Source organism: Leucoraja erinacea, chromosome 18, assembly GCF_028641065.1.
Source record: "Leucoraja erinacea ecotype New England chromosome 18, Leri_hhj_1, whole genome shotgun sequence".
In the NCBI taxonomy this organism is placed as follows: Eukaryota; Metazoa; Chordata; class Chondrichthyes; order Rajiformes; family Rajidae; genus Leucoraja; species Leucoraja erinaceus.
Genome location: NC_073394.1, coordinates 31,979,010 through 32,123,188, shown reverse-complemented (window position 1 = coordinate 32,123,188; position 144,179 = coordinate 31,979,010). Strand labels below are relative to the sequence as shown.

General features: G+C 39.9%; 2 protein-coding genes across 2 annotated transcripts in view; one reads left to right on the top strand and one right to left on the bottom strand.

The window, feature by feature from the left end:
- The window catches only part of syt13 (synaptotagmin XIII), a 21,302-nt gene extending 20,698 nt beyond the window's left edge, over window positions 1–604 (top strand). Inside the window, exon 6 of the mRNA XM_055649744.1 lies at window positions 1–604. This exon is cut by the window's left edge and continues 931 nt beyond it. The gene's annotated coding sequence lies outside the window, so the exon portion shown is untranslated.
- A 46,697-nt stretch (window positions 605–47,301) lies between these two features.
- On the bottom strand, window positions 47,302–120,308 carry prdm11 (PR domain containing 11). Its single transcript, XM_055649743.1, has 10 exons — window positions 119,717–120,308; window positions 109,333–109,453; window positions 99,211–99,323; window positions 98,353–98,615; window positions 92,594–92,661; window positions 91,888–92,075; window positions 79,187–79,996; window positions 60,986–62,487; window positions 54,321–54,543; window positions 47,302–49,251 (listed from the first exon to the last, which is right to left on the bottom strand). The coding sequence occupies exons 2-10, from the start codon at window positions 109,446–109,448 to the stop codon at window positions 49,115–49,117; spliced, it is 3,420 nt and encodes a 1,139-aa protein (XP_055505718.1). The 5' UTR covers window positions 109,449–109,453; window positions 119,717–120,308; the 3' UTR covers window positions 47,302–49,114.
- Window positions 120,309–144,179: the final 23,871 nt, after the last annotated feature.

Sequence of the window (144,179 nt, the reverse complement as noted above, 5' to 3'; positions counted from 1 at the left end):
CAAAATTACATCTCAACCTTGAATAAATGTAATCACTCAATAATAGTGTGCAGCACAGCAGTAGAGTTGCTGCCTCACAGCGCCAGAGACCCAGGTTCGATCCTGACTATGGGTGCTGTCTGCGGAGTTTGTATGTTCTCTCTGTGACCGTGTGGCTTTTCTCTGCGTGCTCCGGTTTTCTCCCACATTCCAAAGATGTGCAGGTCAATGTAAATTCCCTTTGGTGTGTAGGATGTGGGATAACTAATGTGAGGGTGATAAGTGTTTGGTGTGGACTTAGTGGACCAAAGGGCTTGTTTCCACACTCTATCTCTAAACTAAACTAAACTTGCATCCTCCCTGTTTCCTTTGTCCTCTTTCTAATGTCCCCCACTATCTGCTGATCACTATCTGGATCTCATTTCTACTCCTCTTCTCCCAATTACCCCCATCCATCCCTTTTAAGTCATCGTGTTGAGTCTCATTGTATGCAATTCAGTTTCACCTAGTCCTCAGCTAACAATGGCCTGTTTCCTTTCTCATTACTACTTTTTTTGCATATATTTCTTTCAATTGTTCTATATCTCTCTCTACATCACCATCTATATCTCTCTCTGACTCTAGTCTGAAGTCTGAAGAAAGGTCTCGACCCGAAACATTACCTATTCCTTTTCTCCAGAGATGCTGTCTGATCCACCGAGTTACTCCAGCTTTTTGTGTCTACCTTTGGTTTAAACCAACGTCTGCAGTTCCTTCCTACTCCTTTTATTCATTCCACTGCCTCTCCCGGAATACAGTGGAGGACCATTACCAGGATGAAGTAAGTGGCCAACATTGAATTTCTCTTCACCACTGAGCTGCTCGGGATGCTCTGTGTAGGTATGTTACAAAACCTACCTGAATCGTCATTAGGAATCTGCCCTCAGCCATGTCGGCGATTTTGGCACTGTTTGGAGGGGGCGGGTTTAAAACGCGATTTTTACTAGGCTGTACTAATCGCACATGTTCAGCCTAGTAAATCATTAACGAAAAATCGCTGCAAGACCCGGTCGCAAAAGGTATTATTAGTTTTATAGGCCTCGATAATATAGTTCTAATAGTTTTAAAATTACTGTCTGATTCCGCAACCTCTCGCAGCACCAGGGTTTTATAGAGCAAACAATTAAAGGTATGTACCTTATTTTTACATTAAATGGGGCATATATATAACCCTATATATCAAGTTATCTATAGCGAGTAGCTCATTTTGGGCTTTTTATATCCCGCAGTATTTTTCTCGGCATTTGAGGGCACTAATCCAGCGCTATGTCAACGTTCTAAACCAGCGCGTTCCACATGAACCCACTAGAAAGCCGATTTAAATGGGCATTTATTTACAGCAATTGAACACTAAATTCCTTCCATTTGGCCTATAAATTAATGTAAATTAGATATAAAAATCATGTTATATTGTGAATTATTTGTGAATAATCTTTGGACACTTAGGCTATTTAAAAATGTTAATCTTTCCTTAAGAAATGGGCGTTTGACTATCCAAGATCACAGCTTTTTTGTAATGTCCATTGAAAATCAATAGGGAACAAGATGCTAATTTCCGAGTATGAAAATGGTCATAACTTTTTTAATATGAAAGTGAATTTGGTGTCAAATTAAACTTATTGTTATGCTTTATCTGATGGGATAAATTGCAGACTTGATTTTTTAAATCTCAAAATTTTGTAACATTGCTACTCTGTGGCTGAGTAGAGATTATGAACGATGTGGACATGACATAGAAACATAGAAAATAGGTGCAGGAGTAGGCCATTCGCCCCTTCGAGCCTGCACCGCCATTCGATATGATCATGGCTGATCATCCAACTCAGTATCCCATCCCTGCCTAATCTCCATACCCCCGATCCCTTTAGCCACAAGGGTCACATCTAACTCCCTCTTAAATATAGCCAAAGAACTGGCCTCAACTACCTTCTGTGACAGAGAATTCCACAGATTCACCACTCTCTGTGTAAAAAATGATTTTCTCATCTCGATCCTAAAAGACTTCCCTCTTATCCCTAAACTGTGACCCCTAGTTCTGGATTTCCCAAACATCGGGAATAATCTTCCTGCATCTAGCCTGTCCAACCCCTTAAGAATTTTGTAAGTTTCTATAAGATCCCCCCTCAATCTTCTGAATTCCAGCGTGTACAAGCTGAGTCTATCCAGTCTTTCTTCATATGAAAGTCCTGCCATCCCAGGAATCAGTCTGGCGAACCTTCTCTGTACTCCCTCCATGGCAACAATAGATAGAATGATAGAATGACGATAGAATCTCACCTGAATGTTGTATTGTATTCCGTCCGTCTGCCGTGCGTGAATTGCTGGGCAAGAAGAAATGGAATGTTAATACGATTAAGATGATTTATGAATCCATTATTTAACGTATTTGGTGTCCATCGTTTAAAGTGAGAAGTCACAATATGCTCTTGGCACATCTGTGCATCCAGCATGCTCAGTCATTATTTAGGATTCCCGCTCAAACTCATTTCTAACCTGGAGACATTCTATAGTACAAATAAATTCTTAACATTCTTGTTAAAACCTCAAAATTGAATGTTATATTAAACCTCAACTCTTTTCAAATAGTTGAACAAGAGCACATTAACCTTTCATGCTTCAGCTAATTTGGACAAAGAACCATGTCTGCTTATCCTGAAACTATATCCATTTGATCGCCATGTTCCTTGATTTTAAAATGCTTTGGATATCTGCCACTGGGTTTTCCGAATAGTATTCGCAGCAAAAGAAAGGCACCAAGCAGCATTATGCAGAGCATTTTTAAGGTAGGAATGTTGAAGAGGGGACGCTCACTGATTGAAGGGGTGCATTATACAGGTGGACCACTGTTTATAAAACAGTTCTTACCTGTTGCAGTGACAATCTGTATTTTGACTATTTTAATCAACCTTCTTTGCAAATGTGTTGGATCTTTAACTATCTAGACTCCAGTGACTAGCCAAGAGTTGTACTTGAAGGTTTGTAAATTCAAAGATATTTATGTGTTATATTTATCGGCGCATTTAATTACACCGATCATTAAATGCTAATGCACAGATACAAAAGTAATTTAAAAAAACAATGGGATATCCATCCATTCTAAGAAGGCTGGAATTAAATGTATTCACTGTCTGGACCATATCCTACCTGCAGTACTGCAGGCAGCTTTGGGATAAATATTGTGGTCTTTAAAGTGGTTCACTCACAAGAAAGCAAGCCTGGTTTATGTGCCTTTGTAATTCAACATTTTAAACCTTAGTATCATTCTAGTGAATATAAATGTGACAACTTATCTAAGTTAGTTATCAAAATGATAAAAAGATTTGGTCTGGTTGATACCAAGAAACCATTTTCTCTTCTCTGTGAGAACTGTGACAAGATTGTAAAACCTTAAAATCAAGCTGGGTATTTGGACATCAATCCAAACAGCTATTTTATTTCTATGTAAAGGTTTGTGATTTAGAACCACAAGGCTATGGATTTGGTTAATGATATTTTCAATCTTTGTTGGGCAAGGGTAACAATGGATAAACTATGAAACAAATGTCTGGAGTTGAGGTAGAGATCAGCTTTATCAATTGAAAAAGGGAATCGGATTGAAGAGCTGAATGACCTAATTTTCTTGTCATGTACCTGTTAGAATCTCTACCATTATCCAGGAGTTGTGCAACTCCGAACTCTCTCCCCTCTACACCACTTTTACAATCACATTATCTTCTCCACGAAAATCAGGTCCTGCTCATTAAGTTTAATTGCTGTTTCTTCTCATGTTGCCACGTTGCTCTTAACACCAATATTGTTTTAAAGTGTAGGAGGAAACTGCAGATGCAGGTTTACACCGAAGATAGGCACAAAATGCTGGAGTAACTCAGCGGGACATGCAGCATCTCTGGATAGAAGGAACGGGTGATTTCAGGTCTTGACCCAAAACATCATCCATTCTTTCTATTCAGAGATGCTGCCTGTCCCGCTAAGTTACTACAGCATTTTGTGTCTACTGTTTTAAACTTACGGATGTTTATTAATATTTCAGGTTATTTAATTACTTTGGTTCCTTCCAATCTTGCCCATCTTCAGTAAACGATGTGTGCCACCTATTTTGTCGTTGGTATCACTACTATCTGTACTTAAGACCCATAGAGTTATACAGCGTGGAAACAGGCCCTTCGGCCTAACTATCCCACGCCAACAAACATGACCCCTTCTGCAATTTTACTATAGAACATTTAAGATGAATTATTTTTCATTATGGCCATACAACCTCGAAAACATTAAAACATATGCCTGATTACAATTCAAAACAGTTACAATTCTTTAGACTTCCATTAAAGATATATTGATATTTCCTGGTGAATCAATTGGTGGCTCTTATTCTGATCATTTTTTGTTATCGTCTAGGTTTCTATGGAATCAGTTTTCTCTCACTCCGTTCTTTCCCAATCCATCTTCCTTTCATTACCTGACCTTTTTTAGTGATTAATTTTTTATTCATTATCTTCAACATTTTTATTTCATTTCATATTCGGTCTCACAATATATTGACTAAATTACTCTCTCAATATCATAGAGACAGACAGATGAGCTTGTCATGTCCACACCAACCATCAACTACCCATTTTTATACTAATCTTTCCCCATTTTTTTTCTGCCCCCATTCTCTTCAAATTCGTCCAGATTCTACCTCACTTTGGGCAACTTACAGTGCCCAATTAAGTTACTACCTTGCATCTGAAAATGGAAAATGAGCAAACTCCACACACCCCAAAGTCAGGATTGAACCTGGGTCGCTGGGGCTGTGAGGCTCTATGTGCTACGTGGCTGTGTTAATAATTACATGTCCTTCATTAAGTGATTGAACATCATTTCTTTCAACATGGGCAGTGATATTAGTCATGGCTAGTAATTCAGAATAGCTTAAGGTAAATGTTCCTGTTATTTCAAAACCAGTTCTTTATATTTCTGCTCTGTATTTGCTTGAAATAAAGATCATTCTCGTTGATGCCAATCTCCACCTGAAGTTGAATCTGTGTATTTATTCCAGTGGTAGAGCATCATTCAAGAATATTGCTGTAGCTGTTAATGCCAAATGATTATTTACCACTTGACAATACTTGTCCCTTTGTTATTGTGTTTCAATGAGAATTCAAATACTGCTCTGTATGTGTGAAGGCCTCTCAACTACCTTGTACTGTTATTAGGGTACATTACTGTGGGTCGGAAAGGAAGATTTTGTGGAGCAGTTCTGCAAGTGTTTTCTTGCCCAAAGATTTCTGTCTCAGCACCAGGTTTTATTTTACCAAAATCCTTTGCTCGCTGTGTTGCCTTAAAAGCGCGACCATGTAAAGAGTACATTGGCTGCTCCTTTCTAAATTCTACAATCTTGTTGCTTTCAACAAAGGCAACAATTCCAGGCGGACGGTGGCGCAGGGGTAGAGTTGCACACCTTACAGCACCAGAGACCCGTGTTCAATCCTGACCATGGGTGCTTTCTGTACGGAGTTTGTAGGTTTTCTCCGTGACCTGTGTGGGTTTTTTCTGAGATCTCTGGTTCCACTCGCACTCCAAAGATGTACAGGTTTGTAGGTTAATTGGCTTGGTAAAATTGTAAAATATCTCTAGCTAGATGTGTGGGATCGTGTTAGTGTACGAGGATCACTGGTCGGCATAGATTCGGTGGGCCGAAGGGCCTGTTTCCATGCTGTATCTCCAGATTAAACTAAACTAACTTCCATTCAGAGCTAATAAAGACCTCTCATCAATCCATTGAAACATCCATGGAGCTTTAATGAACGACAACATGAAGCAAGATTTCTTTACTCAGATTTATTTATCAGCTGTTGCTTCTCAGTCATGTAATACTTGTTGGTTAGGCTACAAAAAAGGTCATGTTTTCCACTTAGTTTCAAGTACTTTTCAAAAGACAAGCGATGAAAACAAAACTGGCATTTATTTAACCAAATAATTTTTTTTAAATGAACCCATAGTCTTAATAACTTAAGATAGATTTATCTTGGCCAGACAAGAAAACAGTTCATGGCTGAAATAGTATAAAGTTCAAAGGTGGACACAAAATGTTGGGGTTACTCAGCAGGACAGGCAACATCGCAGAATAGAAGGAATGGGTGACGTTTCGAGTTGAGACCCTTCCTCAAACAAGTTCAAGGGAAATGTAGAACAGATCATTGTTAGCTAGGGGAAGATGACAACGATGCATACAAAGATAAAAATGTAATCAGGAGGACAATTAGACTGGTCAGAGTACTAGGATGGGGAGGGATGGAGAGAGAGAGGGAAAGCAAGGGTTTCTTGAAGTTGGAGAAGTCAATGTTCATAACTGGGTTGTAAGTTGCCCAAGCGATACGAGGAGCCAATGATATTTATCATGACCAAAATTATTTTTGAATATTTTTTCCTTTATATTAATGTATTACCTGCAACAAAAAAGAGTTTTGAAAATGTTATTAATTTTAAGAAGAACATCAACAATATATACCCATTGTAGAGAAAGCAGGGAGTGTCATTGTTGTTTAACAGTGATACAGAACATAAAATAATAAATCAGTGCTGGTTTTGTGTGGCAGTCAAGGGAAGCCAGTGCAAATATTTTGATTGGAACATTGTTCTAAAGTGAATGCACCTCCAGAAACTGTTGTAATTCAACTAGGGCACTTTAATAAGGAGTCAACCAAATTAAGGTGCTGTAAAATAATTGCGAATGAAATGGCTCTCATCTACTCTAAAATGCTTTATTCAACTTTATTATCATGTTTTTACATTCATAAGGTGGAACGCTGGTGATAATGAACATGTAGATTAGCAATGATTTTTGAAGCTGGGCTATTTCTAAAATTTATGAATATAAAAATCCATCATGTTTCAAGTATCATCTGTCCAGATTTTAATTAACCACGAGGCATGGGAGCTAACTGTGGCTCTGGAAATATGTGGTATGATACATCTGAAAATACTATATGCAGCATGTTTGTCTAAAATAAATAAGCAATTTCAATCTGAGAAGTATTTAGCTTGAATCGGCCAGAAAAGTCACGTAAAGAATCTTATTTGGTTTGTCTATCGTCTAATCTACATGAACAGTTTTTGCAGTTTGCTACGGTAAACTTTCCTTGGTGTTTGGCGTTACACCCTGGTCATTCCCTCTTCTCCTCTCTATCGTCGAGCAGAAGATACAAAAGTTTGAAAGCACAAACCACTTTCAGAACCAGCTTCTTCCCCGCTGTTATCAGTCCAGTGAACAGTTCTTTCATAAGCTAAGGATGTGGTCCTGATCTCCCGACCTACCTCATTGCAGCCCTTGCATTTTTTTTAAACTGTACATTCTCTGTAACTAATACCTTAGTGCTGTAACACTGTATTCTGTACTCTGCTCTGGTATATCTGCATGGCTTGACTATACTCATGTATAGTATGATTTGACTAGATAGTGTGCAAACAAAGCTTTCCATTGTATCTCAGTATACCTGACAATAATAAACCAATACCATTACAATTTGTCATTTGAAATATTATCTCAGATAGTAACACTTGTCTTCTGGGATGCCAGACTCAATTGTTGAGCCTTCCCAAGGTGTCGTGGGCCTAACTCAACGAAACACCAATTAAGGGAGGTGGCCACTTGATAACCCTAATGATAGACTTGCATGAAGTTATAACACAAGTACTTTGTGTTTTAATTTTAATCCAGTTGATGTGGAGAGAATGGGTTTGTATTTGTGTGAGAATAAATGGGAGTGCAACCATTTGTCAATCATTCTAACCTCTTTATTTAAGTGGTGATCATTAAACTGAAATATAAACCCTGAAGGGAATTGAGCCACAAACATATTTATTTACTCTGTGTTTCTATATCTGTAGTGGTTGATACAGTCATTACATATGACACACACCATTCTTAGATGCATATGTACTATAGTGGTGCTGAACTGCTCCCTTACAAGCGAGAACCAATTTACAATTCAAACCATTCAGAACCTACTCATGAGAAACATATTATTTTGACCACACGTAACGGTCAGGTTTAAAATAATAAATGCCACTATTCGCACTGCTTCCTCACTGCGCTTGTGTGTCCCATGACGGCACTTCACTGCTGCGCTCTAAGTACAGGTTGGTCTTCTTCCTACATCTCCAGTGCTCCTTTGATCTTACCAGACCTGTGCCCAACAATACCACGTTCCAGTTTAACAGTAACAGACTTGTCTGAAGAAGGGTCTCGACCCGAAACGCCACCCATTCCTTCTCTTCAAAGATGCTGCCTGCCCCGCTGAGTTACTCCAGCATATTGTGTCTATCTTTGATTTAAACCACCAGCATCTGCAGTTCTTTCCTACACAGTAACACACTTGTCACCAACCGGAACTGTGCCATTTTTTTTAATACAGTAGGCCATCTGGCCCATCAAGTCTACTCCATCATTTAACCATGGCTGATCTATCTTTCCCTCTCACGGCATTCTCCTGCCTTCTCCCCAAGACCCTCGACACCCTTACTCTTCAAGAACCTGTCAATCTCCATCTTAAAAATACCCAATGACTTGAACTCCACAGCCATCTGTGGCAATGAATTCCACAGATTCACCACCCTCTTGACTAAAGAAATACCTCCTCATCTCCCTTCTAAAGGTGTGTCCTTTTATTCAGAGGCTCTGCCCTCTGGTCCTTGGTTTTCCTACTAGTGGAAACATCCTCTCCGCATTCACCATTCGGTAAGTTTCTAAGAGGTACCCCCTCATCCTTCTAAACTCCAGCGAGTTCTGGTCCTGTGCTGTCAAACACTCATCGTACGTTAACCCGATCATACCCGGTCATTCTCATAAACCTCCTTTGTACCCTCTTCAGCACCAGCACATCCATCCTCAGATATGGGGTCCAAACTGCTCACAATACTCCAAATGTGGTCTGACCAGTGCCTTGTAAAGCCTCATCCCTGTTTTTATAACCTAGCCCTGTTGAAATAAATGCGAACATTGCTTTTACATTCCTTGCAATATTATCTCCAGACCTCACTACCATCAGCTGTGACACAATTGCACTATTGCCTATGAGTCAGAAGATTGTGGCTTCAAATTAAATTTCCAGACTCAGGCTCAAATTACACTACACTCAGAATTAGGTGCGAGAATGCGTATGAATAATGAAACTTATATTTTTATTAGTCTCAAAGACGATTGTAAAAGATTGCATAGCATTATTTTGTAAAATAATTATCACCAATATCCTGGCAATCAAACATTACTAAAACAAATGATGTATTATTATACCCCGGGAGCTTGCTATGTATGAATTAGCTGATGTATTTCCTATATAACAGCGGTGACTACACTTTACTGGCAGCAAAATGCTCTTGGAAAGTCTGAACATTTTAAAGGCCTCACTTCAAAGCAAATACTTCTTTCTTCGTACAAGATGCACAATGCAGCATGAATCACAGTAACATTTTTGGAGACAGCACCAGAGGTCAGCATCAGACCCAGGTCACTGGAAGTTTGAGGCAGGCTATCTCAGAAGACTCCATCTCTGACCTATGTTTAAACCAAAGATACTGGAGGTTAGAAGTTCTAACTTTATTACTAACCATATGACATTACTCAGGGTAAGGACTATAAATGTTCTCTTGCCATTGTTGGGAGCTCTCTGGGTCTGACCCAAAATCTATATTAATTCATAAAAATGTAGTTTAGTTTTAGCTTAGAGATAACCTTGTCATGGTCGGGGAGCTTGTGTGTCTCAGTGACCCCTAGAGCTACGCCATCAGGGGATTCGTCTCCTGTTAGGGTCCCCCAATGCTGGACAGGTCGAAGGGTAGAGGCGAGATGAAGATCGATCCACTGGTCCTGCAAATTGGAGGTTGAGGACAGAGCAAACAACCCTGTCTCGTAAAACAAATATGTTACGGAAAAAGCAACTGAAGGAATCAACACTACTGAGTGGAGGACCTTTGTTGCTGCCCTACACGCCAGGAGGCAGAATAAGCAGTAAGTGTTTGTGTGTGTGTGTTACAAACTGGGGAGGTTTAATGGGAAAAAAAGGCCACATTGTAAAAGGAAGTTAGGATATTAGGAGAGGCAATAAATAGATTCATCATGGATTTAGCTTCCAAGGCATAGTTAGCCAAAGTTAAAATAAACATTGGGGTTGTAAACCTGGTGGAGGGCAATAAAACTGATCATAAAACTGTGTTTTTTTAAATTGTGCCCATTGTTAAAGATAACAGAAGGTTAAAGATAACTCTGGGGATAAACAAAGATGAATAGCTACAGAGACATTGATCAATGATGAGTTATTTCAAAAAAGTAAATTCCACATGTAACAATTGTGTCTTGAGAATATTAAAAATGCGGTGGGTTCTGTGAATCATGGAAACATTTTGGGTTCTCTCAGAGTGTTTCTCACTGCACACTGTTAAGGCCTTGAATAAACTGACTTGTTTGAGAAACTCACCACTGCTCTACATGTCTGCCCCTGATCTGAGCCTTAATTAAAAGGTCAATTGTGACCCATGTGAAAGTCAGATTCAGGATACAGGTTAAACACTAAATTCCCTCCTACAGTGCCCTCCATAATGTTTGGGCCAAAGACCCATCATTTATTTATTTGCCTCTGTACTCCACAATTTGAGATTTGTAATGAAAAATAAATTACATGTAGTTAAAGTGCACATTGTCAGATTTTAATAAAGGCCATTTTTATACATTTTGGTTTCACCATCTAGAAATTACAGCTGTGTTTATACATAGTCCCCGCCCCCCCCCCCCCCCCCCCCATTTTCAGGGCGCCATAATGTTTGGGACACATGGCCACATGGCTTCACAGGCATTTGTAATTGGTCAGGTGTGTTTAATTGCTTCCTTTATGCAGGAATAAGGGAGCTCTCATCACCTAGCCTTTCCTCCAGACTTTCCATCGCAGTTGAGGCCAAGTGGATGGCAAAGAGCATTGTCAAACTTTAAGGAGGAGCTTACTGGATATTGAAAGAGCGAGGCCAAAAGGTTTAAGGAGAAAGTTACCAGCCAGAAGGAGTTTCTGAATTACCAATACTGATGGTAGGAGCAGAAAAGGGGAAACATAATTGGCAAGATTTTTAAGAGGAAAGATAATTTGAAAATTGAACAAGGTTACAAAGATAGGAAAGGCCAGAATGTTGAGAGTTTGAAACTAGAGGTAAGGATAGGTGAAGAGCCAGTATCTGAAAGTGTAAGAGTGACAAGTGAGTAAGACTTGGTGTGTGGTGGAACATGAATAGTTAGCCTCTTGATGAGCTGGCTTATGGAGGATGATACCTGGTCAGAAGATCACTGGACTGACCAAATATGACAAAAACAAATGGATTGATCGGCGCTTTTGAAAAAGATGGACTGAGGCAGAACAAAACACAGCAGAGATGGTCATTGTTGTGACAGAGGGAATTGGCGAGTTTGAAGTTCATCAGGGCAACAAGATTGTAACCACTTGGACAGTGTCTGTAAAAAAAAAAAGTTTTTAAGAGGCAAATGATGACGTTGTCTGTTCTCCCAAAGAAAGCCGTGGTTTACTGAAGACTAGGTATCAGTTTAAATATCAATTTATGAGTTTCTGTATGAATCTATGTTAGTTAATGTAGAATAACCAGTTCTTGTTTAAATTCTGATGCAAAGTAATGCTTCAATGTAATTTCTATTTACCCATTTACACTATAGATGTTACTGCTGTTGGGTTTCAAGGAAAGCACATTGTTTTTGGCATTCCTCATTCTTCTAACGTAATTGTAAAAATTCTGATATCCACCATGTCTCTTTATATAACCCTTTTTTGCAGCTATTTGGTGTCAGTATTTGTTCTTCTTTGTGCCTCTTCCATTTACCAGGATTCTAGTCATCGTTGGATGCTCTGTTTTGGCAAGTAGTGTCTCTGCTGCATCTAACATCCTCCATAGGCTTGTCACTTTCTCTGCCTGCTTCTCTCCTTATGCCTCTGTCCCACGTAGGAAACCTGAACGGAAACCTCGGGAGACTTTGCGCCCCACCCAAGGTTTCCGTGCAGTTCCCGGAGGTTTTTGTCAGTCTCCCTACCTGCTTCCACAACCTGCAACCTCCGGCAACCACCTGCAACCTCCGGGAACCGCACAGAAACCTTGGGTGGGGCGCAAAGTCTCCAGAGGTTTCCTTTCAGGTTTCCTAAGTGGGACTGGGGCATAAGTGGGACGGGGGCATTACTATGATGCACCACAGAGTTAATAGCAGGACCATCCTCTCTGCCGCTACCTCATTCTGTAGCATCTCAACACTGTTAGCTATCAGAGGGTTAAAATATCGCCAGCACTCCAACATTTTTAAATGATACCAACGAACCTGCCGACACCACTTCCACTCAACATCAAATGCATTTCGTTGTCTCTGTACTGTACACTGACAATGACTATTAAAATTGAATCTGAATCTGACTTGACCCCTGAACCACCTCAGCAAAGGGTTAAATCTACATTACAAATGCCAGTTGGTAAAGGCTTGAACTATTTTCATCTTCATGTTTGGTCATTTAATTTTAAGCTCCATGTAGCTTTTTAATGTACTCATCATCATTTTTAAACCAGCTTTAAGTGCTGCTTGACCATCATTTCCCAGACTTTGGACAGGTTTCCAACATCACGTCCACTACACATAAATTAATACGAGATGGCAAAAACACATCAGGATGTTTGCCCGACACTGGGAGACAATTAATGATTCACCGCTGACTAAACACAGATTTAAGGCGCATTTAGAAACACATTAATATTTTAGTGAATTAATCAATGAATACTACAATCAGAAGAAGACGCTGATTTTCTGTGTAGAGTGTGCAACTGATAGCAATGTATTCCTTTGATAGTAGAATCATTGATCCACTGCTAACATACAGTAGAACAGTTCCAAAATGCTCTTGCAAGTACCACTTTATTATTGGAGTTTGTTCATTTCTATGTCCATTTGTCGCCATGAAATATTAATCGCTGTTGTTCATCCAGTATTCAATCTTTTCTGGCAAAGTGCTTAAACCTCCTGTGGATTAAAATGCAATAATTTCAAGTAATAAATACATTTCCAGTATAGCCAACATAGTGATGTTCAAAAACAAGTACTGATGAGGTGTAAGTAAGTCCACAATGACACCATTCAGCCTCACTCTCTAACTTTAGTGAGAAACACCGACAGGCACATTATGGAGTTTTAATCAGACTGGTAAAAAATTCAAACTAAAAGAAGTTTAAAGTTGCAGAAAAGGCAGAAAGGGCTGAGAGAGAGATGAAAGTTACTTTTTTGGTGAAGACGAGGGGGGAACTAAATGAATGCAAATAGTAGCGATGCTGGCTAAAATATGGTAAAACCTAATAAAAGTTTCCCTGAGAATCAAGATTAAAGATAGTCAAGAGCCAAGAGTATTTACTGGCAGACACTGGCAAAGGGACACTGCAATTCTAAACTGCAGCTTAACAGGACTATTATCGCATGCCACACATATAAATATATAATAATCAATAAAACACTAAATTAATAATAGTTACACTGGGTAACCATAATAGTAACCAAAATTCATAGTGTATCCCAAGACGCAGTCCATAGAAGATCATAATTGCTGATGTAGTGGTTCATGTTGTACAGTGTTCATGAGCCTCAACGTTTCTGGGAAGAAACTATTTTTGAATCTGATGGTAAACGGTTCGAAGCGAAATGAAAGCATGGTCAGGTCCTTACTAAGGCAGGAGTAGATGTGATCCATAACCAACCTCTCAAGCACTTCACTGTCATGGGCCTTAGTGCCATAGAATGGTGCATATATGAGGAAGCCAAAGGAGGAGGATCACCAGCAGTGTAGGAGGCTCTCCAACTGTATTTGCAATAACATGTTGTTACAAAACTGTGCAGTGCACCACCTCACAAACTATGCACCAACCTGCCCCATCAGGCACCTCTTGTCCCTAGTGGGGAAGAAGCTGTGTGGTTCCCACAATGGTCTTATGAAGCACCTCAGTAACTGCCGTACCAGAGTGGAAGCTATCATCTTCAATCATGAGGATGACTCATGATATTATCTTGAGGAAGCACTGCTCCTCACAAATAAGGGTATTACTCCCATGTGTACTCGCCAGTTTCAGACCCTTCTTGTCGCAAATCTCATATTTCCACCATTCTGCTTTTTTTTCCTCCTCTAATCGTAATTCCAAACAAAGTCTGACATCAACCACAACAAAAGCCAGGGAAAGCCCCACACATAAAGAATGATGGAGGTCGGGTACCCACAGGAAGACAAGGAAGTTCTCCAGGAGTGTGCTAAAGCAGGGGTCACGCAATCACAGCCCAGCTAATGGATTTAATGCAAGAAAAGTTCAATAATGTTATGTGTAGATAATATCAAAATGTGGCTGTGCTCTGCAAAATGGCTGAAACATCAAAACTATTTAATTCAACAAAGCTAATCTTACGATCTAGAAGTTCTTTTTTCATTAGTTTGGTCCTGTTCAGGGGAAAGAAAAAAAAGTGTTCTCCTAAGATCCCAAGATGGAAGGATGGACACGAGGAAGGAAGATCAAAGAATTCTGTCACTATATCCAATTGTTGAGGCACATGGGCTCGACTAATGCTCAAAGGTTGACTATTGAGAAAGGCAGCTGTGAGCTATTGGCATGTGAAGTACAATACCATATGAAACCTCCACCTACAGAACAAGAGGAGATAATGTAGTAAATCGACAATTGGCTACTTCACCCGGTCTTTTCTTGTCATCAAAATGACATCATGGCATAGGACAAGAACAGGATGATTATTGATTGTAGACTTTAGGAGAGCTGCTCCTCGCCTCTCCCCACTCACCATCAACAACACCACAGTCACATCTGTGAGTCATTTAAGTTCCTTGGAACCATCATCTCCAGGGGCTTTAAGTGGGAAGCCACCATCGACTCCAAAGTCAAAAAGGCCCAACGGAGGAAATACTTCCTGCGGTAGCTGAGGAAACACAATCTGTTACAGGCAATGATGATCGTCCAGTTTTACACAGCCATCATAGAGTCTGTCCTCACCATCTCCATCATGGTCTGGTTTGGCTCACACACCAAGCACGACATCCAGAGGCTGCAGCGTTTCATTTGATCAGCCGAGAAGGTTGTTGGCTGCAACCTTCCCCCCATCGACAAACTGGACACTGCAAGGGCCAGGAGGTGAGCGGGCAAGTTCATCTCTGACCCCTCTCACCTTGGCCACAGCACTTCTTTAAAGCACTTCCCTCTGGAAGGTGACTCCGGACTGTCAAAGCCACCAGCCACACATAAAAACTGCTTTTTTCCATAAGTAAACATAGAAACAGAGAAATTAGGTGCAGGAGTAGGCCATTCGGCCCTTCGAGCCTGCACCGCCATTCAATATGATCATGGCTGATCATCCAACTCAGTATCCCATACCTGCCTTCTCTCCATACCCTCTGATCCCCTTAGCCACAAGGGCCACATCTAACTCCCTCTTAAATATAGCCAATGAACTGGCCTTGACTACCCTCTGCGGCAGAGAGTTCCAGAGATTCACCACTCTCTGTGTGAAAAAAGTTCTTCTCATCTCGGTTTTAAAGGATTTCCCCCTTATCCTTAAGCTGTGACCCCTTGTCCTGGACTTCCCCAACATCGGGAGCAATCTTCCTGCATCTAGCCTGTCCAACCCCTTAAGAATTTTTGTAAGTTTCTATAAGATCCCCTCTCAATCTCCTAAATTCTAGAGAGTATAAACCAAGTCTATCCAGTCTTTCTTCATAAGACAGTCCTGACATCCCAGGAATCAGTCTGGTGAACCTTCTCTGCACTCCCTCTATGGCAATGATGTCCTTCCTCAGATTTGGAGACCAAAACTGTACGCAATACTCCAGATGTGGTCTCACCAAGACCCTGTACAACTGCAGTAGAACCTCCCTGCTCCTATACTCAAATCCTTTTGCTATGAAAGCCAACATACCATTCGCTTTCTTCACTGCCTGCTGCACCTGCATGCCTACTTTCAATGGCTGGTGTACCCCCAGGTCTCGCTGCATCTCCCCTTTTCCTAGTCGGCCAGGTAAGTAGTAATTCTACTCGACAGCCAAAAGTCTGTAGCCTCCTTTTGCTCTAGTATTTTATTTCATTCTTCACATGTTTAAATTATAATGTTTTATTCATAATTGTTTACTGTACATCGTGTTATTACTTGCGAGCAAAGCATCAAGGCAAAGTCCTGATATGTGTACATACCTGGCTAATTAAATGTATTCAATGTATTCAATTCAATTCAATTTCTATGGGAAAGAGTAAAATGTGATCATTTCTGTTTCAGTCTTAGCAACAATTTTCAAATACTTTGTGACTGTGCCTGTCTGCTGATGCACTGCATGCACGTAAAATATTTATTAGATTTAAGTAAAACCTATTCAAAAGGAGAACTAAAAACAGAAAATGCTAGGAAGATAGACACAAAATGCTGGAGTAACGCAGCAGGACAGGCTACCTTTGATTTTTCCAGCACCTTCACGTACTAAGAGCTAGAATGGTCTGTTTGAAACTGTATTAGAGGCAAATTATGTTTGTGTAGGAATGACCTGCAGATGCTTGTTACAACAAAGATGGACACATATGATGCTGTAAATGAGTTGCAGAATCCTAACCAAGGAAGGGGTTAATTGAAGAGATGAGAGATTTCTTAATGCAGAGGTTGTGAATGAAACAGTACTACAGATTTAAAGGACTTATCCCATAGGAACAAAATGATTGCTAAATGTGAGGATTGGGATAAAGGCTGTTGGAAGTCCGTAAGAATGCTGACAATAGTATCTTTGAACAAAAGAAAGGGGAGATAGTGCTATTCAATAATTGGGAGTGAGCAGGATAGCACCTTTAGCAAGCAGGATCAAGAGTCACCATGATACAATTCCTATCTGATGTCAGGTACAACACCTCAAGTTGATTGAAAGAAGATTGGATCAATTCTTCGCCAGTCTTCTTGGACCACATTGAAGTCAATAATATAAAATAAAAAGTGTGGAGTATATCTGTGCTGTATAGCCCCTATTGCTCGATGATCAGGTGTTGGGAAATAACAAAGGATTTTGTGGATGATACTCAAGAGTTGCATTAAAACGTTCGGAGGATAAAAATGATTAGGAAGAAGGAAAAGTGGCTGAAGAAGGTGTGGAAAAAAGCAGTTCTGTTTCATGAGATACAAAGTATTTATACCATTTGGAACCACTCCACTTGATTTAAATTGAGGAGAATTGCATAAACACAGGCTAAATAGATGTAAATTTCAATTTGATGGACAATAAGCTAAACATTATAGTGTTTTACTCGAGGGGATTTCTAGAAACATGAAAGGAACAAGTCATATTAGGTTTAGTACCGTATTGCGTTATGTCAGATTTAATTAACAGTCTAATGGCGCAAAACAATGATCTAATTGTATTTAAAATATGATTCTCAATACAATACTTCAAAGGGAAGTTTATCCAGACGGTACTCCTAACAATTCATCTTTCCTTAAATAACCCCAGGCAAGTCAACCTCTTTTCATATCTGACAATCTCCAGCCAAACAAGTTGAAAGCCTATTCTGCACCTCATGTTATGCCGCCCTTCCTGTAAATCAGTGACAGAACTCTGGCTACAGTCTAACTAATCAATCAATCAATCAAGCACTTTATTCATCCCCGAGGGGCAATTTAAAAGGGCGCATTACAGTAGCTTTTTAAAAAAAAAAGAAAGAGACACAATCAACGAAGAGACAAACATTCAAAGCTACTCTCTGCACCTACCGGTCGACCGCACGAGCAGTGACCCGGCAAGGATTGGGTTGTCAGCAGCGATACAATAATAAAGAACACACAAAATGTAACACAAACACAGCATTCATCACTGTGGTGGAAGGCACAAAAATTTGGCCATCCCTCCTCCATTTCCCCCCCGTGGACAGGACCAGAGTCCAGAGTCAGTCCAGGATCGGCTCTTCCTCACCGGAGACCACGGCTTTAAGTTGTTGTAGGCCGCAGGCCGGCGGTCGAGATTTAAAGTCTCCGCCGCAGCCAGAAGCACCGTAGACTGCAGGGCCGGCGGTCGAAGCTCCCCTCCAGGGGTGATGGTAAGTCCATGCCGGCCCCGCGGTAGAAGTTGGCCGTGGGCCGGCAGTGATGGCTTCTTCTTCCCCCGGGTCCCCCACGAGGGATCCCGGGCTGTAGACGCCGCACCAGCTGGAGCTCTGCAGACCCCGACTTCAGGCTGCCGGCTGCCCCGGGCCAGCGAAACAGGAGCGCTCCCCTCCAGCGAGCCCCAGCGAGGGCTCACCCGCTCCACGCCGAGAGTCCACGCTGCGCCCGCCGCTGAAGCCCCGGGCACGTCTCCGGGAAAGGCTGCGCCGATCCTTGATGTTAGGCCACGGGGGAGGCGACCTGGAAAAGTCGCCTCTCCATGGAGGAGGCGACCGAAGCGGTTTCCCCCTTACCCCCCACACCACCCCCCACACAAAACACACAAAAAAACATTAAATACACACTTTAAAACATACTAAAAAATAAAAAAAAGTTGAAAAAACTGACGCACTGCTGACATGGCTGCTGCCAGAACAGCGCCCCCGAGTACCATTTATACTCAAGAAAATAGGACACTCCAGTCTATCCTGACATGCAGTTGGATTACAAAGGTAAACAAAAATGCTGGAGAAACTCAGCGGGTGAGGCAACATCTATGGAACGAAGGAATAGGTGACGTTTCGGGTAGAGACCCTTCTTCTCCACCCGAAACGTCATCTATTCCTTCGTTCCATAGATGCTGCCTCGCCCGCTAAGTTTCTCCAGCATTTTTGTCTAACTTTGATTTTTCCAGCACCTGCAGTTTCTTCTTAAACAGTAGGATTACGGTTGATTCATGCTGGCCGCAACACTTGGGCCGGTTCCCACAAAAACGCTTACTGTATGTACTCCTATTACCCGCAAGTTTTCTCTCAAAATCAATGTTTTCCCTTTTAATGAACATTTTAGTCTTGTGCTGCTGGATACTAAAAACGTCCTGTTCTCTGCTTTGCCACCAGGCCTTGCCACTTTATACGCACCTTTTTTCAATTCAATATTGCAGGGGAATCGAGAACCAGAGAGCATAGGTTTATGGAGAGAAGGGGAAGATTTATGAGGAACTTGAGGGTAAACCTTTTCATTCAGAGGGTAGTAGATATATGTTCCAACCTCAACTATAGCAGGTGGTTGAGGTAAGTACTATAGCAGCATTTGGACAGGTACATGGATAGGAAAGGTTGAGAGGGTGAAACAACACTTCATCCCTTAGGGCCGCTCTGATCTCCATCAGCGGCAGGCAGGCTTGAGGAAACCTGCGGCCAGCACCACGAACAAAGCCTGGCTGCTGGGAAACACCGGCACTCTGGACCAGGCTGAGGGCACAGGCAACTGAATCACAGCAGAATCCAATTAGTGGTTATTGGATCAACTCACCGGCACCTCGTCAGCCCTACTCCTAAACCCAGGAGGTCCAGACATAGAGGAAAGGAAGAAAAGGCGAAAAAGTGGAAGATTTCCTACTAACTGTGCTTCCCCCCCCCAGGCTTGGAAGAAGACTGAGCCACCTGGACAAAGCTGAGACTGTTGGCACCTCCTCTTGAGGCCAGGGGAAGCTGCTAGGACAGGTCCAGGTTTGCCTGTTCCTCCTCGGTGTTGATGAGGATCTGTGCCCTTGTGTGGATCTCGACCTTCCAGACACTGTTGGTTGTCATTGGAAATAAACCTTACTGTGAGTTCACCCAATGTGAGTGCCGGTGTAGTCTTGCTGATCTGGTGGCATTACTGAGGCCACAAGGGATATGGGCCAATCACTGGCAATTGGGACAGGCTTAGAGGAGCATCTTGGTCAGCATGGACAGGTTGGGCTGAAGGGCCTGTTTCCATGCCGTGTGACTCTGGAACTGTAAGGATTCAAAAAGCACGTTTTTACACTACTACTTTCTTCTGACTACTGACCGACATCCACTATAAACCCACTGACTCCCATGGCTATCTGGACTACACTTCTTCCCACCCTGCTTCCTGTAAGGACTCCATCCCGTACACCCAATTCCTCCGTCTACGCCGCATCTGCTCCCAGGATGAGGTGTTCCAAACCAGGGCATCGGAGATGTCCTCATTCTTTAGGGAATGGGGGTTCCCCTCTTCTACTATAGATGAGGCTCTCACCAGGTCTCTTCTATACCCCGTGACTCTGCTCTTACTCCCCATCTGCCCACTCATAACAAGGGCAGAGTCCTCCTTGTCCTCACCTTCCACCCTACCAGCCGTCACATATAACAAATAATCCTCCGACATTTTCGCCACCTCCAACGTGATCCCACAACTTGCCACATCTTCTCATCTCCTCCCGTCTGCTTTCCGCAGAGACCGCTCCCTTCGTAACTTCCTTGCCAATTCGTCCCTTCCCACCCGAACCACCCCCTCTCTGGGCACCTTCCCTTGCAACCGCAGGATATGCTACACTTGTCAAAGGGACCTGTCCAACCTCCCCCCCTTGATTCCATTCAAGGACCCAAGCAGTCTATTCACGTGCGGCAGAGATTCACCTGCACCTCCTCATACCTCATCTATTGCATCCGCTGCTCTAGATGTCAGCTGCTCTACATCGTTGAGACCAAGCGTAGGCTTGGCGATCGCTTCGCCCAACACCTCCACTCGGGTCGCAATAACCAACCTGATCACCCGGTGGCTCGGCATTTCAACTCCCCCTCCCATTCCGAATCCGACCTTTCTGTCCTGGGCCTCCTCCATGGCCAGAGTGAGGACCACCGTAAATTGGAGGAGCAGCACCTTATATTTCGCTTGGCCAGTTTACACCCCAGCGGTATGAACACTGACTTCTCTAATTTCAGATAGTCCCTGCTTTCTCCTCCCCTTCTCAGCTCTCCCTCAGCCCACTGACTCCACCTTTCTTCTTCCCCTCCCCCACCCTCAAATCAGTCTGAAGAAGGGTCTCGACCCGAAACGTTGCCTATTTCCTTCGCTCCATAGATGCTGCCTCACCCGCTAAGTTTCTCCAGCATTTTTGTTTACCTTCGATTTTCCAGCATCTGCTGTTCCTTCTTAAAGGTTTTTATACTTGTGCTTTGATTTGCACATGTCACAATCCAGAAGGGCAGAAGATCCAGTCCTTCTCTTGCCTTAAATGGAGCCAAGGGTGTGATGCCAGCAAACTGGACTCCTGGCAACTGACTGTAATGTGAGGGTTAAACAGGTTAATTAACAGCTTCACACTACAAACCCTGTTTAGGAAAACAAGTTGGACAAATGCTTGTGCTAACTTGAAGAGACCTGTAAATCACAAAGCCACTTGTGAGGTTTTTAAGATACGATTCTGCCTTCCTAGGGACATCAGACAATAGATTGTGCCTAATATGACAAATAACTCCTGTTTGGCACTAAGTAGGATAGCTAGTTTAAAAAAAAACACCCACCTGCTATTCTTTGATTAGAGTAGAAGCTAGCAGCTAGCCTTTTTATTATATGAGAGAGGAAGGGTGGGGGAGAGAGAACTCAGATGTGCAGAGGTGTGTGAGATGTTATTTTGTTAATACTTTTTCTGTATTTTGCTTCAATAATTGTTTGTGCTCTTCAAAATGTTCTTTCGACAGTCACAGATCCGAATCCTGCATATATTTTGTTATTCTGATTCTGACAGGTATTAATGTAGAAACATAGAAACGTAGACAATAGTTGCAGGAGTAGGCCATTCGGCCCTTCGAGCCTGCACCGCCATTCAATATGATCATGGCTGATCATCCAACTCAGTATCCTGTACCTGCCTTCTCTCCATACCCCCTGATCCCTTTAGCCACAAGGGCCACATCTAACCCTCTTAAATATAGCCAATGAACTGGCCTCAACTACCTTATGCGGGAAAGAATTCCAGAGATTCACCACTCTCTGTGTGAAAAAAGTTTTCCTCATCTCGGTCCTAAAAGATTTCCCCCTTATCCTTAAACTGTGACCCCTTGTTCTGGACTTCCCCAACATCGGGAACAATCTTCCTGCATCTAGCCTGTCCAACCCCTTAAGAATTTTGTAAGTTTCTATAAGATCCCCCCTCAATCTTCTAAATTCTAGTGAGTACAAACCGAGTCTAGCCAGTCTTTCTTCATATGAAAGTCCTGACATCCCAGGAATCAGTCTGGTGAACCTTCTCTGTACTCCCTCTATGGCAAGAATGTCTTTCCACAGATTAGGAGACCAAAACTGTACGCAATACTCCAGGTGTGGTCTCACCAAGACCCTGTACAACTGCAGTAGAACCTCCCTGCTCCTATACTCAAATCCTTTTGCTATCCTTTAACCATCCATTCCTTAAATTTGGGAAAGGTATTGCACTTCAAAGATTGAAATGAAATGTGTATTATATCCAGCAAGAGCATTTGCATCTTCAAAGTGTTACACAGCACATACTTGTGGTAGTTTGTCTGATCCTCAAGGAAGCTCTGATCCATTACCCACAAGGCAAAAATGATGGGAGAATCCATCAGCATAGTTGGAATTTTAGGATAGCATACCTTATACCATAATAAAAAAACAAAGTGCTGGAGTAACTTAATAGATCAGGCAGCATCTCTGGAGGACATGGATCGGCAACGGTTTGGGTTAGGGTCCTTCTTCAGACTGATTGTAGTAGTGGGGGAGAAAGCTTTCCCCACCCCATCCCGACCAACAACAGTCTCAAGAAGGGTCCTGACTCGAAATGTCCTCCACAGATGGTACCTGACCTGCTAAGTTACTCCAATACTTTGGGTTTTTTGGTAAGCTAGCATCTGCAGTTGCTTGTGTCTCCTATCCCTTAATGTATTGAATAATGCATTGCAAGGATGCCTTTCCCATAGTATTTGCAGGCAGCTGTAGAATACCAGGGCCTGAAGCAGTGGCAGCTGTGGCACAATTTAGGGGATATAGTTTTGCAAGCAGGCCACTGGTCAGGTTTACAAAAACAGCCCTGATCAGATTTTTTTTTTTTAACATTGCGATTTAACTTACGTCGCCCAAAAAAAAATTAAGTGTGGACGCTGAAATGAAACGTAAAAGCGTTTTTTTGTGTGCACCTACTGAGTTCAGCAGACAAATGATACATACTGGCAATACCAATGAGGAAAAAAAATAACATTTTTAATCTGGAATTCACTGCCTTGAGTGGTGGAATTACATTCAAGTGTAACTTTCAAAAGTAAATTGTATTTATATTACAAAGGATATTTGACAGGACAAATGGAGATCTCTTTTAAGAAGCTGCCATCTTAATGCTCTTAATGTTTTGTGATTTAGTGACATAAACTAGAAGGTGGACAGTTTTCTGGATGAAATGTTTTTATTTGAGTTTAAAACCATATTTGAATTTTGTCTGCTAAACAAGAATGGTGAAGCAGAATGTATTTTTTCTATGTTTCCGCATCATTAACTGCATGTGGAGTTGGTAGGAGTAATAAAGGAATTTAGGAACGCATGCAAATAACTTGTCAAAAAATAGCCATGATATGCAAGTTACTGATACTGCTGGGGCTCATCATGAAGGGTTAAAAGCAAGGACATTTAACATTATTTTATAAAGCACTGGACAGGCCTCGCAATCAAGGGAAAATAATCTTAATTCAGGGCAAGTTTATAACAGTAACTGCAGGGTTTACAGTAAGGGTTGTAGAAATGGGTAAATTATTTGTCCAATTTCCCATCGGAGAAAAAGGGTATTTAACTATGAAAGCTTCTTTGGAAAAAAGTATTAACCAACATTAAAGAATTATGGATTTTTTTAAATTGCCACTAGCTAACAAAGTGGTTGGATGTCACCTTTTGCATGTCATGAAATACCTCACATGTAGATTCCCATTCTGTCAATCCAGTCTCCTAAAATACGAAGTAGAAAATTAGATGCTTCCTGCAATCGATTTTAACAGGCACGGTGGCACAGTGGTAGAGTTGCAGCCTTACAGCGCCAGAGACCCTCTCGATCCTGACTACAGGTGCTGTATGTACAGAGTTTGTAGATTCTCCCCGTGACCTGCGTGGGTTTTCTCCGGGATCCTCCCACACTCCAAAGACGTACAGGTTTGTAGGCTAAATGACTTGGTAAAATTGTAAATTATCCCTAGTGAGTGTAGGACAGTGTAAGTGTGTGGGAATCACTGGTCGGTTCAGACTGTGCTCCCGTGCTGTATCTCTAAACTAAACTCAATGCGTTCCACGGCCATAGTTGCACTTTGGTTCATCTTACACCGTCTGGGACAGACCTAATAGGCGGTTACCTCTTACTGTTTCTATTCCTTGGAAATGTTTATTATTTCCTAAATGTGATAACTTATTTCTCAGAATTGTCAATTCTGGACCTAGTCCATTTCTTACCCAAGAAATTGGAATAATAAGGAAAGTTTTGTCACCGTTACTTCCAATTTCCATCTGGCTGTCATTTTCATCTGATCCACCTGTTTGTTCCTTTCTCTTTCTTGATTTCACAGGCGATAGTTTAGTGCCCCAGATCTATTGCAAACCCTCAGACTTCCATTCTGCTTCTTACAAAGACTCTATATCATTCTCATATTTTCATCAGTTCTGCCGCATCTCTTCTGATGACTTATTCAACATCAGGTCTTCTGAAAGGTATTTCTATATCCGTATACATGATTTCCCCTCTGAAATTTCTCAACCATGTTGGCCCCATTTCCTAAACATCTACTCTCTTCCCATGCTTCTCTTCTCTTGACCATTCTCTTCTCACCTAGAGCAAAGATCAATTTCTGCTCGTCATTGTTTTTTTCCACCATCATGTTGAACAGATCTTTCCACCAACTTCAATGCAAATCCACCATCAGACACATCTTCCCCACGTTGTGGAGCTCTTCCGTTCAATCCATATGCATGAGCCTGAGCTACCAGTAATCTATCACTTTTATTTCCATCCCATTCTCTCTCACTCTCGCCTCTCTGTTTCTGACCTTGCACTGTTCTAATAAATCCTAAGGAACTACATTTCATGTTCAGAATATGTACATTGAATTCAAGAATAAGCAGATCTTTTGAGTTTCCATCAGTGTGTTAGTTCTAATGAAAGAATAAATCTCTATTTCCCTCACTCCATGGACACTGTCTGACTGCTGAGAATTTCCAGTATTCTCTTTTATTTCACTTTTAACAATTGCAGTAGTTTGTATCACATCGCTGACGTATTATTTTTTCCACTTCACATTATTTCCATTTATCGTCCATTTGCAACTCCTGCAATCTGCTCACCTGCAATTAACAACACTCCATCATCCTGTCTCAGCCAGCAGCATTGATACCGGTGCCATTCAGTCTCTCTTTCTTCATCCTCACACTGGGATTCCTTTTGTTTACTCCACTCCTCTTCATCTGAATTTTAATTTTCATCTTAATTTCCAATTTTAGCTTGGTCTGATGAAAGATCATCAAACTGAAACATTAACTTTGTTTCTCCCCATTGACAATGAATATTTCCAACTTTTTCACAATATTAGATGAGAACATTTCAACTTATTTGAAATCATCAGCATTAGGCGTTATTGTTTTTATTAAACATATAGATTACACAGGCAATTTTAATTAGATAGGAAATATAGTCTGAATATTCAGAAAAAAAACTACACACTGTACTTCTTTGAACAGAACCTACGATAACATAAAAAATAAAATCAACTTCTAAATATTTATGGCTTAGTGCAGTGGAGGAGGGAGGAAGGACATACATAAGAAATAGATCTGCTAAACATATTTTCATCCAATCAATCTGATGCTTCTGGAGTCAACAAATCTGAAAAGCTGCAAACTTGGAAAAACAACTCTTATAGCATTTTCTCCAATTATTGTTTCTCTGTAGAACATTAGCACTGCTTATTTTGACTATGTAGAATTATAACATTTCAATGCATTATGTGATGGCATCAATGACAAGTTTATTCTACATTTGAACATAGAAAATCCTAATTTATAAATGATCCTATCTATTTTTTGATATCTCATTTTTAATCTTCCTTCACTCACAGCCCACAGGTCATCATTAGAAGGGAACATTGGCTGTTTCCTCACTCTACATTCCTCAGTCTAAAGGATCTATAGGGTTTTTGCTGCTGTGCTCCCAGAGATCAGGTCGGACAACATAGAGTGCAAATTAAACTTGGGACTTTGAGGATTTCAGCAAGATATGCACGTTTATGATGCCTTTGAGGATAGGTGGAAGTAAACTGATCTAATGTTGATCATTATAAAATCAGATCGTAAATTGTAAAAAATGATTCATCATTACTTTTATTGTAATTAGACACTTCTGGACTCAAGGTTCTTTTGTTTTACTGCACCACAAATATCTTCTCACCCACTGATGTTAATTTGATAATGGGCTAAATAGCACATTAATGCCACTGGCCAATATTCTACAGGATAGAAAAAACCAAGAGGGGTGACCTGAGGGGTGACTTTTTCAAGCAAAGGGTGAAAGATTTTTGGAACGAGTTGCTGGAAGAGATAGTTGAGGCAGGTACTATCACAATGTTTAAGAAACATTTAGACAGGTACATGGATTGGACAGGTTTAGAGGGATATGGGCCAAATGCAGGCAGGTGAGACTTGTGCAGATGAACATGTTGGTCAGTGTGGGCAAGTTAGGCCGAAGGGCCTGTTCCCATGCTGTAGGTCTCTATGACTCTAAAGATATCTTTTGGTTTGGTAGGTGATAAAAATGCCCAATTCCAAACAGCAAACATGAGAGAATACTATCTTCAAGATCCTTGGTAAGAGTGCAGTGGAAAGTTATAGGAATGGCACCAGAGATGAATGCAGAAAGGTAACGGAAAATGTAATTAAGGCGTTAATCATGATGCAGAATTCTTATAGAGTGATGGCCAAATTACAGCTCAGTCAATGACCACAAATTTAAGATAACAGTACAAAAGAAGCACTAAAGATGTGATGGGACAATGTAAATAAATAAACTGAGTACATTTGTTTACACAGAGCTGAAAGAATAAAGAAAGCCTTAGTAATTTTCTAAATACACCATTTACATATATTTAACATGGAAATACAGCAGATAAATAGAACCACTTTGATATTTTTTTTCAAGGAGCTTGCGCAGCCACCTTGAATCCGAAGACCTCCTTCTCTTATGCACAATTCTATTGTGGCAAACGCAGCATCACCACCAAAGTAAATTTGGTGAACTCATTGTTGCAAGACCAATTTAGTCCAGTCCTAGCCCAAAAAAGTATTTATGAAATTATGCTGTGGATAATAATCCACCCAAAATTTCCATGGTGAATATAATCAAGAATAACAAAGGTTATTTTAGAGCAAAAAAAATGCTGCTTCAGTACTAGTACTGGATTAAAGTACTTGGATAAGCATTCTTTTAATACACATATCTTGCATTTATATTGATGTCAAATTGTGGTGATGTCAATGGACAACATCCTAAAGTGAACCAAACTGAACAGATAACAATTCAATGTGATTCAATTCAATTTCACGGACTAGAAGGGTCGAGATGGCCTGTTTCCGTGCTGTAATTGTTAATGTGAAGCCAAGTAAAATGAAACAGTCTAGCCTAACCACCAAATTAGCTTACAACCATTAGGAGAATTGTGTAGGAGGGAACTGCTGCTGCTGATTTACACAAAGATAGGCACAAAATGCTGGAGTAACTCAGCAGGCCTGGCAGCATCTCTGGAGAGAAGGAATGGGTGACATTTCCTGTTGAGACCCTCCTTCAGACTCCAGAGTCTGAAGAACGGTCTCGACCCGAAACATCACCCATTCCTTCTACCCAGAGATGCTGCCTGTCCCACTGAGTTACTATCTTCAGTAGGAGAATTATGTTTCTATAGCTTAAATTGACAGTGAATTTCCCAGTCTGAAACCAGTAGATGCTATTTAAGTAGCACTATGACTTGTTCTCCTGCCAGCAAAGGGCTCTACCTGGATTGATGGATGCACATTGCTTTCCATGTTAAAATTGTACGTGTTCGGAAAGGAAAAGGGAGAATCCCTGCTCATTGAATATTTCTCTTAATTCCAACCATGTTCGCTGATTTTAATTTAATTTACAGTCATACAATAGACAACAGGTGCAGGAGTCGGCCATTCGGCCCTTCGAGCCAGCACCTAGGACAGTGTAGAATTACTTTTTCTTTCTTGCTCTGGCATCTGGTTTAATGTCAATTCCCGAATAAATACTGAATGTCATGTCTTACAAAATATTTAGATTTTAAATGTAATCTTAAGCAAAAAAATCTGGAGGAACAGGGCGTAGATGGAAAAATATGGAGATGGCATAGGTGGATGAGGACCAGTTGGACACAAAAATACAAACAGAATCATTTTTACTCTATCATTAAAAACATTTCAATTGAAACCACCAAATATAGATGCATGAACTGTTCATAAGTTTGTGTTGTACAAACACCCTACATCTAATATTATTAAAATAGAGATGCTAACTAATAAGTACTTTGTCAGAAATTCTGAATTTGACGAGGTAACCAAGAAATCTTCAGACAATAACCCAGATTCACTTTAGCTCATACGATTACTTTCTTCTTTTGGCTGTAATAAACTCTTGGCTAAAATAAGTCAATGATACAAAGATTTGCAATGCGTCAGTGTACCAAACCAAATATCAACTGAGAGGAGGATTTACATGTGTGATTCTTCCCCCATATATATTCTTATCGAGGGGGATATCAGAATGAAGCAAAAAGAACTTCATCAAATGGGGGAGATTTTTATAGAAAGTTGGCAAATGTTGGTCTGCACAACTGCAATTGGTGATCCTGGAGGTTTAGTAGTTAAGAACATTAATGGCAATAGGGAAAAAAAATTAAAATTAAAATCAATCAGCAAAGGAATAGAAAAATAATTCTGCATAAAATTGGTTCATTATTTGGTACTTAATTTGTGATTGAAAAATCCCTTGCAAATACAATGAAATGGTTTCTGCTGAAGGAAACACAATATGAACAAATGCTACATTGTGCTTAAAAAAATCTACATTATTAACCAAACAATGAGAAATCATATATATAGCCCAGTAATAAATATACAGTAATGTCGTCAGCAGCTTGAGCGACACCATCGCCAATCATATTGCATAATACAATGTACGTCATTCATGAGGCTTCTGTCTAACAGCAACATCTAAATGAGATTTAAATACAAATTCTCTCCTTATATTCCTTTTGACAACATAGATCAACAAACAAAAGATCACCAATGTATGAACGGTAACCAAGACGTGGATTAAACATGTTTGACATTTTTTCTATTATCTCGACATTGTTCAGTATTTGTACACATATGATTGAGTCCACACATATCATGGGAACAATAAAAAGGCAAATCTAGAAAGATAGCTAACTCCAGGCACCCTTATAATTACATCTGATTTGATTATTGCATTTATGGTAGCCTTAGTTTAGCTGTATCTATGCAATTACATCTCCAATCAATCACTGGCCTCTAGAATGATCACTATTCTCCTGAAATGGCCATGATTACCATTTTGTTTCTTTTAAACTATAATCAGTTCTGCATAAAAATCATTTACATATTGTAGCTAAATCATTGATCAGTTAGTTCATTGCATTTGCTAATCCATTGGATAGACTTGCAGCAGGCAACTTTCAACAAGTATATTTAGTAACTTAAATATAAAAATTTACACTTAGTTACAAAAATATATATGCATTTAAAAACATACAAACCATATTAAGACTGGGTATTAATGATATTGACTAAACACATCTTTGTTCTCCATTTGCAGATATGAAAAATAAAGTCCACCAATAGTGAAGAATGCATTCTGATTCTGAATAAAGTTGCACAGATATTTTAAGTTTAGAAATAAAACATTTTAATTACTGGTGGATTCTTAGCTTTTGTAAATTTCTAACGCTTCTAGCTTATGACATTTATGACAATTTAGGAACTTGTCAGCAACTTAGATCATGAGTAAGCTTAGTACCCAATGTTAATAACCAGGCAAGGCATTTTGAAATTATAGTTCATGAGTAGGATATATTATAGAACCGCATTAACTAGACCAGTGATTCCCAACCTGGGACCATGGCAAATTTCAGGGGGGCCACAGAAAAAAATTGGGATTTAGGGGGCCACAGGTTCAATGAAGGGGGGCCACAGAGCTACCACCCTGTTGCCTCCTAAATTTCAGTTCTAATAAATTTAAATCTATGTAGTTGAAATATTTTTGATGTTTGTGGAATAGAATAAAAGAGAATATATGTGCAATTAATAGACACTGATATTTTTATGGAAGGTATAATATTGAAGTACTTTTTCCCCGCTAATAATGTCACGGGGGGAGGGGGGCACAGAAAAATTAAAAGATCCCAAGGGGGCCATGAGCTAAAAAAAGTTGGGAACCACTGAAGTAGACAAATCAAATTCAGTCTTAATATTTTGAACCAATATTAACATGTCCAACTCTTTAAGAATATACTATCTTTTTCATAATATTCTAAACTCTATATGTATACTCAGAGTTATTAATTCACTATAATATATCACATATCAGTTTTAAATTATGCAGTTCCTTAATTCTTATCTAGGGTATTTGCACTATAGTCTGCCAAAGAACAATAGTGAACAAAGGCTGTACAGTACAAATTTAATCCCTTGTCCTCACTTCGATGTTTACGGTATATTCAAATTGACTGTTGCACTAATAGGTTCCAGGCCCTATTACTTTGTGGCCATTTTCATAAAAGTTTTATTGCATTTCAAAATCTGCATTACGTAATTGATATGCAAAGGATTAAATTCATACATACAAAGCAAATTACGCAGTAAAATGAGTAAATAGAACAGCCGCTTGCATGTTTTCCATACATCTTTGTCACTTGAGTTATAGAGAAAGGTGCCCTTTTAAAATAAATTATGATATTTTGAATCTATGGTTCTACAATAATATTGCTCACCATAGTAACAGGATTCACATGATATTTGCCTAAATTGGTGGATACAAGTTGATGGTACCAGCAATGCCTGTTCAGCATTTAAATTGGCAAAGAATTGTTGTGGTCATGCAAAAGACTGAGCCTCTCAGATCGCTTGGTACGTTTTACAATAAGAGCATCTGGAAACAGCAGCCTTTCATATTTAGTTGGTGAAGGTGACTGGCCGTTCATTGCTCATGGTACTGGGAAAAGGAATTGTACTTTTACTGGTAAGGTTAATTTAATGCAGAAATATTATATTAATTAAGTATCTCATTTCTTGTTCTCAGATTTCAATTTAGAACCACAAATTTCATACCTGCTGTACAACTAAAGTCTTTCTCATATTCAGGAGTTTCTGAATAAAAAATTGCTTAAATTTGTCGATCTAATAATAATAATAAAGTTTTGTGCAGAACTGTAAAAACCACAGGCATAAAGCATGACTAGGAACTGTCAAACAAAATGCAATGTTTTTTGTGGCATTTATATATCAAAGTATATAATAAAAGTGCTTTGTAGCCAGTGGCAGCACCTGGCAATATAAGTTATGCTTTTCAACAAATTCTATGAAAGATAATGTTTTCTCATCTTGCAATACATCATGTTGCTGTATGACTTTGCCAATCTCAAAATGACCCTCCTTTCCAATTGAAATTATCAAACTAATTTCACTATCGTCTTTAAGAACAAACTTTCATCCAGTTACAACTGGGTTGAGTCTTTAAAATATCTTGGACATGAAAATAATTTCTATCGTCAATCCCCTATAAGGGCACATACAGTATCAATAGTTTTATCGTCTAGCTTAGTTAACTGGACAGAGTTGAGTATGGTCAGCCAATGCAATGCTTGATTGTGTGTGCTTCCTCCCACAATAATAAAGAAATGAGAAGGGAAATATATTCCTTTGATAAATCTATTCATTTCTTGGTGTTTTTTTAAGACATGCTCATTTGACAGAAAAGCATGACCATCTATTATCAATAATCATTATCTATAAAAATAAAGTAAATACATATATTATTTAATCCCTTCAGCTATGCATTTTATATCTTTTAAATCCCACAAATAACAAATGATCTTTCCCTCCCCTCTCTCGTGAGTCACTAATTATTCAACATCAGGTCCTCTGAAAGGTATTTCTATATCCTTATACATGATTTCCCCTTTGAAATTTCTCAACCTTGTTGGCCCCATTTCGTAAACATCTACTCTCTTCCCATGCTTCTCTTCTCTTGACCATTCTCTTCTCACCTAGAGCAACGATCGATTTCTGCTCGTCATTGTTTTTCCACCATCATGTTGAACAGATCTTTCCACCAACTTCAATGCAAATCCACCATCAGACACATCTTCCCCACGTTGTGGAGCTCTTCCGTTCAATCCATATGCATGAGCCTGAGCTACCAGCCACCTATCACTTTTATTTCCATCCCATTCTCTCTCACTCTCGCCTCACTATTTCTGACCTTCCATTGTTCTAATAAAGCCTACTGCAAGGTTAAGGAACTACATTTCATGTTCAGAATATGTACATTAAAACCTCAGGATTGAATTCAAGAATAACCAGACCTTTGAGTTTCCATCAGTGTGTTAGTTCTAATGAAAGAATAAATCTGTAACAGTAACTATTTCCCTCACTCCATGGACACTGACTGCTGAGAATTTCCTTTTATTTCAGACTTTTAACAATTGCAGTAGTTTGTATCACATCGCTGACGTATTATTTTTTCCTCTTCAAGTTATTTCCATTTATCATCCATTTGCATTTCCTCCAATCTGATCACCTGCAATTAACAACACTCCATAATCCTTTCTCAGCCAGCAGCATTGATACTTGTGCCATTCAGTCTCTCTTTCTTCATCCTCTCACTGGGATTCCTTTTGTTTTCTCCACCCTTCCACTTCATCTGAATTTTAATTTCCATCTTAATGTCCAACAATGAATGATCTTTCCCTCCCCTCTCTCATGAATCAGTAATTGTTAATGCTTATTTATTGTTTATGTAAATAAGAGGTTAGTTAAAGACTGAACAAGGTGACCCATGTATCAATCTTAGGCAGCATAAATAACCACAGTTTTCAAATAAAAATTAGAATAACTTTGCTTATTATCTAATATTTGCATTACTAAAAGCAAACTGCAGTCCAATATTTTTGGTGACAAAACAGTACCAACATTTTAGCAGACCATTTCATTCAGGTTATTTGAACTTTCAATATTTGATTCCCAAAGGCGACAATAAATCTAGGAATTGGATCCTATAGGTTGGGGCAGCAGTGGTTTGTCGGTGAGGTTTATCAAAGTTTTATTAACTTCGCTGGTCTGGTATCTGTACCTATATGTCACAAATTACCATTTTCATAATATCAATATATTTTGGGTTATTCTCATTGGATAGGGAAGCTAATATATAAGCAATTTAAAAGCACCGATCATTTACATTATGGTTTCATGAATATCTGTTAGACAATTAGTTCCCATGTCTAGACCATGTAATGTTGCTTTCTGGTCCAATGAAGTAACTTTGTTGAACATCTCTGGAGACAAGGAATATCTGTTTCCTGACTTCTCCTCAAACCAACAGTCCAGTGCCCTCTTTGCCTCGAAGTTTGCAATGGATGTTCCATTAACAGCAATAGTCAAAAGGTCACTGAGTTGGTCAAGGCTAAGTCGAGACCTGTTATTGTTACGTATCCGATAAAAGGCACCACGACTTTTCTCACAGGCTGCTGTTGAAGTCGGCAGAACAAGCAATAATTGAATGATTCTGTTTAGTATTGGGAATCTTTGTTTATACTTAAAGATGTGACAGCTCAACTCTTTGAAACCATTCTTGTTGTAGCATTCAGATTTTAACTCCCGCCATTCCTGCAATAAACTACCCCGAATGTCTCTGCCATCCAGACCAATTTCCTTTGTAAAAGATGGAATTATTTCAAAGTGCTTATATATGTGCATAATTTCTTCTTCACCATGACTCATCAGGTTTTCCTCATTTTGGGGCCACGTCGTAATGTCAAACACTTGACATGCTCTAATAATGATACGGCTATTGCAATCCAGTCTTTGTGCTAGAATGAGTTGCGTTTTTTGGCAAATCTTCTCTCTTATTGAATTAAACTTGGCTTCTGCCACTCTTAGTTTTTGCAGAGGAACACCATGAAAGTTTTCGTGAAAGGTCTCCTCAAACTCTTGCAGATATTCTCCTGGTGATTCCACCAATCTACTTATCTCTTCAATGGCTTCTTCGATTTTTTCATCCGCATGGGTAATGAGAAGGTGATCACCCTGGAAAATGAACGCCAACCGTGTAAGAACACCAATAATGTCTAACAAAAAATAGATAAGCTTAACTGACTGATAGTCCATCAAGAACTTGTAGCAGAGCCAGAGCAATGGCAGCAGCATCTGCTTTATGGGTCTGAGCACTAACATCCTTAAGATGAGCTATCACTTCCAAATAATCCTTGATCAATGCACTCAAGATATTCTGCTCTCCAATGATCCACCTGACAGCACGAATGTCACCCAGGAATTCTGTCTCCTCGCAGAGTGTTGCAGCAGTGGCTCTTAATTCACACATGAGTTTGGGGGAATATCGATAGAAGCTCAGCAATTGTTTCAGGTTATTCTCTAGATCTTCCAAACAGGTTAGTTCTTTGCTACTAATAGCATCCAATACTTCCAAGTGAGGTCTATGTATCACACATGGGACAGAGAGTAGCCAAGGCAAAGCCTTTTTGATCTTCATGGCTAAACCTGCCCTTAGTCCTGTTGTCATATTGGCTCCATCGACCCCCAGACCAACAATTATTTTTTCTTCTTTCCATTTGATCCCTATGCCCCCAAGGGCCCTGTCCAGTGCCTGTGTATAACCGTCCACTGTTGCAGAGCTCAATTCCTGTAGGCACAATAACTCTGTAGCAGCTGGCCCCTCGTTGGTAACGTATTGAATGTAGATGGCAACATTATCAGCAATCATGTCATCTGTTTGCCCATCCAAAATCACACTCATAAATGGGGACACCCGGAGCCTCTCAAGGAGATCCTCACGAAAAGACATTGCTATGTGGTGAATTAAAGTTTGACAGTCTCCCTCATTCAAGTATTGATCAACAATCTTTAAGTCACATTTTTTCAGAAGTTCAGCCAATGGTCTGAAATCTGAAAAATGCCTTCCTTCAAATGCTATGTGATAGGCTACATTAAATAACAGCGTCATGTTCCGGCACATCTCTTCTGTTTTTTCTGGATGCATCCTTAGTTTATAAAGTTGCAAACATTTCTTATGAAGATTACTCTGGGCGTGCAACTTGATAGTGTGGATTTTGAACTGCTTAGAGCCCAAGATGAAGGCTGATGTCCTGGAGGACTGAACAGTGTACTGCCTACAAACATGGCACCACATTTCATTCAGAGTGGGTGAATAGCGCAGGAACCAGAACTTTTTCAGCCACTCATGTTTGAAGCGTCTGATCCTCCGGCCTGTACCAGTCGATATTTTCGATATTTCTTCTGTGGTGGCCAGAATCTCATTGGACATCGACTCGTCAGCTGAATCCATCTCCTGCTCACTTGTGTCATCCATGACAACTGGGACAGGAGTCTGCCCTTCTTGAGCTAGGGTGAGGAAAATAAGAAAAAGATGTTTAGAAATGAAAAGTTCAACCTCTTTTTTCCTCAATCTAATCACTATCACGTATTTTGCAGTTGGATGGAATCAATCCAACCACTATCAATTAGACTAGATCTTGTGGAATAGCTTTTAATTTTTTCTTAAGCGGCAGGTCACTGAAAACACAAGTCAACAATCTTGTGGCGAGTGTCAAGCAAGCTGAACGATTTTGCATTTAACCGAGCAAGTACCAAAAATAAATTGCAAATTATAGCGGAAGAACTTCTTAAAATTGGATTTAAGCATAATTAAAGAGAGAAAAAGACATGGATTAAAGGAGAGATAATAGAAATGATATATAAAACATTAAAATCATATTTTTAAAAAACCTACAAAATTATTTCTGTACACTGGGAATACTTAATATTTAGAACCAGGAATGTTGGCTGGCAGTAATTAACGTATATTATGCCGTTAAACAAGTACTTAGACTAGAATGGAGAATGCTTGACTTTCACGGAAATTATAGCAACTTCAAGCCATTCGCTGCAAGTCAATAAACCACAAAGTAAGGAGCCATTTCCAAAAAAGAGCCATTTGAGATTAATCACATATCTTTCACGCACCTGAAGTTAAAAATCCGACCGGAAAACCTCGGACATTATTGACAGAGAAAATTGTTATTTTCTTTTTATTATATAGTATTGTATTTATCTTTGCGACTTTGAAATTATTCCAACCTAGAGAAATATTTTGAAGTTCTTAACCACTTTGAAGGTCAGAGTCTATCCGACATAACACATCTTTACAGTTTAGAGAAGACTTAAATAAATTAAATAATCTAAACCAATTAAAAATAGTATGACATTGCGTGGAAGGTGTTAAAACCTATTCAGGTGATGATATTGAGACATCAGTAATTCTATGAAGATCATTGTTCCATTGAACCATTACTTCAAGCAAAGCAACCTTTTTCTATTGCCACAGTGCAAAATACTATGAGAATCCATTAAAAAAAACCTCAACAAAGTAAGACAACTTTAGCTACATACACAATCTACAGAAAACATATTCCAATGCAATTATTTATATGGTGCCTTTGACAGATGTCCCAAACTATTGGGTTATTACAAATCCTAAATACACTTGACCATTAACACCAGGAGATTAAACTAATGGTCTGAGATTAAAAAAAATAAAATGACCATGTTAGTTTACTACAATCCATAATGAATATAAAATAAATGGTATTTTCTTCAATGGCAATTGGACACTCGACCCCATAGAATATGATTTGTCACGTTTCTGTTTTGTACATTTGTGCAATTTGATCAGTACAATGAAATAGTAAAATATAAAAAGTGCATAGAGAGAGAGAAACAATCACATCCATCTATTAAAACCCTTCTACCACAAAATCCCTTTTATTTAGTCAGAATGCATTCAATATTATGTTTTGCAGCTTAAAACCCCTATGTTTAAGGCTCAAATACAAAAAAATGAATGGTATAATAATTAACATTGACATATTATTCACACATCTAAGAGAAAACATACATACATGAGGCAGATACCATTTGTCGACTCACTAAATTCTTATATTTCTTAATTAGTGAACACCTGGTTATATCCTCCGCTTTAACATATCAACTCTACAAGCAATGTTGAAAACATCTCTAATATCCGTACTGACTGAACCAGTGTTATGTCAGGATACATTCCATCTAATAATTTAGCAATATGTTGATTATGATCTTGATTCATCTTTGTGCAAAGATTATTTTCTTCCTTGGGGGTACATGGTAAGTGGAAGAGATACAAAAGGTAAAGCAACCTCCATATAATGATCATACCAATTCAAAAAACACCAGCACCTAAACGGGATTAAAATATTATGGGAAGCTAGAGATAGCGGATGTCAGGAAGCCAACTAAGGAAGCAAAGCAGTTGCTAATCTAAACTGTTTTAAAAATATATTTATGTGAAAAAGTTTAATAGTTTCATTATGAGTATAAGAAAATAATAACATCAACCAATGAAACACGCACAGACTACAATTTCCTACTGAAAGAAAAAAGTATCACAAGTCATTGTACAAGTCTTAGCACTGTTGTAAAGGATTTAAAATCGGAATACATGAGCCTTAATAATTTCATAGTAAGTCTTGCCTGTACCCATGAGAAAAATAAAGCAACTTTATTTCACTCAATATTTTTGAATGTCTAAAGGCATTTTGGATGAGCAATGCATCTCAGCCAACTTAAAGATTTCTATAGATCGCTAAATGTGGCTCCAATTTCATATAAATAGAAGATAAATTAAAATTGCTGTTAATTTGACTGGCCTTTTTTTTAAAGAAAATGGTATAACAATATATTTGTGAAAGCTTTGGAAGATGCCTATTATAACTTCATAAATTATAAATATATGATAATTATCTCCCTTATCAGTGGTTCAAGAAGATAGCCGCTAAACACAATCTTTCATAATTGGATTAGATTTGTACAAATAATTTGGATGTATCAAGATTGCTGAAACAGCAATGAAACAGAATACCATGTGATCCTACTGGGCAGTAGACTAACCACTGGCGCAAAACATTAGATGAATTTCTCAGTGTAAACTCAAGGGGAATATGACTCCAAAGAAAACTACACAAAGTATCAACAAATCCTTTTAAAAACACTGTTTCTGCTGACTGGAAAGAGGGTGTCCACAAGGAAGAGCAAGCCCCAAAAGTCTGCCCCAACAGTCACGAAAAAAAGATTAGATTACGCATGTTTGCACACATTTGCCTCATAATATTTATCAATTGCATGTGTCGCCTCAAAAACCCAGTACATTTAAATTACTATGCATGTCTCTTAACAGGACCGACTGTAAAATCTTCACGGACTTGCATTCCTGTGAAGTACCTTGTGCTGTTTTAATCTGTTAAAAGTTCTTTATAAATGCAGACTTTCGTTATGCACACAGGATACATAGGGATAAGAAGATTCAGCACAGACATCGTGGGTGTGTATACAAAATAATAGTTAGTATATTACTAAGATGTGGAGCTGCTTGCTGTCTGTCATTTGATTGCTGTCTCAATTGTGGGTTTACTCTCATTTTGCAGCTACAGAATCTCTTTCGATTACTGGAGTGATTAAGAAGCACTGTTGTGATTAAGAAGCACAAAAATGAGACAGTTATTACTGTTTTAGCAGTAAAGGCGAAATATATTTTTTTGAAAGGCAAAAGGATTGTTTAGATTGATTCAATAGTACAGTTGACATTACTGTAACCAAAAGTTAAATCAAATAAACCAATGATACCAGCACATCATCAAGTAACATTCTCTAATTCAAACGTGCAGCAGCATCAACATACCACGGCTATAACAGTAGTAACTCTACTTGCTATGTGTGCACTAAAAGATCAGGACATTCAGCATTCATATCTAATGTCGATATATCACATGTCAAATTTGAGGAAAAAATGAAACATTAGTATTCCAATAATTTGAATATATGAAAAATTAAGTATTCATAAGACAGGGAAACTTCCCTCATGCCTGACATCATCACCAGTAAACAAAACCAAAATATACACATTGAAGTGCTTCATAAAATTAGTTATGCACAATCAAATGTCTTTTTAAGAAAAGAACTGCAATTTGCATTGCCATGAATCACAAAACGTTTAAATAATAAAATGTTTAGATTTTTTTTGTGCTATTGTGATATGTCAAATTATGTACAAAACTAACAATTATTTGGAACACTTGCTCTAGTTGGTAACAAATGCACTTTTTACTTAAATGGTGGAACTCCAAAATAACATTTTTTATATCCACGCCAGCAAAATGTGTAACATTATGGTCAATTTCTCAGCCTTCCTAACCTTAGAATTTACATTGCCTTTTGTGTCCATTTTATTGCCGAAATCTTAATAAATCAGAGAACAGGGATATAACAAAGACAATTTTGATTAACATCAGAACTTCATAAGCACTTTATAGTCAATTATATACTTTCTCGAGCAAACTCCCTTTTGTAATATAAAAGAGTCAAATTGCTCCTGGCAAGCTCTGACAATCAGAAATGTTACGTGGACAAATTAATCTGCTTTAATTAGTGACATTGATTCAGAGATAATATGGACCAAGACACCCGAGGTAACACTCTTGTCCTATGATCACTCACAAGCACACGAGTCAATGCAGCATCGTGTCTAAAGGTACTGCAGTGGCATGCCAACAGTATTGGATTGGATTGTTATCTTACAATGTTGTGCTCAAGTCAATTGAATGGAAATTGAACACACAATCTTCAAAAATACTACTAACTGAGTCACAACTGACACTAAAGGTTCAACAAACATGTATTCGATTCAAAATGTATAAAATACATATTTACACCACTTCGGTATTCACAGGGTGTTGACAGAATCTGAAGTGGAATCAATAACATTCCCTTTATTCACAATGATTCACCTATTGCAGCGGATTGCTTACCTTTTTATTTAATTCTTCATTTTCTTATTATCAAATGCGATTTTCACAATTTTCTATTCTTCAAAAAGCATAGGATAAAGCAAAAACATTCAATCCTTCCACAGCAACCCCTACAACCCTCCTCCCCCAACTAGATCACAATTCCAAGACTTATGTATGAGTAATGAGAAGATACACTGAGGAGCAATTTCTAAATTAAACAACAAAATAATTAAAACCAAGTACCTCATCTTTAATTATTCATTTTAATTTATCACCAGTGTAACAATAAAACCCAAGCAAATATGTTGAGCAAAAATAAAATCATAAACCTACAACATATGTGCAAAACACGGTAAACAGCAATGAAAACAACAGGGATAGGTTTATTTATCTCAATGAAAATGATAATGGTTCGTGATTGTTAAACTTGTCTTTTATCTGTGACTTGTCAAAGATACAATTTTGTGAATTGCTTTTCCTCTGGCAATTGCTGATCACAAAAGCACCAGTCAACCCATTGGTAGGAGAGGGAGTGGGAGAGGGGGAACTGAATTGATGAGGTATGAGAATTTTCATTGTTATCACCTTTCTTTCACATGTGTAAACCGTCAGTGCAGTGAGTTTATGCTGTTGGTTAAACCATTTTCTAGACAAAACATTTGAGAGCTCATTCAATAAGCTAAGGGGAGGTTTATAAATGTATCATTAAATTTATATTTCACTTTTCCTGCCCGCTTAACAAATTCCTGCATTATCTTAGCACTTTAATGAAAACACATTAGATAACAGTAATGTTTAAGAAAGAACTGCAGATGCTAGGAAAATCGAAGGTAGACAAAAAAGCTAGAGAAACTCAGCGGGTGAGGCAGCATCTATGGAGAGAAGGAATAGGCGACGTTTCGGGTCAAGACCTTTCTTCTCGATCTGAATCGTCGCCTATTCCTTCACTCCATAGATGCTGCCTCACCTGCTGAGTTTCCCCAGCTCAGAAACAGTAATGTCTTATAGAATAATTCCAGTTATACCTTCTAGGGAAATGGGGAAGACAGAAATCCAAACTATGGAATTTGTTTGTTGATAACTGCAAGAAATTCTTTTTCTGAAAAATGATTTCTAAGTTAATAATTATTAACTTAGAAATCATTTTTAAAGACAATTTAATTTTAAAAGATTTTGTCTGAAATTGAAATTTCAGAAAAATAATTTCTTGCAGTTATCAACAAACAAATTCTATAGGTTGGATTTCTACCTTCCCCATTTCCTCTCAGTGATGTCTGCTCCACATTAAATTACTGATTTATAAAACTGATCTATTTTTATATTTCACAAAGAATTCCAAGTGAGATACATACTTCGCTGGCATAGTATTGTATTTTTGAGAACAAAAGTTCCCTTAACTACTAATTAACACAATAATAGAGTAGGACCTTTAACACAATACAATCTCTGAATAGTATTACTCTACTCAAAAATCTATCTTTAAGATACCTTTAATCTTTCTCTCTCTTCCACTTTTTCCATCTTCCAAGATTTAATTAGTTGTGCAGCATCTCGACTTTTGTGATGTCTTTTGAGATGCTGTACACACGTTGATTAAAAAAATGCTAATTCAATAAATAAATCAATAAAAAAGGACCTGCCAAACTGCACAAATTAATGGAAAGCAAAAAAAAGTTTATAGGGACTCATAAGGTGATGCAAAAAAAATGGTCTCTTTAAAGGCCTGACACAAACAAAAAGGAGAGAGCAGAACAACCCCGGCTAGTAAAGATCAGGAGGTAAAAATAAAACGCTGTACTCAGCAGGTCAAAGTTTGTCTACAGATGGGGAGCAGAATTATTGTTTCAGATCTATTTCTTTCAATGGAATAGTGAAAGATAAAAGTTCATCATACATTACACAAGAGCAATTTTAATCAGGATGACAAATAATGAAGTCTTAACTATTCTTCTTTGATTCCTGCTTTAAGTGTATGAGGTGTGCAGTCAGCATCATCTGAAGTTGTTTTCAACTGTTCAGATTCAAAGACAATAGCATTGGATTTAGCTTTGTATACCTGGACATGGTTCAATTATACCTTTCTCTCTGAAATCAAAATAAGCCAGGTCCAGTACACTTGTGACTCTGGTTTCATTGTTGCTTTAGCATTTTTCCCTATAATAAATTGTTTTCCAAAACTCAGCATTCCAGCAACTATAACAATTAATTTACGATTTAGTTTTGAAAGAATTGTAATGCATTTAATCATAGAACTCATAAGCATGTATTTTAAATTCATGATAATGTTACAAGGTTAAAATGCTGCAGTACACTTAAGCATTAATTTACTTTATGGAGCAAGATGCTGATTTGATTCTCCATGTGATTCAATTTTTATTCTTGGCTTTTAAACTGACTCTAGGTGTCAGGCAGGGGGAGGAAATAGGTAGGAACCCATACAATTGGTTCTCTGGTACCTTGTGCTAACATAGTCTTATTGATGTGGAAATTGGTGAAGGTCTCCTTTACTTGTGCTTGGCTGAGTACACTTACAAAAGATAAAGCCCTAAGTGAGATGCCAGGCTGAATGAGTGAACCCAGTGGGCAACAAAATAATAGACAACAGATGAGTTGCAAAGGTGCAAAGAATTGCAGTGTTGATGAGGGGGAGAAAGGTTTTGTGACAAAGATGATATGGGTGGAAACCTGTGGTAAACAAGACAACAAAATATAAACTTGTTGATTCAGTTTTGGTCAGGGAGGAACAATGAAGTTAGCAGTTGGGGAATAAAGATCAACCAAGATGATCGTACATCAAGTGTACTGCCAGACAAAATGCTGAAAACACTCAAAAATAATTTAAGAGGAAAATTGATGCTGCAATGTGGAGATTATGAGGTACACCAGAGAGCTTGAGGTCGCAATATAAATATCTGCAATAAATGGGGTTACCGCAATAATCCGGCATGTGGAATACTACAGATCATAGCAAAATGCCACAATGTTCTCCTATTTGTGCAGTACTAAAAGTAAATGGCGATTTTAAAATTAAAAACTTGAAGTCTTAAACTGACCTAACTATTTGATATGGTTTACTGAATTTATTATGAGTTTGTTGCTGTAGCTTAATTCTATTATCATTTATGACTCGTAAGCCATGTACTAATGATTTCTTCAGAAATTTTTGAGAAGTAACAGTGGCTTGAATGTTTAACTGCTAGAAATTCTATGGGTCAAAAGCAAGTTATTATCCTGGTTAATTCTAGCATAAGATTTACAATAATGCGTCAGAAATCAGGCAGACTACTCTAGGTTTATCATTAAAACACAAGATTAAAAAAAAAAAAAAATTGATACATAAGAGAAATATCAATTGCATTTCAAATTGAGAGATTCTTCAGAAAGGTTCTAACATGCTCCATCTAAAAACTGTTAGGCATTAACTTATAAATTCTCATACATTCTGTTCTGATTTCAGAATTTCACCTTGCGTATGCCTTTTAATTATTCTTAATTCTTCTCAATGAAAAGATACATTCATATAGAATCAGTCCTTTCATATTGTAAAAGTTCAACTTAAAATATATTCCGTGGAACTGTTTTGAGTATTCCACGGGTAGCGGTATTTGAACATAGAGTAACAAATGCTGCTTAATTCAAATGTAGCTCTTCTTATTTACAGTTGGTTACTGTACTATCATTTTACTTCATATACAAGACTGAATATGGTCACTTATGTCCACAAGAGAGATTTTTTATCTAATTAAATAAATGAGATAAAAATCTACTGTTGGACATACGTGTACCAAATGAGAGCCAATATCAATCCAAAATCTAATGGCTTAACGTCCGTGGCACATAATTTGCCATTGCCAACCATCTCACTCAAACATTTTTTACGGTAGTTTAATTCAAATTATCTGGAAAATTCAATTATTTTAGCATAAGAAAGCACAGTCCTGAAGTAAACTTGTAGTTCAGGAAATCGAAATGTTATATCACTGTAGCTAAATTTAGATTTTAGTTTTATTCTATACTTGGTTTGTTCTATACTTTTCCTTCAATTTCCATTGGTGGCAAAGCATACAAAATATTTTCTTCTTGATAACATGAGCAACAAAGGGAATTTAAGATTTTCTCTAAAATATGAACATATCTACTGAAAAATTCAATGAAGCTTTGTGAAATTACTAATACCTGAATTGTCACATACACAACAGTTTGCTTGTAAAACAATCAGTCATAAAAGTCTTACCAAAAAAAGCTGAAAAATATTCTTCCTATGCTGAAAAATATTCCATTTCCACCTGACCTTTTCCTGTTACACAATCAAATGAGAACCAACTTCATAAAAATTTATTGTAAATGCTATCAATATTCATTTGGAACCAAGAGCCATAACTGTCACTCCTGAGATAATAAAAAATCCAGGAATAAAATTCTTTCATATTTGGTGGAATATTGTTGAAATTTGAACTAGAGCTTTATTGAAACTTTAATTTTTAATAAAATGTAGGAACCATAATTGAAGGCATCCAGGGAAAATTGTGCAGATAATCGGAAAAATGTAGGAAAAAAATCCCTATCATTTATAATATAAAACCACAAAACTAGATATATATTTTTTGCATCCTCTTAAAGTGGGTGTTACTTGTAGACCAAGACAATGCATTAGGAGTTCACCACACAACATTTCTACAATTGATCGGATTCATAGCTGCAACATCAGTTTCTCGATATAACAAACAGCTAAATCATTCATTTAGATTGTGGGCCAAGTGATTCAGATGTGCTAATGGCATAAAGAGAACTTAAATTGTTAACGTGTTCCAATATGTTTTTGGAAAATTAATAAATTGTAATTCAACGTTCAGAATAATAACAGCATAATGTTCTTGATGAATGTATTATCCTTATGATGCCCTCTTATTAAATGGAACTGGAATACAAGCTCAATTGAGATGTTTGATTAAACTGAGCCAAATCTAGGCACTTGTCGACTAAGTTTAGATATACTTTTATAGATAAAAGTAAATGAATTCACAGCAAGTTTAAGCATTAAAACATAATCTATCATCTACATTTTCTTACAAAAGATCATAGAATATTCAATTCATAGTATTTATGACATTCTTAAGCAATATTTGGCATTAAAAAAACAAAAAACATTGGCATACAAAAAAGAAATATTCTAGTTTAGATTCCAGTTCTGAAAAATAAATATATTCTAATTTTGGTTCCAGTTATGAATAACATCAATAATTTAATTTATTGTGTCAATTTGCTCTATCTTTCTGCTAGTACAGTGAAAAGCACATCTTTTACTCCAGATTTCTGTTATACAGATCTTGCCTCACCATTTTCCCCCTACTCACCTGCAGACACCAATTACTTGCAATGAATATACCATCCGTCGTCCTCACATGTTATAGAGACCATTATTCATATTTGAAGCATTTCCTACAAACATTCTTCTAGCACATGCCATTGGAAGACAATAAAAAGAAGTCCTAGAAAACGTTGCCTTCTTTAATCTAGGGAAATTAAACCAATTTACTTTATTTCAGCATACCGCTTGTTAAGATGACATAAATCAACAGAAGTAGGAGACCAAACCAGGAGTTAGATTGCTGGATATTCTTGCTGAATTTTATCGGTTGTTAAATTTCACATTCAATTACACTAATTAAGGATAAAACTAATGTTTTTTATAAATGCAGTTGTATCTTCTTTGATAAGCCCTTGGAAAAGAAGGAAGATTATTGATCCAGTTAGATAATTCGGCAAGCAGCGAGGAGTAGAAGGATTGTGGACAAGTACTTAAATTGGCAGGATATGATTAGTGGTGTCTCATAGGGATAAGCGTTGGGGCCTCAACTACTTGCAATATGAAGGGCTTAGATAAAGTCAACCACATAACCAATTTTGTTAATGAGCAGAACCAAGCAGCATTTTAAAGAGATTAATATGTTGTGAACAGAAAAAATAGTGTTTAAATGGATTTCAAAAGGTCACATAGTTGGATCCTAAACAGGATAACCAGTATACTTGCTGAATAGTTAAAAAACTCAAGACTGTAATTGTCCAAAGTGAGTTGGGAATCTTAATGCAGAGATTATTAAAACATCAGGGACACACAGAAAATATCCAGAAGAGCTGTCTAACATTGGAGCAAATAAATGATAGAAACCATGTTGTACCTATACATAGCCCTGGTTAGAGTGCTGTATTCAAATTTGGACATCACAAAGACATACTGGCGGGGTACAATCTAGACTCACCAGAAAAACAACTGAATTGTAAAGGGGCTGTCCCACGGGCGACATAATTGGTGAGTTTTGAAGAGTTTGAAAAAATGACATGTAGAAGACCTCCTTCAACTATGTTGAAGACCAGTTTCGACTTGCTACGACTAACTTCAGGAAAATTGGACACCGAATAGTGGAGAGTGAAGACGACCTCCTTCGATCTCCCTTCGACTATGATGAAGACTATCTACGACTACCTTCGACTACCCTCGATTGCCTACGACCAACATGCCGACCTACTACGACTAAACCTACGAGGAAAAAAAAGTAGCGATTTTTTCCATGGCGACCTTTTTTTTACTCGCGGGTATTTTTTAACATATTTGAAAAAAATGCCACGACCTAGCTGAGGCCTCGAGTACGCGGAGACCACTCTCGAGCATAAAGGAGAGTTCCGAAGACCTCCTTCGACCTCGTGTCGACCATGCTACGAGTACGAGTCGAGGGCAAACTCGCCAGAACTCACGGATTAAGTCGCCCAAGTGGGACAGGCCCTTAAAGCATAAATTTTGAAAGTATATAGTAGACATAGTAGAACATGTCTGAATTTAAACATTGAGGGATTTGATTTGCTTTATTTTCAAAATTTTGGGGAAACTGATTGAGAGAAACTACGACCATGAAATAGAGTGTCAAGTATATTAAATCCCATTGTTCAGGATTAATGTTCAAAAATACATCCAATACATATTAGAAATTTGGAACATCCTTCTAAAAATGAATGTTTATCTCGTCATTGCTAATTTGAAATATAAGTGTAATAGATTTTCATTATTGAATGTCAATTGCTAATTTGATAAAGAAGAGTAAAGATATTTGTTATCTAAATGCATTACAGGGTATAAATGCATAGTTAGTACAAGTAGTTAGATCACAGATCACCTAAGCCTGAGGGACTAAATAGCTTTGTTTTCTGATCCAATGAAGGCAAGTTCAAAGAAGTCACATTTACTAAGTAGTATGCATAAAAAATAATCAGGCTTATCTTTGTGACTATTTGTAATATTTTGAGCATGTATATGGTAAAATAAGTCTCTTCCCTGTAGCAGACTATTCCAATTTTAAGGAGGGTTTCCCACTGTTTCCTCTCACCAACATTAACTTTTTTATCTTCTTGTTAAAGCTAAGCGCCTTGATATGTTTTCCCAGTTATTGATTTCTACTCTAACCATGTAGGTGGAATTAAATGACTTATTTTACCAAGTTATTATTTACCTAAATAGAAGGCAGATGATGCATCTATTTGTGCAAATCAAAGTATATCATTTGCTCATAAACCTTTAATTTAATTACCACAACAAATAAAAACGGGTTATCATCCTCAAGTAGTAAAAAAAAACAACTTTATTTTTCTTCTGTTCAGCTTCGTGCTTCAAATAATCATTGTGACCTCTTTACATCAGTGAGCTTCTACTTCATCGCAGATGATTAACTATAGAAAGAAGGGTCAAGTACAATTGAAAGTTGGATTTCACAATGTTACCCACCCCCAACAATGTCTGGAATCAGAAGATGGTGTGGAGTAGTTCAAGTTCACATGTCCATTCTAACAAATGGAATTCAGAAATGCAGACTAAGAGGCTACAAAATGAACAAATGTATAAACACATGACAGAAAAAAATTTGTGTTACCAGTAAAATTTCTATATCATCTCGAGATACATTCAATATTTCAGAGGTTAATGTGTTGAATTACTACTTGGCTTGCAGCAGCAACACTTTCTGCCAGCAGAAAACAAATGTTCTGCCAGAAGCCAGCAATTTAAATGCATTAATAATGCACAATGAGTAAATCATGCTCACTTCAGTGACCATGTTTCCCAGCTTTTGGTTAAGTGCAATCAATAAGAAGCATATCCAGCAGCAAACTATGAAAATCAAGTGTATCCCTATTATGCTTTATCATTTACTGCGATATGCCGCACCTAACATTTTCTGGGGATGGTGCAAAGGCCGAGACAATCTGAATGCTCTTACAGATAACATGATCTTCAAATTTACCACATATCTAATGCTCAAGTAATCAGTTACTAAGACAGTTTTTGGCCAGAACTACTACAAATGAAATGGTGGGAAAAATTCGGGTTAGAATCACAAACGTGCTGCTAATAATATCATTGTCATTTCTAGTTAGTAACCATTTGTGTAACATCTCGTTGAGTAAGGCTCTCTTCCTCAGAAGTAATTTCATCACCCAATATGAGTCAAATTGCACAAATAAAGAACAAATTTCCATACACTTTATTTTGTAGTAGTAATCTCATCAGCTGTTTTGTAGTATATGTACTGAATGAATAAATTAAATAAATATACACTGCTTTGTCATGGTGGTGGGTATCAGGACAAATGGATTAGCAGATTAATTTGAAGCCAATTAGACAATAGGCAATAGGTGCAGGAGTAGGCCATTTGGCCCTTCGAGCCAGCACCGCCATTCAATGTGATCATGGTTGATCATTTATTCAAATAATTATATTATGATGGGAACAAACTGAAATGGATTGACATTTCAGGTTGTCATTTCCTGGTAGAATCAATTGATTTGGGGTTGTTTGACATTATTGATGTGGACAATACAAACATTTCCTCCTTTTTTGGTGAGCGTGCACATCCATCAACACCAGCTTCCATCTTCTCTCCTTCTTCAGTATTAGCCCCATGATTTCCACTGTGCAACCCACACAAAACTTCTGCTATTTGGGAGCATCTTCAGGTTTGTCCCGGACTCCCAAAATGTAACGAATCTTTTTTCTGCTGTCACTGCATTTGCTGTTTACCATGGCATAAAATGCCTTGTCCGTCACGTATGCAAACTTCAGCTGGACATATGCTGCAAAATACAAAATGAACAAACATTAGTTTGATGGATAATCTAAAATAGGATTAATTAAACAAGACACTTCAGTCTTAACATTGTATCGAGAATGGATCCAGGCATCCCAAGAACTGGACTAAGTATGAACAAAGTTGTATTACATAATCTTCATATTTGATCTATCCAGGCATTATAGGGAAGCAAGGATGTCATAGATGGGGTTAAAATATATCCAAAGCTTCCACTGTACACTCACCACGATAACTTCCCAGAGTTTTTGGTTTGCAAAGTTAAAAAATAAAATTTTAGTAAACCATTCAAACAATTCTGAAATAATACACGATTTCCTTGAAATTGGATTGAACCAACATTTATCATCTGAAACATCATTGTGTTGCATACTAGTGCCAAATTGGGTGCTCCTCAAAAAAACAAGTGTGTGATTATGTTAAATGTGCAAAAAATGAGTTTCACAGTTCAACATAGCTCCTGACACTCAACTGCACAGCAAATAGAGTAGGGCATGCTCTCTATGGCAGGAGAGCAATAACACAGGCTGTACAGCTGAAACAGAGGAGAGGGAGGGGTAAAAGCTTTGTACACGCCAGATTATGTCTTACTACCTTGATCGTTTTTTTGAGGAGATGATGAAGTTGATCGATGAGGGCAGGGCTATGGATGTTACCTACAAACATTTTTAGAAGGCATTGACAAAGTCCACTCCAAAACCAGCAACCCTATCCTAATGCACAGCACTGCTCTAGAGGAGGTAGCAACATTCACATACCTAGGCAGTGTTGTGGACATCACCGGAGGGGCAGAGGCAGACATAAAAAGTAGAATCAATAAGGCTAGGGTGGTGTTTAACATGCTCAGGAAGATCTGGAGCTCAAAACACATCTCAATCAACGCCAAAATATGCATCTTTAACTCAAATGTGAAACAGGTGACGCTGTATAGATCAGAGACATGGAAAACAACAAAACACACTACAAACTGGCTGCAAACATTTATTAGCACCTGCCTTAGGAGAATACTCCACATCAGGGGAAAAGAACAAGTCAGGAGCCCATTGACTTACAAATTTGAAGGAGAAAATGGAGTTAGATTGGACACACCCTCAGAAACCTGCCACAAACATCACCCGGCAAGCCCTGAAATGGAACCCCCAAGGAAAAAGGAAAAGAGGTCGCTCCAGGAACAGGTGATGAGGTGCCCAGGCAGAAATGTCTGAGAGTGGGCTCAACTGGGGAGATCTCGAAAGAACTGCCAACAACCGAGTGAGGTGGAGGACATTTGTCAATGGCTTATGCGCCCTAGAGGAGCAAAGGGCTTAAGAAGATTTGACAAAGTCCCCCATGGTGCGCTGATCCAGAAGATTAAGATGTAGGGATTAATAGCGGCTTATTTGTAGGGATTCAGAACTGATTTACCAATAAAAAACAGAGGATTGTGGTGACAGGTCAACATTCAGGCTGGAGGTCTGTCACCAGTGGAGTTCTGCAGGGAACTGTTGTTTGTGATATACATATAAATGACTTGGATGTAAATGTAATGTAAATGGATAAATAATGTAAATGTAATCTAAATGGGCTGGTAAGTAAGTTTGCTGTAGGCAAAGCATCTCAGCATATTCTAACGATAATGTTTACAATTGAGTAGTGCAAAGGGAATGCAGGGATTACAAAATGTTGTTTGTGGTATGTGCTGAATTTCATTAAGTCCCCATTCATGAGGTTGTTTGCATCTTGGTGGTCTCTATGCCCGCGAGGAGAATTGTTATCTGCAGCCTGGTGAGGCACTTCACTTGAGGGCTCATCTCCCCTTTTCCTATTTTCCTACCTTTTCTTCATTCCTTCAGCCTAACTGGAGATGAGAGACATTTTTATTTGACTACATTTAACTGCTTCAACCCAGTGAAGGAGATAAAGAGAATAGATTGCCCTTGGTGCAGTGCGGTGCGAGCGGAGGATGGTGTAGATGTGGAATAAATAAGAGATTGTGCATGTGGGTGTCTGTGTGCGTACGCAGCAATGAATGCACGTATGTACACGTGTACGAATGTGTGTACGTATATACGCACATGACATGAAGCAAGCGTGTGTGTGTGTGTGTGTGTATATATATATTTAATATTTTTAATAGTGTTCTGCTCACCTCTTCGTATCTTGCAAGGTCATGCAATAGCTTGACACATTTCACCTTTGAGCAGGGGTTGTTATTCCTGACAATGCAAATAACTTTCTGCAAGACTTTAAAGGACTTTAAACCTAATGTATTTCAGATATGAATACATTCTCTGCTGTTTAACACAGAACAGTACAGCACAGGAACAAGCCCTTCAGTACCCAATGTTTGGGCCGAACAAGATGCGAAGATTAACTCTTACCTGCCTACACATAATCCATATCTCTCGATTCCCTGCGTGTCCATCTGCCTATCTAAAAGTCTCTTAAATGCCACTATTATAACTGCCTCCTCCACCACGCCTGTTTCCAACGGGAACGGTGACGGACGCACCACACATCTCTGTCGTCCAGTTTCTGTGGACTTCAACCGCTGGAAGTATAGGATTTCGGTGTGTGTGCTTTATCATAATTCCTTACAATGCTATATACGACAGTGATCGCAACTTCTACTGAAGTGTGGATGGCCGTTGGCTCACTAGAAGCTCATTCGCCCTTTGGCAGGTCTTGTTTTTTGTCCTGCTGAGGGTCCACAGCCCCCTCCTCACCTGGCAAACCAGGTGGGGGAGACGGTTTTGTCGCCGACTATCCGACCATGGAGCAGGCAGCACGGGATTACATGGTACCCGTGGCGGGGGGAACTTACCCCGACCTTAAATGTACTGCAGTAAATAAAAGATAGGTGGCCTTAAGAGGCTGTGCAACCCAAGCTAATTAGAATTGTACAGGTCTTTGATCAGACCATTCATGTGCTGTTTGTGTCTCTTGAGGAAATATAAACTTCCTTTCATTGGAGATTTACAATATTCCTGGCATGAAGCAGATTCCCAATGAGGAGAGTTTTAAGTTGGTTGGCCCTTTATTTGCAGAAGTTTATAATAATGAAAGGTGAATGAAAAGTGATCTCATTTAAACATACAAGTTGCTGACTGGGATTCACAGAGTAGATGCTGAAGGAGTGGTTCCTTTTCCTGGAGAGTTTAGAACATGGAGATGTAGACAAGATTCAGAATAGAGATGTGGTAACATTTCTGCGTGGTTTGTAAATCATTACACTTCTCCACTCCATAGGCTGCAGTTACCTAGTCATTGTATATATTTATGGTAGGATTCATATCTTTTTGGATACTACATGATTCAAGGAAATCATTATTGGTATATTATTTATTATTGTGGCACAGTGATGCAACTGGTAGAGCTGCTGCCTCACAGCGCCAGAGATCCGGGTTTGATCCTCAGGTGTTGTCTATCTGGAGTTTACACGTTCTCCCACTGACCACGTAGGTTTCCTCCGGATGCTCTAATTTCCTCCCACATCCCAAAGACGCGTGGGTTTGTACGTTGATTGGTATCTGAAAATTATCCCTAGTGTGTAGGGAGTGGATGTGAGAGTGGGATAACATAGAACTAGTGTGAATGTGAAATCTATGGTCGGCATGGACTTGATGGGCTGAAGGGCCCGTTTTCCTGCTATATCTCTAAGCCTAAAACTAATTGTCACGTGTATGGAGGTGCAGTGAAAAGTTTTGTTTGTGTGCTAGCCATTCAAATAATATTATACATCAATCAATCAAATCATACACAAGTAAACGGGTAGTACAAATAGAAAAAAAGACCAGTGTGCAATATAGTGCTATCACATTATAGTGTTACAATTACACAAAAAGTGCAGATAAAATAAGTGCAAGGTCAGCACTGAGATAGGTTGGAAGATTGGGACGACACCCTATCTTATGGAAGGACCATTCAGTAGTTTGATAACAAGTTGGGCTGAGGATCAAACTATTTTCAGATGGAATTGATATGGAACAACAGTCTTGACAGAGCACATTGTTCTATTTCATATGTTTTAAAATCCTGCTCCAATTAATTGGACCTTTTTTTGTAAAACCCAAGTCACAGAATCATCAATCCAAATCCTTTCACTAAATTAAAATCAATAACTTGTGGGAAAGTTCTTGAGTTCAACTGAATCACTTGAATTCTTGACTCACTTATCCATTATGTTCAATTGTCATTTGATTAAAAAAAAAACGTTTGTAATTCAAACTACTCAAAACTGAGGGCACGTATATGTAAACTATATCAATAACATTTTGCGAGCCTGGAATGAGAATTTCACACATAATATTTATGAAGATACTGAAATCCTACTGTTAAATGTTTCATCCATTGTTACTTTTCTTACTCTTACTGAGGGTAAATACAATTTTCCACTTCCTGTGGCATGTATTATTACATTATGGTGACACACAATGACATTATTTAAAGTAGAAGAAGTCAGAAAATGCTGTTGGGGCAGGTAAGAATCTTGGAATCTCTGGGACTTTGAGGTCCTGCTCTAAGGTTTCACTGCAGGACTTCATCATTTTCTTATTCCATTATTTACAATCCCTGCCATAACATGCAGTAGGAGACCAGAGACAGCAACTGGGAAAGATTATGGCTTCAAAGGTGGAGTTGAAGTCTATCAATCAGAAAGGCATGTTCCGTTGATCATGAAGAAAGGCAGCAGTATAAATCAGGTTCTCAAATGACTGTAATCCTCCTGCTGCTGTAAAAATGGTGGTCAGTGCATAAGTTGCTTTTTGGAGATGTATTCTGCAAATTATCCCATTCATTATGGGCATAATGGTCTACATTGAAAGGCCAGAAATATAATACCAGTACCAAATGTTGAACTAACACCAAGCCATTTTAACGTATTCAATTTTATTTTTAAATGGATGGGCAAAGATCAGCAGATGTGCTTTCTAGAAATACCTTTTCAATTTTTGGGACCAAATATTAGACAGCTAAATACACTGAAAATGTCTCTTAGCTGCTTCATTTATTCCTTGTGGCTTCAATATACAAATGACCATGATTAAAATTTGAAGTGAATGAGGTGTAGTGTACCTTTGATTGCATCCAGAACATCGGGATCAAGAGCTGGTCTGGACATGTTGAACCCACTGTTTTTCCCTTTGCCTCGAGCACAATGTGAAGCCAGGTGTTGCTCAGTGTAAAAGTATTCCAGCAGAGCTCTTGTAAGTTTGCTTGGGTCACTCCTCTCAGCAGGACTGATGAAATTTAAATTAAGGCAACTGACTGATATCCCAGGGCCAGACTGTGCACCTTCCTTGTAATACAAGCAATAAGAAAAATTATAGTATTTAAAAGCCAAAACATATACTTATTCACAGAATTCTGAGTAATAGAGAGATACAATCTAATAAAATTGCCCACCATCAACCACCCATTTACCCCGATCCTATAATAATCCCATGTTATGTTATAGCAATTAGAAAGTTTGAGCATTTTTAACTCAATATGGAATCCTTTAATTATTTTGCCTACTATTTAAATCTAACTATTTGCGACCTGCTTTACACAGGTTTTTAAGTCCTTCTCCTCTTTCCTCCTTGAGCCACACCTTCCAAAAAAAGTATCATACAAAATATATGGTCCCATAGGCACCATGCATCCATCTCCTTCTTGGTACCTTGCTTAAAAGAACATTATTCACATATGGCCCAAGAGGCTCCCATCAACTTGCTTCAGCAATAAATGCCCAACAAAATCATTAGTGTCCACTTGTGGTAATATACTGGGAGGTACACAGTGTCCTCCATAATGTTTGGGACAAAGACCCATCATTTATTTATTTCCCTCTGTACTCCACAATTTGAGATTTGTAATAGAAAAACTTCTTTGGTGCTTTAAAAGTATGTTTGTGAGCATTGTCTTGTTGTAGAATAAAAATGTATAAAAATGGCCTTTAATAAAATCTGGCAATGTGCACTTTAACCACATGTGATCTTTTTCTATTACACATCTCAAATTGTGGAGTACAGAGGCAAATAATAAATGATGGGTCTTTGTCCCAAACATTAGAAACTTTCTAATTTGGCTCTTTTTTCTATTTTTCACAAGCGTATGCCTTTGATATAGTGTTGGTCTATTTCTTGCAACCATGGCAATCCATGTGGCAATTTTAGCAGCAAATCCGGTGTCCCAGCTGAAAATCATCTACTAAAGTCCCAAAACTGAAACTTATTAGTTAACATGCCTTGGTAGAATATTAACGGTACAATCATTTTGTAATAGTTATTTCCTCTGCAGACAATGCAACATTCATTTGAATTTAATATGGCTTGATATTTTAAAGTGAAAGCTTTTAAAATACTTTCCAATAATGTTCAAGAGACCCAGATCTACTATATCTAAGGTATTTCAATCATAGAATCAAAAAGTACAAAAGACATCCAATTTCATCATAAAGTTGTCTGTTCTTTTGGAGAGATAGAATCACGTAGCACCAAAATAATTCCTTTGGCTCAACTCATCCATGCGGACCAAGATATCCCATCTAAGCTAGTCCCATTTGCCAGAGCCTGACCCATATTACTCTAAACGTTTCCTATCCATGCACCTGTCCAAATGTTTTTTTAATCTGTTCAGTGCCACCCCCCGAGTATACTCGGGTCATGGCCAATAGTGAAAAAAAAAACTTGGCAGTAAACAGGTTCAATGTTGTTATTGTACCTGGCTCAGCTACTTCTCCTGATAATTCGTTCCATATATCAACTACCCTCTGTGTGGAAAAGTTGACCCTCAGGTCCCTATTAAATCCTTCCCATCTCATCATAAATCTATCTCCTCTAGTGCTTGTTTCGACCTACTATTGTCCACATGACTTTATACACCTCTATAAGATCATGCTGCTGCCTTCTAATACTCCAAGGAATAAAGTCCTAACCTGCCGAACCCCTTCTTATAACTCATGCCCTTGAGTCCTGGCATCTTGCTCGTAAATCTGCTCTGTACTCTTTCCAGATTAAAGGCACCTTTCTTAAAGCAAGGTGACCAAAATTGATCATAATACTCCAAGAGCAGACTCACCAAAATCTTGTATAACTGTGAAATAATGTCCCAATTTCTACCCTCAATTCCGTGACTGATGAAGGCCAGCCTGCGAAAAGACTTCTTCACCACCCTATCTGCCTGCAACATCACTTTCAGGGAACTATACACTTGCTCTCACAGATACCTCTGCTCTGCAACACTCCCAAAGCTCTCTCGTTCACTGTGAAGGCCCTGCCATGATTGGACTTCCCAAAATACAACAACTCACACTGATCTAAATTAACCATTCCTAGTCCAAGCTGATCAAGATTCCTTTGTAAATATTGATAACCATTTTCAGTCTACGCTCCAACCTCGTTTAGTGCCATCTGCAAATTTACATTTCCATCTAACTTGTTGCGATAGATGACAAAGAGCAATGGGCCCAGCACTGATCCCCGAGGCACACCACTAGTTAAAGGTCTTGATTATGAAAAATAACTTTCCACCACCACTCACTTTATTTCTTTATCCAATCATTAAGCAAATTCTGTATCCAGTTAGCTAGCTCTCCCTGGATCTCAAGCGATCTGACATTGAGGTTAAGGAGCCATTAGGAGGTAGTGGCCATAATATGGTCAGGTTTAATCTACAATTGGAGAGGAAGAAGGGTAAATCAGAGATGTCAGTGTTACAGTTGAATAAAGGGGACTATGGAGACATGAGGGAGGAGCTGGCCAAAGTTGACTGGAAAGATACCCTAGGAGGGATGACAGTGGAACAACAATGGCAGGTATTTCTGGGAATAATACAGAAGGTGCAGGGTCAGTTCATTCCAAAGAGGAAGAAAGATTCCAAGGGGAGTAAGGGGCGACCGTGAATGACAAGGGACGTCAGGGACAGTATAAAAATAAAAGAAAAGACGTACGACGTAGCAAAGATGAGAGGGAAGCCAGAGGATTGGGTAATGTTTAAAGAACAACAGAAAATAACTAAAAAGGCAATACGGGGAGAAAAGATGAGGTACGAAGGTAAGCTAGCCAAGAATATAAAGCAGGATAGTAGCTTCTTTAGGTATGTAAAGAGGAAAAAATTAGTTAAGACCAAAGTTGGACTCTTGAAGACTGAAAAAGGTGAATTTATTATGTGGAACACGGAAATGGTAGATGAGTTGAACAGGTACATTGGATCCGTCTTCACTAAGGAGGACACAAACAATCTATACTAGTGGCCAGAGGATCTGGGGTGACAGAGGAACTGAAGGAAATCCACATTAGGCAGGAAATGGTGTTGGGTAGACTGATGGGACTGAAGGCTGAAAAATCCCCAGGGCCTGATGGTCTGCATCCCAGGGTACTTAAGGAAGTGGCTCTAGAAATCGTGAATGCATTGGTGATAATTTTCCAATGTTCTATAGATTCAGGATCAGTTCCTGTGGATTGGAGGGTAGCTAATGTTATCCCACTTTTTAAGAAAGAGAGAGAAAACAAGGATTTATAAACGAGTTAGCCTGACATCCGTGGTGGGGAAGATGCTGGAGTCAATTATAAAAGATGAAATACCTGTAGTGGCACATTTGGATAGCAAACAGGATCGGTCCGAGTCAGCATGGATTTACAAAGGGGAAATCTTGCATGACTAATCTTCTGGAATTTTTTGAGGGTACAGGTGCACAACCTTTTATCCGGTGTTCCAGAAACCGAAAAGCTCCGAAAACCGGCCATTTTTTCCAGATGTCGTCTGCGCACCAAAGCTCGCGTTTGGCGCCAAACTTGACCCAAAACGACCCACGGTCAACCCAGGTCTGTACTACTGTAGCGGCTGCCTCCTCCCTGGAGACCGGGAGACGCTTAAACATCTGTAAATCATTGCTTAACAAACCTAAATGTTAGTCAGTTAGTTTGGAGGGCTTTTATGTGAAGGGGGGTGAAGGGGTAAACTTTAATTCTTAGTCCCCTACCTGGTCGGAGAGGCGGGGAGCGGTCAATGCCTTACCGGGCCGCTGTGCAGTAAGCTCCGCAGCGCTGTGGCCGGTCTGGCCGCGGGCGGCGCCAGTTGTAGCTCCGATCCCGGCAACTCTACCCCTGGCTGCGAGGCGCTCCAAATCCAGCGCGGCCCGCGGCCGGACGCCCCAGCTCCGCAAATGTCGGGAGTCGGCGGCGTCGCAGCGGCAAGCTCCGGAGCGCTGTGGCCGCCGACACACAACATCGCGGAGCGTCGCTGGATTTGGAGCCGCGCAGCCAGGGGGTAGAGTTGCCGGGGTTGGAGCTCCAACCGGCGCCGCCCGCGGCCGGACGGAGCCCCCAGCTCCGCGGCTCCAAATCCAGCGACGCTCCGCGAATGTTGGAAGAAGGCGGCCACAGCGTTCCGGAGCTTGCCGCACGGCGACCCGGTAAGGCATTGCTCGCTCCCCGCTGGTATCCCAGCGCTGCGACCAAAGATCCTATAGCGGAGCTCCTCTAGGATCTTTGGCTGCGACGCCGCCGACTCCCGACATTCTCGGAGCTGGGACGTCCGGCCGCGGGCCGCGCTGGATTTGGAGCGCCTCGCAGCCAGGGGTAGAGTTGCCGGGGTCGGAGCTACAACTGGCGCCGCCCGCGGCCGGATGGAGCCCCCAGCTCCGCGAGGTTGGGAGTCGCCGACCAGGTAGGTAGGGGACTAAGAATTAAAGTTTCCCCCTTCACCCCTACACCACCACCACCACATAAAATCCCTCCAAACTAACTGACTAACATTTATGCAATGATTCTCCCGGTCTCCGGGGAGGAGGCAGCTGCTCCAGACTTTTCAAGCCGCCCGCGCTACCTACCTAATCTACGCTAAAAATCTTCCATTCTGAAATCCGAAAATGTCCGAAATCCGACAAGTGTCTCTGGTCCCAAGGCTTTCGGATAAAAGGTTGTGCACCTGTATAACTAGGAACATGGACAACGGAGTGCCAGTGGATATAGTGTACCTGGACTTTCAGAAAGCATTTGATAAGGTCCCGCATAGGAGATTAGTGGGCAAAATTAGGGCACATGGTATTGGGGGTAGAGTACTGACATGGATAGAAAATTGGTTGGCAGACAGGAAACAAAGAGTAGGGATTAACGGGTTCAGAATGGCAGGCAGTGGCTAGTGGGGTGCCGCAAGGCTCGGTGCTGGGACTGCAGCTATTTACAATATACATCAATGATTTAGATGAAGGGATTCAAAGTAACTAGTAAATTTGCAGATGACACAAACCTGGGTGGCAGTTTGAACTGAGAGGAGGATGCTATGAGAATGCAGGGTGACTTCGACAGGTTGGGTGAGTGGGCAGATGCAGTTTAATGTGGATAAATGTGAGGTTATCCACTTTGGTAGAAAAAACAGGAAGGCAGATTACTGGATCTAAATGGTGTCAAGTTGGGAAAAGGGGAAGTACAACGGGATCTGGGGGTCCCTGTTCATCAGTCAATGAAAGTAAGCATGCAGGTACTGTAGGCAGTGAAGAAAGCGAATGGCATGTTGGCCTTTATAACAAGAGGTGTTGAGTAAAGGAGCAAAGAGGTCCTTCTGCAGTTGTATAGGGCGCTAGTGAGATCACACCTGGAGTATTGTGTGCAGTTTTGGTCCCCTAATTTGAGGAAGGACATTCTTGCTATTGAGGGAGTGCAGTGTAGGTTTACAAGGTTAATTCCTGGGATGGCAGGACTGTCATATGCTGAGAGAATGGAGTGGCTGGGCTTGTATACTCTGGAGTTTAGAAGGATGAGAGGATATCTTATTGAAACATATAAGATTATTAAGGGTTTGACATGCTAGAGGCAGGAAACGTGATCCAGTTGTTGGGGGAGTCCAAAACCAGGGGCCACAGTTTAAGAATGAGGGGTAAGCCATTTAGAACGGAGACAAGGAAACACATTTATTCACAGAGAGTTGTGAGTCTGTGGAATTCTCTGAGGGCGGTGGAGGCGGGTTCTCTGGATACTTTCAAGAGAGAGCTAGATAGGGCTCTTAAAGATAGCGCAGTCAGGGATATGGGGAGAAGGCAGGAACGGGGTACTGATTGGGGATGATCAGCCATGATTACATTAAATGGCGGTGTTGGCTCGAAGGGCCAAATGGCCTACTCCTGCATCTATTGTCTATTGCAAAACAGTCTACTATGCAGAGGTTTATAGAAGTCCATGTCCTGCACTCATCAGCATAAGCAATTTCTCCCAATCATGAAATGATCTCACAAATAAATAAACAATTCCTTTTTAAAAGTTATGATTAAATTTACTCCACTATTTTCTTATAATCTTAATAAGTTGCAGAGCAAAATATTTTTCATCGTCACCATTCCTAAGCCCACATTGACAGTGGTCCATTTGCAAATCACATTAAATTTATATCTCTGGTTACCATTCCTACAGTCGATAGAAACAGTTTTTCCATCTGAGCTCTGAAAACGCCTCCAATTTTAACACCTCTAATAAATTTCCTGTTCCCTTTTGCTGTTTGGAGGAAATAAATGATAGCTTCTAACACCTCTCTGCATAACCAAAGTCAGTCAGGTGGCCTTGATGTCTCTCACCAATTCACATGCATGTAAATACTGATTTTTCTTGAAAGACAATTTTATCTTTTGGGTTCACATGGTAATCACATATATGCCTCCTTGAAAACTTTCAAGTTGGTAAGCAGCAATTTTCATTTGATTCAGCCTCATTCAAGTAAAACTAGCCAATGTAAAGAATCTTTTTGTATCAAATGATGGTTCTTACCGATGGCTGATTTTGCCGCATACGTTTACGAGCAGCTACTGCTTTCAGATTACGACAAATATCTTTGAAAGTTGAAGGCTGCAACCTGTGTTGGAGATGTGGTGGGTCCTGCATTGAAGGGCATTGGTACTGTGGAAGCTGATGCTGTGGTTGTGATGGTGGCGGTGGTGCTGGTAGTGGCAATGGCTGTAGATTTTCTTGCTGCCATAAAAATGTCTTCTGGTTAGGTTGTGGTTGCTGGGATTGTGGCAATTGCTGTGGGGATGACTGCAGATTTTGTGATGATTGGTGAGGTGATTGTTGCTGGAGATGTGGTAACTGCTCTGCCGGCTGCTGCTGGAGATGTGGTAACTGTGGTGCCGGCTGCTGCTGGCGATGTGGTAACTGTTGCACCGGCTGTTGCTGGAGATGTGGTAACTGCTGTGGTGGCTGTTGCTGCAGATGTGGTAACTGCTGTGCCGGCTGTTGCTGCAGATGTGGTAACTGTTCCACCGGCTGCTGCTGCAGATGTGGTAACTGCTGTGCCGGCTGCTGCTGGAGATGTGGTAACTGTTGTGCCGGCTGCTGCTGGAGATGTGGTAACTGCTGTACCGGCTGCTGCTGGAGATGTGGTAACTGCTGTGCCGGCTGCTGCTGGAGATGTGGTAACTGTTGCACCGGCTGTTGCTGGAGATGTGGTAACTGCTGTGGTGGCTGTTGCTGCAGATGTGGTAACTGTTCCACCGGCTGCTGCTGGAGATGTGGTAACTGCTGTGCTGGCTGTTGCTGCAGATGTAGTAACTGTTCCACCGGCTGCTGCTGGAGATGTGGTAACTGCTGTGCCGGCTGCTGCTGGAGATGTGGTAACTGCTGTGCCGGCTGTTGCTGCAGATGTAGTAACTGTTCCACCGGCTGCTGCTGGAGATGTGGTAACTGCTGTGCTGGCTGTTGCTGCAGATGTAGCAACTTTTGTGCCGGCTGCTGCTGGAGATGTGGTAACTGTTGTGCCGGCTGCTGCTGGAGATGTGGTAACTGCTGTGGTGACTGTTTATGGAGATGCGGTAATTGGTTTGGATCTAATGGATGATGTTCAACCACTAAATGTTGCTGGCACTGACTGTTATTTTGTGGCACCTCAAGGAATTGTTCTTTGAGTTTTATCTGCTGATATTGGTGTTTTGATTGCTCAGGGTAAAATTGTTCATCCACAATTTCATCACATTGTTCAACCTTAAGTTCTTGCTCAGAACACTTTTGTTGTGTCAGTTTAGGTTCTGGGCCCTGCTCAGTCACTGCTGGTTGTTGTTCTTGTGCATGTTGGGTTTCAAAAGGTTGTGGAAGGTGTAGCAGTGTTGGTGGATGATGAGGGTAGTAGTGTTGAACCTTATCCTTCACAGGTTGTTGTTTTTGGTCTGGTAGCACAGGTATCAAAGTGCTTATTTCTTCTGCTTCTGATTGCAAGAGGTGGAATCTGTAGTACTGGACAAGATTTTCCAGAAAGGCAAATGTAGCCATAGAAGGAACTTAAAAAAAAACATAGGTTAGCTGCATCTAATTCAATGAACAATTGTTTAAAAACTGCTGTCAAACTACGAGAAACAAAGCTTTTTAACAGTACATTGGTAACTTTTGTAAAGGTTACTTATTATTTATTAGAAAGTGTATTTCTGTAGTCAATTGCACAAGGTAGACAGTATCTTTTGTTGGAACACATAGGCTGTATTTACAAAGAAAAATCTTTCATTATAAAGATAAGGAACGAAAGCATGTAGACTTATTTTATTCATTTTTCAGGGACCAAATGCATTTTCTACCTTCCCAAAGCGTATGTCTTAAGTAAGGCAAAACATCTTTATTCAATGTGCATTTCAAGGCCATCTTTCTTGTGCACAATTCTTTCTAATTATATGGGAGTGGCCCAGACTAATACTATGTTTCTACTTTGAATCTACTGGCAGTACTAAGTAGTTCTATCAGGCTCTTTTAATTTCCAAATATTAAAAAATAATCATGATACTAAATTTATCAACCTCTTAATCGGGTAATGAAATGCAAAAAGTGGTCTAATGTATGGATTACTTACTGTGATCCACCTAGAGCAACACAAACAATTAACTAATTGTAAAACCAAATATCTTATTCTCAAAACTAAGTATTATTTACATATTTTCCAGCAAGATACTATTCAGGCTTCAGCGAGAAGTAACACATGGTGGCCAAAAGAAAGGCTTCAAATCTGTGGCAAAAAAGGGTCAGCACTTTATTGCTGTTTGAAAACTTGACATTACTGAATGCATCATGATAAACTGATTTCACTTTAGAGGTTTAATAAAAATAAAATAATTCCCATTTACACACATAGAAATATAATCCCTAAATAATATTATTCTTATAATCTGCATTCAGCTATCAATAGAAACAATCAATGTGCATGCAATCAAACCTCATAATGCCCAGATATATACAGAATCAGAAGGTAATAAAGAGAATTCCTGCATGAGATCTGGTAGGACTTTCTCACAGACAAAATATTATATTTGATACATGGGGAATTGCATTCTATTCAGACTGTCACCTTTACAAATCAGGTTCTCTCAATATTATAAATCCTGAAAGTATGTTTAGTTAGGCCTGTCACAAATCAGATGTAATTGTACAATAATACGTTTATTCTTTCTGCACTGTTCAAACATTTGAATTGAAATGATTAAATCTCAGAAAATGTCCTTGTGGCAATGGAAGCTGAATTTTAGATCATACATCAGCGTGGAAGAGCTACTTATTTATCCACATACAATATTTTGAAGTACGTTGAAGATCCTCATTATTTTTCAGAATTGGAGAAAGATACAAGAATGTGGTTCCCTCCATCCCCCTAAAAATAATCTTATGAAAATGGGGGCAGTACAGTGGTGCAGCTGTAGAGTTGCCTTACAGCACCACAGACCTGGGTTTGATCCTGACTACGGATGCTGCCTGTACGGGGTTTGTATGTTCCCCCGGTGACTGCATGGGTTTTCTCCGGGTGCTCCGGTTTCCTCCCACACTCCAAAGACGTACAGGTTGGTAGGTTAGCTGACTTCAGTAAAAATTGTAAATTGTCCCTAGTGTGTAGAATAGTGCTAGTGTATGGGGGTCGCTGGTCGGCACTGACTCGGTGAGCCGAAGGACCAGTTTCCATGCTGTATCTCTAAACTAAAATGGCATATTTATATTTATAATTACTTTCTCACTTTTATGAAGGACAATCACTCCAAACTTTAGAACACATCTGAGGAGACAATGGAAAAAAACCTCAAACATTGTTGCTGACAGCTGTACATGTCAGAATGTGTCAGAATTAGGAAGTGTTGCAGCAGCATGAGAAATATGACATGCTCCCAAATCTTGGTTTTGGATAACATTTGTGATAATTTGAACTCAATGTCCAGTGCTATGGTTATGGGCACTGGGCGATGCTGGGGAGAGGTTGAGGACAGATGTAAATCTCGGGATAATATATTGCAGTTACTTTGTAGACTGAAAAGTTTACAAAAATGTTGTAAATTTGCTGCACTATATTTTCTGTGCCCTACATTATAGCTCAGTACAACTCAATATGATTCACATGTTCAGAATATTTGTGCCTGAATTTTAGAGATTCTCCATTTTCATATTTAAGCAACCTATTTCCAGCAAACATCCATGTCGACCAATGGTCAATTTACCTACACTAATTTAATGCCAGATATGCTCCTGTTGTAGGTCACAAAATAAAATGTCCAAATTTCCTCAGTATTGTAGTAATTTTACACCTGTAAGGAGAATATACCTGCCCTCCCCTCACCCTCCTCTTCCACCATCCCTCCACATGCTCCAACCCAAAGAATCTTATTTAAGGCAATAAAAGTAGTAGCTGAAAGGGACTTTTTCTCATTGATTGCTAATGTTCTAATTGGTTTCTCTGAACTAATTGCTATGGTATTAACATATTTGGAAGGGAAGCTGCCTTCTTTTGTCATTACATGGATAACTGACTAATGCACATTCGACTGGGCTTGCTTTGCTGATCCATTGTTTTTGTATGTCAACCCATATCATCTCAATTTGTCCCTTAAAAAAATCCTGTTATTATGGCTTGCTGGATTCAATAGGGATATATGTAACGACTAATTAATGAAAGTACAGCACAAAGTACCCCCATAATCAAGCTGCCAACATCAAATTATTTCAATGACAGTGAATCTTACAAAGAATGTCAGAGCATTTCCTATTCTACCACCTCAATAGTTAGACGCAAACCTCAATTACATGTAGAAAAATAAGCTGTGTTTACCACTGAGGAAGGAGAAATTCCAAGAAAATCCATCCCCTACAAGTCTGCACTTATTGTGAAGAACATGATAGATTGTGGTGTGCAAGTAAAGAGTTTGACCAGTCAATTCAGTTTATTCTGTAAATTACAATTAATTCACTTAATTGTGAATTCCACACAATCTGTCCCTAGATTCAAATATTGTATTGTTATTGATACCTCAGAGATTGATTTCTTTGGCATAAATCATTATTTCAACAGCTAATTCAGGTAAGGTACTATTATACCTACAACATTTTCTCAACTATGATCTGAATTCATCTGTATCGTAGGAAAATACTTTCTCCAATTGCTCAGTCATAGGGTTATACAGCACGGAAACAGTCCCTTCATCTCAACGTCCAGGCAGACTGCGATGCCCCTTCAAGCTAGTTTTATTTCCTTACATCTGGCCCTTTAGCCTTCTAGCCCTTTCCTATCCATACATCTGTCCAAATTTATTTTAAATATTGTTAATTTACCTGGCTCAACCACTTCCTCTGGTGCTCATTCCATATACCAACCACTCTCTGTGTGAAAAGGTTGCTCCTCAAGTTCCTATTACATCTGTCTCCTCTAACTTTAAATCTATGCCTTCTATTTTTCAACTCATACCCTGATAAAAACACACTGCATTCATCCTATCTATTCCCTTCACGATTTTATACTTCATTAAGATATCTCCACATCCTTGATTCTTGATTGGATTGCAGTGAAATACTTTGCTCATGTTTTGAGTGAGTCTTTTGGACCAAGATTTATGGTAACATATTTTTAAAAACAGAAACTGTGGGTATTAAATCAATTATGATGTGATCAATCGAAGTTGACTTAACGACTAAGAATCAAAGTGAAGATAACCTTCATGATATAAAAGGCATCACAAAACCATAAAGAACTTGCTTAAACAGCCAACAGAATTATTCACTGCTAAGTATTAACTTTATTTTGGTATTAAACTGCAACAAGTGACAGAAAAGACAAGAGGAACCAGGGTGCAAACAAGGAAAAACAAGATGTTCTTTACAGCACAAGATACACAAGATTATCCTGCACACAATTTGTATTACTTTAGAAATTCTACCTTATACTTTTATTGGATATTAATTGGATTAGATATAAAACTAGCTTTGCAATGTTCTTAAAACTACAAGGCAAGGCAAGGGGGTGGTTGAAAGGGACATGCACAACAGTGGTGTGCTCATCAATAAAAAAAATATTGCAGTAATATTTAAATAATATTACTGCCAGTCCAAATCTCATTATTGCCTGTTCAAATCTCACCATAAGAACTGGGGAATTAAATTTTGGTCAATTGAATAATCTGGAATCAAAAAGCTGGTATCAGTAGTGTTTGCCTTGCGACTATAGGTTTCTACGGAGTCTCTGAGCATGGCATTTTATTTTATCCCGCCAGCGACCACGTTGCTTGCTCTCTTCTATAGGACAAATTGTATTATGAACTCATCAGAGAGAGAGATTGCAAGTATAAACTCATGTCTTAGCAAACACATCAAGGTTATGACATTGTGAAGTATAATTTGCCTTTGTCTTAAAGAGGTAAACAACATATTTTGAATGTGACTGTTCCATTTTCTGTTCCTATCACTTCTCCCCACTTCCAGGACCAGAATAGGATTTCTTTATCTTCACCTTTCACCAACTGGCCTTCACATCCAAAGGATCGTTATTCTCAAACTGCAATACCACTAGTCGCATTATCCCACCTCCTTTTCAAGCCTCAAGCTGTCTTCCCATGTGAAACAGCAATTTACCTGCACTTCCTTAAAGCTAGTATATACTGTTTTGGCTGTTTACAATGTGTTGCCAGAAATTCTGTTAATTTTTTTAATGATATTAAAGAGTTTTGTGGGTCATTGTGAACATTGCACACAGATTCAAAGCTTTTTGGAACAGCATTGTTTGGTTCCCCTTTGTAATGCGTGATGAAAGTGACAGTGATATTCTCCAATATTCTCTTTTGATTCAGTACAAGCATTAGGCCTCATGGGTGCGATCTCTGCAGCTGACTCTTAAAGGAACATTACACAATACATAATCTGTGAGCCAGATCCTGGAACTCATTGCCGATTAGCACTGTGAGAACACCTCCATCACATGAACTCCAATAATTCAAGACGATGGGTCACTACCATTTTCTAAATGGTAATTACGAATAGGTAATAAATGCTGACCTTGCCAAAGATGCATAGATCCTGAAAATAGATTTTAAAAAGTTATGGCAATAAATAGATGGACTTCACAATGAATTGAAGGGAGAGGTAATGGGGCAAGGCATAATGCAAGAGTGTTCCCAAGCAGTTGGGAGAAACTAGAATGGGCAGATAAAGACCAACTGTACACCATCCAGAACTACCGAATTATGCCTTTGCAGATGTTTGCCAGGAAGGACACAACTGAAGTCTTTGGATGCTTGTAACCTATGGATGTCTGTGGTATGCGCAGTTGTATTTGCCAGCCCTGTCTGTTCTTGTGTGGATGAAAGGAAAATGAAGTTTTTTGTGATTTTTTGTGATTTATTTTAAAATCACAGGTCTCATAAAGGGGCTGTCCCACTACGGCAACCTAATCCGCGAGTTCCAAAGAGTTTGCCCTCGACTCAAACTCGCACCATGGTCGACATGTGGTCCTATGAGGTCACTGGAACTCTCCTTCGTGCTCGAGGGAAGTTCCTTCATACTCGCGGCCTCAGCAAGGTCGCGGAGATTTTTTCAGCATGTTGAAAAATTTTCCGCGAGTAAAATTTGGTCGGCATTGTTCTTTTTAACTTGTAGTGCAGTGGAGAGGGGTCACTATTTAGTTACAGGCAGTCGAGGGCAGCCGTAGACAATCTCCTTCGCTGACCAGGCATTTTGATTGGCTCATTGGAGTTTTCTGGGCCAAGGAAAACCGACTGATAGGCTAAATGTCCCCCCCCCCGGGCTCTCTAAAGGACTTACCGATACAGTGCCAGCCGTCTTTTACCTTCCTCTTCATCGCGGGTGTGAATTTCAGACAGCATTCCCGCGCTTTCCCTGGCCCACACCTTTGCGGTCTGTCTGTCTGTCTGTCTGTCTGTCTGTCTGTCTGTCTGTCTGTCTGTCTGTCTGTCTGTCTGTCTGTGTGTTCGGTCCAGCTCGCAGTTTCAACGTGGACGGTCCATCCAGCTCGAGGTTTTCCAGGCAAGTGCCCTCGAGCTTGAAGGTCGAAAACACTCTTCTTCACTCGCGGATTAGGTCGCCGCAGTGGGACAGCCCCTTAAGTAATGCAGTTTGAATGCTAAAACTATAAAGAGTGTAGTTTCAGGGGAAACCGTTGTTCTGAGAATAAATACAATGATTAATTTTTGCATTACTGTTGATAAAATTTGAGGGTACTTTATGCCCTAAAAAAGGGTTCCAGAGCAAAAGAAAATCTTACCCAAAGTCAGAAGTCAGAATTCTCAACCAGGGCCAGATACATGGGAAATTGAGGCAATACTGTTATCTGAATTTTTCAAGTGTACAATACAAGTATATTTGGAGTTGTATTAACTTTATGCTGGGGAGGCCAAATGCAGGCGAGCTGCTCTGACCACTTTGTAGAATACCTCCAAGTATGTAATCATGACCCCGAGCTTTTTGTCACCACTCGCTTCAAAGCTCTTATTCCGACTACTCTGCCTTGAATCTCCTGAGCTGTTCAAACAAAATTCAACCCAAGCACAGGAACGGTAGCTTATCACTTCACTAGACATGAAAGACATTTTTACACTCAACATTGAACCAATAATTTGAAGGAAGTAGCATTGCTGCAATTTTATTTGATATACAGCATTCATTTGAAATTCCTTTTACATTTTAAGATTATCATTTTGCGCTTTCACTTCTTCAATGCTTTGTTATCTAGCGCGAACACTCTTGCTGTCATTCCATTCGGTCTGAGACGGCTTTTTGTTCTCTCCTCCCCCATTTCTCTGCACCTCAAAATACATTTCTAGCTATTTCCACTTGATTAAAGCTTGCTGACCTGAAATATTACCTCTGCATCTTTCTCTCCAATGACTATGCCTGATTTGCTGCATGTTTGTTTTTTATTAGCTTAAGTGTAATTGATGAAAGGAAAGTAGAAGAGTCAAGGGAACAAAAAAACTATTCCAAAGGTGCTTCTGAAATTCATTGCCCGAAAGGAATGTAGATGAAGATACAATAACCATATTTTTTACAATACTTGCATGTGTACTTGTAATGTCACTACCTAAAAGAATACAAATTAGATTGGAAAGTTAGCATAGCCTTTTAGGTGCTCTTCTTATTCACTTCAGGTACAATGTTCAATTACTTTTAAATATATTGTATATATTTGTGATTTTGCAAGGCACTTCAAATATTCTTGAAATTCCATGGTGTTATTATTAAGTAATGGAACATAAAAAAATGTTTATGATTTGAAATTGTATGCTTAGTAGGTCTTTAAATCATGAATATTGAAGTCGATTTCAGTGCTAATATATTATAGAGTTGCTACTGCTCACAAAGCTTTAAAATACACAAAAATAAGAAAGGTTGCTTGACTATCATGACGAGCTATCAAATGAAGAAACTACACTTGCACCTCAAATTTGCCATTTCCTGTACCTAAGCATACACTTAGATTGGACAGAAGTTAAAGTTATTTCAATCTTATCATCGTCGAACATAACAGTTCACAATAACCAGCCCTTCGGCCCAAATCTCAGTGCCAAACATAATGCAAAGATAAACTAATCTCCTCTGTCTGCACTTGGTCCATATCCCTTCATATTATGTTTCTCTCCTGTGATTAATAAAGTTCTATCCTATCGTATCGTATATCCATGTGCCTATCTAACCTACCTTGGGTCTTAATCTTCTGGATCAGCCCACCATGAGGAACTTTAACAAATACCTTGTCCAGGTAGACAACATCAACCGCCATACCCTCAATGATCACTTTCATCACCTCTTCAATCCTCAATTAAGTTAGTTAGATAGGATCTGCCAAAGACAAAGCCACGTTGACTGTCCCTAATTTTCCAATTCTCTTCCAAATGCGAGAAAATCCTATACCAAAGAATCCTTTTCAATAGCTCTTCTACCATGGATGAGAGGCTCAACGGCTCAATGGTGCAGGACCATTGTTTGTTATGTAAAGTGTTAATTTCTCCTGGAAGCCCAATCTAAAAATAAGTGAAAAAATAATGGGGAAATTAATAATATTTTGATAAAATACTCAGTGATTTCAAAATATTTTACAATATGGCAATATTACACATTTTTGTGCAATTAATTAATTCTAACCAAAATGCAAGTAAAGAAAAAAAAACAATAGAAAAGTGTAATCCTTGCAAAGTCTGTTAAATTTCATTATTAATAAGAATTTTAAATATAGATGTAATACATTCAACCTTATAACTTCTGGATGCTCTGGGCTTTTGTATAAAGAAGAGCTAACGTTGCTCAAATCTTTTTCTGTGCATGCCGAATAGAGGGAATGCAATGACAATGCTGAATGAAACATTCTTGTAACTAGCCTCATCTCATGATTGAATTCAAGAATTCACTATGTGGGAAAACAATGGTGAAACCCAATAAACTATTATTTTGTCACATTTGACTGGAAGTTGATTGATTTGATTCACATTTTTAGGCATGATTACATCTCAGTTTCATCACAAGCATGTAAGACGTGTGCAAATCAACTCTCCAGTGCACTGATGGTTCGAATATGTATAAGGTATTAAATAAACATGAGAAATTCAACTCCACTGAATAGTTCCTCTTTAGCTAAACAAATACTTAGTACTGTCACAAAATACAAAGTGAAAAACTATTTGATAATCCAGTGAAGTGCACCAGATAGAAAATTGGTACAGGGACTGAGTTATATAGGTTCTAGGCAGGGTCTTACAATTTTCTGTGTTTTAGATGGTGTTGTTACTTCTCTGTATGTTCCATCAAAGAAGCAAATTTGACTATAAATCATCAGGCTAGAGAAATTGCGGGTACAAACTGAGTTCCTAACAAAAGTATTAAGCCTATGATGCGTTGGGAGCTCAATGTTCTGTGCTGTCCAACAAGTCAGAAACAGTTGACTGATTCTGTCTGAATAAATAGTTAAATGTTTATTTAAAGGTAAAGCTTATGAAGGTGATAGTAGTGAGTTTGCATATAGCTCACCAGCCACCAGTCCATAGTCCAATACTTATCATTTTAGGTCCAGGAGGCCGCATAAGCAGCTATTTGAAAAGCAAATACCAGATCTGTAAAAAAAAGACTCAGGAAAATGCAAGTGTTACCTGAGAAAAGCCAGGCTGGGAAGACTTTATTAAAGTTGCCATGGATTCAAGAGATATTAGTGAAATTGATATTGGTGTTCATAAAAAATATTGAGAAAGTCAACAAGCAAACACAGCCAGCAGTTAGGAAGGCAAATAGTTTCTGATGATGGTAAAAATAAAAAATTGATACGGATATAGGGATTTTCCTGCAATTATTTAAGGTTCCAACAAGTCTTGGGATATTGTATTATCATATAACCATATAACAATTACAGCACAGAAACAGGCCATCTCGGCCCTACATGTCCATGCCAAAAATATTTTTTTTTCCCCTTAGTCCCACCTGCCTGCACTCATACCATAACCCTCCATTCCCTTCTCATCCATATGCCTATCCAATTTATTTTTAAATGATACCAACGAACCTGCCTCCACCACTTCCACTGGAAGCTCATTCCACACCGCTACCACTCTCTGAGTAAAGAAGTTCCCCCTCATGTTACCCCTAAAATGCAATCATGCTGGGTGGTGCCGTCAGAGATGGCAGTCTCGCCAACAGTCTCTGTCTTTTCGTCTTTTTTTGCTATTTTTAGTGTGTTTTAAAAAGTATGTATTAATGTTCTCTGGTTTGTTTTATGTGGGGAAAACCTTTATGTTTTCGGGGGAAACTTTTTTTCAATCTCTTACCTTACCGGAGATGTGATTTTTTTCTGGATCGTATCTCCAGTCGTTCTGTGGCCTAACATCATGGAGCTGGCGGCCTTGCTCGGGACTGACCTTGTGCCCCACCGCGGGGCCGTGGACTTACCATCAGAGTCTGCGATCCCTTGCCTGGGACTGACGCTTCAACCCGCGGCCTGCGGATTTCAACATCGAGGAGCTCGCAGTCTCGGGTAGAGCCTGATGTCAGGAAGCTCCAACGCACAGGAGGTCCGACTAGCCCCAACCCGATCGCCTGGCTTGGGGAGCCGAGATCCTCCTGATGCGGGAGCTTGATCGCCCCGATGCGGAGGGCTTGACCGCTGGCTACGGGAGCCAAGATCGCTCCAACAGAAGGTTCGACTGCCCCCGACCGCGGGAGAATAAAGAAGGGAAGAAGATTTAGCTTTTTTTGCCTTCCATCACAGTGAGGAATGTGGGGTAGTCGCTGTGGTGGATGTTCATGTTTAAAGTTTATTTGGGTGTATTGTTGCTCTTTATTGGTATGACTGTATGACAAATCAAATTCCTCGTATGTTGCAAAACATACTTGGCTAATAAATCACTATTACGATTATGATTGATCCAGCTATGTGAGGAAGAATATACTTGCAATTGGGGAGCAATGGGGGACTGGTCCCTTGAGAAGAGATAAAGCCACTGCACCTATTTGCTGAGTGTAGACAAGGTAATCTCTTTAAAACATGCAACATTTTTATGGAGTTTGACAGGGTAGATGGGGGGTGGGGTGGGGGGTATTGCTTCCCCTGTCAAGAATGTCAAGATCCATTGAGTACGAAAATGTCTATACGTTTATTTAACCAGGGTAAGGAATCTTTGGAATTCTCCATGCAGGAAGGCTATGGAGTCTTCAAGACAAGTTGATTGATTTTCAGATATTAAAGAAATCAAGGGCAATGGGGTTCGTACAAGTAAATGGCGTTCCAGTAGAGGATCAGACAATAGACAATAGGTGCAGGAGTAGGCCATTCGGCCCTTCAAGCCAGCACCGCCATTTAATGTGATCATGGCCGATCATTCCCAATCAGTACCCCGTTCCTGCCTTCTCCCCATATCCCCTGACTCCGCTATTTATAAGAACTGGAGGTGGTATGAAGAATCAAATAGCCTGCTCCAGTAAATACATTAGATTAAATAAAGTCTACTTTATTTTATGATCACCAACAACCAAGGATTAAAATTCAATTTCAGTTGTGAATGGTTTACATTTCATTTACTTCACACAGAGGGTGATGAACATGTAGAACACATTGTTAGCTACAGTGGAAACAGGTAGAGCTGGAACATTGAAACAAACTGTAGTTTTAATGGAAGAAAACTGCAAGGGTTAGAGGAAGTGAATAAAGTGACATGTTTTTGTTTAAACTTGGTTACAGTCATAGATTCCAATTGTGATTTCCAGACCCAAAGACTCCAATGTTCTTAAGTGCATGTTGTTTCAATTTACAATCGTAAAAGAGCCATTTTACCACAGAAGGAGTATCTTAAAATTGTAAGTAGAATTTATAGTTGCAACCACCATGTGCAAAAATCAGCAAAATGACAATAGGAAACTACGTGACGTGGGCCATTCACGATATACAACCTCAACAGAACAGGAGTTTTTGTGTAGTTTTGAAATCTATCCTGCAGACATAATAAATGACATGTATTATCAGTCTCACTCTGTATCCTCTGTGTAACAATTTCTACAGATAAAATGTCAATTGAAATTTGTGATTGCTTACAGCGTCTTTTCTTCAAAAATTATGACGATACATAACTAAGCAAATAAAGATAAAAATATAAAGTTCTTACCTTTATCTGTTATTGCCATGTCCTCTTTTTGATAAGATCTCAGATATTGAACTGCAGTGATCAAAATCTCTGTTCCTCTGGTGTATGACAGCACTTGCAGATTATTATTTTCATTTTTTGATGTGCTCAGAATTCAGCAGTAGCATTGTGAAAATACATCAGTAAACTCAAAAGATCGTACAGGAACGGTTCCTCAAATATGTCAGATTATTAGCAATCGTGTGTCTTCTGGTTCACCAACATCAAAACCCAAATAATTTCTTCAAAAATGTGCCAATATTGCTTATATAAATTCTTTACTGATTTAGCAATCACAGAAACAAGAAAAATAATATAGCTCAGTTACCAAAAGGCTTAATAGTTAATAATAATTAGGAGAGGAATCAAAGAAAACGTTATTAGTTTCATCATAAAACAGCTTGACAACATGAGAGCACCAAGATCTTACTTTCCTTACAACAAGCTATTTTACTCATTTAACTTATGGACTCACAAAATTTGATGATCATATATGTTTCTCTAGAAAGCCATATAATCATACATCTAATGCTAGATTAAAAATAAAATATTCTTCATTTTTAGTTTAGACACCCCAGTTATATTGCAACTTATTTTGTTGCAAGGAAACACGTCATAAATGCATATACTAATGAGTCCATATATTTTTTTGGTAAGAGTTGTTTTGTTGGGTATTTTAGCTAGTATATACTAGTAGAGAAAGCAATAAATTTAAACAAGTAGATTAATAGATCCATAAGCATAGCACTCCGCAGGTTTATTCAAAAAATAAGTTCTAAAAGAATGTCTCAAAATATGCCTCAAAAAAACTATACAAAAGTGATGTCAACCATTTGATGGACACAACATATCAGGGATCCTCCACAACACAGATCAACCTCCAAGTGATATATCAGCTTGTTAATTTAGCAAAACAAGTTAAAAATGTGTCACTTTTATAATTTATAGAGATGCCACCCATGCCTGATTTTGTTTTGCAATACACATACTGAATTATATGGCAACCTGAATAAACTATTAAGGAGCACTGATGCATTCAAATGAGAAAATATTGCACACTAACTAATCTACACCTTGCCAGGCATCATCCATAGCTTCTTTCCTCACCTAATCCAACCAAGAAAGATGAAAAGCTCCAAAATGTCTGTCGCTACAATGCGCAATATTAGACATTTCGTATTAAATTAGAAATTACAAACATTTACAATTCACAGTGCTCTGTACTTCGATATTACAATGAACACTGATACAAGGAATGAATTAATGTTGCAATCTAGTTACTTGCCTTTTGTACAACAATAATTTCATGACCCAAATGATTCTGTGTTTTTGAATGAATTAATAAAATTTCCTGGTGAATAGGGGCTACTAGTTTATCCTACATTGTTGAGGTACGCTATCTAGACCTAGGAATTCTGGTTCAATCAATAAGCTTGGGCTCAGGAGATGGCCACGTGTATTTAGAACATTTTGGAGGGTTATGGATCAGGCACTCACTATTAATCTTGGTCAGATTTTGAAAAGTATTGAGACCTCAAGAAAAATTGTTGGAGAATGGGGAGGTTAGAGAAATGTTGTTGGCACTGGTGTGAGAGGGGAGGGGAAGAGGCAAGATGAAGAGGCTGCAGATCAGAGATGTCCAAGAGATCAGAGAGTATTGTGTTCAGTGTACAATCAGAGTACATTGTGAGGGAAATGGGACAAAAATGTAGAGAGATATTTCACTTACTTGGAGGGATGTTAATCCAATGCTGTGCTGGTACTACCACATTTTTCCAGTTATGCCCAATGAGAGGTGTGTTGCATGAAAAATTAAATCTAGAATAGAATCTAGAATACTCTCTAGAATTTAGGAGATTGAGAGGGGATCTTATAGAAACTTACAAAATTCTAAGGGGTTGGACAGGCTAGATGCCGGAAGATTGTTCCCGATGTTGGGGAAGTCCAGGACAAGGGGTCACAGCTTAAGGATAAGGGGGAAATCCTTTAAAACCGAGATGAGAAGAACTTTTTTCACACAGAGAGTGGTGAATCTCTGGAACTCTCTGCCGCAGAGGGTAGTCGAGGCCAGTTCATTGGCTATATTTAAGAGGGAGTTAGATGTGGCCCTTGTGGCTAAGGGGATCAGAGGGTATGGAGAGAAGGCAGGTACGGGATACTGAGTTGGATGATCAGCCATGATCATATTGAATGGCGGTGCAGGCTCGAAGGGCCGAATGGCCTACTCCTGCACCTAATTTCTATGTTTCTATGTTTCTAATCATGCAGAATTAACTTTTAAGATCGAAAGAGTGATTTACGATAGGTAGTGCCTGGTTAAATTTTCAAAGTGACACAAAATAATCCAGAACATGTTGTTATTCTATTGCACCCAAGGGTAGACCATTTCCAATTGCATAAAACTAAAAAATAATGTTATGCAATTTAATTTAATTGATGGAGTATCGCATACTAAACTATTTAGAACTACAGTAAACATAAATGGACCTTTCAATCCAGTTAGTAATTGTCAGCATTTAGGTCAGTCATTCTGTCAGCATATCCACTATTCCCTTTTCTTTCTTACGTTTATTTATCCTTTCATTAAAAACATCATGTTCTGCATTCTTTCCATAAATGCATCCAAACACTCATAACTCTCAAGATAAAGAAATTGCCTCTGAATTCTCCATTTAATTTCTTGCCCTATAAGGACGGCATTCAGTATAGTTGTACCTTATAAATAGACTTTTTCCCTTTGTGTCTCTTTTATAAAGGTCTTTCATAATTTTAAACTTCTCTATTAGGTAATCCTTCAAACAATCCTTTCAAGCAAGAAAATCAATGTAAAATATTTGAGTTGGTTTTGTATCAATAAAACAGGATAAAATTGTTATGAAAAATTAAATTTGCAGAGATAAAGTTCTTGAAGTAGGATCTCCTCACACGTAAGACATTATACAAAACAGCAGATTACACACATTTCACTGTTAAAAAATTAACTGTGTATATTTAAAGAGAAAACCCTAATTGTCTGAAGATAACATAAATAACTTCTTAATAGCACACACAAGGTATGAGCTTCAAAATTAAACCACCTTCTTTGCTCTCTTGGTTGGTGATTCATAAACACAGAATGGAATAGTAATAGATTTTACTCAGTTTAAAAAAACAAGGTTTTTTTAAAATTGGGTTTCACAAGTAGTTGGACATATCTATAAAATAAAGTCTATTGCTAATGTCTAAGATTACTGGACAGCATGGTAAAATTTCACCTTCTGCAGATTAAACAAGGGTGATGCGTCATCACCCCGAGTAAATAGTCTGGTGACCCAAACTATTCACGAAATGTAACAGCTCCATCTGCTGACAAAAAACACCTTACACCGTAGAACTGCATGCCACTGTTCTAAAAAAATTTATTTTGGTAATTTTTATAAACAAATCATCCAGTAATAAACAAAATTTAACATACAATTTAATGATTTCAATCTAAAAAGAGGTGATTTGCTGTCAAATTATGATAGTAAAAACTAAACTGAAAATGAAACTCTTTTCTTAGAAAACAGAACACAAGTAACAGAGATATAACATACTAGAGTTAGATAATTTGGAAGTGACTGTCACATAATCCAAGGTCATCAGATCAGATAGAATCTATTCTTCTGAATCATCACACAATATGTTGTAACGTTGATGTTTTATGTACAAGGGTCTTGACCCAAAATTTCTATTCCTTTTCTCCAGAGATGCTGCCTGACCCGCTCAGTTATTCCAGCATTTTGTGTCTATCTTAGGTTTTCTTATTGTCACCTTCACCACATTTATAATTAATAATGATACATTTATAAATAATAAAAAATTAAATTCTTGAACTGAATAATTTGATTAATTATTTGATTTCAAATGCTTTCATAATCAAGCGCCTTATTGATTATAAACCAATTTCAATAAAGAACTACTGTAAATAAACCTAAAAGAAACATCATTCATAGTTGGCTGAGTTTAGCTATTGGGCTTCACACATCAAATAAAAGTAACACCCTATTAACTTAAACAAAGGAGAATCAAACAAAACTTAATTTACAGCAGTGCGCATTAGAAAGGAAAACAACGGAGGATTTTGAAATCTGCTAAATGAATATTGTAAATTGTAAACAGTTTGTAGCGTTTTTGGACTGACCATCCAACGGTATATTTCTTCCAAAAACATTCAATCCCACTTCTCCCATTTGCAATCACTCCTTTGTGAGGATTTTGTTGCCATTCCTCTTCCCTCCCAGCTTTTGAACTCACATTAACTGTGAAAGGGCCATTTGCTTTTCCCCCCCTCAATTACTCCCTCTAACGACCAAAACTGATAAAAACAAAGATATATCCTTTAAAAACCGTCCAAGTAATGTTGCTCCAAAGTCTAGTCGCAGGAAAGATGCAGATATTGAAGAACTGGCACAAATCCTTAGCTTCCACAAAATTATTGAATTTAGAATAGTAGAGTACAGTGAATACAACTGTAACGAATATATACACATGACAAAGTAATGTGATATTTGCAGAATTATTTAATTTCCATTGAGTACCATAACTACATATGCAGTGGTATTAATAAAGCATTTGCTCTGAATAAAGAAGAATGATACACATGTTAGAATGATACATGTTTAGATTGGCCTGTAGAATGTCAGCAGCCATTCTCAAACCTAAAATTTAATCTTTATCTTTAAGATTATCTGTGAAGGAAGCAGTGATTTGAAATACAGCCTATGCAGGCCAACAAACAGGATACTGTCTCTTTCTAATTTAGTTTAGAATTACCCAATGCCCACTTTTTCTTTGTCATTCCAACTCTTCTAAATGGGTCACCTCCCCCTTTACAAGAGTCATAGATATGCAACACCAATGTTATTCCGTGGATCAATCAGCAAGCCAGCATTGACCACTATAAGCAACAGCATAATTTTATTTTATAACTTCACATATAATATGGAAACCATAACTAATAGGTTGGTTAAACTGCCAGCCACAGCTTAAAAACCGATCAATAAAAAGCAAAAAATAAATATTAATTTTCTAGGGCACATCATATGTGTAGACTTACCTGGCAAGTTAGACTTCAGTCGATCTAGTTCCTCTTGAAGCTGACGAATTTTCTCTTGTAGTATTACACAATTTGGACAGTACGATGTGGGCTGGCTTTTTGGAAGATCTTCCTCAGCCACAGCCCTGTGCTGTCCACCTGAATTCTCTGGTGGCAAAGCACTGCTGTTTTCTTCAGTATTTTGAAGGAACCCAGAGTCCATTGTTTGGAGAAAACCAGTATTTAAATGCTTTTCATTTACTTTTTGTTGGGATCTGAAGTCTCCTTCACCTCTGGTGCCTGATTGAGATAGAATACTTTGCTGTGAAGAAGTTCCTGGCCTGTTGAATGTGTCTCCTTCGTGATGCCTGAGCCTTTGCCGAACAGGAAATTGATTGTCCATTGATGATGGATATTTTGTTTGTGCTGTACTCAATTTATTGATTTCATGTTCCTGTCCACTGCGGGCTACAAACTGAGACCTTTGAGGTACAGGAGATGAGGTAGTTAGAAGATTGCTAGTTTGCTTCATAGAACATACATGTTCAAATGGACCCCGACCAGAAATTGGACAACCAAGCTTTTCTCTTGGACTATCAACTGGCAAATCATGGATGCTTTTAAACAATTGTTCCAGCTTCTTCTTTTTAGGGCTTGGGCTGCAGTCGCCATCTTTGTTGTCACGTTTTCCACCCTTGTTGGGATTGGTATTTTCCAGTCTCTCACAATCATCCTTATTTAGAATCCCTGGTATTCTGGAGGTCCCTGGATCTCCAGTGGATTTTTCAGTGGAATGTCTTCCTAGGCTAGCCTTCTTGCACTTTGCTGCCGCTGAAATGGTACATTATGTAAATTACTGCCAAAATACAGGGTTTGAATGTCATTTTTTGAGCTCACAGAAATGACTTATCTGAAGAAATGATCATGTTCACAGTATTGCTTATATAAAGTCACTGAGAAAAAGGAGCATTGACATAATGAGCTTGACCATATCATTTACCATGAACTAAAATAATTTGGTATGGAATTACTTTGTTCTTTTCACATATCACATTTCTCAATGTGAGTATTGTTCAGTGAGAACTGGTATACCAATAAACAGGTAGATAGAAGTACTTGGAATTAACATACGTCATAAACATTTGTCAATCATACAAAATATAAATGTATTTAAGTCCAGTTTAAATTCTGCATTAAAGAATTGATCATGGATTTTTAGGCAAAAGTATTTTAATTTAAAGAAAAGAGAATATTTATTTCTGTTTATATTCAGTTTTGGTCACCCTCCTATAGGAAAGATGCCATTATGATGGAGAGTACAGAAAATATAAATATTCTTATGCTACCTGGACTTGAGGGACTGATTTATAGGGAAGAGTAGGAGACTGAGCGATGATCTTACACAGGTGCATAAAATCATAAGGGGCCATACATAGGGTGAATGCACCCAATATTTATATTCCCAAGGGTTGGGGAATCAAGAACTTGAGGGCAAGGGTTCAAGGTGAGAAGGGAAACTTTTTCAAATAGGGCGGTATGTATATGGATCACGCTATTGGAGGATGTAGTTGCGGCAAGTACAATAACAAGGTTTAAACAACATTTGTTCAGGTATATGGATTGGAATGGTTTAGGAGGATATGGGTCAAATTAAGACAAATAGATGAGTTGGGCCAAAGGGTTTGTTTCCGTGCTGTATAACTCTAAATGGTGCACTTATAAGGAGACAAGAGAAACTGCAGATGTTGGAATCTTGAGCAAAACACAAAGTACTGGAGGAACTCAGCAGATCAGGCAACATCTGTGGAGGGTGGTCCTGAAGATCATTATATTCATGACGTTCCCTATTATTGCCCTAATGATAAACCAGAAAAGGTATTCACTTCATTCTATGTTAATATTTATGAGGATGAATAATTCTGCAAATTACATGAGAAATTAATAATTCCATATTTATTTTCGAACCAAACAAGAATCACTATTTTGTTGTGTTCCATTCCAGACAAAGTATTTTAAATAGATTAATGTTAAATAATGAAGTTACTTCACAAAGAGTCACAAGCGCATGAGCTGGTTCTCAAGGTTTTTCTTCACATCAGATCAAACTTAATACTCCTCAGATCTCCCAATGGGTGTTTAATTTATACAGCTATTTAATATCAAAAGATATCAATCAATTACTTACATTAATAATGTGAAGTTTGTAAAGTAGAATACACAATGACTGACACAGTGCCCTCCATAATGTTTGGGACAAAGACCCATCATTTATTTATTTGCCTCTGTACTCCACAATTTGAGATTTGTAATAGAAAAAAAATCACATGTGGTTAAAGTGCACATTGTCAGATTTTAATAAAGGCATTTTTATACATTTTGGTTTCACCATGTAGAAATGACAACTGTGTTTATACATAGTCCCCCCATTTCAGGGCACCATAATGTTTGGGACACATGGCTTCACAGGTGTTTGTTATTGCTCAGGTGTGTTTAATTGCCTCCTTAATGCAGGTATAAGAGAGCTCTCAGCATCTAGTCTTTCCTCCAGTCTTTCCACCACCTTTGGAAACTTTTATTGTTGTTTATCAACACGAGGACCAAAGTTGTGTCAATGAAAGTCAAATAAACCATTATGAGACAGAGAAACAAAAATAAAACTGTGAGCGACATCAGCCAAACTTTAGGCTTCCCAAAATCAACTATTTGGAACATCATTAAGAAGAAAGAGAGCACTGGTGAGCTTACTAATCGCAAAGGGACTGGCAGGCCAAGGAAGACCTCCACAGCTGATAACAGAAGAATCCCTCTATAAAATCCCCAAACACCTGTCTGACAGATCAGAAACACTCTTCAGGAGTCAGGTGTGGATTTGTCAATGGCCACAGTCCACAGACGACTTCATGAACAGAAATACAGAGGCTACACTGCAAGATGCAAACCACTGGTTAGCCGCAAAATTAGGATGGTCAGGTTACAGTTTGCCAAGAAGTACTTAAGAGAGCAACCACAGTTCTGGAAAAAGGTCTTGTGTACAGATGAGACGAAGATTAATTTGTATCAGAGTGATGGCAAGAGCAAAGTATGGAGGAGAGAAGGAACTGCCCAAGATCCAAAGCATACCACCTCATCTGTGAAACACGCTGTTGGGGCTGTTATGGCCTGGGCATGTATGGCTGCTGAAGGTACTGGCTCACTTATCTTCAATGATGATACAACTGCTGATAGTAGTAACATAATGAATTCTGAAGTGTATAGACAAATCCTATCTGCTCAAGGTTCAAACAAATGCCTCCAAATGCATTGGCCGGCGAGTTTATTCTACAGCAAGACAATGATCCCAAAGATACTGCTAAAGCAACAAAGGAGTTTTTCAAAGCTAAAAAATGCTCAATTCTTGAGTGGCCAAATCAATCATCCGATCTGAACCCAATTGAGCATGCCTTTTATGTTTATGCTGAAGAGAAAACTGAAGGGGACTAGCTGCCTAAATAAGCATAAGCTAAAGATGGCTGCATACAGGCCTGTCAGAGCATCACCAGAGAAGACACCCAGCAACTGGTGATGTCCATGAAACACAAACTTCAAGCAGTTATTGCATGCAAAGGATATGCAACAATATACTAAACGTGACTACTTTCATTTACATGACACTGCTGTGTCCCAAACATTATGGTACCCTGAAATGGGGGGGGGGGGGGGGGGGGGGGGGGGGGGGGGGTGGGGGGGGGGGGGGGTTTCAACACACGCTGTAATTTCTACATGGTGAAACCAAAATGTATAAAAATGCCTTTATTAAAATCTGACAATGTGCACTTTAACCACATGTGATTTTTTCTATTACAAATCTCAAATTGTGGAGTACAGAGGCAAATAAATAAATGATGGGTCTTTGTCCCCAACATTATGGAGGGCACTGTATATGCAACAAATTAGGCAAGAGTGCAATACGAAGCTGGTGAAAAATTGAGTGGTTTTACAGGCCATAGCAATAAAGCTCAAGCTATTGATTAACGTTACCCAATTTTGTCAGAGAAATGTACTGTAGTGACCTTGCATATATGCCAAAAACAAATTAGAATCCATGGCCAATTTTGTAACATTTTTAGAACTTTTCATTCTTGCTGGCAAAATATATCACAATAAATAGTAGAATGTAAGGATTGTAGGCTTAGGCTTCAGTACGTGGTCTAAACTGTAATATTTGCAATACTGCGGTATCGCCTGCATGATAAAGAGTACACAGCTAGTTTTTGTTGATAAGTTTACAATGCCACCAAATTCCAGTGCCTCATAATCTTGAATATATTACCAAACATGACAATTTTGCTAAAATATTTTTTTAATTTAAGTTTCTGGATCTTCCTTGTGGATGGTTTAATGTGGTGCATAAATGTTGTTATTGCTTTCCATGTGTTTTTCCAAGCATTTAAATTTTGGCAATGGAATAGTTTAAAAGTACTTATTTTTTATGTACACACAACTACATAATTTTGAAAAAAAAGTTGAGAATACATGCAAATAAACTACACACTTTTACATTTATAGCACAAAGCTGAAACCAGTAAAATATTTTGGTGATATGCATAGGGCAAGCATGGGAAACTTCTGTGAAACATGGAAGCATGGATTACTAACTTGTGAGCATGAGAATATAAAGCCTTCAAGGAAAAGTGGACATTTACTGCAACCATAGACATCTGTGAATAAATATCAAGACTGTAAAAATAAATAATTCACAAACACTTTATTACTGAATTTAGAGGGTTCATAATTATTTACATTAATATAAAAACCTACCGCTCATTTTTGTAAACTAAAGGCACGATTACAAATTATTTTTTCAATTCCACATTGAATTTTTTAAATTCGATCTATAATTCAGTAGTCAGAAATACAAGAATGTTACAATATATCAAAAATATTTTGATGTTCCGCATCCTTTCGTTTATTTCATAATGTGTTACACATACAAATGAAGTAACAGTGTGTTTCAAATGAATATGACTAAACATCTACATAAGATGTGATCAATACTTAATTATATTTGGTACATTTTTAAAAGTCAAAAATTTGAGAGAAATATTCAAAGGCTAAATTCATCTTTATGATATTAAATTTCATTTCCAAGTTTCAAAATGCTAACCTTCTTACAAACTTAATCATTTCCAGCATTTAAAATTAAAATATTATACATCATAATTGGAAAATGAAAATGAAATGGGCATCTTGCTGTCTGCCTCACCGCTGATATGCACTGAATAACATTGAATTGCTGTATTTGCATTATGCATGAATTAAATTCACCACAGAAAATAAGCCTTGCCATTTTTTAATTTAAGTAACCTGTTAATCAGTTATTAACAATCAACCCCCGACACTGAAATTTGGCTTCTCATTCTTTCAGTGCCATTTTGAGGACAATAGCTTTGTGATAGTATGATGGATTTGTTTAAATAATTAAACCTAACACTACGCACAAAGTTAGTGTTGCTGATTGCACAAGTCCATGTGTATTATTTCCTTCTTAATGCTTTTACCATGATCAGTTTCAACAGGATCAGCAATCGCATTGAAAATCAAGATATGTATAGATGATTTATGTTTTATAGCTTATTCTAACATTGTATCCTGCAGTTCTCCCACTGCATATAGTGTATGCAGTCTATCATTGTTCACAGAACAAACAACATAATGTACTATATAATTAATGTCAGGTCACAAAGAGCTGGAGTAACTCAGCGGGTCACAAAGAGCTGGAGATGTTTCTGGTTGCGATTCTTCTTTGTACTGATATCTTTAGTTTTACCTGGCTCCCTGATACTGCACTTTGTCAAATGCTGTCTTGCAAATGCTGTCTTATTCCATCATGTTGCATCTAGACAAGACTGCTTGTTTTTGGCAAAACTCAAATTAAGCATCAGTGAATAGATAAACAGGATGCAAGGACTGCTCATCAACATTGCTTTGTTAGCAATACAAGAAGAATGGGTTTGTTCTTCGCCATTTCCCCCCCCCCGGTAGGTTTGGCAGATCAGCAGAATTTTCATTTGGCCAATTTATTGTGGGATTCCTTAGCTCCATCTGTTGCATGTTGCGTTTGTTGCACAGTAAACACATTGTCTTTATTTGCTGCTTCCGAGGCACCTTATTCGTAGATGTGCTTCTGAGCATTGAGCCAGTCCTCTGGTTTGATAGGGGATCAAAGCCATTGCAGATTATGGGGTTGTACAACTTTGGCCCACATGAGTGAACAGCTTTAAGCTAACAGTCTGGTCCTCATGTACCTCATTTATTCAATGGCTATGCCAAATATAAAGAAATGTATCCTCAATGTGAAGATGGAACTTTGCTTCAATGAGTGTGCTGTGAAATGCTGTCATAGGCACAGAAATCAACAATCAGTTGAGGCCAAAATGCAGGAGGCCTATCTCTTACAAGTTCACTCACTATCTGTCACAGAACTCATTTAGAGATGACATTACTAAACAGCTTCCAACTAATATTCTAAATTAAGAAATGATGATTTCTCAGCTGACGGGGAACAGTAAGTGGCAAGTAATCAGGAGGAGCTTACTTTGCCCTCCAGGTTTGATCCAATGCCATGAGACCGTATGGTATCTAGAATCAAAATTGAGGACTGCCACCATGACTTAGTTTGTCCTGTCACTTGGCTAGGACCTTTCCAGGGGTTGTGACAGAAGTCTCGATTAATTGGTGCACCGAATGATTTGGCAAGCAAAACTATGCTCTTGACTTGTTTGCAAGGGATCTCTCTTAAATTAGGCACCAGTTCCAAGATGTTCATGCAAGTTCCTCTGGCTCGTAACAGCTTTGCGTGCTTGAACACAAGGCTGAAGTTAATGCCAGTTATGCAGCTGGCTTTGATATAATTTAATAGCTTCCAAGGCCATTTACGTTAAGAGTAAACTGATGTAGGTTTGCGGAGATATTTAAGCTAGAACATCTCACAGCAGCTACATCGAACATCAGTGAACCATAATTTTTATTTTTAAAACACAACTCAATCTCTTTCCACTTCCAATTAACGAGGTTGTTTTGTTTTAAATTCCAGATTATTTAAATAACTGAATTTACATTCCCAGTTGCTGTACTGGGATTTGAATTCTTTCTCTATTTTGTCAGTTCAGGCCACTAGATTACTAAACCAGTAAATTTAACCAGTTGAACCATTCCCGCGTATTTCAGAGAATTGCAAAATATTCCGATTTCAGCTAAATAAATTGACAAGGGAAAGCAGAATTTGAGAGTTGTCTGTAAAATAAAGAGACTAATGAGACAACATTTAGAACTGACTTAGGAAGCATTTTTTCACACACAAAGTAGTAAATATTTTAGAATGTTCTTCTACCCAGAAGGGTTGTGATTGCTCAATCACTAATACATAAAAAGGCAGTTTGATAGATATTTTGGTATTAAAAGATTTAAAGAAATGGTAATGCAAAAAAAGTGTTTAGATAAAAGATGACATAACCTTACTGAATGGCAGAGCAGACTTTCTAATGCTTCTATTATAATGCTTCTAGGTGCTTTTGCAGAGCAAGGTAGGCATGCTCTCTGTATTGAAATCAATGGGTGTAGTTAATTGCGCATCGATATTCTAGACCACCAAGAGCGCCGGGGGAGATGGCCGCCCTGCCGGCAGTCTGTTCGTTTTTTTATCTTTTTTAATTTTTTTTAGCGTTTGTTGAAAGTGTGTTTTAATGTTGCTCGGTTTGTTTTGTATGGGGGGAGGGGGAGGGGGAGGGGGAGGGGATTTGGGGAAACTTTTTTTCAGGTTCTTACCTTCCCGGAGATGTGATTAATTTTGGATCACATTCTCCGGACTCTGCGGCCTTCCATCGCTGGAGCTGGAAGCCTCCTCGGACTGCCGTGAGCCCCATCGCAGGGTGCGGACTTACCATCGGTGCTGATCCCTTGCCTGGGATCGCTCCCACCGCGAACTTTAACATCAAGGGTTCACAGTCTCGGGTGAGGCCGAGTCGGAAAGCTCCAATGCCGCAGAAGGTTCGTCCAGCCCCAACGGGAGGTTGGATCGCCCGGCGCGGGGGGGCTGACAATTCCCCCGATGCGGGAGCTTGATCGCCTCAACGTGGAGGGACCGAACGCTGCCAGCTACGGGAGTCAAGATCGTCCAGTCAACGGGGGCTCGAGGCCCACCACCGAAGAAGAAATAAGGGAAAGGACTTGAACTTTATTTCGCCTCCCATCACCGTGAGGAACGTGTAGGAGTCACTGTGGTGGATGTTCATGTTAAAATGTGTTTTTGAAGTGATCTGTTACTTTTAATTGTATGACTGACCTGGCCAGTGAAATTCCTCGTATGTTGTGAAGCACACTTGGCGAATAAAATCTGATTCTGATTCTCTTATTCTCTTTCATAGGTCAATTGAATTTGGCCCTTTCAGTATTATGTGGCCAGAACTCTGACAAAGTGAATGTTATCTACATAATGGAAAATGTCTTTATATTAATAGATGAGCAGTGTTGTAATTTAATGATACATTTCAACTTCAATGACATAAACACGATTTCTCACTCCCAACTCTCACCCAATGTTGGCAGCCCTGGTTTTAGCTTGGTGGAAAAGTGAGATACACAAGACAAATTGCTTTAGACCATAGTCCAAAAGAATTTGTGATCAATGTATGAGCAATATATTTTATTGAAATAAGCCCAACTCTGATTCCACAGTTGAGGGTATGGAAGACTCTACATTTTAACATATTTTAAATTTGATGCATACAATATTGCACTGGAAAAGTGGGGACTCTTGTGAACTGCTTCAGTGTAAGCAATCATTCTTGCTCTCTTGTACTTGAGTAAGATTCTGCCTATGTATATAAAAATTTTACTGGACTATAGGCAACAAAAAGTATTTTGTTGTTTTTGATTCAAGATGCATGTGACAATAAAGTACCATTGAAACAAAAAAAACATATGTAATAGTACACATTATCACTTTCATGCAGAGAGATCCACAGCCTTCCAACCCAGTTCATTCCTAATCTCTGCTTTCTCTCTATCAACCTATCCTAAATACTCTTAAGAATATCACCTCCAATTCCATGTCCTGGAATGCGGTTACAAGATTCATGATAGAACTTGTGGATACGTTGCTACTGAACAGTGCGGGATGACTCGCATGGTTGGATTCAAGGTCTATGCTTCACTTCATTCACTATTTTCCAATACACCAAGCTTCATTTTATTCACTGCACCAATTACACATGTAACAGTCATTGTATCACCTCTCTACAACTGAGCAAAATTGAAATTCTCAGCCACCATTACTCCAGAAGTCCCTTAAATAAAAGGCAGATGCCTTTCATCTTCCAACAACTATAAGATATGGATATCATGTCGATTTGCACAATAACCACTGTATTGCTTCAGGAAAAATAAAATAAAATTTTAGGAATATAAGCCACTGTCCTGAAAATGCACAATATATTTATTCGCCATGCCTCTGATAGAAAAGTAAATTTACTTATTTAATGACCAACTGAAGACCTTGTAGGGATTCCGTTATCAGGCTGAACTAGATATGCGCTAGTTAATTTAGTTGCTTTACAAAGTAAGAACAGTAGTGTGTATAGACACAAAATTCTGGAGTAACTCAGCGGGACAGGCAGTATCTCTGGAGAGAAGGAATGGGTCGAAATCCTTCTGTCATCCCCTGACATCTTTTTGAAGAAGGGTCTCAACCCGAAACATCACCCATTCCTTCTCTCCAGAGCTGCTGCCTGTCCTGCTGAGTTACTCCAGTATTTTGTGTCTATCTTCGATTTCGACCAGCATCTGCAGTTCTTTCCTACACAGTAGTATGTTGTTTCTTGAAGAAAATGGAAATCTTGAGTATTCATTCTCAACAGTACAAAACTAAACATTAAATTATTGAATATTTCAGTACAAACAGTCATTTTTCACTTGTACAAAACTTAAACCCACACCTTTGCCACATTATAATGCAAGATGCAAATGTGCTTTCTTCATGTTTGTTACATTTAATTGGGCTCCTGCTGCCCTTTATGTGCTTGCAGTACTTCGTTGAGGTTGACATCTTGAGTCCTACAGCAAGCCCTCACAGTTTGCTTGAATGGATAATGGATATCAGCCTGCATAATTGACTCTTGCTTCTTTGGATAAAAATAGTGTAATGCGTGCAGCTGTATAATCTCTGGCGCTGAATAACAAGAAGGCCTTTCTGTAAATTGGGGGATTTTATCAAATGCTGAAGCAGCAGCAGTCCAATTTATTTTATCATCTTGAGGGCTTTTTACATTTTCTCTCATCTTCTTGTGCTTTAATACACATTCTATACGTTCTGCATCATTTAAAGCATGTGAACCCTCAACTTTGTCTTAAAGCAATTTCAACACAATCTTCACTATCTTTTACCACTTAGATGTCACATTGGGTTTACCAAGGAAACATTCTTTAGCATGGTGACAATTTCTGCTATCACTAATTTTCAGGGTCTAACATTAATGACATCCAATTTGTCATCGGAAGATTCTTCAGCAAACGTCACCACAGGCCACAATTCTCCAAAGTTCTTTTTAAAGACTCATGTCTAATGGAATCCCATGCACAAACAATATTATAAATGATATCTTCAATACTATAAAGGGATTGAAAATCCTGAGCAGTACCATCATCATTTATCACCTTTGTAAGAAAATCTCTCTCTGTAAAAACACTTCATTTTTTGTAATGATACCATGATCCATTGGTTGTATCAAAGTTGTTATGCTGGGAAGCAAGATGGTAAATATATTCTCGGAAAATAACTCGGATGGGTGAAAAAGTACACAAATTTGTCAAACATGAGAATACATTTACTATCTTCTGTTTTTCAAATTTTCAAATCATTTATTTAATAACAGAAACAAATATGTGATTGAACCATTACTGAAAATTTCTTCATCCATTATTTAGACATGCTCATAATTTTGAGTTCTGAATTCCACTGCCAAATGCATTACACTTTCAATTTCTTCAGGGTCCTTATATTTACCAATCACCAAATGTTTCACTGTGAGTTTCATCAGCATTGACACATATTAGAATAGTAATTCAATCATTGGTTTGCTTAAATCCAGCATTCGTTTAATCAAAAAATACACTATGTGTTGCAATAACTCAGCAGGTCAGGTAGCATGTCTGGAGAACATGGATAGGTGACATTTTTGGTCAGGACCTTTCATAAGTCTGAAGAGTCTAATCTGAAACATCACCTATCTGTCTGAACAAGTGTCCCGATCCAAAACGTCACCTATCCATGTTCTCCAGAAATGCTGGCTGACCCGCAGTTACTCTAGCGTTTTGTGCCTTTTCTTTAAACCAGCATAGCAGTTCCTGGTTTCGACTCATTTCATCAACGCTAGCAAGAGTAGAAGGTGACAAACTTCTCCAGAATAGGCCCATTTCATTTGCGTTGTATATTTGTTGTGGAAACGAGTCAAGTTCCACCACCAAATCATTGAAGGAATTGCAAAATTGCTCTGCTGCTACATGATCCACCGATTTCTGCTTACCCAAAGCATCAATTCGTCTTATTCCATGATGTGAGTTCGAAGCAGCTAAGAAAGCCATCAGAAAGTTCACATGGTTCAGTTGGGCCCATTTAACCATAAAAATCTTAAACCTTTACAACCAGCATTGACCTAGAGATTGGGGCACCGTTTTAGTGCAAACCATAAAACACTGTACAGTATGCTGCTTGATTACCCATTTTCAAGCTTACATAAACTTGAATTAACATTTTTCTGTACCTTAATGTCATAGATGGGGGATGACGGTATTGTATTCCTTCATTAAAATGGTTTCATTTTATCCCTTCTCAAACCTCTTCCAGATGTTAATCTTCACAATACGTGTCAACACTACTCTCTTATTTTTCACACTTTAAGTTGAAGATGGTTAGTTTGACGCCATAACAGGTGATTGTGTTGATATTTCTTGATATATCTTGAGTGCATTCATGTAAAGCACCATGCAAATAGCGGATACAAACAGGAAGCTTCACAGTGAGCACCTAAAGATAGCATAGAAAACTGAATACCAATAGTACCGCAATAAGCACCACCAGCAGCATCTGAGACTATTAACCACTGTCTATGCTGCTCTGTTCTGATATGGATCACAGTTACTGGATCTTGATGAAGAGCATCAAGACATTTCTGAAGTGTAAGTTACTTGAGTGTGCTGCATCACAAAGCAATTGTGAACCATTCTATAGTCACAAGAGAAATTTGCAAGTATCTCAGATTGGGAACTCAGACCAAAATGTCTTAATGCTTTATTATGTAGTTTCCGTGCAATTTTGAAAATATTGTCACTTTTACTGCACTAAAACTAATTTCAGACTTTTTCAATTAATATTGCATTTAAGACTTTTTCAATTAATATTGCTTGAACAAGCGTGCAAGCCATTTCGCTCTAAATGCCCACACAACCTGGCATTGATGTCAAATTATGCTGAGCTTTTGCTACACCATGGATCTGAGTTGGTCTGTTTTTAGTGAAAAAATAAAGGTACATAGCAAAAACTCGTAAACAAATTATAATTCATATGATCTTCATTGTCCAAAATCAAAAACCATTAACTTGAAAAGAATAAGTATCTTGTTACAGTATTAATCCATAATAATGTTTGATACTAATGATCCCAACTTATTCCATGCACATACGCCACTTACCAATTGTGAGGCTTCTGTCTACAGTGTCTTGTGTACTTGCATGGAGTCGTTTCATATATTCATCACTGTACCAGACTCTCAGCCTCTCTCCAGGGTGAATATCCTTACAGACACGGAAGTAAATGTTCTCCTTGTGCTGGAATGCCATGAGGTTCTGCTCATTCTCTTCTCTCGATATTACAACATACCTACAACAACAAAAATGCGTGACCAATGCTGAGAAAAGATACATTTCCATCATAAATATCCAAATGTTTGAATGGTGGATCCAAGGAGTAGAATTTCAACCACAAATCCAGACATTTGTAAACTTGGAGTTCCTTTGGCACTAAGGTTTGGCCAATTCAACTTGAAAGAAGATACTTCACTGAAAAACATATTTATTAGGCAAGAAATCAAGTAGCAATATTAATCTCATTCATGGAGCTGCATAGGCTTGCAAAATCAAATTATATAACGGATTATAAAACTGAGGAAAGATTGGACATATTTAAAAATATAAAATGAGTTTCCTCTTTTTAAGAAGACAAACTTTCTTACATTCTTTCATTATGTTCATAAACATTGATAAATTGGAACATCATTCGTGGAATATCTAGAAAAGATACACTTGCATGCACCTTGAGATTTCAGGTTGATATATTCTATCCCCAACCCATTACACTCAATCCAACAGTAGCAATTTTGACTAGAGCCCCTGACTCACCTCATCCAATTGCCTTTGGTCTCATCTGTACCATCAATGGACTTATAGGTATTATTTTTGCCAAGTATCTGTAATGACAACATTAATTAATGTAAGGTAGACACAAAATGCTGGGGTAACTCAGTGGGTCAGAGAGTGGAAGCTGTGTGGAATGAGCTTCCAGTGAAGGTGGTGGAGGCAGGTTCGATTCTATAATTTAAAAATAAATTGGATAGTTATATGGACGGGAAAGGAATGGAGGGTTATGGTCTGAGTGCAGGTAGATGGGACTAGGGGAGAATACGTGTTCGGCACGGACTAGAAGGGCTGAGATGGCCTGTTTCCATGCTGTAATTGTTATATGGTTATATGGTTATATGGGTCAGGCAGTATCTCTGGAGAGAAGAAATGGGTGATGTTTCGATCAAGTCCCTTCTTCAGGTATAACCTTAAGGTATATTAATTAATATACCTTGACTTTTAAATAAATGGGATTTTACTGAATCATAAAGTTTGTTTCACAGAAAGAGGCCATTAGCTTATTGTGTCCGAGCCAACTGGAAAATTGCCCAACTTAATCCCGTCTTCTGGCATTAGAGCCAGAGCCTTCTAGATCACAACTCTTCAAGTACACATTCAACAATATTTTTAAAATGCAGGGCTGCCAACATTGGGTGAGAGTTGAGAGTGAGAAATAGCGAGGAAAGAAGTGTAGTGACCGAGGGGGTCGGGGGGGGGGAGGGGAGAGGGGGTATCCCCTGCCATGGTAGGGAGCTTTTGCATTTTTCAGCATGAAATTGTGCAATCTTGTGCATGCTGTAGCAAGTCTTTTAACTTATACTTGAATGCAACTTTATGCTTTAAATTGGATTAGGTATGTATAAGATTAGGCTAAATTACATTCCTAATTACATTCCACAGTAGTGCCAGGCTCTGATCAACAGGTGCAGCACATGAATTGCCTTCATGTATGGAAATCAGATTATGATTCATGCTGTTATGCATATAGAGAAACAAAAACATAGAAACGGCAAGAAGAGTCACACTTCCATCACTGCACAAATAAATCAATCAACCTTACCCTTTGACTATAGAAACAAGACAAAAATAATGGCGCATATTCAAACGTATATGGTTCAATGAAATTAAGATATATATGTAAAATATATATATATAAAAACATGCCCATTCGGCCCACCAAGTCCACACCGACCAGCAATCTACCATACACCAGTTGTATCCTACACGCCAGGGACAATTTGCAGAAGCCAATTAACCTACAAACCTGCACTTCCTTTGGATGTGGGAGAAACCGGAATATCCAGAGAAAACCATGTGGTCATAAGGAGAATGTACAAATACTGTAGACAGCGCCCGTAGTCTTTGTTAAGCGAAACAGGTACTATTCTCATAATATTATTCACCTCAACTAAGTCTTTTCTTCACCTCTGTTGCTGCAGGGAATACAATCCCAGTTATCGAATCTTTCTTCAAAGTGAAAAAAAAAATTCCAGCCCTGCCAATATGTTCATAAATCGTACCTGGATCCTCTCCAGAGTAATTGCACCCTTTCTACAGTGTGTCATAGTCTTACAGCATGGGAACAGGCCCTTCATCCCAACTTGTCCATGCAGATCAAGTTGTTCCATCTAAACTAGACCCATTTATCCGCATTTGGCCCATATCCCTTTAAACCTTGTATGTGCCATTGTGTGTGTAAGGGTGTGTGTTAGGTTGTGCATGAGAGTGTGTGTCAGTATAGCGGCGACAACACCCGGAGTGAGTGGAGACTTAGTGATATCCGGGGAGCATTTCCCTCTCTCCCCCCCCCCTCCTCCCCGGGAATGCAGGCTGGCCAAGGTGCTCTGTGTCCAGTTGGGGTCCGGGGAAGGTGAGGGACAGTGACCCGGGGGTCCACCATTGGAGCGGAGCTATAGCCCGTGATTCATCCCTGCGACTCCTGAGGCAACGCCGGATGGAATTTTTTTTTCACTTTGAAGAAAGATTTGGTAACTGGGATTGTATTCTCTGCAGCAACGGAGGAGAAGAAAATACTTAGTTGAGGTGAATAATATTATGGGAATAGGACCTGTTTCGCTTAAAAAAGAGTGTAAGAAGGAAGTGCAGATGGTGGTTTAAACTCAAGTTAGATACTTAAAGCTGGAATAACTCAGCAGGACAGGCTGCATCTCGGGAGAGAAAGAATATGTGATGTTTCGGGTTGAAGTGGTTGAAAACCAGCCATAATACACAATGACTGGAGATGTGTGTTATCCAACTAAGGGCAGTAATCAGAATCATGTGTTCATCTTTATTGAAATGACACCATAATAAATATAAAACAGAAAAAATAATTTAATGGGGTGGCATGGTGGCGCAGTGGTAGAGTTGCTGCCTTGTAGCACCACAGACCCAGATTTGATCCTGACTACGGGTGCTGGTTGGTATGGACTTGGTGGGCCGAAGGGCCTGTTTTCATATATATGTTTTACATATATATCTTAATTTCATTGAACCATATACGGTTGAATATGTGGCATTATTTTCATGTCGTTTGTATAGTCTAAGGGTAACGTTGATTGATTTATTTGTGCAGAACAGTGATGGAAGTCTGACCTCTTGCCTTGTTTCTATGTTTTTGTTTCTCTATATGCATATATATGAATTATATATGAAGCATGAATTATAATCTGACTTCCATACATCCATATACTAAGGTCATTCATGTGCTGCGCCTGTTGAACAGAGCCTGGTTCTACAGTGGAATGTAAGTAGGAATGTAATTTAGCCTAACCTTATTCATACCTAATCCAATTTGAAGCATAAATGTTGCATTCAAGTGCTAGTTTAAAAGTTTTGCTACAGTATGCACCAGATGGCACAATTTCAAGCTGAAAAATGCAAAAGCTACCCTACCCCCCCCCCCCACCCCTCCCCCCCCCCCCCCCCCCCCCCCCCCCTCGGGTCACTACGGGTCACTACGCTTCCTCGCAACTTTTCAATCTCAACTCTCACCCAATGTTATCAGCCCTGCTTTTAATTGACTGACAGTTCTGTCGACCTTTAAAGAACCCTAAGTTGTACATTCCAAGTTTCCTTTCTTCTCACATTGCTCAGTGTCTTTCCATTTATTTGATATTTCTTTGTTGTGTTTTTTTTTTCCCCCAAATGTATTGATCAAACTTTGTGGATAAAATGTCACACCCCCTACATTTAAGATCAAATCATTATTTTTCCCCCACAGACACTTAACCTATCAAATGTTCTTAGTGGGTTACACAGAAAAGCTGGAGAAACTCAGCGGGTGCAGCAGCATCTATGGAGCGAAGGAAATAGGCAACGTTTCGGGCCGAAACCCTTCTTCAGTGTTTAGTTCCATTTAGTCTATTCACTGTTATCCAACTTAATGCTATTATAACTTGGATATAAAACTCTACATCCCCATTTCAGGTCTTTAATATTCCTTCTCTCCAGAGATGCTGCCTGTCCCGCTGAGTTACTCCAGCATTTTTGTGTCTATCTTTGGTTTAAACCAGCATCTGCAGTTCCTACATACACATCAGGTAATTAATAATTATATTTATGTAATGGGAGCAAGAGTTCATAGCCTTTTAGGGTCTTAAGTACATCCAACAAATGGGAGTGGCATGTTAATGATGGCTATTTTCATCTTCCATCTATAAAACAATTTCCTAGACAATTCTTTACCTCCAATCCCTCACACTATGTTTTGTTAACAATCCTTCAGGCAAAAACATATTGACTGACTTCTGGAAGTCCATATGAATAATAACAAGACATTCATTTTCAAGGGCACACTTTTCATCTCTTTAAAACAAAAATCAGATAGCTTCTTTGTACATGTACTTTGCAATTCCACAATGCCTTATCTATTTGTTTGGCTAAATGCTCAGTCGCTTGTTATGATCCCCTTGTTGTTGCATTGTGGAACTGTCATAAATACTGTTTTTCCCTTCTCAGATCTCATGTTGACATGCCATTTTTAATGACATTTCTGCACAGTAATCAATTTTTTGTTTTACGATTCTTTTTCACTCCAATCCTATTAATTTTTTATTGAGTCTCTGTCCTCCATTTACAAATCCATTTTCACAATGATTGGGAAGCTACTAGGACAAAGGGAGATAAAGCCTAGGTGTTATTAATAATACCGGGACACTAACGATACCAGCTTCTGCTCTATTTCCATTGTGCTTAAATTTACTAATATTATTGTTATAATAGAGTTTACAAGTGCAACTGTTTTTAAAAAAAGGATAATTGGCTATGCTGTAGTAAATGAAATGACAACAGTAATGCAAAACAGAAATATATTAAAACCTGCTGCCTTGTTATTATACAGTACATTGAAAGGCCATTTTGCATCAGTGTACCAGACTACAAAAACCTGGATGACAGTGCTGTTCTTCAAATATAATATCACACCATAGCTCTCCACATTCATCAAATAACAGAGCCTTGCCCCCGCACATTCAGTTAACAATGAAGACATGGCTTAGAACATGCACAATGTTTCCGCAACCCCACCTTTCAACAACCCCACACTGCTTTGTTGTTTCTCTCTGAAGCACAAAATAAGGCTTGCTATTTCAGAGTTGAGCAGCAATTACACATTCATCATTTAGGGGTTTGCAAGAGGTGTAATATCAAGCTCCCCACAGACTATGTCAATGCCTTTTGGTATGACATAACCCTTCTAACAATGAATGTTGTATGAAAGATATTATAACCAGAGAGCATGCACAAGCCTGTAGGTTTACAGACTTGGAAAGGCTCATTGCCATGTTGGTAAACAAGACCAGGTTGGATGAAGTAGGAGAGGATGACATGGAAATGTTGCTAGAATTTCATGACAAAGAACTTACAACTTGTAACTTGCAACTTGTGCAACAGAGGTCAAAAAAGGGAGGGAAACTACGATCGTAGCACAGCCAGCAAAATAGCTCACTGCAAAAAAAGTTTTTCAAGACATTCTGCTACAGTAGTAAAGTGATAACCATTTTCAAAGGTGATAATCCCAATACAGACCCAGCATTTGGAGGCATGATGTGAGGACATGGCGGTTTGCTACATCTGATCCAAAATAAGACGTTCATTAACAGCTCTTGTTAGCCTTGTTCATCAGCCACATGGAACTGTCACAAGAACTCTCATCATTAACATCACAGATGCCATCAAACTCAGATTCACTCAGTTAAGATGATACAAATTAGAACCACTCAACCTCTGATGTCGGGACTATCAGCTAGATCCTAGCTGATGTAACAGTAACCCCAACTCTGCATCCATGTCTATCCCTAGTGACATTTAACATATTTTTTCAGATACTTTTTGGCCACAAAGCACTTTTAAATCACGTAGTATTTATTGCATTTCTCACAGTAAATTATACATCATGATTGGCATTTTGGGCTGAAACTATCTTAGCATTTCTTGCACTGCAAAAGCAGCCTAAAACTCATGACAGTTAATTTTGCAAAAGCCTGAATGAATACTCTCAATCAATAGACATAGAGGTGTTTAGGAGTCCCAAATTCAACATGCTCCAATCTCAACATCTCACACACTCACTAAAAAAAGGAATCACATTAGATACTTAGCTCATAAGCATCAAAAATACACTGCTTAAAAAGTACCAATAGTTCATGTTGTTGCATTCCAACAGTAATGTTCAACCAAGAAGGATATCCCCATTCACTTCATGTCCCACTCCCCCACCTTTTGGTGTAGTGTTCTATCATATCATTAAAGGTACATACCAGCCATGAGAAAAACCCCGAGGATTTATCAGTTTGACACACTTCTCCCTCATATGGTCCAAATATCTTTCCTCTTGAAATGATAGATTCTAAACAACGAACGTCGATCTCCCCTCCAGGTTCCTTCACAATTGCCACTCCAGGAGGAACCGAAAGAGCCGCCCTTTCCGGTGTACCTACAGGTATAGGTGTATCAGCAACAAATATTGGATGTCCATGAAGAGCACATTCTTCCATGAAGTATTCTTGGCAGGTCTCACAAACTAGGGTACAAACAATAAGAAGAGTACAGTTAGATGCACATTTACATAAGGAGCAATATGTAATTAATTAAATGAAAATAATGGGATACATAAGATCCTGTAATCAATTTATCTTTTCTACACCTTGCACCAAAAGGTTTGCAGTATCTCATCTTAACATATAAATCAAATATAGTCCACCTCGGCAATCTTCATCACTAACAAATCACTTTGCAACAATATTACCCTTAAACTAAAGTGAAACTATGCTTGAGAACCAAACCCAATTGTGGGAGAGCTCTTACATATATAGCTTTTCTACTTTGATTAAATGGAGTTGATACTGAATAACTGAAGATGGACACAAAAAGCTGGAGTAACTCAGCGGGACAGGCAGCATCTCTGGAGAGAAGGAATGGGTGATGTTTTGGGTCAAGACCCTTCTTCAGAAGAATAGTCTTAACCCGAAACGTCACCCATTCCGTCTATCCAGAGATGCTGCCTGTCCCGCTGAGTTACTCTAGCATTTAGTGTCTATCTCTTCGGTTTAAACCAGCATCTGCAGCTCCTTCTTACACCATTGAATAACTGGTTTTAATTCAACAATAAAACTTACACCAGTAGTCAAATTGTCCAGGGGGTTCATTCATCGTCACTTCTTCATCTTTCACCTTCCCCATTTCCAGTTCCATTCCTGCAGGATATATCTGGGTATATTCTGATGCAATGCTATAAGAAGACATGGAAAGCTGACAATTAATGTGCAATTCACATACTGTTACTCAAAACTAATTCAAAATAATGACAGCAAAGTTTTTGTTTTCTGAATCTTTAGATTTTAGCTACAAAGACTTAGAACAGCAAACAGCTGTGGCAAAATCCTATGATTTCTATATCTATTGGAAAGCATTCCTGGAGGTTTCATTATGATGTGCCACTAATTACCTGACACAAAGAACGCTTTCCCTAACCAACGCACACCTCCATTCAAAACACTACTAAAAACCACACCCACGTTTTTTTTAGAATGAATAACTGAAACTATTCAAAAAAGATTTTACCCTTTTGCAATTTTTTCCTGACTACAGATTTTCTTTTTTGGAAAGTAATCTCCATTATCTCAGGTAAATGTGTTGGTGACATTGGGCATTACTATGCATTGCTGTACAGAGGCAGAAGTAACAGGCCATTAAATCATTTCAAGTTAACCTTATTGTATTGGGAAGGGCGATTATAGGGTGATGGGTTGTATATATGACTAAGAGATACTGTATAGTATATGGGGTTTTTTTCTTTTCTTTTTTTTTTTCACTCTTTTTTTGTATTGCTTTGTAAATATTTGATTAGTGTATAAATGTAAATAATTTGGTGTGCATATAGCTGCTGGTGTACATATGGTGTACATACAGCTGCTAAATTTGTATAAGATAATTATAAGCAGTTGAATAAGGGGTGGGAATTAATAAGCTTTGGCTTCTTCCTGCTCCTTTTCAGACAAATATAATTACATTTGTTTCTAGATATTGTTTATGACACTTTATAAATATTCTTGTTTTGTTTTTTTGTTTTTTGTATGTTGTTTCACACTTGCTTTTTATTCTTTTATTCTGTTCGAAATAAATAAATACATTATGTTTTTTAAAAGCCTATAAAGACATCAATTAACAGTTTCCGATAATAAGAATGTATTCATCAGCTTTCTCCTCTATTTCAAGTAAACAATTCATGTGATGGTAGACAACTGACCAATAAGATACCCTAAAGATATATAAAATAATTCTTTTTAAGAATATTAACATTAAAATATTCTTAAAATGTATCTGGATCCAAGCTACGGAATGTACAATTGGTTATTTTACAAGCGTATGAAAACATCTTAGAAATGTTCGTGCACGTGCACAATATCATCACTTAAAATCCTGATACTCTATGTAATACTATAATGCAAGTCAACAAGACCCATATGTGCAAATTTATATTTTAAAAATATTTTAATGTGGAAACTCAAAAAGCAAACCGTAGCTCCATTCCCAAATTGTCTCAGGAACTTTTTGCCGAGAATGTGCACTAACCTTTCATTCACATTGTGAATAATTAAAGTGGTCTGTTTCATTCTGTTCACAAACTTTCACCTAGTTACTGGATTTCAACATGCATTTAGCATAGCTCAATGGCATTGTTATCCAAGGGCTAATTTTGAGTATGGTTGAAGCGCATAATGTGATTCAATTGCAATATGGAAAAAAATGATTCCACGTGCCTCTTCTGCCGTTGCCTGAATATGTCTTCCACCTTTCTGTTTGCACTTCATTAATCGGAGAGATAAAATTAATGGACTTTGCCACTTCTACTCATGCATTTTTGTACATCTGTGGCCATCCATTTCAAGACATTGTTTTTTTTGCTGTACCTTCTGCAATAAAAGCTGCTGATCTTCATTACTGAAAAGGCCAATTTGACTACATACAGTTCTTGCAGAAGAAAAACAAATAGCTTTGGATAGCAGATAATTGGCTGACCTTTAAACATAAGCACTCACTCTGCTTTTATATATTATATATAAATTTGCCAAATAAAAAGGACAAATGAACAATTCATTCTTATCTTTTTTCATCTTGCAGGCATATTTACTTGATCACAAAATCATTGTTCACATTTGCTACATCAAATGACTCAAGCCACCCTTCTATAACAATCATTATGGTATGCAGTATTCAACCAATGTTCTTGACGAGAGTGAAGTCTGAATCAAAATTGACACATTTCTTAAACAAAAACAAAAAATGATTGAATACTAAGGTCAGGTAACATCTAAGAACAAGTCAAAACCTTTGCATCAAAACCAAAATAAGTTTGAAAATCTAATACATCTCGAGTTGTGAATGAGGAAGAGAAGGTGTGGACAGAAGACCAGATAGGATCGGTGATGAGGTTTGTAGATCTAAAGACTGAATGACACAAGTGATGAGAGAGGGTGCTGAATGATTGTTCATTGCCGATGATTATGGAAAAGGCATAAATGAAAGACAAATAAAAGCTGAGAAGGGGAGTGAGGAACTATGGCATACAAAACATTGCAATCAAAACACTGCAGATGCACAAAAATTCTGGAATATACAGAATGCTGGAAATATACGATGGTCTGGCAACAACGGCATTACACTGAGCCTTTTGATATGAACTGTGAACATCTGCAGGCCAGTAATCACACCAGAAACAGTCTGCCAAAGCAAAGTTACCCATTTACTCTGACTGTTTTCATCTCTATTTTTTTCCGGTACATTTTCCCCAATGCTATAAATAACAAGTTGTTTTTACACCGGCACGTGACCACTGGTTGTATTCCCACTACATTTATTGTGGATACTGAAATAGGGACAAATATCAAGTATTTATCCAATACCTCAGATGTTTCTTTATTGTCTATTATCATTTATCTTGGCATTATCTTTGTGGAATCCCACATAATGAAAGTCAATGATCTTTGAACCACTGCAAGTCACTGTTACGTGGCAGCTGACCGCATGACTATCAGCACCTCTTCCTCCACATGGCTAAGTGTGTAGAGCCTCAAGCTATCTGTTGCTGTAATCTACTTACCAGCTTCACCTGCAAATAGCACATTAGGGGGCCTTGAAACTATTCTGTGATGTGTTGCTTTGGCTGAATAAGTGTTAGTTACGAGACGTGCACATGTAGGATGATTGAGCAGAAATAGAAATGTTGATCTAGTGTTGTCGGGTACGTGCTGGAGATGTGGTACATGAGCAATGTGTTTAACTATTTGCTCCATGTGCTGGTAGAACATATTTATTTGACAAATCTGAGCGATAAATCAAGGTCATTAAACAAATGTCAAAACTGGAACCATTTGCTTGGCACATCCCTGACAATATGCATTTGTTATTGCTCCAAACATGCTCAACCCCACTCCTCATCATCACCTCTGCTACCGATATCTGGAGGGCACTGTCTCAGGATCAGGATGCCCACACCCACGTTTGGCTAAGCAGACTGCTCCCCAAGCTATGTAGTAATGTTTATCAAATAAATATCTCCTTTTTGAGAATTAGAGGAATAACTTCAAATCCAGTTATCAGGATGTGCAGGAGTCCTGAATTTACTCTCTGTTATTGTGCTCTAGAATAAAAACCGTTTAATTTACACTGCTTAAACATATGTCATTGCATGAGGTGCACATGTGATTTTTTTTGTGCAGAGAGAACATGGAAAGTTGGCACAGGTGCCTCATGCATTCCCATTTTAGCTCAATTAACAAAATTCTGCAGTCTTTCACACTTCAAACTTCAGGCAATGGCCCTTCCACTAATTATGTACATTATTCTATGGTCACCAAAGCTTTATTCTATCTCCAAAGGTGATTTTACCTGTTTATCCTTCAAAGATCTTTTCTCCTGTACCTTCATAAGCCCTTTTTGAATAGCCTCAGATTTTGCTCCTTTATTAAAAGTTCATGTGATAGAAGCAGAATTAGACCATTCAGCCCATCAAGTCTCCTCGACATAGATTATGGTTGATCTATATTTCCGTCTCATCCCCATTCTCCTGCCTTCTCCTTTAACCCCTGACACCCGTACTAATCCAGAATCTGTCAATTGGCACCTTAAAAATATCCATTGATGACCTCCACAGCCTTTTGTGGCAATGAATTCCACAGATTTGCCACTCTATAAATTCTTTTAGATTTGTTTTTGCATAGTCATACAGCACAAAAACAAGCTCTTTGCCCAACTTGCCCATGCCTACCAAGATACCCCATCATCGCCAGTCCCACCTGGCCTCATTTGGCTCAAAACCTTTCCTATCCATGTACCTATTCAAAATACCCACAACCCTCTGTGTGGAAAAGGTTATCTCTCAGGTTTCTATTGAATCTTTCCACTCTCTTGGTTTCCCTCTCAAGTTTCAGATGAACAGATGGCATGGGCAAACAGTAAACATGGAGGAAGAATAGAAACATAGAAAATAGGTGCAGGAGTAGGCCATTCGGCCCTTCGAGCCTGCACCGCTAACTCAGTATCCTGTACCTGCCTTATCTCCATACCTCCTGATCCCTTTAGCCACAAGGGCCACATCCAACTCCCAGGAAGTTGGCAGGCATTAGTTTTGAGGCATTCACCATTCAGTCATCCATTGATAGACAGTAGTGCTGTGTGCTCTTAAATTTCCAGACTCCTATCAATGTTTAATGCTTTGCTGTACATGCTCTAAAATCCTACAGACATCCAGCAGACCTGGTCACCGTCTGCCGTTAAGAATGGTGGGAGTATTGGAGAGTACAGAGAAAATATTGTCATACTCATACAATATAACAAACCCTCCAATTTGATAGGTAAAGAATAAGACAGACACAAAATGCTGGAGTAACTCAGTGGGTCAAGCAACATCTCTGGAGAAAATAGATAGGTGACGTTTCTGGCCAAGACAAGACGTGTTGTACTGCAATTTCACAGTTCTGTTGAGCTTTCTTTCATTTTATTTCTCCGAATATTTTTTTTTCCAAGCCTGCCCTTCATCCTTTGCAAAGCATGCTATGTCAGGAAGTCATAATATATCCTGAGCTTTTCTAAAAGCTATAAAAACATACTTACCATATGGTCACTTGAGCAGAATCGTTTACATTTCAACTGATTGCTTCCAGTATGAGGTCAAAGGTTACAACTAGGAATAGATTTACAGCAAAAAATACACACTGACTTTATAGAAACAAATGCACGTTTAAACCTAGATGAACTAACTGTAAGACGATCAATAGTCCATAACAACTTAAAAAGATCAGTAGAAGACTTGTATTGTGTGCAAGGAAAGCAAATGCCAAATGATTGCCATCAATCAAACAACTATTCTATTCTGAAAGACTATTGGATAAACAGTGATTTTTGATGCATACATTCCAAGGTTTTTTTTTTAAAAAACATGGCCAATGATTATGTCAAGTCAAATAATTATATTTTCACACTCACACTCACTGCGCTTCACCCAGAAATATTTCCTCAAACACAATATAATTCCCCAAGAAACATTTCTGGCAGGTGTCTCCTGTATATATTATTGCTGTAAAGCAGGGCCCTCCAAAATTTTCAGCATGAGGTCCACATTATATATTTGGAACATTTTTGCAGGCCGTAGGAAGATATAAAGACAATAGATGCAGGAATAGGCCATTCGACCTTTCGAGCCTGCATTTACTGTGTTAAGAGCTCTATCCAACTCTCTCTTGAAAGCATCCAGAGAATTGGCCTCCACTGCCTTCTGAAGCAAAGAATTCCACAGATTCACAACCCTCTGTGTGAAAATGTTTTTCCTCATCTCCGTTCTAAATGGTTTACCCTTTATTCTTAAACTGTGACCCCTGGTTCTGGACTCCCCTAACATCGGGAACTTGTTTCCTGCCTCTAGCGTGTCCAAACCCTTGATAATCTTACATGTTTCAATAGGAGTCCCTCTCATCCTTCTAAATTCCAGAGTATACAAGCCCATCCGCTCCATTCTATCAACATATGACAGTCTCGCCATCCCAGGAATTAACCTCGTGAACCTATGCTGCACTCCCTCAATAGCAAGAATGTCCTTCCTCAAATTTGGAGACCAAAACTACACACACATACTCCAGGTGCGGTCTCACTAGGGCCCTGTACAACTGCAGAAGGAAAGAAGTGTCAATTTTGCTGTATGGACTTGATCTTGAAGGGAATATTCCAGTTCCGAAGGCGCAAACAGGGGTAGTGGATAGAGAAGGTAGCCGATGGCGTCCACGGGCTTGGAATGGACTTTGGTCACTCGCGTTTTCTCTTAATCGAAGATAGAGACGGCAAGAAAACGAAGGGAAGAGTCGGGGCTCGAGCAGGGGAAAGTGGGAGCTGGTTGGAAATTGGCAGTGGGGGAGATGAAGCGTTAAAGCGGTGAATGAGAGCAGGAAGCAGCGCCGATACAGACATGATGTACCTGAGAGAGAGAGAGAGAGAGAGAGAGAGAGAGAGAGAGAGAGAGAGTGAGAGAGAGAGTGAGAGAGTGAGGGAAGGGTCTGGCGGCGACTGAAACAAGGAATGATCTACGTATTCTACAGGGAGAGAGACAGAGCCTTATATCAACTACTGACCCTTGACTACTAAGGGATTTATACGAGGCGCTGCTTCAAAAAGGCTGCCAGCCTCATCAAAGATCCAGGCCAACCTGGCTATGCACCCATGTCGTTCCTATCATCGGGAAAAGTGTAAAGGAGTTAGTCTGAAAACCGTGACCACAACGGGCTCCCACTTGGAACCAGGAATTCGGTTTGAACCCATTCATCCAAAGATCCGTTCCAAAGAAAACAAATCTGTTGTATGGAGAGCAAATGCTGCAAACACGCTACAAATTCTCTGATTCGCCGAACTTTAAGACCTGGGGAAGCCCGGAGCTCAGAGCTTGCTGCGGGCCGGATAAAATCTCGTGGCGGGCCGTATGTGGCCCGCGGGCCATAGTTTGGAGACCCCTGGTGTAAAGTGTGACAATTCTGCCTGTGAGAGCCTAACTTTCCCCCATAAATTGTAGACAATGTCTGAATGTACAGACTTTGCCATATTGTATTTTTCTGAAAAACAAATGGCACTTTGTTAATATCATGTGATGTAATGTACCAAAATAGAGTGCTTCTTGTACAATTGCTCAATCGCTGTAAATTGCACGATTATTGCAAACACTAAAATCATTTGAATATATTAAATTTCAGAAATTGATCCACAAAGTAGAATTTAAACACTCATCCTCACTCTAGATTAATAAATAGCCACAAGTTGATGATGCAATAACAGTTATGTAACCAAATTGTATTATTTATTTTGACAGTTTAAATGCTTCTAAATAGATTGAGATTATGAAAGAATAAGTGTTCATGAATGTCATATCCAAATTCTTTTTTGATTTAGCAAGGAAGTAAATCTATTCATTAGCAATCTGCATTTTAGGGGAATATTGGCAATGCTAATGCTCAATTAATCCCAACCTTTGACGGTTGGGCAAGCTATATATAGCATTATTTTCCTCTACATACATTGGGAATTAATATGAGAAACAAAACATCTGTCTTTATTCCTTGATAAATATTCCTGTCTTGATACCAACCTCAATATTGCTATAGTATTACTGCCATCTTGGCACTATCATGCATATTTTCTTCTGCTCCTGTGCATACAGCACCCCCTCATGTTTCCACAATATTTCTGTTTAACATTGTTAAATTATTACAATACGCAGCTTGAATCGGGGGTCATCGCCAGAAACACAGGTGGTTGAGACTGGGCTATTGGAAAGAAGTCCCAGATAGCCAGTGCATCTACTGAGGCTAAGACTGAGTGGCCGGAGCAAGCCTGTACACCAGTGCTGCTTCCTGTCCACGGATGAGAAGCTGTACCCATACAGAGGCACAGACTGAGCCGTCAGGAATAATCCAGAGACCACCAACCCGAGACCACCAGTGCCCCCTCTCGAGGCAACGGTGAACTCAAAGGTCAGCTTATCGTCATGTGTACCAGTGCAGAGAGAAGCCCAAGATATCCCCAACCCCTCCTTCAAAGACCAGGACTGAGCTGCTGGGACAACACCAAGATTGCCAGCGCCACTACACATGCACCCTGATGGCGAGAGACAGTGCCCCCATTCAAATAATATCATGTGAGTTCACCCTACCGCGTGTATTGGTGTGGGCACACAGCTAGATTGACCCGATTAATTTTGACAATATGATACACAAAAAACTTAATAAGTAAGAATTTAATTGTTCTATTGGCACATATAACTAAACACTTGACACTTGAGGTGTTGTTAGAAATTCACAATTAATGCCTTACTGGAGTAGTTCACATCAAGTCCTCCAGAGGTGATCATAAATTCTATTTGATTATTAACCCTATTGCTGAATGATAGTGCGTCCTCCAACCATTTTAAGGCTGATTTGCTCCTTTCTCACTCCACCAAAAAAAAAGCAGATGGTATTTTTTATCAAACCACACCTACCTTCAATACCTTTTGTAGTTCCTTTGAGAAAAATGTCTTTATTCGCAGCTCGGTGACAAAGTGAATGTCTAGTACTGGTTATTAGCTTTGATATTCTTGAACAAACAACTCAGAAGTTTGGTATTTTAATCACAACTCGTCAAAGAAAGCACTGTGGTAAAATGAACAGCTCAAAATGCAATATAATATAGGGGAGGGGCCAAATCTGGGCCCCATATCTGAGGAATGATGAGCTGGCTCTGGAGAGGGTCCAGAGGAGGTTTACACCAATGATTCCAGGAATGAGTGGATTAGCGTATGATGAGTGTTTGACAGCACTGGCCCTCTACTCACTGGAGTTTAGAAGATTGAGGGGGGTACCTCATTGAAACTTACAGAATAATGGAAGGCATAGATAGGGAGGATGTGGGAAGGATGTTTCCACTGGTGGGAGAGTGTAGATCCAGAGGTCAGCCACAGAATTAAAGGGCACTCTTAAGAAAGGAGGTGAGGAGGATTTTTTTTTTTTTAGTCAGAGGGTAGTTAATCTGTGGAACTCATTGCCACAGAGGGCTGTGGAGGCCAAGTCAGTGGATATTTTTGAGGCAGAGGAAGTCAAATTCTTGATTAGAACGGGTGTCGAGGGTTATGGGGAGCGACAGTCAAATGGGATTAGGAGGCAGAGAGATCAGCCATGATTGAATGGCGGAGTAGACTCGATGGACCGAATGGTCTAATTCTAAAGTATGTTTAAAAGTCTGTTTTTAATGTTTCTTTGTGTGGGGGGTGGTGTGGGGGGGTGAGGGGAAACCGTTTTGGCCGCCTCCTCCATGGAGAGGCGACTTTTTTTTCAGGTCGCCTCCCCCGTGGCCTAACATCGAGGATCGGGCGGCCTTTTCCGGAGACGCACCCGGAGCTTCAGCGGCGGGCGCAGCGTGGACTCTCGGCGCGGAGCGGGTGAGACCTCGCTGGGGCTCGCCGGAGGGGAGTGCTCCGTTACGCTGGCCCGCGGCAGCCGGCAGCCTGAAGCAGCGGTCTGCAGAACTCCAGCTGGTGCGGCGTCTACAGCCCGGGATCCCTCGTGGAGGACCCGGGGGGAAGAAGAAGCTTCCACCGCCGGCCCGCGGCCGTCTTCTACCGCGGGCGCAGTATGGACTTACCATCTCCCCTGAAGGGGAGCTTCGACCGCCGGCCCTGCAGACTGCGGTGCTTCCGGCTGCGGCACGGCAGGTACTTTAAAACTTTGACCGCCGGGCTGCGGCCTACACCAGCCTGAAGCCGCGGTCTCTGGTTGGGAAGAGCCGATCCTGGACTCACCTTGACTTTGACTTTGTCCCTTACCATCTGGACGCCCGCAGCAACGGCTGTGGAGGGTGGAGGTCCCGACCACGGGGGAAAATGGAGGAGGACTGGCCAAGTTCTGTGCCTTCCACCACAGTGATGAATGCTGTGGTGGATGTTTGTGTAAAATTTTTATTGTGGTTGTGTGTTCTTTATTACTGTACCGCTGCTGGCAATCCAAATTCCACCGACCTTGGTTGTGCGGCAATTAAATTATATCAAATTATATCAAATATAATAATATTCAACGGTCCAATTCACCATTAAACTCTTGCAAACTGCAAAAATTCATGCACACCTTGGTTTAAAGCTTCTGGGTACATTTGTTTATTGCTTTGCATATAACTTTGGTATAACTGGAAATAGCATCTGATCCACATTGTATATTTATTTTGTTGCTTACCACTGTCCATACTTTGCTTCCTCTTCAGGCAACACTTTCTCGATCTTCACCCTCACAGCTATTTGTCCTTGGTCTAATTGGTCTTTGATTTGCTTCGAAGGCCGGTTTTCATTCATTTTATCTACAAAATAAAGTGAATGTCTCAATTTGTTTTTAAAAGCAGCTTTTTAATGTCTGCATTTATGAAGCAGGAGTATTTAATTCTAGGAATTGTGACAGGGCATTCCAACGGCACACATTACCTGTATTATGTTTGCAGAACAAATATAAATGATTCGAAGCAACAAATCTAACGTTTTCCTACTGCCTCTTTCTTCTCCAGTACAAACCAGAGGCTGAGACTTAGCAACCAGCAAGTGCAGAAGATTTGGTAATTAAGTAACAAAGAAAAATTAAGGAATATAGCAAAACAGCACTCGAACAAGTTAATGTATGCACAGACCACATTCGAAATTCCCCATTCCTGACAAAAATAAAGTTACTTTCAGGAAGATGTTAAATTATTAATGTGACATATAGTTCAGATATACTGCATGGATACAGGCTCTTCGGCTCTCTGAGTCCATGCTGACTATCGATCACCTATTCGTTCAAAGTTATCTCGCCTTCTCATCCACTCCCTGCATACTAAGGGCAAGTTACAAAGGAAAATTAACCTACAAACTCTCACGTCTTTGGGATGTTGGAGGAAACCGGAGCACTTGGAGGAAACCCACGCAGTCACAGAGAGAAGATGCAAACTCCACACAGACAGCACCCGAGGTCAGGATCAGAACTGAGTCTCTGGCGATGTGAGGCAGTGTTCGATCAGTTTACTATCTTTGAACAGAAAGCTTTATGGTTATACATCTCTCAGCTTCATTGCTCTTATCAATTCCAAGACTAGGATATCTAATACTTTAGACCTTGTGCCACAAAAAAAAATGGTGAAGCTGTCATCATCCATCATTACTGATGACCGAATTCTGGCCACCACATATACATACAAAATTCTGGAGCAACTTAGCGGGACAGGGAGCCTCTCTGGATAGAAGGAATGGGTAGATGTAACATTGTATGTTGCACTCTGTCTATTTTTCTCTTTACACTAACTGTTGTACTCAAAATTGTATGATTTGACTGATCACAAAACAATATTTTTCACTATATCTCGGAAAACATGACAATAATAAACTATAAAACGAGTCGAAGGAATCAATACTAGATAAGAAGGAAATGACAGATGAATTCAACAGATATTTTAATCTGTCTTCATTGTAGGAGTTGCAAGTAACATCCTTGAAATAGCTCTAAATCGAGAATTGGCAGGGAAAGAAGAACGCAGAAAATTGACAGATTCTCAGCTTCCTCCCATTTGTCTACTACAATCCATGGGATTGTACTGGAAACCCAGTTGATCACACTGTTGGAGCAGTGAGCTAACAAGTCTGGTTCCTGGTGGACTTCATCCTACGATTCTTTTTTTTTTAAAAGGTGGCATATTGAGTCAGCAAAGGTACAATGGTGATTTTCCACAATGTAAAACCTTTGTCAAAGTTTGTTATTTCTTTGGTAATGTATATTTATTTAATTACTTTCCCCTCGCATTAATTCAGTAAGAGCAAATGTTTATTCTGTAACTCAACATTTTTTCATGTGATTTGTGAATTATTTTAGGGGGAGTTTCCTGTACTCAATTACGTAATGTGGGGTACACCGTATGTCCAAGGCCAGAATGAATGCTGGCAATTGGTCAGGAACAAGACATCACTAGTTGGAGGGTGGAGTAGGATTGTCAGTGGTAGAGGGGCTGATAGCGGTAAATAGTCTCTGATGGAAGAGGGGTGACCTGGTTACCAGTGGGCAGAGGAAGTGTTGAGCTTCGGGGAATGGTGGGAAATTAGCTCAATATCACAGGAAAGACAAAGACGTGCGTCCCAAAAGCTGCTAAGTAATTAAATCTATCTGAGACAGGTTCTCAATACTAGACTGGGACCTGTTCAAGGAGATATGCTTTAGATCATGCAGCAGCAGACCAGGCAACACTGTGCAAAGTTATTCACTTTATGAATGCCCAATGATAGACAAATTCTAAAACCCAGTTGCCTAATTTCCCCAAATAAGTTTTGTCCATGGATTAGCATCCATATTCATTCCTCCTGGTCCTCTATGCCATTTAATCAAGACCCATGACGAAACACTGATCACTGTGGACTAGCCATCCCACAGTAAAGAGATTTCATGTACAAGCATCTTCTACCCTGTAAAAGCAAGCCATAAATGATCCAAAGGGACTGTCCAAGATCGTCTCATAGAATCAAGCAGCACGGAAGCAGGCCCCGCGACACAGCTGGCCCATGTCGACCAAGATGCCCTATCCACACTAGTCCCACATTTGGCCCGTATCTTTCCAAACCTTTCCTATGCATGTACCTCGGTCGGTCGGTGGGGGCGCTGCAAGCAGGCGCCCTGTCAGCAGCGTGTCCGTTTTTTTCAACTTTTTTTGTTTTTTTAGTGTTTTAAAGTATGTTTTTTGTGTTTTTTTGTGTGGGGGGGTGAGGGGGAAACCGTTTTGGTCGCCTCCTCCATGGAGAGGCGACTTTTTCCAGGTCGCCTCCCCCATGGCCTAACAGCAAGGATCGGCGTGGACTTTCCCAGAGATGCGCACGGGGCTGCAGCGGCGGGCGCAGCGGGGACTCTCGGCGTGGAGCGGGCGAGCCATCGCTGGAGGGGAGAGCTCCGTTTCGCTGGCCCGCGGCAGCCGTCAGCCTGAAGCCGCGGTCTGCAGAGCTCAAGCTGGCGCGGCGTCCGCAGCCTGGGATCTCTCGTGGGGGACCCGGGGAAAGAAGAAGCTTCCACCGCCGGCCCGTGGCCAACTTCTACCGCGGGCCCGGCATGGACTTACCATCACCCCTGGAGGGGAGCTTCGAGTGCCGGCCCTGCGGTCTGCGGTGCTTCTGGCTGCGGCGCGGCGGGGACTTTAAATCTTCGACCACCGGCCTGCGGCCTACACCATCCTGAAGCCGCGGTCTCCGGTGGGGAAGAGCCGACTATGGACTGGCTCTGGACTCTGGTCCCGACCATGGGGGGAAATGGAGGAGGACTGGCCATTTTTTGTGCCTTCCACCACAGTGATGAATGCTGTGGTGGATGTTTGTGTTAAATTTTTATTGTTTATTGTGTGTTCTTTATCACTGTACCGCTGCTGACATATTCATTTCACTTGCACTTTATGTGCAATGTGACAAATAAACCCGTATTGTATTGTATTGTACTGTACCTGTCCAAATGTTTTAATTGCTGTTATGGTATCAGTCACAACAACTACTTGATGCCTGTCAAAAAAATCACCAAAGGTTCTTTCAAAACAATTAAATACTTTTAGATAGATGATAAGTAGAGATATCACACATATTTTTGTATGTAATCAGTTAATTTGGCAGACGTTATAACACGCAGTTCTTCCACAGAAATACATCACCAGTTTTCCCAGGTTTATTAGTATATTTTTGGATTTGTTCTAAAATCTCTGCATACTTTCAAAGCAAGTTTCCTGAAAAATCTGATGCTGTAGGCTAAATGTCGATATTCTTTTGAATTTTGATGCATTTCCAGGAATTATGCCAGATGGCATGATGAAAGGCAGCAAAAACATCATGCACCACATTAGCTTTGCATGGAATACGACTTCATATCTATTAATACACACATTATACACATCTGCCTCGTACATTAATCCATATGCACCTATTTTATCCTATTGTACATATTCCTCTAAATGTGGCCTATTAAAGATGACTGTAAATAGACAAAAATATGTTTAAACAGGTAAAGACAAGAGAAACCACAAGGTTTAAGGAGGAAAATCTGAGGCCTTGAACCTCGCAGTTGAAGCCCTGGGCATCACTTATGTAGCAATTAAAATGGTTGTTGTGCAAGAAACCAAAATAGAAAGCACCCAAAGGCCTCCAAGTTTTTGGAGGTTCAAATGCATGGGAAGAATTTAAATCAAGGTTTAAAAATGATACAAAATGCTGGAGTAACTCAGTGGGTCAGGCAGCATCACTGGAGAACATGGATAAGAATCGTAATCAGTCTGAAGAAGGGTCAGACTTTGTCCCACCCCCATCTCTCCTCCAAATATAATCAGTCTGAAGAAGGGTTATCTTATCTCATACTGTTTTGTCTTTTCATCTCTCGCCTCTATCCACCAACAGTCTGCCAATCAACCCCTCCATTTGTAACATTTAACACTTGCCAGGCTTTGATCCACCGCCATCTCTCTGCCAGCTTTCTCCTAACTTTTACAATCAATCTGAAGAAAGGTCCCTACACCTAATGTTATCTATCCACGTTCTCCAGAGAGGCTACCTGACCCACTGAGTCACTCCAGCACTTTGTGGCTTTTTGGAGAGGTTCACTGTGTCTATATTTTAGATCAAGATGTTATTGAACTCTGACTCATTATAGTTTTCTGAACAAATGGGTGATGTATGTTTGAGATTTAGAACTCCGGTTAGTATAAGGACATAAGAGATTAGGAATAGGTTAAAGTTACAAATGGTTGAAGATGGAAATCAGAGCAATCCACAAAAGCAGTTCAGGTATAGTTTGGCCGTGATCTGAATAAATGGTGTACAAAGCCAGAAAGGCTAAATTATCAATTCCTGTTCCCACATCTCAACATTAAAGAATCCTACAAAATTGAAGTTGTATTTGAATTATAAATGTATTTTAATTGATATTAATTATGATTTGTTTGGGGTTTTAATTTGTGTTTAAAGCTTGGCTGAAATGGCAAAATTGCATCTTACACATTTCAGGCCCCTATTTCAATGGGATGAATCATTTGTCTTCCTCCAATTTCCAGGGTCTCTAACCTCCCTCTCTGCCATTCCTGAATTTGCCATCCGCCCAGCCCATCCCAGACACAATTTTCCCTGCAGCAGACCATTAAACTAAATTAAACCAACAACATCATTGGATTATAGCTACTAACTGCAGTGGGTGTGTACAGGAAAAAAAGTTAGAGGTAAAGTACTTCACAGCTGTGATGTAATGGCATTATTTAGTTTAAGAAAACATCCACAATTTAAGCTGTTCTAGTCTCTCCTCCTCCAAACTGCCTGGAAATATACAGTGTCCTGCATAATGTTTGGGACAGACCCATCATTTGCTTATTTGCCTCTGTACTCTACAATTTGAGATTTGTAATAGAAAATATCACATGTGGTTAAAGTGCATATTATCAGATTTTAATAAAGGCCATTTTTATACATTTTGGTTTCCCCATGTAGAAATTACAGTAGTGTTTATACATAGTCCCCCCATTTCAGGGCACCATAATGTTTGGGACACAGCAATGTCATGTAAATGAAAGTGGTCATGTTTAGTATGTTGTTGCATATCCTTTGGATGCAATGACTGCTTGAAGTCTGCGATTCATGGACATCACCAGTTGCTGAGTCTCTTCTCTGGTGATGCTCTGCCAGCTCTGTATTGCAGCCATCTTTAACCTATGCTTGTGTTGGGGGCTAGTCCCCTTCAGTTTTCTCTTCAGCATATAAAAGGCATGCTCAATTGGGTTCAGATCGGGTGATTGACATGGTCACTTTTTCAGCTTTGAAAAACTCCCTTGTTGCTTTAGCAGTATGTTTGGGATCATTGTCTTGCAGTAGAATGAACCGCCGGTCAATTAGTTTTGTTTGACCGGCGGTTTGAACTTGAGCAGATAGGATGTGTCTATACTGCAGAATTCATTACCATCAGTAGTTGTATCATCAATGAAGATAAGTGAGCCAGTACCTTCAGCAGCCATACATGCCCATAACACCCCCACCACTGTGTTTGGACCTTGGGCAGTTCCTTCTCTGTTCCATACTTTGCTCTTGCCGTCACGCTGATATATTAATCTTCGACTAATCTGTCCATAAGACCCTTTTTTGTGGTTGCTCTTTTAAGTACTTCTTGGCAAAACTGTAACTCGGCCATCCTATTTTTGCAGCTAACCAGTGATTTGCATCTTGCACTGCATCCTCTGTATTTCTGTTCATGAAGTCTTCTGCGGACAGTGGTCATTGACAAATCTACACCTGACTCCTGAAGAGTGTTTCTGATCTGTTGGACAGGCGTTTGGGGATTTTTCCTTATGGAGAGAATTCTTTTGTCATCAGCTGTGGAGGTCTTCATTGGCCTGCCAGTCCCTTTGTGATTAGTAAGCTCACCAGTGCTCTCTTTCTTCTTAATGATGTTCCAAACAGTTGATTTTGGTAAGCCTGTTTGGCTGATGTCTCTAACAGTTTTATTCTTGTTTCTCAGTCTCATAATGGCTTCTTTGACTTTCATTGGCACAACTTTGGTCCTCATATTGATAAACCGCAATAAAAGGTTCCAAAGGTGTTGGAAAGACTAGGGGAAAGACTTGGTGCTGAGAGCTCTCTTATACCTGCATTAAGGTGGCAATTAAACACACCTGAGCAATTACAAACACATGTGTCCCAAACATTATGGTGCCCTGAAATGGGAGGATTGTGTATAAACACTGCTGTAATTTCTACATGGTGAAACCAAAATGTATAAAAATGGCCTTTATTAAAATCTGATAATGTGCACTTTAATTACGTGTGATTTTTTTTTCTATTACAAATCACAAATTGTGGAGTACAGAGGTAAGTAAATAAATAATGTGTCTTTGTCCCAAACATTATGGAGGGCACTGTAGATGTGTGCCAATTGACATATAAAAATTGACACTTAATATAAATAACTAACTATGGCCTTCCTGTCACTATTAACAAAATTACTTTTCATTGGTTCAGGTATCAAGGACAGCAAACACATACTACTCTGGTAAACCAACCCCCACTGGATCCTTGTCGTTCAGTTTCCTCTGGCCCCAATCACAACATTTAACCTTACTGCTGCCATATATTAATATACCCTCTAACAATCACTCAGTACCTAGCTTCATCTCCTTACATTTAACTTCAATGAATTTGATTTGTCTCTTTTTCTTGATTAGTAAGGGTGTCAAAGGGTATGGGGAAAATGGCAGGAGAATGGGGTTGAGATGTATCAGCCAAGATTGAATGGTGGAGTAGACTAGATGGACCGAATGGTCTATTTCTGTTCCTTTAACATATGAACCTTATCACTTTCAAGCTCCACACAAAATGTTATCTTCCTCTCCCAACTTAATGATAGTTTTTTGTTTCAGAGATACAGCGTGCAAACAGGCTCAGTGAGTCCGTGCCGACCAATGATAACCTGTACACTAGTTCTATCCTACACGCTGAAGACAATTTTACAGAAGCCAAATAACCTACAAAACTGCATGTCTTTGGTATATTTGAGGAAACCGGTGCACCAGTAGAAAATCCACGTGGTCACAGGGAGAACATACAGATTCCTTAAAGACAGCACCCGTAGTTAGGATCGAATCAGGGACTCTGGCACTGTAATGCGACAATTCTATCGCTGTGCCACTGTGTCTTTATGCTCAGTATTTTTCTCATTAGCCTTCCAATTGCACAGGGATTTTTCCTTTCATCAGAATTCACCATCCACAGACCCAATCCCACTACAGATCTTTTCATTGTAAATTGGTAGCACGGCTTCAACAATCTCAGTTTTTCCACTCAACTCACTCACTCCTGTCTAATTTCCTCTAAAACCGCAAACGTTGTCATTAAATCTGCTGTTGTGTGGCAACAAAGATTAAACCTGTTCCCATCCATGATACACATATGGCCAATGGAACTATCCTCCCAATCAACCACTTTCCGTTTACTCAATTCACTTCCTTCAAATATAGTATTACAATGCAAACCACCAGTATAGATCCTGGATAAACATGCCTCTTTTAGGAACTGTGGGGCTTTGTTTTCACAATCTTCACCTCTATAATCTAATACATTGATGATGATGATCAGTGTCACTTTCTTCTTTTCCCTTAAACTGACAGAATTCATTCAGCTGTGTAACCTGTTTCTACTCTACTCTCATCTTCATATGATTTATATGTTAGTTCTCATTTATTTATTTTTTTTAGATTAATTTACTGGATGTGGGCATCAGTGGTAAATCCAATATTTAATCCCTCCCAGTGTGAAGAATATAGTGAGCTGTCTTCTTTGCCTACTCTGGTTCTCCTCAAGAAAGGCAATGCCAATGTTGGATCATTTGAGCTCTAGGATTTAGACTAACAACAATTGAGAACATCAATGTAAAGTCAAGGGGGCACATGTCCATATCTGATGATGATGTAGATGCTTAGGGTTGTGAATGAGGTGCCAATCATGTCAGCAACTTTGTTCAAGAAACAGTCTATTAATTGGTATTTACTAAACCCATGTGAACTGCATAATGACGCCTTCCCTCACACCAGTTTCTATCAAGTATATTCCATATTCCAGTTTTTTTTCAATCTCTGTCACATTTGGTCAGGAAATTCCATCTTCTGTAACCTCAATTAACCCTTTCCTCCAAAAACGACAAAGGCCTCAAAAGTGACTATTTACTACATTATTAGCTTTCGCCTTTCCTCCCAAGAATCACAACAGGGTCCTTTTGTCCTGCCACCAGTCTCCACCTTCAATAAACTATCCTCTGCATTTTCTTGCACCACCTTGGTGCTGTTAATACAAAATGCATTCAGTATTCTGAACGGACAGCATCTCCACGACATTGTAGTTCAATACTCAATCACCAATTCCCGTTCATTTCCAATTGGAAACTTCCCAGAGAATATATAACAACTGCCATGTTATCTTCTCTCTGTCCGCTGTCTAGAGTTCCAAATTATCTTTCTGGGTACAACAAAAATCTATTTGTATTTATTTCATTTTAGTATATTGGAACTTTATTCACAGTTCAATGCAATTTCTCCCAAACTTTAGAAGGCCAAATTGTGTGACTACTTGCAAACACAGCTATTCATTCCACAAGCATAATCTCATGATCAGCCATGATCACATTGAGAGGCGGTGCTGGCTCGAAGGGCCGAATGACCTACTCCTGCACCTATTGTCTATTTTAAGCACTTAATTCTTAGTCCCACTCCAGAAAGTTTCCATTGCCTTGGCCTTTTACATTGATCCAATGACGCACAACATAAGATCCAAGAAAAAAACGTCATTGCAGCCTTCGTGACAAGTGAGTTTAACACTTTCAGATTGTCATGCTCTTCTTTGCATGTACACTTTTCCAGAACACTTTCTAAAATAAAAACAGAAAATACTGAAGGGAAAGCATCTGCACATCGTTGTTCAATACTCAGTAGTTCAGGTGCATCTGTGGTGAAAAAATGTGTGTTAATATATCCAGTGGATGACTTTCTAATACTTTTTAGACTAAATTTTGTAAGGTGTCCTTGAGACTCTTGAAAGGCGCCCATAAATAAAATGTATTACTATTATTATTATTATTAAATGGTTTGTGCAACAAACTCAAATCTTTGTAAAATTAGAAAAATAGACATGAAATGCTGGTTTTGATTTTGAATAGCTATAAATCTGATTTCACCCTATTTTGCTAGATACGTATAGCTACAAATGAAAACCTAAACTGAGCAAGTATCCTCCATGTCCTGGCCAACCTTAAGTGATATATGAAAAACAATGATTTTTATGAGAACTTGGGAGTGCACAAATAATTTCTATTTTCCTATAGAGACTAATTATGTTTCAAAACGCACTTCACCGGCTGGAAAACCTTTTTGCACGTCATGAAAAGCCTCGAAATAAACTATACCGATGCAAGTCTTTCTTTCTACAGTACACAGAGGTCACCAGGGCCTCTGCGTTAACTCAATGTTATCAACGCGAAACAAATTCCATTAATAGCGAGTTATAAATGTCAAGTTCCGCGAATTGCAGAATAATTCGAGAATCATAAGACGGTGAATGAAAATCTGCAAACTCGGGAATTTAAAAACTGCATATAATCCACACGGATGATGTCATTGAGCTTGCCCTCGCCACCAAACCTGATGGATCCAAGGTCCCGCCCTCGCCGCCCTGACGTCAGCCGGCGTGCCATTTCAGAACGCCGAGCGCCCGTCCCTCAATCTCCATTGGCCGAGTCGGCTGTCAATCACAGCGCACCGCTTCCAAGTTCGGTTGAGCGCGTCTACCTGCCCCTCCCCCCCCCCCATCCGCAAAAAGGGGCAGCCGTTCACCGATGCCGTTTCAAGCAGCTTCTCCAGCAAAAGCAAACACTAATCTAGAAAAACATCAACGAAAATCGTCCCCGTCCTCCTCAAAAGAGCAAACCATTCGCAATTTCCAGCGTTTTAATACTCCCGTCACATTAAATCGCACTTGCTTCTGGCTGGCACCGGTTCCTTGCACCAACCAAGCCCGTTTAACGTTATTATTTGCCACCTTGAACAGTGCAGTTCTCTTACCTCAGGAAAATTAAATGTTGGTGGTCGGGATGGGAATCCGCTGCACTTATTTTTTTCCTCTTTCCCTCCTCTCGCATCTACCCGAACGAGTGCCTCTATTTCCCAGTGTGTGTGTTGTTTATGTGGCGGCGGCTGTCGGGTCCAGGTCGCTCCGCTGCCGGCGGCGCCGCGGCTCTCACGAGTCACAGGCCCGGGAGTAGAAGTTGTCTGCTGGTGTCGGGGGTGAATATTTTCGGGAGGCTCGCTCGTCTCTTTGCCTTGACCACCATATTGCAGGAAATGACATGTAAAAGTTGAAGCGGAAGAAAGGCGCCGAGACCCCCAGACAACCTCTGATCGGCACCATCCGCGCAAAACTTTGGCGGCAAACAGGGCTGGCTACCTGCAGAGAAAATCACGCCTTGTGCTCGCCAGCTCTCAGCAAAGTACATCGCGGGCGGATTGGTTTTGCAAATTATATAATTTTGCAAATAATCGTTGAATTTGTCAGCGTGCACGGAGTTTTCACGTTACAAGTTTTAAGGATTTATTTTTGGTGTGCTTTTGGAAATGACCTGAAATGGTCAGGATGGGAGAAAGGGGTGATTCCCGATCGGGGAAAGGGAGGGGGGGGTGGGACAGGTGCAGATTATTTGATAAGGTAACAGTAGAAGCGGTTGCCCAGTAACTTCAAAGCGGTTAGAACCCTCCCCCCTCTCCACATCAAAAGCCGCTTGCAGTATCTGTGACCAAAGATTATAGAGGGGGGCCTCTAGTATATTTGGCTGTGACTGTCATTGCCATCCAGCGGTCGAGTTGTCACACTTGGTCCTCGGCGATGCCACCGGCTGTCGCTCTCTTCCCTGCTTCCTCCAACTGCTCCTCATTCTGCTGCAACGGGCTCTTTCCTTGTGTCCCGGGCGACCATCGACACCACGGCTTCGCACCCGGCCCTTCGGCCCTAGCAGCAGTGGAGTTGCGCGGTTTAGCAAAATCTCCCGCACACGGCCACCCGCCTTACGTTCAAAACTGGTCCCCTGGTCCCAACGACCTCCCTCGTGCACCCCGCGTCCGAATGGCCACTCGCGGTCTGTCCCTCATGCACCCAGCTTCTGTCCACCTCTTCAACCCCTCTCGCTCTAGACATCTCACATCTTACCCCTTTCCCCATTATCTCTCAATGAACCTCAAGGGCACGATCTTTCCCTCCAACTGCATCCTACCTTCCATCTCCCATGCCCTACCATTGTTTTCTAATGGTCTATATTCGTTCCTTGCATGCTAACTATTCCCACTCTCTGGCATTGTGGCTCCTACCATGTCTCCCCCACTATGTTAATTTCAGTCAATGGCCTCCCATTCTGACCTACAAGCTCCAACGGTCTCCCACTCCCTGCCACCGATATTCCAGCCGTCTCCCACACCCTTCCCCATGTGTTCTTTCGAGGGTCTGCCACTCTATTCCTGGTTATCCATGCTTTCCAACCCTCTGCCCTTTGAGTTTTGAAAGTCTCGCACCCTTTGCACCTTCCACAAGAACTAAAACAGCTTGCCAGCTGCTTTGTAATAGTTCTTTTGACATCCAATGAGTCTTCAGTTTCTATCTCTTACAGTCTAAAAGCCCACATCTCCCATTCTAGCGTTCTGTGTCCACTATCTGTCCTTTTCTGTTGGTCACACGTATTATTCCCTGTACTGTAATCCTCTCCCACATTCTCGTTCACAGGTTGCAGGTTTTGGGGAACTGCTGGACACTGCCGGAAGTGTGAACTGTACATAATTTTAATTTAAGTTTCTCACATCACAGTTGTTACAAACCAAGAGCGGCATAATCAATGACGAGTCGCACCCTGGCCACTCCCTCTTCCTCCCTTTCCAATTGCACACCTCCAGATTCAGGGACAGTTTCATCCCCAGTGTTAGCAGGTAACTGAACCATCCTACAACAACTTGAAAGCAGTCCTGAACTACTATCTACCACATTGGAAACCCTCGGACTATCTTTGATTGGACTTTATTAGCTTTATCTTTCACTAACCGTTATTCACTTTATCATGTATCTGTATTGATACTGTAATGGCTCGATTCTAATCATGTATTGTCTTTCTGCTGACTGGTCCTGACACAATCTGATCCTGAATGTTGACAAAACAAAGGAGGTCATCGTTGACTTCAGGAGAAACAGGCACAGTCATACACCACTACACATTAATTACATCGATGTGGAGTTGGTCAGTAGCACTAAGTTCCTGGGGGTGCAGATCACGAACAGTCTGACCTGGTCACAAAACATTGCATCACTAGTTAAGAGAGCGCAGCAGCGTTTGCTCTTTCTGCACCAGATGAGAAGAGCTCACCACCCCCATCCTGTCCTCACCACTGGGGCACCATAGAGAGCATTTTGACCAGCTGCATCTCTGTCTGGTTAGAAAAATAGAAACATAGAAATTAGGTGCAGGAGTAGGCCCATTCGGCCCTTCGAGCCTGCACCGCCATTCAATATGATCATGGCTGATCATCCAACTCAGTATCCCGTACCTGCCTTCTCTCCATACCCCCTGATCCCCTTAGCCACAAGGGGCCACATCTAACTCCCTCTTAAATATAGCCAATGAACTGGCCTCAACTACCCTCTGTGGCAGAGAGTTCCAGAGATTCACCACTCTCTGTGTGAAAAAAATGGTTTGGGGACTCCAAAGCGTCCGACTGGAAATCCGTGCAGGGAGTGGTGAGGACGGCTGAAAAAATCATCGGGACTTCTCTTCCTTCAATCCGGGACATTGCGTGCAAACGTTGCTTGTCCAAGGCCAACAGCATTATAAAGGACCCCACACATCTCCATCATGGACTGTTCACTCTGCTGCCCTCGGGCAAAAGGTGTTGCAGTATAAGGAGCAGAACGGCCAGGTTTTGCAACAGCTTCCCCTGAGCCATCAGAGTATTGAATTCCATATAATGTGCCGCCACTATTATCTATTTTCTTTTTATCTATTTTATCTTTTTATCTATTTTATGTTGCACGGTGAGCCAGATGCAACGAAATTTCGTTCAGACTTGCATTTGTTGGTGTATTTTTGAATGACAATAAAGCCTTTGATTAATTAACTGGTTAGCATCCAACAAAAATTTTTCATTATACCTAGGTGCACGTGACAATAAACTAAATTTTAAATTCAAACTCTTGCACCCATAACTGCTAACACTCCTCAATCTCTGTCTTTCACATTCAAGTGGCCTCGAAATCCATTTTTCACATTCCAACAATCTCCCTACTTTCTACTTCTCAAGTTCTAATGGACTCCTACTCTCACTACCTTTCTGTTTCATATATTGCAAATGTCTCCCATGAAATGTCCCTTGCACACCAAGTTTCATCTTTTGGGATCTGAGTTACCATTTGCAAACTTGGCATTTATTACCTATCATCACTTTTTCCTTATTGGTGAGCCAATTTATTGAACTGCTGCAGTCCTAATGACAGAGTCCCACAATGTTGTCAAGGTAAGAGCTCACGGATTCAGCCCTAATTATGTTAAAATAATGTTGCTATATGGAGCTTGGAGACATCATAGACGGCATGTTCCCTCACCACTGTTGCCCTTGTCCTTTTTAGTGATCAAGATTGCATCTTTTGGAAGTACAATGGGAGTAGTCTTAGCAAGTAACTAGTGCTTTACAGATAACACAGATTGTAGTTATTGTGCACTAAGAATGGCCTCAACCATTGAATGTTTTCCACTCTCGGCCCAGTGGCTGTCTGTTGTCACCTTTTACCATTCTCTCTTTCTCTGGCCTCCATACACTCCATTGTTCATTGTCTCCCATAAAATGTGCCCAACACTTGAGTTACAAACTCATTCTTATTTTCCCTTGTGCTTCTAAGGATCATGATGTCATACCAAATAGAGTTTGCACCTGATGTCATGTTCCCAATTACTGACCCTTTCACTTTGCATCGCACTGGACGCAGTAACCTGTCCCACCATACATTCACAAACATGTTGGGAATGTAGTCAGTGCATCTTGCATAATTATAGCTTTATGTATGGCTTGAAGATTTGTACTGCAGTTGGAAATAATGTATTGGTTAAAGCTGCTAGTTGCCAGGATGCTTTAGAATTTAATCCGACAGGGTAGTATAATTTAGCTGACTGCACTGTTTACTTTCTGCTGATGTGCAGGATGTGGATTGCAGGATATATGAGTCGTGTTTTTTGACTTCCTTTTATTGCCACATTGAGAAACAAGATAGCCAATCTTGCCTTGAAATAGGAAGTGGGACAATGAGGCAGGAAGGTAACGTTGGCATCTGGTGTTTTTAGGTACACTAATTTCTGCAAGCTTTGTTCACAATAAACACTTTCAAAATGAATCAGCAATGAGAATATGCGTGACAACAATATATAAAGATCTTGAAGGTAGACAAAAATGCTGGAGAAACTCAGCGGGTGAGGCAGCATCTATGGAGCGAAGGAATAGGTGATGTTTCGGGTCGAGACACTTTTTCAGACTGATGTGAGGGTGGGGGTGGGAAGAAAAAAGGAAGAGGCGGAGACAGTAGGCTGTGGGAGAACTGGGAAGGGGAGGGGAAGGATAGAGAAAGCAAGGACTACCTAAAATTGGAGGTGAATGTTCATACCGCTGGGGTGTAAACTGCTCAAGCGGAATATGAGGTGCTGCTTCTCCAATTTGCGGTGGGACTCACCGGCCATGGAGGGGGCCCAGGACAGAATGGTCGGATTCGGAATGGGAGGGGGAGTTGAAGTGCTGAGACACCAGGAGATCAGGTTGGTTAATGTTAACTGGGTGGAGGTGATGGGCGAAGCGATCGCCAAGCCTGCTCTTGGTCTCACTGATGTACGGCAGTTGACACCTAGAACAGCGGATGCAATAGGTGAGGTTGGAGGAGGTGCAGGTGAACCTCTGTCTCACCTGGAAAGATTGCTTGGGTCCTTGGATGTAGTCGAGAGGGGAAGTAAAGTGACAAGTGTAGCATTTCCTGCGGTTGCAAGGGAAAGTACCAGGAGAGGGGATGGTTTGGGTGGGAAGGGACAAATTGACCAGGGAGTTACGGAGGGAGCAGTCTCTGCGGAAAGCTGAAAGGGGAGGAGTTGGGAAGATGTGGCCAGTGGTGGGATCCTGGTACAGGTGGCGAAAATGTCGGAGGATTATCTGTCGTATAAAGATCTTGAGCTTTCGTTAAAAAAATCATAGAATCAAGTATAGAATCAAAGAAAATGTCACTCCAGATTAGTTTATTGCCATACATCAGGATGTAATTAAATTCCTTGTTCACATGAAGCTTACAGAAAAAACAGTATACATATAGTAATGACAAATACAATGATAAATAGTGATTAGTGCAAAACAGCAGAATAGCATAATATTGTAGTTTATCTAATGTAGTGCAAAAAAAATAATTAAGTACAATAACAGAATAACTAAGTGAGGTACACATGTTTCCATAACACAATTTGGATATGCAAACAATAAATTGGGGAACACTATTTGCATTACCTGGGCCAAATTGATTATAGCGTGATTTTGATCATGAACTAGAGTATAATTTGCAAGTATAAAGGCACCAGTTTGATTACAGGATGCCTAGGAATCTGAAGCTGTCAAAATTGCAAGTTGAAAGAAAGCAGTCTTGAATTTAAATAGTAGATGGGGAAAAAACCCGTTTCCCTGTAACCTCCCCAGAGTAATCAGACACCATTGTTTCTTACGAACACAAATTCTATTTTAACGGAGGTTGGCCATTGAAATTGACACGCAATCGCATCTATGGACACTTGTTGAACAATACTATGAATGAATAAATAAATTTATTGGCCAAGTATTCACATACAAGGAATTTGCCTTGGTGCTCTGCCCGCAATTGATAACATGACATACAGTGACAATTAAGAATGATACATAAAACATTAAACATTAATAATAAAACATTATTGATTAAACATGTGAATTAAATAAAATACCAGAGCAAAAGGAGGCTACAGATTTTTGGTTATTGTGTAGAGCTACTACTCATGGAAAAAAGCTGTTTTACGTCTGGCTGTGGCAGCTTTGACAGTCCGGAGTCGCCTTCTAGAGGGAAGTGATTCAAAGAGTTTGTGGCTAGGGTGAAAATGGTCAGAGATGATCTTACCCACTCGATTCCTGGCCCTTGCAGTGTACAGTTCGTCAACGGAGGGAAGGTTGCAGCAAATAACCTTCTCAGCTGATCGGCAAATTCGCTGCAGCCTCCGGATGTCGTGCTTGGTGGTTGAGCCAAACCAGACCATGATGGAGAAGGTGAGTACAGACTATGATGGCCGTATAGAATTGGACCATCATTGCCTGTGGCAGATTGTGTTTCCTCAGCTGCTGCAGGAAGTACATCCTCTGTTGTGCCTTTGTGGTCGATGATAGCCCCCCACTTAAGGTCCTTGGAGATGATGGTTCCCAGGAACTTAAAAGACTCCACAGATGTGACTGGCGTTGTTGATGGTGAATGGGGTGAGGGGAGGGGGAGCTCTCCTAAAGTCTACAATCAATTCCACTATCTTAAGAGCATTGTTCCAGGTTGTTGCGATGGCACCAGGACGCCAGCTGTGACACTTCCTGTCTAGGCAGATTCCTCCCTATCCTGGATCAGTCCAATCAGGGTTGTGTCATCCGCAAACTTGAGAAGCTTGACAGAGGAGTCAGTGGAGGAGTCATTGGTGTAGAGAGAGTTGAGGAGAGTACGCAGCCTTGCTCCTATGCTGAGGGTTTGCAGGTCCGATATGTGCTTTCCCAGCCTCACATGCTGCTTCCTGTCTGCCAGGAAGCTGGTGATCCACCAACAGAGGGGTTCAGGCACAGTCAACTGGGAGAGTTTGGAGTGTAGTAGCTCTGGCACAATGGTGTCGAATGCAGAGCTAAAATCAACAAACAAAATCCTCGCATAGGTCCCCTGGCGTTCTAGGTGCTGGAGGATGAAGTGCAGGCCCAGGTTGACTGCGTCATCCTCAGATCTATTGGCCCGATATACAAACTGCAGAGGGTCCAATAGAGGGTTTGTGATATTTTTCAGCATGGCCAGCACAAGCCTTTCAACGGTCTTCATGACTACAGAGGTCAGTGCGACAGGCTTGTAGTTTTTCAGACCAGTAATCCTTGCCTTTTTGGTTAACAGGACAATAATGGAGACTTTGAAGCAGGCAGGGACAGTACAGTTTTGCAGGGACTGGTTGAAAATGTCTGTGTAGACCGGTGCCAGTTGTTTGGCACAGAGCTTGAGAATAGAGGGAGAAACATTGTCCAGTCCTGGCGATTTCGGGCTTTTCTGTCTTCGGAACAGCCTCGCCACCTCCTCTATATTATATTAAACAATGTTAAACATAGCCATTAGTATTTATGCAGAAATAAAAATAAACGTATTGCTATTGAAAAGACCTGTATTTTTGAAACTCCTGGGGAAAAATAACTTTGCTATTGCGAGTCTGAAGCTCTATAGCCCCCAACATTCTTTCCCCAATTGGTACAATTATCTTTATAATCTTATTTTTAGCACAAAGTTTCTTTGCAATGCAACTATACCATTATAGAATAACAACTGAGAGTATCAACATCTCCAGGAAGAGAGTGTGAAAAAGGTGGTTGGTTCACAAGTTTAATAACAGTGGGGATGTACTTTTCTTAAGTTGAACTTCAGGACTTTTAAGCTCTTCTGTACCTTCTTGGGGAAGGTTGAAGATTGGAAAAGGAACGGCCAGGATGGGAGCATCATTGATAATACTTCCAACCTTCCTGATGCAACACGCCATGAAGATGGACTAGATTGAAGGAAGTGACGAGCCTTTGACGGACTGGGCTGTGTACAACACTCGCTACTGTTTCAAGTGGTCACAAACAGATCTGTGATCATACCAGGCTGAGATATGTCCCATCAGAATACTTTCTAAAGTGCATCTGTGGAAGTACAAGAGAATCGTTGTGGATGTGAAAAATCTCCTCAGATGCCTCAGAAAGTAAATATGCTTGGTCAGCACATCAGTGCAGAGGGACCAAGTTAGGTTGCTGGTGATATTGATGCCTAGGAACATGAAGCTGTCGACCAGCTCAATAATGAGGATAGGGCTATGTACACACTCCCTTATTTCCCTTGGTCAACAACCTACTGTTTCACCTAAACATAGAAACATAGAAACATAGAAATTAGGTGCAGGAGTAGGCCATTCGGCCCTTCGAGCCTGCACCGCCATTTAATATGATCATGGCTGATCATCCAACTCAGTATCCCGTACCTGCCTTTTCTCCATACCCTCTGATCCCCTTGGCCACAAGGGCCACATCTAACTCCCTCTTAAATATAGCCAATGAACTGGCCTCAACTACCCTCTGTGGCAGAGAGTTCCAGAGATTCACCACTCTCTGTGTGAAAAAAGTTCTCCTCATCTCGGTTTTAAAGGATTTCCCCCTTATCCTTAAGCTGTGACCCCTTGTCCTGGACTTCCCCAACATCGGAAACAATCTTCCTGCATCTAGCCTGTCCAACCCCTTAAGAATTTTGTAAGTTTCTATAAGATCCCCTCTCAATCTCCTAAACTCTAGAGAGTATAAACCAAGTCTATCCAGTCTTTCTTCATAAGACAGTCCTGACATCCCAGGAATCAGTCTGGTAAATGATAGGTTGTCGTCATGACACCATGACATAAGGTTCTCGATAACTTTCCTGTACTTTGTCTCATCGTTATTGTTGATCTGGCCAACAAGTGTTTTTTTGGGTAAACATATTGAGTTGGCATTGTACTTGGTCACAGCACCGTGGGTGCACAAGCAGTAGAACAAGGAACAGGACACGTAATCTGGAGGAGCACCAGTTTTGAGAATCAAAGTGCAGAAACTGTTATGACCAATTCTAATCAACTTGAGGTCTGCCAATCAGGAAGTCTAGAAGTTGTTGCAGCCAGAGGACCCAAGGTCATGGTCCAGTAGTTTAGAAATTAGCTTATTCGGCATTATAGTGTAAGAGGCTGAGCTCGATAGATCAATAGCATTAAGAGATAAATGTCCTTGTCAAGGTGATCCAGAACTAAATGTAGTACAAGAGAGATGGTGTCCTCATTAGATCTATTCTCCAGTACACAAATTGCAATAGATCTAGATTGTTCAGAAGACTTACATATATGTGCCTTCTCCAGGGCAGCTCCCAGGCTCTGGAACTCCCTCCCCCAACTGATCCGCAATTCCGTGTCCCTCACCATCTTCCAGTCCCGCCTCAAGATCCATCTCTTCACCTCTGCCTATCCTTAGCCCCACGTCCCCCTCCCTTTTAATCTGTGCTTGAATTGCCTCATATTGTGTTTTGAATTGAATTCTGTCTTTAATTTGTGTACTAGTCATGTCTCTACTATTTATTTCATTCCGCTTACATGTTTTTCCTCTACCTGCTAAATTTTTGTAAGGTGTCCTTGAGACGCTTGAAAGGCGCCCATAAATAAAATTTATTATTATTATTATTATTATGTGGGCCATTATCAATTTTTCAAAGGTTTATGGTCAATATTCGGGCTACTGAGTGGCTGTCATTGAGACAAGTCACTTTCCTTTTCTTAGGCATTGGAATGATAGAAGTTTCCTTGAAGCAAATGGGGACAGTAAACTGTTGAAGTGGGAGGATATGAAGATGTCGATAAAGACTGTGGCCAGTTGATTGGCATTTGATTTCACGACCCATCCAGGGACACTATCTGGGCTGGACACTTTCCAAGAGGCTGGCCCAGCAGGAAATGAGCCTTGGATGTTTTGGAATTCTCTCTTGGCACCTGATAGCTTTGCGGAGAACATACCTGGCCCTCTTGTAGTGTATGGAGGAACCGCAGATGCTGGTGTAAACCAAAGACAGACACAAAAAGCATGTGTAACTCAGCGGTTCAGGCAGCATCTCTGGAGAAAAGGAATAGGTGCCGTGATGTGTACTGAAAAAGCATCTCGACTCGAAACATCACCTGTTTCTTTTCTCCAGGGATTCTGCCTGACCCGCTGATTTCATCCAGTTTTTTGTGTCTGTCTTTCTGTACACTTCTTGAAAGCCTTGAATCTGACCTTTAGCAGAGAATTAATTTCCCTTTTTATCCAAGATCTCTACTTAACATAGATCATAATTGTCTTTGTCGGAATGCAGATGCCAAGGTGTACCCATTCAGGCTGGATGAAGTTGTCTTGAACATGTTCCGATTCACCAACTCAAGGCTGCCCTGAAGTAGATCTTCAGCCTCCTCAGACCATTGCTGTCTTACTCTTTCTCTTGGTTCCTCGTACTTTAATCTCTGTCTGTAAACTGGCAGGAACAGAATCGACAGATAATCAGACTGGCCGAAATGACAGTGAGGAGTGGATCAATGTATATTTGATGATGGTATACCTGTGGTTTAGAGTGTTAACACCTTGCATGGGGAAGAATATTTGCTTTTGGTATTTGGGGAGTTTGTTTCTGAAGTTAGCTTGATTGAAGTGACCTGCGATGATGGACACGGAATCAGGGTTTGCTGTATCGAGAGAGTTCTAGACCAGGCTTAATTCATCCAGTACCACCTTGCATTGGCTTATGCTAGCATGTAGACTGTCGACAAGATGGTAGAGGTGGCTGCCCATGTTGGATAAAAGGGATTGGATTTTTCAAATGGGTATTCAAGGTAGTAAATGTGTAAAAATCATCACATCAGCACCACGATGCATTGACCGCCCATGGCCTTTCACCTGACCTGGAGATTCCATGTGGCTAATATAATAAAACGAGAATCTGTAAGGTTGTACAGCATGCTCAGATGAGTCGGGTAAACCACGCAGTCTCTGATCGCCCAGTGAAGCAGCAGCCTGCTGTAAGCTCATCAAGCTTGTCCTCGCGTGATTGATCATTAGCTAGAATATGCTGGTGAACGCGTGCCAGGATTCACTAATTTCAGCCGCATCTGGAGCCCTCGCCCAGAGGGAGGTAGAAATGTGAAAGACTTTCAAGGATGGAAATTGAGGCAAGGTTCGGGTTTTAAACCTGATATAATGCTTCTTGATAGCCATGGTTGGGGATAATATATGAAGTTAAAGTCTCATATCAGCCATGATCTAATTTATGGGAAAACTGGTTTGAGAGATTAACTGACCTGATCTGTTCCTACGTGTTCAAAATTGCAGACGGCACATTTAGCCATTCATAGGTCTCTCAAACCAGTTTTCCCATAAATTAGATCATTTTGCCATAGAGGGAGTGCAGAGACGGTTCACCAGACTGATTCCTGGGATGTCAGGACTGTCTTATGAAGAAAGACTGGATAGACTTGGTTTGTTTCATGTTGATTTCTATAGTGTACTGTTCTGTGTCTTTTTTTCTTTTTCTCTTTTTTGTTTTGTATGGATTTTTGACATTTGATCTGTTCAATTAATTTAATCAATCTCTGTAAAGCACTTTGGTTCAAATACTGGTTTTGTTGAAAAGTGCTATATAAATAAACATTATTATTATTATTATACTCTTTAGAATTTAGGAGATTGAGAGGGGATCTTATAGAAACGTACAAAATTCTTAAGGGGTTGGACAGGCTAGATGCAGGAAAATTGTTCCCGATGTTAGGGACGTCCAGGACAAGGGGTCACAGCTTAAGGATAAGGGGGAAATCCTTTAAAACCGCGATGAGAAGAACTTTTTTTCACACAGAGAGTGGTGAATCTCTGGAACTCTCTGCCACAGAGGGTAGTTGAGGCCAGTTCATTGGCTATATTTAAGAGGGAGTTAGATGTGGCCCTTGTGGCTAAGGGGATCAGGGGGTATGGAGAGAAGGCAGGTACGGGATACTGAGTTGGATGATCAGCCATGATCATATTGAATGGCGGTGCAGGCTCGAAGGGCCGAATGGCCTACTCCTGCACCTAATTTCTATGTTTCTATGTTTCTATTGTCATTTCTAGCTAGTTCTCATAAAGCATTGTTCCCATTTCCTGGATCACCAGGAATGTAAGGATAATTTGTAGGAAAGAACTGCAGATGGTGGTTTAAATCAAAGGTAGACATAAAATGCAGGAGTACCTGCAGGACAGGCAGAATCTCTGGAGAGAAGGAAAGGGTGACGTTTCAGGTCGAGACCTAACCCCAGATTTCAATGCAGTTTCTTGAAACCATTTTTTCTGTCTCCGCTCTCACCTCTAACACAAAGCTTGTGCACTTCTTTGGAAGACTCTCTTCCATAACAATGGATACATTCTCATGAAAAAGGTGGAAATAAATTGCCTTCTTGTATAAGATATCATGTAGATGCAATTCCCACTGTGCTGTAAAGTGCAGTGTACCAGGTTCTGATTACGTGGCAAGCAAGGGCAGTATATTGTCCAGCCACACTGCACCAAAACTCTGCTAGACTCAATATTCTACGTATGGCGATATTCATCAGTTGAGGTTCTGCTCCATTGGTAGATTTGTCTTTTCCAAAATGGGACCCTTTCCATTGTTTAGCCTTGAGTTTGTCTTCTGTAAAATTATTATATAATCTTGTGTGTAATCTGTCGTTTTCAATATTTCGTCTTTTACGATTATTTAAAAAATTAGTTGGATGACCAGGCCCATTTGGATAATTGTGTAGAAAGGAACTGCAAGATGCTGGTATATACCAAAGATAGACACAAAGTGCCAGAGTACCACAGTGGGTCAGGCAACATCTCATGAGAAAAACAATGGGTGACATTTTGGGTCTGAAGAGGGTCTTGACCTGCTACCTGACTCGCTGAGTTACTGCAGCACTTTGTGTATATTATTTGGATATTTGTTGACGACATAATGAGCAGTAGATAACTGTTGGTGAAACAATATTTTGCCGTGGGATTGTACTGTATGTCTGTATACCCAAGAAGAACTTTTAACAATTGTATTAAAATGTTTAGTCTTTATTAGGCAGAAACAGTTTAAACCCTGAGGCCTCGTTCGTGCAGAGCTGATGAACTGCATTCCTACTGGACAATTAGGTGTGCTGTGGGACAGGTAAAAAAAACTAGTTAACTGTTTGTTTACATCTAAATCCCAATTTAATATTAGCTGGAAATGCAGCTCAGTCATAAATCCTTGAACTCAATCCCTGGCATATTCAAGCAAATATTTTTTCATCTTTTGCATCACCGCCCTTATCTCAAATAAACATACAAGGGTTCACTTCAATAGAAATGTTATACTTGGTAGTTGCAATAAATTGAATTGTGCAATTCATTGCATTTGTCCGCCAAGGTTTGCAAACACCCTAGGTTATTAATGAGGCGATTATTACGAGAAACCAACTTTATGTAAATTCACCTTCAAAGCAATTTTTTACCTAATTGGTAGGAATCATAAAATGTATAACGTTAGTCATTAACGACTAGATGCCATAATGTAGACCATTTGGTTTAACTATGGGTAGCGTTTAGTGTCATCATACAATGAAACAAAGTATTTGTAGAGTGATCCAAACTGATAACATACTATGGATAACTATAGAAAATTGACGTTCCTGTGAGCAATCGTCTCACATACTGTTCTCAGGAACTTTTCAATAATCTGCAGACTATCTATAGTTAGAATAAACAGGAGAAAAACAAAGGTTATAAAGCCATACAGCATGGAAACATGCCCTTCGGCCCACACTGACCAACATGCCCCATCTACACTAGTCCACCTGCCAGTGTTTGGTCCATATCTGTCTAAACTAATCCTATCCATGTACCTGCCCCAATGATTTTTAAGTGTTGTGATAGTACCTGCCTCAACTACTATCCATATATGCCTTTAGTGTAAAAAAAGTTGCCCCTCAGGTTCTTATTAAATATTTCCTCGCTCACCTTAAACCGATGTCTGCTGATTATTGATTCCCATACTCTGAGTAAAAGACTACATTTATCCTATCTATTCCTCTCATGATCTTATACACTGCCATAAGATCACCCCTCATCCTCCTGTGCTCCAAGGATAAAGTCTTAGCCTGCTCAACCTTTCCCTATAGCTCAGGCCATCGAGTCTTGGCAACATCCACGTAAGTCTTCTCTGTACCCTTTCCATCTTAACATCATCTTTCCTATAACAGGGTGACTAAAACTGATCACAATATTCTAAATGTGGCCTCAACTGTAACAGGACCTCCCAACTTCTATACTCAATGTAATAAACTTCTATACTCAATATAATAAAGCTGAGGAAGCACAATCTGCCACAGGCAATGATGGTCCAATTATATACTGCCATTGTAGTCTGTCCTCACCTCCATCATGGTCTGGTTTTACTCAACTACCAAGCACAACTTCCGGTGTCTGCAGCAAATTGTCCGATCAGCTGAGAAGGTTGTTGGCTGCAACCTTCCCCTCATTGACGAACTGTACATTGCAAGGGCCAGGAAGCGAGCGGGTAAGTTCATCTCTGACCCTCTCATCCTGGCCACAAACTCACTGTCAAAGCCGCCACAGTCAGACATAAAAACAGCTTTTTTCCACGAGCAGTAGTTCTACTCAATAACCAAAAGTCTGTAGCCTCGTTTTGCTCTGGTATTTTATTTCATTTACATGTTTAAATTATATGTTTTAATATTAATGCTTAATATTTTATGCGTCATTCTTCATTGTTACTGTATGTCGTGTTGTTACTTGCGAGCGGAGCACCAAGGCAAATTCCTTGTATGTGTACATACTTGGCCAATAAACTTATTCATTCATTCATTAATGTGCCGAAAGCCTTCTTGACCACCCTATCTACCTGTGATGCCACTTTCAAGGAACGATGTACTCCTAAATCCCTCTGCTGTGCAACACTTCCCAGAGTACTGCCATTCACTGGGCAGGTCTTGCCCTGGTTAGACTTCCCAAAATGCAGCACCTCACACTTCTCTATATTAAATTCCATCAACCATTCCTTCAGTCCACCTGCCTAACTGATCAAGTCATTGTTCGACATTTGGCCCACTGCAGCCGTGCCATCTGTAAACTTGCAAATGGAGTTGGAATAAAATTTGGCCATGCAGGGAGTATATTAAGGGGCTGAGAATACATCCTTGCGGCACCGTGTTAAGAATTGTCGTGGAGGGCGATATGTTGCCTTTCCTCACTGACTATGGTCTCTGGATCAGGAAGTCAAGGATCCAAGGATATTCTGCAGGCTGGTATTGAATATTTGCACTACATTACTTCACCTGTGCAATGACTTGATTGTGTTCATGTGTAGTATGATTTGACTGGATAGCACTGTATCTCATAAAATGTCATGAACCATGGCTTGCCCTCTACAAAAGTGCACAAGACATATGATCATATTATTTCCTGCACCTCTGCTCTCAACCGATCGCGTCCTGGACTGAGTGAGAATGGAATTCCCATGATCATCACCTAACTATCCTCTGTATTCAATCAACCCTCCTTCACAATTACTGCCAGCTCCAACAAACTTCCACAGCCAGTTACAGATTTCACTCCTGTAGAAACGAAGAACTGCCGATGCTGGGATATAGTAAAGATAGACACAAAGTGCTGGGGTAACTCAGCGGGTCAGGCAGCATCTCTGTAGAACATAGATAGGTGACTTTTCGGTTTGGGCTGTTTTTCAGACTCTCCAGACTGCAGAAGGGTTCTGACCCAAAACATCAAATATCCATGTTCTCCAGAAATGTTGTCTGTCCCGCTAAGTTACTTCAGCAATTTATGATTGACTTGTTTTTGCTCTTTTCTACTCTTGATGAGGGTCCTGGACCTGAAACATTAAATGTTTCCCTTTCCACAATTGTTATTTGACCTGTGTGATCTATCCAGCAATTTTTATTTTGAGATTATTCTTGAAATACAGAATACTGTGCATTTTGATGCATTTGTAGATTCATCTAATTGTAAAACAATTGCCTCTTACTGAAAAATGATTGAATTTTTGTAATTGTATGTCTTCCAAGTATGCTGAATCTCTTAATAATTCAGTGCCTATGTCTATTAAAGAAAATAAAATTATCTCTCCTGTCTGAAGGCGAGTATTTTAACACTGAAATGTGCTGTGCAGTGAGTTTAGAGTTACACAGTGCATTGTCCATGGACAGCATCCGTATACTAAAGTCATTTTCGTGAATTATCCAAATTTCTGCTGCTTTAATTTAAAGAAAGTCAAGAGGCTTGTCTTTATAGTCAAGGTGCTTTGCCTTTAAACGTCTACATAACTTGGCTTGCTTTGGGCAACCATTTGCCAACTGTGCACTGGAGCTAACACACTGGTCTCTATTCATCACAGTCCTTAATAAATGAAAATACCACAATTAAGCCCAGAGGGACACACATCCCACTACTTTTCTTGGGTTGCAACTAATTCCTTGTATCACTGGTACTTGTATTTATAATGGAACATTTGGAACTATATTCATTTACTGACTATAGTAAATGATTATTGCGTAGGCTTTAAGATGATGTTCTAATTACTGACATAGATAGAACTAGGGAAGCAAAGAACAGAGCAGCACTCAAAGATCTTAGCTAAAGATGTGATTTGCTCTAGGCTACGTCTTAAACCATGCAACCAAGGTATGTCTAGGCAGGTAGACAAAATTGCTGGAGAAACTCAGCAGGTGCGGCAGCATCTATGGAGCGAAGGAAATAGGCAACGTTTCGGGCCGAAACGTTGCCTATGTCCTTCGCTCCATAGATGCTGCCGCATCTGCTGAGTTTCTCCAGCAATTTTGTCTACCTTCGATTTTCCAGCATCTGCAGTTCCTTCTTGAGCATATGTCTAGGCAGGTAGCTTTTGGCTTGTTCAATGCTACCTTTGCTGATGTGAATCCATAGATGCCTATAGCAGCTAAGAATATCAAACCAATTAACTCTGACCCTGCCACTTGCAAAGATTGAAGAGATGTTGAGGTCATTTCACTCATCATGATCGCACATCCTTCACACAACTAAGGGATCTTTTCAGATGATCTTTTCAGAAGCACTCAGAAATTATTTTAACGTTTATCACCAATGGGAGATAATATGTTTTCTTAGAATTAGGGGTCTTCACAACTACCACTTTCAATATTGACTTCATGCATTTCCTCCAGACTGAAAAGATATGAAAATAATCCCAAAGAAAAACTTGTTTTGCGGTATCCATGTATTCCGTTCCCTGCACAAGTGAGGAGTGATGGCTAAGATCACTCAGTACCCTGAACATTATTTTGAGGCCAAAATTCTATTCTCTCAAACTCTGCTATTCAGTCCAAAAAGGATTCTCGCTACCAAACCATTATAATATAGTACATAGTAAGCCAGGGCAGGGGCTGAATGTGTCTGGATTGAAGCGCAGTTTTCCTGCCATCATCACCACCAGCAGACCCGTAGATGACTGCTTCCTCAGCTTAAATAATCATCTTGATGTCTAGCAATCCTTATTGAAAGTATGGTTTCAATAATCATTCAGTGGTATCCTTCAGTCAGAAGCTGCTGGTACATTTGAGTCTTACTAGATTTTCATTAACATGGACTGTGAGAATCCTTTTCAAGGTAGAATAAACCTTCATCTTTCTCAGGATGTTTGCTCCTACCACAGGTTCTCCAACATGGTGCCCTTGTAAATGAAGTTGAAAGTAGGAGGTTGATAAACAAGGCAATCATTGCCCCAGTTATTATCTTCTGATCCCAAAGCTACTGGAGTGGAATCGTAAATACAATCTCCAGACAATCTTATGTGCCCTGTCAATATGCCTAGAGTCTTGCATTGTCATATATTCCTCCTCTGTTGTTTGATATCTTCCTTGTTCTCCTTCTGGAGGGTTTCGAGCCTGGGCAGACCTTCCTAAGGACAAAATATCCAACTCCCTGGGGGAATACTGCAGGGTGCTCCAGGAGTGATACGGACAATGGAGCCCGACCTAAAAGATCCTGGTGTCTCAGTGGTTATCATTGTAACAGCACTCAGCTACAGTAGCTGGAACCTGGTCAAGAATAATGAGCTGAAAAGAGGAAGTGTCTCTCTACAGTCTGCCTCTCTGTGTGATGCTGCACTGGTACGTGCCTCAGATTGCTAAAAATAAACACCCTCAGGGACCTTGGACTTTTGTCACCACTAATTTAGCAAATCTTCACTTCCGGATATATTGCTCCTTGGGGAGCTGGAGAAATGAATGTGTCTCCCTATGGTACCTTCCATGCCCAAGGCAGTTTCACAGGTTCAATATAGAACAATGCAGAACAGAGGTTAAAATGACTGAATATGCATTTGAATAGCACAACCACTGCCAATGGTGTCCGATGAAAACCATGTCCCTCTGATACCCCTCAATGTTCCCAAAGCACAAAAACATGACCCAATTTCAGTTGCAAACACAAATGAATATTAGCTTCCCACCGACATTATCCATGAGCCTCCTATATATTATACTCTCCACAGACCTACACTCAAAAATTCCAAGTGGAATTCTGTGGTTTATAAGATTCACAGTTGTTATTCCTGCTTTTATTTCTGCGCAGTAAGAAAGGTCATACAGCTGTGGCACAATGACTCAACATTTAGACATGACTAAAACTCATAACTTAACTCCTGCTCAACACGCATTTCTCTGACCAGCTGGTCTTGTAATTCAGTGATTATAAGGATTCTTGATTAGTAAGGGTGACAGGGGTTAGGTGAGAAGGCAGGAGAATGAGGTTGAGAGGCAAAGATAGATCAGCCATGATTTAATGGTGGAGTAGACTTGATGGGCCGAATGGCCTAATTGGGCTCCTACAACATATGAACTTGTACGGAGACATTAGATGGGCTGACAGAATTTTCACTGGAACATACGAAGCTGAAAGACGACGTTACAGAGGTTTATATTAGATTATGAGGGACATAAGTAAGATAGAAGGTCAGAATCTTTTCTTATTCAAATGGGGTTCTTCAACTAGAGGGTAATGGTTTAATTTGAAGGGATAAATTTAAAGGACATCTGAGCAGTAGTTTTTTCTCAACAGAGAGGGTGGGTATATCTGGAACAAGCAGCTAGAGGAGCTGGTGGAGACAGATATGATTACTGTGGTTGAAAGCATTTGGACAGGTACTTAGGGAAGAAGGGTGTGGAGGGATTTGAGCCTAATGCAGGCAAATAGGCTAAGCATCACGATCAGAATGGATGAGGTGGGTCGCAAGGACTCTTTTCTTTGCTGTACATTTTAATGAATTGTGTAGGTTCATATGTTTGTGATAGTCAGATGCTTTAATTTTATATATGTTGTCTCTTCTTTCCAAATTATCTATGTTATGAAATAAAACAAACATTTAGATTACCTGTTCTTTTACAGAAAATAAAACTATTAAAGTCTGTATGGGCAGCATGGTGGCGTAGCGGTAGAATTGCTGCCTTACAGTGCCAGAGACCTGGGTTCGATTCCAACTACGGGTGCTGTCTGTACAGTGTTTGTACGTTCTCCCCGTGACCGCGTGGATTTTCTCTGAGATCTTTGGTTTCTTTCCACACTTCAAAGACGTACAGGTTTGTAGGTTAATTGGATTGGTATAAACTTAAATTGGCCCTTGTGTTAACGTGCGGGGATCGCTGGTCAGTGCAGACTCAGTGGGCCGAAGGGCCTGTTTCCATGCTCTAAACTAAACTGTAATCTAAAAAATTAGTGGGCCAAAAAAATAATAATGATGCACGAGAAGAAAATATGACCTAATCCATGTGTACCAAGCCCAGTGTCTGATTTCGTTGTGTAAACCTTATTTCATTTTTTCTTCTTCACAGTCCATTGGAGTTGAGGCCAATTTGCTTCCACAACAGTTTTGTGGGTTCTGAGAAATCTGATGATGCACGTGTGAGATCTACAAACTCTACCACAGATGGAACTGGTGGGTAAGTTATTGTGATATTAAGCACTCCTGCTGTTTGTGTTTGGCTTCCACGTGCTCCTACCATTGAAATGTGAGAGGTTCTGTCTGTGAGGGTGCTATGTTTTTCAAGAACTCTTTGATCCTTGAAGTGGTTTCTTCTGAAATGTTATTGCCGTGGCAACTTGGAGGGAAAAACTGGAGTCTGGTGTCAGTTCCAGATGATGTTGTCCCACCCACCAAAGCTGGTTGAGCATAATCAGAGCCTTAATGCTAGGAATGGATCGGATAGAGGACATTGACATTGAGATGTCTGTCTTACCAATAGACTTGGAGGATTTTGTGGTGTAAACATTGGTGTACTTCTCCAGTGATTTAAGATGCCTGCTATATTGTTTCCGGCTCTTTGAAGCATACAGGAGGGTAAACCAAGAGTTTGATGCCAAGTTTGAATGTTGGCCTTTAAACATTTTTCCTCAGTGGACTGAGGGCTGCGCTGGTGCACTGAATTTCAGCATCTCTGCATCCATGAAGTACTCCTGAAATATGGAAAGTGAGTGTTGTTTCCCAGAATCCGGCAACCACACATGGTCATGTACACCACACTTCCACACATAGAGGGAGTGCAGAGATGGTTCACCAGACTGATTCCTGGGATGTCAGGACTGTCTTATGAAGAAAGACTGGATAGACTGGATAGACTTATACTCTCTAGAATTTAGGAGATTGAGAGGGGATCTTATAGAAACTTACAAAATTCTTAAGGGGTTGGACAGGCTAGATGCAGGAAGATTGTTCCCGATGTTAGGGAAGTCGAGGACAAGGGGTCACAGCTTAAGGATAAGGGGGAAATCCTTTAAAACCAAGATGAGAAGAACTTTTTTCACACAGAGAGTGGTGAATCTCTGGAACTCTCTGCCGCAGAGGGTAGTTGAGGCCAGTTCACTGGCTATATTTAAGAGGGAGTTAGATGTGGCCCTTGTGGCTAAGGGGATCAGGGGGTATGGAGAGAAGGCAGGTACGGGATACTGAGTTGGATGATCAGCCATGATCATATTGAATGGCGGTGCAGGCTCAAAGGGCCGAATGGCCTACTCCTGCACCTAATTTCTATGTTTCTATGTTTCTAAATACTAAACTAAACAAAAGTAAATACTCATCTGACAATATTCTCTGTCAAACACTACTCCTGCTTTATGTGCATGTGCCCTGCCACAGGCTCACAATGATGCTGAGGATTGATCTCTCCTGGCCTGTCAGCCAGTGATTAGGATCAAAGCGGCATCTGAGAGAGTGGGGCGCTGCCACAATAGCTTAACATTTCTTGGCAAAGTATTTATTGACCATGTGAATATGAGCACAGCAAAATTAAGATGGAAGTTGAATTGTGCAGAATAAAAACTTATGTTACAGAGTATATATGTATTGGATAATGTGACATGCGGTTACTTTGGTTTAGGAAGGAACTGCATTTGTTGGCTTGCACTGAAGATCGACATAAAATGCTGGAGTAACTCAGCGGGACAGGCAGCATCGCTGGAGAGAAGGAATGGGTAACGTTTCTGGTCGAGACCCTTCTTCCGACTGAGACAGTCTGAAGAAGTGTCTTGACCCGAAACGTCACCCATTCCTTCCATGCTTTGTTTAAATTAACATGGTTAACGCAGCCACAGCATTGTTTAAATGAACATGGTAGTCATGGTTAACACAGCCACAGAGGCTGGGGGAGACCATGTGCAGTGGGGAAGCTGGCTACAGCATTTGGATAGTTGAAAAGAAGGAAAACTGGGAAAATTATTCCCAGAACTATTTCAATCAAGGAATTCTTCATTGATAAAATACCATAGTATGCAAGCATTAAAAATCCCACTAAACAGAATTCCTTGTCCTCTTCATGACATATTGTAAACTGCAAAAGGTTCATATTCACAAGGGACATATTCACACTTTTATATTTAGCAAGTTCGGTGCTGACTTTGTGTCATTTTAGCATTTTCTGCCTGTTCCTTTGTCACTAATTTGTATAAAACAACAGACTAAAGGTGTTAAATATGAAAAAAGAACATTCTGAAATACTTACGTCAGATGTCTTACTAGAAACAAGCTGAAAGATAAAGGAATTGAGAGCTACTGGCATGGAAGATATTGAATGGCGTGGTTGGTTTGAGGAGCCAGTTGGCTATTCCTGCTATTTTTGTGAAACAGAATGAGAAAATCATTTTAATTTCCTGACATCAAAACTAACCCAAATCTGTGTTTAACTCCAAGCACATATTCCAAATGGATAGATTTGATAGAGGAGCTTTTTAAATTAAAACAAAATGGCATTCACGGCAATATAAAGATAGACCTGGAACTGTGCAGAATAAAATCTGGCAATGCAAAATAATTAGAGGATAATGTGGGAATTATTTTGAAAATAAATGTGGTTGCCATTGATAAAGCAACAAAGCTGAGGGTGGGGGATGGGGAGGGGTGTGGGGGTTTTGGACTGAGGATGACATGGGTGAGGGGGCAAAGATGAAATGGCAAAGTTATTCACAGAATGATATCTGTCTCAGGGTTATTCATTTAGAAAGTACCATACTATACAGATATTAAAAATCCCCCCCCCCCATGGCCAGAGAGGTCGGCAGCAAAGATCCTCCGCTATAGGATCTTTGGTCGGCAGTCAGACGGGCCAACCCAGCTAACTCTGCTTGTCCCGCCAGGTGAGCTTACAACCCTTCCTGGACTTGCGGGAAATATGGCCAGTGCGGAGAAGGCAGAGCTGGTGTCCCGTCAGTCCAGACAGGGCTGTAGTTAACCCGGTAAGGCAGGCAGAGTTGAGCTGCATTTAGCGCTGGATTGAGCCTCCGAAGTCTCGCGCGCGTTTGTGTGAGTGTGCGCATGCGCGCGTGGCCGCCAAAAAAATTGTGTCCCCCGTCCCCTCCATGTTTTGATAGCGAGTTCCGCTCTTGGAGACTAGGTATGTTGACGAATACTTTCTTGAACTTCTACAGCATACAGTCAAAAGCATATTGACTGGCTGCATCACAGCCTAGTTTTGCATTTTGAATGCCCATGAATGAAGGAGATTACAAAATGTTGTGAACCCAGTCCATCACCGGTACTGTTCCCCCACCATTGAAGGGATCTATAAGACACACTATCACTAAAAGGTAGTAAGCAACACCAAGGACACACATCACCCTGGCCATGCTTTCATTTCACTACTGCCATTTGGAAAAGGTATAAAGCAGGGGTCGGCAACCTTGTTCCGCATAGGGACCAGGACGCATGTCTGTGAGCGGATGGCGGGCCACATCTATCACGTGTACACATGGATCCTGCCCCAGATGTCAGGCATCAAATCACGTGTTCATATAGATCCCGCCCCTTCGAGGATACCACCCGGAGCACTGGCCCCTAGTTATGGGCGCTCACGAACATGGCCCACCTACGGACTTTTCCCTTGGCTCTGTAAGAGGAGAATATTTTTACGAAATAACTTATTTTTACGAGGATGTTTCCGTAACCGGCTTCCCTCTCGGCACTAGTATCATATGGGATCTTTGGTGCGGAGACGGAAGCCAGTTACGGAAATGGGGCCGAAAATTACCCATGAATCTGCCCAAGACCGTACTACGTCTTTTTCGTCGAGTGATCTTTGGTTCAAATATTCACACTCACTCGGCCCCGGCCTATTGACAACCCCGATCCTGCCAGTGAATCCCAGACACAGAAGGTGCGCAGCCGTGCCGGCGGCTTTGCGCAGGATGCGGTACAGCCAGAGCTCGGTGGTGCTCGGCGCTGATCGGGGGCTCTGCCATTGCGGTGCTGCTTAGTGGCTCCACCTTGCGTCCTCGTGCCTAGGCACCGCAGCCTCGGGCCCGGGAAGTACTAGAAATGACGGAAGTCCGCGGGCCGGATAATCACAGGAAAAAAAAACGCCTGCAGGCCAGACGAAACCGGGTTACGGGCCGCATTCGGCCCGGGGGCCGTTGGTTGCCGATCCCTGGTATAAAGGGTCTGAAAACTGCAGTGTGCAGGTTCAGGAAAAACGTCTTTACAACAATGGTCAGGCAATTGAACACTGCGAACTCCAACTAAACTACAAACTGCCTGCGATGCACTAGGAAGTTTGAGCTTTGTTTTGTTTTTGCACTCTATTGTTTTTATTTATTTATTAAACCTTTTATGTTTGTTTATTATATTTTCTATTGCGTACTGCAATTACAAACGTGTTGTGCTGCTACTTAAAGTAAGAATTTCATTGTTCTGTTCCAGTACATATGACAATAAAACATTCTTGACTCTCTTGATCCAAATATTGATTAAGCAAAGTAAAAAGCCCGGACAGTAACTTGTTAGTGAGAAAATTCTGCAAAAATGGTTAGACTGGTGATAAGGAGTCATTCTTCAAAACAGATGGAGAAGAGATCTTTGATTACCACCTGGGGCGCCGCACGATTGGCAGCCCCGCCAACTGTCTGTCTGTTTTTTTTAATATTTGGTACGTTTTTAAAAGTTTGTGTAAATGTTCTCCAGTTTGTTTTATATGGGGGTAGTGGGAGGGGGAAAGGGTCGGTGAAAACTTTTTTTCTCTTACCTTGCCAGAGATGCAATTGTTTTCCGGATCGTATCTCCGGTCGCTCTACGGCCTAACATCAATCGAACTGAAGGCCTCCTCCGTCTGACTTTGAGCCCCACCAC

Excerpts from the sequence above, each read along its gene's own strand:
- prdm11 (XM_055649743.1), bottom strand. The coding sequence starts at position 109,448 with ATGAATGAAAACCGGCCTTCGAAGCAAATCAAAGACCAATTAGACCAA. Across the intron at positions 62,488-79,186 it reads ACTGAAGTCTAACTTGCCAG|TTCCTTCTATGGCTACATTT; the intron begins GTAAGTCTACAC and ends TTTTTTTTTAAG. Across the intron at positions 54,544-60,985 it reads TGCGGCAAAATCAGCCATCG|GAAGGTGCACAGTCTGGCCC; the intron begins GTAAGAACCATC and ends TTGTATTACAAG.